Source organism: Sceloporus occidentalis, unplaced genomic scaffold (genome assembly GCF_023333645.1).
Source record: "Sceloporus occidentalis isolate IW3139 unplaced genomic scaffold, rSceOcc1.0.p SCAF_55, whole genome shotgun sequence".
NCBI lineage: Eukaryota > Metazoa > Chordata > Lepidosauria > Squamata > Phrynosomatidae > Sceloporus > Sceloporus occidentalis.
In genome coordinates, this window is record NW_028317035.1 from 4,000,771 (window position 1) to 4,124,720 (window position 123,950).

Below are 123,950 nucleotides of genomic sequence, written 5' to 3' on the forward strand. Positions count from 1 at the left end.
CATTGTTCACACTATAAAAATGAAACATTATGATTTATATATATATATATATATATATATATATATATATATATATATATATATATACACACACACACACACATACAATAGTATTTCACTATACTAGCTAATCCCTTAATAAATAATTCCATAACCATGTCTTAAAATTTCTGTTTTATATTTAGCGCTATGGGAACCACCCTTTCTGGCTGCAGAAAGAAAGACACTGGCTCCCAAATCTGTTGAAATTCGGGGTATGAAATTACATATTTTATGATCAAATCTGTATGTAAATCCAAAATCACCTGATGATAAACATTATATCCTCACCTCTTGTTGGTATAGGTTATGTTATGTGCTACTTGTTCTTTCCGGTTAACCCGTTGTAAAGCGCTGCGGAATATGACGGCGCTATAACAAACAATAATTTGCCGCAATATATTATTACACGTTAAAGTGGGCTAATGGGGGCACATAAGGCTGTGCATCGTGTATATCAGCATGGTACGGAGTGAGATCGGATAGGCAAAGGAGGATCCCCTAACGTGAATAATCATCCATACTGCTGCACGTACACACATACATACATACATACATCCATCCATCCATACATACTTACATCCATACATACATACACAAGGCCACCAAGCCACAGCGAGCTCCACACAATGTACCATACCTGCTGTTATGGGGCCCTCAGGCTTCCTGGTCAGGAGCATCATAACTGCTCGCGGGAGAAAGCGGTTGACAAGGGTCCGGCATAATCCATACCTGGGCGACGCTCGGATTCATGTAAACGGGGCTCAACAGGACCCCACCCGGCCTCGTCTGTATCCGGACACACTAGAGACACAGGGAATTGCCAGGGACTGAGGCCAGTGCGGAGGTGGAGCTACGGAAGTGGCCTGGCAACTGTATAGGTGGGGCCAGTGTGTATACGATAGCGAAGGGAACAAGTCAGCAAGCTAGGAAAGAGGTAATTGGCTAAACTATCAATTTGAAGGCGGGGTTAGGCTGGTTTCCGTGCCGGGGAACCATGACAACAGAGGGCGGGGCTAAATCGATTGGGTGGATTAGAGTATCGTAGGCGTGGTTTTAGGGGAGGCGGAACCATACGAGTTGTTTTGTCGCAGGGAGGAGGTTATTTACGGTAGAAGAGGCGGAGTCTGTGATTTGAGAGACACACGGGAATAAAATGGCAAACACGCGGAAGTGGGCGGCAGAGGAGTGGCTATATGGGAACGGATGTGTGGGGGCTGCGAAATGGGGGTGTAATGTAATGGAAATCCCAGCACAGCGCCCCCTAAGTGGCGAAAGGTAGTTTTAGTCACATGTAAGAGCAGGTGTCTCGCGTGGCATAAATAACGAGACTCTTCGCGAGTTCAGGCCTTCTTTACGTATGTTGTGGTTGCTAGGTGACGTGATGCTTGTCGGTTTATGCATAAGCTACGGAGGGAGGGGGAAAGCCTGTAATTAGGTGGGGTAGTCCTCATACATGGTGCGTGGTGAGGCTACTTCTTCTGCTCATGGGAAGGCCTGACATAATTATATAGCATCCTGTTATGTGTCTTGTAACCTATGCCATTTATATATACGCCGACGCGCCTTAAATATAATTATACACTGATTAAAAATGCACACTTAATATATTTATGTACACGTGTAATTACGCGTAAACTGTTTGCAGATTAAATACATATGTTTGCTATAGATCTGTGCTAATCGTTTTTTTTTTCTTTCTTGCGTACTGTATTTATATACACATGCACACGCACACACATATATATATATATATATATATATATATATATACTGCTCAAAATAACAAAGGAAACACTTAAACAACACAATGTTACTGGAAGTCAATCACACATCTGTGAGATCACACTGTCCACTCAGGAAGCAACACTGATGGACAATCAATTTCACATGCTGTTGTGCAAATGGAACAGACAACAGGTGGAAATTATAGGCAATTAGCAAGACACCCCCAATAAAGGAGTGGTTCTGCAGGTGGTGACCACAGACCACTTCTCAGTTCCTATGCTTCCGGGCTGATGTTTTGGTCACTTTTGAATGCTGGCGGTGCTTTCACTCTAGTGGTAGCATGAGACGGAGTCTACAACCCACACAAGTGGCTCGGGTAGTGCAGCTCATCCAGGATGGCGCATCAATGCGAGCTGTGGCAAGAAGGTTTGTTGTGTCTGTCAGCGTAGTGTCCAGAGCATGGAGGCGCTATCAGGAGATGTGGAGGAGGCCGCAGGAGGGCAACAACCCAGCAGCAGGACCGCTACCTCCGCTTTTGTGCAAGGAGGAGCACTGCCAGAGCCCTGCAAAATTACCTCCAGCAGGCCACAAATGTGCATGTGTCCACTCAAACGGTCAGAAACAGACTCCGTGAGGGTGGTATGAGGGCCCGACGTCCACAGGTGGGGGTTGTGCTTACAGCCCAACACCGTGCAGGACGTTTGGCATTTGCCAGAGAACACCAGGATTGGCATATTCGCCACTGGCGCCCTGTGCTCTTCACAGATGAAAGCAGGTTCACACTGAGCACATATGACAGACGTGACAGAGTCTGGAGACGCCGTGGAGAACGTTCTGCTACCTGCAACATCCTCCAGCATGGCCGGTTTGGCGGTGGGTCAGTAATAGTGTGGGGTGGAATTTCTTTAGGGGGCCGCGCAGCCCTCCATGTGCTTGCCAGAGGTAGCCTGACTGCCATTAGGTACAGATATGAGATCCTCAGACCCCTTGTGAGACCATATGCTGGTGCGGTTGGCCCTGGGTTCCTCCTAATGCAAGACAATGCTAGACCTCATACGGCTAGAGTGTGTCAGCAGTTCCTGCAAGAGGAAGGCATTGATGCTATGGACTGGCCCGTCCGTTCCCCAGACCTGAATCCGATTGAGCACATCTGGGACATCATGTCTTGCTCCATCCACCAACGCCACGTTGCACCACAGACTTTTTTAGGAGTTGGCGGATGCTTAAGTCCAGGTCTGGGAGGACATCCCTCAGGAGACCATCCGCAACCTCATCAGGAGCATGCCCAGGCGTTGTAGGGAGGTCATACGGGCACGTGGAGGCCACACACACTACTGAGCCTCATTGTGACTTGTTTTAAGGACATTACATCAAAGTTGGATCAGCCTGTAGTGTGGTTTTCCATTTTAATTTTGAGAGTGACTCCATATCCAGACCTCCATGGGTTGATAAATTTGATTTCCATTGAGAATTTTTGTGTGATTTTGTTGTCAGCACATTCAACTATGTAAAGACGGAAGTATGTCATATGATTAGTTCATTCATTCAGATCTAGGATGTGTAATCTTAGTGTTCCCTTTATTATTTTGTGCAGTGTGTATGTATATATATGTGTATACATATATAATATATATACACACACACCGACCTCCTGACTGGAGGGTCAGTGTCCAATCGACCTATGGGTAAGTGCTCAGGCAACTGATGCGTACATGCGGCTCCTAGGGTGATCACATTCAGTCATTTTTCCAGGATACTATACATTTCACATTACCGACTAGGGCATATAGAGGGCTTCCTTGCAGAATGTTGAACGTATTATAGTAATTGATGCTGATCCTGACTTTATACATACATACCACACACTGCCAGGTAGCACTTTATATGTGCAATGTATGGGTCTAAGAAAAATGGCTACATGTATCCGGATTATTAGTCAAAAGCCAACTTTTACCCCTGGCTAATTTGAGCCCAATGTTTAGGCCAGCCAAGTGATTATATGTGCAGCCGCAACCGTAAAAAAAAATGCACTGCGCCTCTGCCAGTCAGCGCCACACCTCATATGAAATCATGTCCGCTGCAGCGCTGACGGGCAGACACTCAGAGCAAGATCACACTGCCTGAGGTCCATGGGGTTCTCATTTGATCTATACCTACAATGCAGGGTGTGCATGTGATATTCAGTTGATCTACATGTTTCCATGTGGTCGGCTGGGGACTGGGAGGTGAGGTGATTAACGCACATACGCAAAAATATGAATCAGGTCATGCTGGGGAAGGGTATGAAGGGGAAATAATGGGTATAGAGATGGAGGGGGATGACTTTGGTGCAATAAGAAGTGATGATATGAGACAACAATGATGGTGAGGAGGAAAGTGGTGATTGTCAGAGGTGTGAATATGCTGGTTGGGGGGATATGACTAATATGAATCGTGATGTGGGTGGGTGTGATGGTCAGGGGCAGCTCTAAACTTACACATACATACACACATACAGGGCCGGCCTTTGGGGTGTGCGACCGCACAGGGCGCCACACTCCAGGGGGCGCCGCCGCGGGGTCCGACGCCACTGTAGCGTACCGCTGCTGCCAGCAGCGTACCTAGCGGGGGGGGGGGGTGGTGCCGCTCATCAGGGGGGCACCCGGCACCCCTCCAGAGACGGACAGTAATGTCCGCCGCTGGAGGAGCAGGCTTGCAAGGGAGCGGTATCGGAGGTCTTTAACAGACCTCCGGCTCCCTTGAGTGATTTTAAGCCGGTTCAAGGATCACTCAAGGGAGCCGGAGGTCTTTAACAGATACCGCTCCCTTGTGATCCGCGCGGCAACAGCTGCTGTGCGCCGGGGTTTGTTGTCAGATCCTGGCGCACAACACTGAAGCCGCGCCCACTGCTGTCCGTGCCCTCTGACCCGGAAGAAGACAGAAGTGTATTAATGTGGATTGGTATACGTGTGGATTGGTATACGTGTGGATTGGTAGGCGTGTGGATTGGTAAATGTGTGAGAGTGATGGGTGTTATGCTGTACCATTTCCAATGTCTTTTTCATGATCTAATTATGCTCTAAAAGTACATCATAACTCCCATCATTCTATACTGTTCCATACAGTGGCAGAGCTGGGAGGCAGATATAGATAATATTGTTATTTAATTGTTTTGTCCTATTTTGGTGTGTCACTTACTTTAAATAAAAGTGTTAGATTTTTTTATGGTGTGGGGGGGTCATATTCAGTTTTGGCCAGGTAAATGCTGCACTTTCGGTTTCAGTCCAGAATTCGTTTCGGTGCATCCCTACTACTAAGCCAGACAATGAAGTGGTAGGCCTACACCACATCAATGTTTGGCGTAGTATATAGTGATTGGGGTTTTGTTACAAGTTTTTATTCCTTTCTTTTTTTGGGATGGGGGGGCGCCAGAGGAGTAGTCCGCACAGGACGCCAGAACACCTAAGGCCGGCACACACACACACACACATATATATATATATATACACATACACACACACACACAGCCACTCCAACAACATACACTTTTACACAAGTTTGGTGTCGTAAACTTGGATTAGCTAACATAATGTGTCATTGGAAGACAGGAGTGATGGTTGCTGATAAAGGGCCTCTGTACGCCTATAAAGATATTCCATTAAAAAGGTCAGCCGTTTCCAGCTATAATAGTCATTTACAACAATGCCTATACTTTACTCCTGATCAATTTGATGTTATTTTAATGGACAAAATTTCCTTTTCTTTCAAACACAAAGACATTTCTCTCCAAACACTATAAAATTACACAAACTGTACATACAATTTGTTTATTATTAAAATTGTAGATCAAGTTAGGATATTTATTAATAATATAGGCATAGCATTTCTCAGTTGATCTGCAATACGGGGTTTGATATTCAGTTAACCTATGTTTCCATGTGGTTCTCATTTTATCTATACACACAATGCAGGGTTTGCATATGCAACTCAGTTGATCTCTGTTTCCATGTGGTTCTTATTTGATCTATACCCACGATGCAGGGTTTGCATGTGATATTCAGTTGATCTCTATGTCTCTTTGTGGTTCTCGTTTGATCTATACCTACAATACAGGGGTTGCATGTGATATTCAGTTGATCTCTGTCTTTCCATGTGGTTCTCATTTGATCTATACATACAATGCAGGGTTTGCATGTGATATTCAGTTAATCTCTATGTTTCCATGTGGTTCTCGTTGCTGCTGGCCTGCTACTCTGGGATGCACCTACCTTGGAGCTCCACTGCCAATGTTGCCCTCATTAAGTGGGACAGAGGTAGAGCACGGTGAGACAGTGAGATAAAATCGGTACTTGTCCCACGCAAAAGCGGGACAGTTGAGAGGCATGCCAGTACCATCTCCTTGGCAGGGTTTAGGATTGAAATTAAAGTTTAACAGGACACATCAGTACTGTCTTGGAACAACATTGAGTAGTAAGATAATGCATAGTGATGCTGGTGAGGTAAAATGCACACCTCACTTAACATACTTAACATGCTTAGCAACTGGAAAAGCTAAACTAGGGGTATGAGTTATCTACATAAAGCTATTCTGGTGCATTTTGTATACATTTCCATTGGTTGCTATGGTGACAATACCACATTTCCAATTTCACACCACAAGATTGTATTGTAAATAACCCCCATTGTGTATAAATTATTGTCATAGAACACAGTTATTTTGTATTAAGCATTCATCTCTTCTTCTACACTTTTATTTCTCTGAAAAGCTGGCGGTTGCTAAAATACCAAACTAGAAATAACACTAAAATTGATTGTAGCCCAGCATTCCCAAACATCGTGTTCAAGGTCACTGAAGACCCAGTCACATGACTTTCCAGTTTTGTAACTAGGAAGTTAATGCTTGCTCTTTGCCAATTATGTTTCAACTTGTCTTTTATTTTCAGCAACTATGAAGGTGACAGATACATCAGACACATACTCTTAAAGGGAAACTTAAGCCATTATATGCACTTTAATGCACATAAAACACTCTTATTGATTTAAGTGGGAGTGCTTTCCTGCCACTGATTGGTTGTGTGAAGCAGGCAATCAGTAGAGCAAAATGTGAAACCATGGACAAGTTCAGCTGCAGGTTTTTTGGCAGGTTTAATGAAAGTACTTTACTATGCGTTCATTGTCCAGGAGGCTGTCAGGGATGCTGAAATGATTTTTGGAGCAACACCAAGATGTGTTACTCCAGATATATTGTAAAATAATAATTTTAGATACAGGTGATATAGTAAGGTCTAAACTTCGTTATTATGAGGTTATGGGGAACATCTGAGTCATGGTTTCCTGCATTGAATACAATAAAAATGACATTACTGCCTGCAGTATTTAAATAGCTTTCCAACCTCAAAAGAGCTATATAAAAATACTCTTCTTCTAAGAGTACACTTTTCATTATATGCTCCCTCTCTTCTTTTTTTTCTTATAAGACTTGTTCAAAGTATCTAATCACTTCCTGTGATAGGAGTTTACTTCTTAATAACTTAGACACCCAAAACTTAAGGTGACTAACAGGGTGGCTGTTTACTGAAAATAAAGTAGGCGTAGCTAGACTTGATTATAGTATATTAAATGAGACGTGTGCCTTTATTATCATGGGATCAGGGAGCAAATACATATACACACACACAGTTGTATTAAAACAGAAAGAACACTCTTTGAATTCTTTGGTTTTATATATCAGGACATAATAACAATAAGCTGTTCCTTAGCAGGTCTAAGAAGGAAATACAACCTCAGATGAACAACACGACATATTATACTGTGTCATTATTTATTCAACAAAAATGAAGCCAAAATGGGGAAGCCATGTGTGAAAAACTAAGTACACCCTTACTGCTTCCATATGAGTTAAGATGCTAAGTAGCAGACAGGTGCTGATAATCAAATGTCTTTTGTGACCACCTCTATAAAAGCAAAAGTTTCAGCAGTTTGCTGGCCCAGAGCATTCAGTTGTTTGTTAACACAATGCCAAGGAGGAAAGACATCAGCAATGATCATAGAGATGCAATTGTTGCTGTAAATCTGGGAATGGTTAGAAGGCCATTTCCAAACATTTTAAAGTTCTACAGCGAGAACATTATTCAAAAGTCGAAAACATCGAGACAGTTGCAGATTATTGTTATTATGTCCGGATATGTAAAACCATAGAATTCAAAGAGGATGTACTTTTTTCACACAACTGTGTGAGATCTGTGGCAGAGTCAGTTTTATCTTAATTTCTTTACTGGAATTCCCTAATTTTTCCTTTCACCCCCTTACAAAGACTGGATGGATAGCCATAAAAAAAATTAAGCTGTTCCTTTATTAATACGTAAACACCATTATGTTTTCTTTTTAGATTTGAGAAAAATGACAAATCCACAGTAAAAGAACAGTGTTTTGATATAAAGTCGATTTGTTAACAGTGGTATAACTGGGCTTATCTAAGTGCCCCTGAAAGCTCTTGACAAGTAGAATGCATAATTAAAAAAGCTATGTGATACACATTTCCTGCACAAAAAAAATGGAGGGGGAGGCTGCAGAATCCCCCCATGCACTTGCAAAAGGGACACCACAGAAATTTTAAGGCACTTCATGTAATACTTAGTCTTGGGGCCATATAAACAAATTATAATAATGTGATGGTTGGATTGTCCTTATAAAGACAGTTTGAGATTTGCAATATCTATAGGGATGAAAGATCTGGAAATACATATATTAGACTTTTCTGGTAGACAACTAGGCCTGTGGTAACAAAATTCTGGAGGAATCTAATGTTATTATAACAGTGTAACATTTTGAAATAACAGTAACAAAATAGGCTACTTATTAATGTTACTACTCATATACCACATTACTCCTTGATTGTAACAGAGCGTTGAGCAGGGTCCAAATTGTTATGTAATACAATACTTGTTCTATCATGTTTGCCCACTATACAGTATATAAACCAATAAATAATATAATCATTGAGGTACTATTGGAACACAAATGTTCAGCTACCCTAAACTCTGTGACAGTTGGCGTCCACACAGGCTAATATCAACGACAAAGGCAACAAATATTTTTAATGTTATATTAAAGCTGCCTAATTGGACACTAGAGATAAAGTGTTTTGAAACCTAAGTGAAAAATAGAATATGAAGTCACCTTAAGGATGGAACAAAATTGTGTGAACAAACATAAGTATTTTCCTAAACCAATATGAATTCTATTATAATAAAATATAATGTACAGCATATCCTCCTCTTCTACCATAAAAAGGTATAAATTCACCTGAATGATTGATTATTGTTTAGGCTTATATGCTTGCTGTTACCCCTTGAGCCCTAAGGTTTGCTGCTATGGAACACATCTCTTTAGCTAGTGGAGAAAGTAGCTGATGTCATTTAACTGCAACGTTTGCCAGGCTGTCCCAAAAGGGAACTGTGTTATTTAAATGGCATGAACCATACATAAGGTCAGATTAACAAGCTTTGGACCCAGGAAATCTCTGGATTTCCTGCGTTTAGCAAGCTCTTTTTTCCCCTTATTCTCTCTTCTTTCTGCCTCTTGCAGTCTTTTTCCTTCTCTTCTATTCTTTCCTCCTTTTCTATGCCTTATTTTGACATGTCTCTTTTTTTGCACCTCATTTCATGCTAACATATTTTCCACGCCTTTTCTATATTCTTTCTCTTTTTTTGTTCTTTTATCTTGCTTTTCTGCCCACAAATACATACATACATAAACATGCACACACATACATATACAGGTACACAGACAGGTTTATATACACATAGATCTATACATACATATACGTGAAAAAGTATTTGCCCTCTTCCCAACTTCTTTTTGTGCATATTTGTCACACTTAAATGTTTCAGATCATCAAACTCCTTTTATTATTAGAGAAAGATAACCAGAGCAAATGCTAAATGCAGTTTTTAAGTGATTTTATGCATGGAAGGAAAAAACTATCCACTCCTACCTGGCCCTATGTAATTGCCCCCTTACTTACTAAATAAACCAATTAACCATACGTAATTGACAATTGGGTTCAATTTCACTACACACACCCAGGCATGATTACTGCTAGCACTGTTGAATCTAAACATCAATTAAATAGAACCTGTCTTTCAAGGTAAGGTAGGCTAAAAAGCAGCACATGATGCCACAAGAGCAGATGACAAAAAAAAAGTCATTAACCTCTATCAGTCTGGAAAGGGTTACAAAGCCATTTGTAAGGTTCTGGGACTCCATCGAACTACGGTGAGAGCAATTATCTACAAATAGAGAGAACATGGAACAGTGGTGAACCTTCCCAGGAGTGGCCGGCCTACCGAAATTGGGTGGCACAACCAGTTGTTAGGGGGTAATAACACGTAGATTTTTATTAACTCTTTACCTTCAATAAATGAAATGATCAATTAAAAGCTGCATTTTATGTTTACTCAAGTTATCTTTGTCTAATTTTTAAAAGGGGCAAATACATTAGCATACATAGCGGGGGGGCGCTCATCAGGGTGGTGCCACCACACCAGCACCCCTCCAGAGACGGACAGTAATGTCCGCCGCTAGAGGTGCAGGCTCGGTTGGGGAGATCAAGGATCTCCCTCCAACAGACTTAAAATTAATCAAGGGAGCAGGAGGTCTGTTAATGCAGACCTTCAATCCTGCTGCCTTGCGATGTGTGGCTTTTTTGTTTTAAAGGTGGGGGGTCATGCTGCATTATTGTCAATGTCTGACTCAATGTATAGTGATAGGGATTAAGCTGTACCACCATCAATGTGTGCCTCAGTATACAGTGATAGGTGTAATGCTTGACCATCGTCAATGTTTGCCTCAGTATATAATAACAGTTATGCTGTACCACCGTCAATGTATGCACCAGTATATAATGATAGAAGCTATGCAGTTTTAAAGTGGGGGGGGGCATATACAGGATCTGCCCCAGGTGCCAAATACTTTAGGTACGCCCCTGGGCAAATACTTTTTCACAGCACTGTTTAGGTGTACTTATATACATACATACATATACATACGTACACAGATGCATACTTATCGCATCCCCCACTTCCCTCCTGTAAGCACCTTGTGGCATGTAGCTCCCTCACTGTGCCGCATGCCTGGAAATTACATCACTTCTCAGCGCATTGTGTCAGTGAGGGAAGATGTGGTGGGACTCAATCACCACCTTGTGGGACAGATAGCAGTATGGACCCATCAGAACACCGGGCCCTGGGACAATTGCTTTGTGTACTCTGCCATTAATCCAACCCTGACAATACCTGGGAGCATCCCATTACAAGGGTTGGGGATAGCCAAACACAAGGGTAGGGCTTGCTGCAGATAGCAATAAAATGGTTGGAGGGGAATAAGGCATTCAGAGGGCATTGCTAAACAATACTCCCCTGCCCCAGAAAAAGACTAGAGTGACCTGGAGAGGCAGTCAAACTGTGAGCGTCCCCAGATATGAGCATGATCCTGATGAAATAATCACTTTTCCTATTCTATTTTTGTAAGCAGTGTCATATATGTGGTTATATCATGGGATAAATAAAGCCAATGTACATAAGATGGTAGCATGTCATTTGTGATACAAAAGAACTTGCCTCCCTTGCACCATAGAGGTATAGGTTTTGGGAATTTCATGATTCTGTAATATATCTCTTTTAGTAGAATTGTATGCAGGAAATCTTATAGAAAAATCATCCAAGTTCTTTAAATTTGGTATATTGCATGATGTAAAAAAAAGGTGTGGGGACACAATATTGTAATAGCACTAGGTGGGGCATGATGGCACAATAGCACCTACGTGCTCTGACATCACACACCACAAGTGTCCAACTATGAGACCCTGTAAAGTGCGTACACATTATGCTCTCCAAGCCAGTAACCCATATACTGTATATTGAGTCAGATATAATATTATCTAAATTTTTCTTCCAATCCAGAAGGAAAATGAGAAAAAAACATTTCATCAATACACTATATGCTATTTGGCTTTACTGTATACAGCTGGAATTTTCCACTGTAACCATTTAATGGTTCAGGATTTATGATTCAATGAAAGTTTGACTCATTTAATCAGTAATAAACTAAACTGAGCTATTTTACTCTCACCGGAGTCCATGATGAGCTACCAATTTGCGATTTCTCCTCCTAATCCAGCTGTAGGCCAACATTAAATAGGTCTCAGGGTCTTGCGTGATCTTGTGCAGAAGATAGGTTGGTTCTTGTCTGATGACACCCTGAACAGTGAAAGATTTCATGTTGGTTGAAATAATGTACAAGATCTCCCTCATCTTTTGTAATAAGTCTCCAGATTCTAAGCAATAGTAAGAATTACTTTTAAAGTTTCAATAATACTTATATAAAAAATACTATATCTACTGTCACCACAATGATCCCCACCAGATAATTTGTTTTATAATAGACATCCATTTTCTATGAGACATGCCAAAACTGTTTAGATATTATATTACTTAAGGTATGTTTTTTATATTAAAAAATATGATCAGGTTATATTAAAACTCATATTGACTTTGTGTTTAAACTGGGCCTGCTATCAGAAAACATGTAGACATATACCAGTATATGAATTACAAGAGCACAAAACTAAATCCCATAGTTTCTGAGCTATTTTAAAGCAGATTTTTCCCAAATCTTACATTGTTTCGGAGATATTACTGTATATGTATTAGAAAGCATATGCAGGAGCAGTTCATTTAACATCCTGTTCTCTTGGATTGCATAATTATTATACCCCATTAAATTATTCCTCCACCTTTGGTAAATTACTGTCCCCTTTTTGGCAGAGGGTGATTTGTTCGGGCTGACTGTAAAAGTTGAAGGAAAACCAGCACAATGGAACATTAACATGCAACTTTGGTGCCACAGATCACAGCTTATGGAAAGTAATATGGTCAAACAAGTCAGCATTCTTCAAACTTTTTTCCTGTGGCCCAGTGCAGCAACATCATATATGCTCATGACCCCATCTGTGTCCTTACAGAAGACAGCTGTTCATTTTTGGCCCACAGCAATTAGTGTTAAATCCTATTGTACAGTTATTGGTAATGCTCACTACAGTGAGTGAGAGGCCTGGCATGACCCAATACCGGCTCCTGACCTCAGGTTAGAAGAACAAAGTACCTCAATTATACTGACTTAAGTACAAAAAAGGTATGGTCTCTAGTTAGCTTGAGTGATCCATTTTACAGTGCGGAGGAATACGATGGAGCTATATAATTCAAGTTGACGAGAGGTGGTGAAGACGTCTGAGGTGACTGCATTACCAGTCACCTCAGACCTCTTCACAACCTCTCGCCAACAGTCTCTATATTTTTTTATTAATATTTGTAACTTTTGTTTTTACCTGATACAGAAATCATGAGGTGCAGGTGAAATACCTGTTGGGCAGTCCCACCGTCTCCATGTCTTGCTGCTTGGACATCCCTTTCGGTTGCCAAGATGTTCCACCTTGCTGCTAAAAACAAGTTCTCATCAGGGTAACTGATAGGTACTATTACAGCAAATATTATCTATGTATATGGAAACATACTTTATTGTTGATATAACCCTTGTCGCTCTAGCTACCATTCTATATATAATTTTATTTATCATCACAGTATTCCCGTCTGACTTAATTTCGCTTGTCTCTAATGAACCTATTCCATCTGGTTTCTACTGATAACATTCCACCAAGGGAACTCCCACATACCTAATTACTTGTTTGTAGCAATCGACTGCATTTTTATGCAGGATTTTACTGCGTTTAATACAAATGAATACTTACATTTCTTAAAGAACATCTTTTTTAGGAAAACACAGTACAGCATTTTCAGGGGTTAATTTATAAACATATAAAATTAAAAGAGATAATGTAACATCTGAGGATCAAAGGAGGTATGTGTTGTAACAGCACAGACCTTCGCCACTATGTAGCCTCCTTGTGGCATTCATGATGGCTCTTTGGGCATGGTGGACAGATGGCCATACATCTGGCCCTACCTACTACTCCCTCTGGCCACATTTTCAAAACCTGAAGTGTTGGGGGTGCGTTAAAGGGTTAGGAATGCGGTGGAGTGGGCAGAAGGTGATGGTACTAAAATCATAGTACTCTGGGCATCCACCTAACCTGCCAAACCTTGTCTATAATACACATTTCTTCCTAATTTTAGCATCTTTTTTTTCTCCAATCTAGGCACAAACGAGTCTGACGCATGATGACATAAGTGCGGCTGAAGGCTAGATGTGCACGCTCCATGTTGTTTGCTTAGTCCAGGCCTGCTTGTTGTTGCATCCGTAGACATAAAACATTAAAAAAACCTGTGTATTTCATTTTTTTTAAAATGGCCAGTTTAGCAATGATATTTTGATTGACGTGACACACAGCACTGTCCCTTTCAGCAAATTCTGTTGATTTACTCTGCAGGTCAAACAGCAAAGTTCAATTTTTTTCACTTCCTGTTCAGTGAATGAAGATAAGATTTACCCAGGAAGGAAAGTGAAACTTCTACACTGATTTAACCTTATAAAATATACTATATAAGTAGCTTTTATTTATGTGAACGTACACGAGTCCTCATCCACAGCATCACAGCCTTTAATAGTTCCCCCCTTTAAAAGTTCTAAGAGGAACTGTCTGTATGTGAAATCCATTCAGTGTGAGATAAGCTCTAGTATATTAATCATTTTCAGATACTATTCTTTTTATTATTGTTATTATTTTATATTACAGCAGTTGAAAATACACAGGAGAGCGTATGCAGCTCAACACGCCGGCATCAGCCGAATGTGCTTTTGCTTCCAGGGGGACGCTATTGGAGAACGGACAAAAAACATGGCGGCCTCCAGGGAGTGATTCGTGCTGTGTGCCGATACCGGTCTCCTTTCTCTTTTGTAGATCGCTGCCGCATCCTTAGCGCTGGTTTCAGCCATGTTTGCCAAGGTCTTCAGAGTCAAATCCAACACTGTCATCAAAGGCTCGGACAGGTGATGAAAACGATACTCGGCATCAGTATATAAACAGATTTCCTGATGATCATGGGTCATCTATTTGATTTACTGTGCCTGCTTATATTTGTTATTATAGGATCCTAGTTACAGTACAAGAGAATTTCAAAGGAACCGTAGAGGAGATATTTAACATTACACACACAGATATATATAATGTATGTATATTTACACACACACACACCTATATCTTTTTTTCTGCTATTGTGTAAACGATTTGTATTTTCTTGTGGTGGGATCTCATATTCTATCCATATTTTTGTGACTTTAAAGAAACGCTACTGAGTATACATGGGGGTTGTTTTATTTTCTGTTACTAACAATGTTATGAGTCTATAATTATTGGAATTGGCATTTCTTTATAAAACTGCAGAGGACTGATAAAGCAAAGGAGTCCCAGCGCTTGCCAGCAGCTTATGGTTGTCATCAAGTGCATTGGCATGTAAAAATAAAAGTTGAATTAAAGGTAATGCTCAACTGCAATATGCATATGACCGGGTATTGAACTGCCTATCTCTCGCTTTAAAAATTCGGTATTTTTTTTTTTAATCAAATGATGTGCATGTTGCGTACTGCTTCTGTTTACTCACTATGCAGATGTTTTTATTTTGTATAAAGATTAAGAGGATAAAAAATGACGTTCCAAACTTCATTGGCGTGACACTCCCGCCATCATATGCACTTTAATGTGAGTGTCCCCTTTAAGCTATCGTTTTTGGTTTTTTTTTTTTCCCTTTTTGCAAATGCATGGTGGGGTTCCACATAATTCCGTGCTCTCCCATTCCCTTGGCTTTCAGGAGATATGTTCGGCTGAACACATGTCCTGCTTGCCACTGCGCACGCACAACACATTCGCCTCCAGAAAGCTCCAGCACTGGCTCACATGATAGTTCCAGGGGGATCGAACGAGACCCTACATCAGGGGCATTAAACCTGCGTCCCTCCAGCTGCTGCAGGACTACATCTCCCATCCTCCTCAGCCAGCCCCTTAGCTGAAAGAGCATTATGGGAGATGTAGTCCTGCAGCAGCTGGAGAGCCGCAGGTTGAACGCCCCTGCCCTACATCCACATTGGCAGAAAGCATGCTTCAAGCAGCCGAAAGTGGAGCCAAAAGCCAGACCAGTTAGGGGGTGGTGCAATCCAAACGTAAATCCCCCCCCCCCATACAGGTTAAACAATGCATATAGCAGTGCTTACCAAGTTCTTTGATATACATTCTTCATTGGCAAGGCTACATGGGAGATACCGTCCCTTTGGTCATTTACAAACAGGAGTTGCCTCAACCTCTGCCTGCAGAGTGTTAATTCACGGCTGCTAAGCCCCTTACCGGTGATCACACCGGAACTCAACCAGATTTCCATCCTGTTCACATAGATGAGGCTTGGCTTATTGAAAAATGACTAGATGTGGCTTTGTCAGGGCTATTTTTTCACCCATACATTGTGCTAGCTGATTGGCTAGGAAATGCAGCACAACACTACTTCAGCTGTCTGCGCTCCATGCTATTTTTGGAAGCTTTAAGCTGACAATCACGAGCATGAAGGGGCTTTCGTGGAGGTCAGCATCCCACCCCAATGCTCAGCAGAGAGAATGGTGGCTGCCTAGATAAGGGCAACGTTTAGCCAAAGTACACCACTGAGCGCTCCGGTAACTTTTGTAATGTGACCTACCCTATTCTGTGACCATGACTGTTCCTTCTGCCTGACCGGCACTCTGTTAATTCATATGGATATCTATGACAATTACTGAAGTCACTAGAGTATTGCAACACTGCATTAGAAAACATGATTCCAACAGGAAAGTGACACAGGTACAAAAAAGTAAAAATGATAATTGCACCTGCTGTTGCTGCCTAAAGCAAATCGCTCAGTGTGCCTCAGTGTCAGGTCACTCCTAAATCAAACAATGGATGAAGTGTGAAACGCACACATTAGCTAATACTGATGTATCCATGACATGTAGTGACATATCAAACATTGACGTTTCATCTACTTGACTTGTATAAACTCTGTGAACAGATCTCAGGTTGGCTAACAATTGTACTGAATCACACGCTGGCTTTAAAACTTGTTTTTTTGTTTTTTTTTCCTTCCCAAAAACAAGGTTTCAAAGCTCGAGGAGTGACTAATGCAAAGCTTTACTCATTTCTTGTAGGAGCCAGCCACAACAGACAGGAACTAGCAGCTGCTGTGCTACTACAGCATGGTCACGTGATGTCGATTTACTTGACCCTGTTGAGCTCCAGATGGCACATCAGATGTGAAAACTGGCTTTTTGTAGACCACTGGACACACAAACCTAATTATGGTTGCTATATACAGCTAGTTCGTGTGTCCAGCAGGTGGCGATAGCTTCATGGCACATGGGGTTTTTTTCTAGACTAATATCTTGCACAGGAAGCAATTAGTCCTCCACCCTGCCCCCCGGTGTTAGGGCGTCAAAGATGCCGGAATTGGCCATTATTCCCAAGCACCTATGGCAGCAATCTTGCCTTCTCTGGCAAACTATGTAAGATCACAGTATGGTCTTATTCATGAATGTTATAAATCAAGCAAAGCATTTTTGTGTTTAATAACATTTTAAGAGGTTTTCAGCTAGAACCAATAGAATATATTACACTACATTATGGAAGCACCGTGCTGTAACTAATAAAAGACAAAAAATGCTGAAATATTGTATATTTTATACAGGCGGAAGCTACGCAGCGATGCCAGCTCAGCCTTTCCTACGCTTACTCCTCAAAACCTTGCTGAGCTGATGCCTCCCAAAGAAGAGCTAAATATTGTCAAAGTCTATGCTCACAAAGGTGATGCTATAACCGTATATGTCCACAACCGCAACCCCATCATGTTTGAGCTGGAGAAGAACCTGTATCCATCAGGTCAGATAAGTGCATTCCTAATAACACCAACTAAATCTATACCTATTAGTAAATAAGCTAGAGATGACAGTAACTTTGGCAGTTTTACTGTACTTTTGTTTGCAATTCTCACAGTGAAAAAATGCGTATCTGGTTGTTTGTGTGGGCCTGCAGTGTGTTGCAAATCTACACAGTTTAGCATATTACAGAACATATTACATATAGCAGACCTTCCTGCTTAATTACTGGATGATTTGTGAAGCTATATGTGTAAATAAAAAATGTGGTTCCTGGTATACGTTCCTATGTACAGTCAAGAGGAAAAGAATGTACACCCTCTTTTAATTCTATGGTTTTGCATATCAGGACTTAACATTCATCTGTTGCTGCAGGTCTAAAAATCTGATAAATACAACCTCAGAAGGGCATTTGTTTATGCACAGCACTCTTAAGATCGCCCGCCACAGCATTTCAATCGGATTGAGGTCTGGACATTGACTGTGTCATTGCAACACCTTGATTATTTTCTTTTTCAGCCATTCTGTTGTAGAATCATACTTGTCCAGTCTTTTTCTAATTGTACTAACTTTAACATTTAACATGCTAACTGAGGCCTGTAGAGTCTGAGGTATAACTTTTGGATTTTTGGCAATTTCTTAAGGCATTGTGTGGTGTGATCTTGGGGTGAATTTGCTGCGACGTCCACTCCTGGGAAGATTGGCAACTGTCTTGAACGTTTGCACTTTCGAATAATCTTTCTCACCGTAGAATGGTGGACTTTAAATTGTTTGACAATTATAACCCTTTCCCAGATTGATGGGCAGCAACAATTACTATCAATGCTGATATATTTCCTCCTTGGCATTGTGTTAACACACACCTAAATGCTCCAGACCAGCTAACTGCTAAAACTTTGATCGTTAGGAAGTGTTACCACCTCTATAAAAGCCAATTAATCAAGAGCATTTGATTAGCAGCGCCTGTCTGCTAATTAATCATCTTAGCGTTTTAATTTCTATGGAAGAAGTAAGGTTGTACTTTGTTTTTTCACACATGGAGAAGCTTTTTTTGGCTTTATTTTTGTTAAATAAATCATGACACGGTGTAATATGTCATGTGTTGTTTATTTGAGGTTGTATTTACCTAATTTTTAGACCTGCTGAGTAACAAATACTGTATTTTCTTGAATATAGGCCGCACTTTTTTCCCCCACTTTAAGTCTGACCGTCCGCACGATGTGTTTTACCTCTGCCCCCAAGACTTACCAGAGCAGACTCCCGGGTGTCTTGCGGGGCCGGCGGGGTACATCTACGCAATATGCGTATACAACTTCCGGTGCCGTTGTTGTTGTATACGCGTATTGCGTAGATGTCCCCCGCCGGCCCCGCAAGACACCCGGGAGTCTGCTCTGGTAAGTCCGGGGGGGAGAGGACAGTGGCAGCATATCTCGGGGGAGAGGACAGTGGCAGCATATCTCGGGGGGGGGGACAGTGGCAGCATATCTCGGGGGGGGCGGTGGCAGCATATCTCGGGGGGGGGACGGTGGCAGCATATCTCAGGGGGGGTGGCAGCATATCTCGGGGGGAGGAGGACAGTGGCAGCATATCTCGGGGGGGGCAGACAGAGTGGGAGCATGTTTTTTTGGTGCTTTTAGGGGGTGGCATAGATACGGGGGCGGCCTATATCCGAGCCAATACGGTAATTGTTATGTCCTGATATGTAAAACCACATTTAAAGAGGTTCTTTCTTTTTCACGCAACTGTATGTATCTTAAACATCCTGAATGTTTATTTAAATATGTCTGCTAATTTAATTATACCATAAACTCTGTCATTATAAACAGGAAGGAATCAGACAAAAAAGCAAGCTCGTAACTACATTGTACTTCTCAATGCTACAGAGCATTTGCATGTTTCCGTGATGTTCTGTGCAGACTTTCCAGTACATAGTTATTATATTTCTTGACGCACTGTGCATCTGTATAGATATCTACATGCTGTAAATGGGAAAGGCAGTTGTGAAGCAAAAGCATGGTAGTTGGTGAAAATGCAGAAGTCTTGTTGGAAGCTTTAATGTGATTGTCCAACTGCTGTCTTGGTTAATGGTATTTAAGGTTTATGTTATATAGAAATGTGTCTGTAACAACCTCTTACGGTCCACACAGTATACACTTTATGGCGGTATCCAGATCTTCTCCCAGCATTCACCACCTGGCTGCCTGTTCTGGAAAAGTTGATTGGAGGAGCAGGTAAGAACACACCTTGCAGCCCTTAGGCTCAGTAGGCGAAAAAGAAACCACCATGAATCCGATTATAAACTAACCATTAAAAAAACAAGACTTCCAGACGACTCAAATCAAGTCTCAAGGTTATTTCATTTATATTCTTGTACTGCAAATAGAATATCGAAGAGGAGATTTCTTGAAAGTCAGCTATTTGAAGGGCTTGGCCTTTCGTAACATATGTATGTTTTTATTTAATAAGCACAAACATGTGTACTTAACATTTTACTTTTTACAGTATAACAAGAGGAGGAGGTGCACTAAAGACTCTATCTACTCTTTAAGCTCTATGGGACAGGGACCTCCTTCTTTAATGTATTCATACCTATTATACCCAGATCAAAATATATGTAGACTTACATCATAATGCAATAATTAAACATTTAAGAGAGGTCACCTTTGAACTCTAGATACTGTATGATGGTCTTTGGTAAGTACTGACTAATAAAATGTTTCTCTATGGAAACAATAACTAATACAAACCGTAAGCAGCCATTGCATCTTAAGTCAACTGGTGTTTGAAGATACTAACACCGTAGGTTCACTTACAAACCAGAGTGTAATACTTCTGTGTAGGGAGACTTAAGTGTAGAGGTAAAGCTTATCATATTTTCTTAGATGCTTTCTTACTAGCAGTGCCGGCAATATGTTTTTTTTTAATTATTGGTTATTGAGTATATCAACAGCTATCGCTAGCGCTGATTTATTTTGGAAGCTAGGGCTTCCTTCTTTGAACCATTTTTATTTTTAATTGGTTTATTAGTTTCTCAAAATATAGCAATAAACAGTGCTCAATCTCTTTAACGTTTCCGTACCCCTGTAAATGTGCTTGACGATGCAGTTGATTGTTTTGGTGATTCAGATGGATAATACCAGTCAGTGAAAAATGGTATTGGCTCAACAACTGGCTGGCATTATGTGACGTATCTACTTGTCCATTTAATATGACATAAGGTGGGGCTTGCATCTCTTTCTCAAATATACTGATTTGTTTACAAAAGAGCGCCTGGCACAAAAGTTGCATGTTGGCATTTAAAAGGGAGTACTCCTATAATGGAGTATTAAACAAGTGATGAACAATCATGTTATCACACTTTCTTACACTTCTATGGGAGGAGAATATTCCTTAAGAATAGAAACCCAGTCATTTCCTGCCGTGCGACATTTTGTCTTTTTCAGATCTGATGCTCCCCGGAGTTGTTGTGCCCTCTTCTGGTCTGCCTGAGGTACAACAGGGCACTCTGTGTTCAATTACAGTAGTGGGAAACAGGTAGTTCATTTTACAATTTATTAATAGTGAATCACACGTCAGTTACCAAAACCTTATTTCTCCCTCACTTCACTTTTTAATAGAAAAAAAAAAGTGGTTCAAATTTCAGAGGGATAGGAGGCCTGTAGTTTCAAAATCAAGGGACGAAGAATACCTGCTAAAGTAAACGTGCAAAGTAAAAATAAAGCAACTGCCCTCCACCTGGATGATACATTTCTTGCTACTGAAAAAAAAACAAAAAAAAAACAATGCAGTGATGTAAAAAAGGTAACCGGGTCACCTGGTATACCACTCTGCACCGTTGGGGACATCTGCTGCGTCCTTGACATATATGTAATTTTGCTGATGACATTGTTCATTATGAAGATTAGGTAGTGCCAATCATGTTTATCTATCTATCTATCTATCTATCTATCTATAAATATATCTCTATATATATATATAGATATATATATATGTGTGTGTGTTATCTACCAAAAACCCTTGTTAGGGATGGTATAGCTGATTTTAGAAGAAAAACATAGGTTATAAGATTACACTGGCATGAGTGCCAGGAACAGATTAATTTTGTATGCATTTTTCATGCCAGATATTTTTACTAATGCCTATACTAAATATAGCTGGCAGAAATAGTGTATTAATGTTTTTTTATGTTAAGGGCACCAGTTGCAGTGGGTATTGCTACAATGTCTACAAAGGAAATGCTAGCATCAGGAATGAAAGGCAAAGGAATCAACGTACTGCACACTTACAGAGATCAGCTATGGTGAGCGGCACCAATTGTTGTCGTCAGACTTTTGTGGCTCCTTTGAGGTTCCGACTGTGTGTGTGTATATTAAATCCTTTAACGCACAAATGTCATCGTAACAGGGCGTTTGGTGACAAGTCTAATATTCCGACAATTGGTCCATTGGAGACACCTCTTGCTCTAACGAAAGATGAGCAGAACCATGACACTCCCCAGGGGTCCTTGTCTGAAACCCAGGTTCCAGAAACAGTTTTAGAGAATCTTAACTTGAGGGAGGAAGAGACTGATGTTCCTCAGATGACCCCTGAGGAGATAGAAGATGAACAAGACTTGCAGGAATCGGCACCAATTCAGCTATCACCACAAGGTTTGTTCTTCAGAGAATTTAGAAAGACCGTTTCAAATGCATCTGAGCCAAAAGTAAAAAGTGTCAAAAAAGGCTTAAACAAACTTAATTTTGCTAAAATTCAGCCTTATTTGGGAACTTCAGTGACCTACAGGTTTCCCTGATTTCCTCTCAGGGAAGAATGCAATGAACAGCACAAGGGTTGGAAGATTGTAGGGGAATACCAAATATTTGGCATTCATTCACTAAGGTGGGACTTATTAAAGCAAGCTCGGCCCTTATAGGACAAACCTACACGGGCTGGAAAATGTATTGTGCGTTTTCAAGTCAGTTATTTCAAATATATCATCCTACCTGCTAATCTAAGCCTTTGTGATTGCTTTTATTAACAGCAACTAGGATTCCCCACATGGCTGGAGATTATGTGTCTGTCAGGTCTATCTACCTACAATAAAACCATTGCTTATGTATACTTAGCTACATATAATGTGTCTATGTAAATATAGTTCAAGAAATTTTTTTGCCACCTTGCTAGACTCCTTCAGACCTAGGCTTTTAACTCATTAAGAGCTCCCTCTGTTTATACTACAGAGGCCATGGACAATTTGCTGAACCAGTGCTTCTTTCACGCTTTAAAATACAAGGTGAAGAAATCAGATCTTCCTCTTCTCACAAGCACCTTTCTCCGGAATTATCTGTTCTCCTGCTGGTGAGTCCTAACATTTTGCGAGGTTTCTGGGTAACCTAAATGGAAAAGCAAGGCTAAAAATGCCTCTGTGCTTAACAAAAATATATAACACAGACTGCTTGCTTGAAGTATCCATGTGCATATATTTTGGTAATTTGGATATTCCTATACGACAGCACAAAAATCTATTACAATGAATTGTGAATGAATAATTTATTATGTTCAATTACTTTAGCCCCGAAGGACAGCAAGTCGACATTAAGAAATCCAGTTATAAAAAGGTAAGCTATCCTCAATTTTCTTGAGCTGTAAGAAAGCAAGAGTGTTCTTTTAATAGATGTGTGTAGAGACAGTAGATGTTTTTCTTTTTTAAATTGTGTGAAGTTAAACATCACTTCCATAGAAGAATGCACATGAAAGTATTTTTTAATATGTAACCTTCTAAAACTGAACTATACTTTCAATTAAAACGGTGTGAGTATTTATAATGTAATAATAAATAATGTAACCGCAAAACACACTCTTTAAAGAACAGGAAAGGTTTATTGCATCAAAGCCAAAAGAGCTGTGAATTAATAGCTGCACAACAGGTCTTTTTATTACTCCCCGGACAGGGCAGTGACTTCCCGTGCTTATTTGAATGGACAGTGGTCCAGGATCCAGCAAGCGCTGCTTGTAGACACTATACAAATACTATGCCCGTCACACTATGACCATGCGCCAAGAAACCAGTAAAGCAAGCAGAAAGAACGGCTGCATGAGCCATAGAAAAACAGCTCCCCTCACAGTGTATATAAACTCACAAAAGTATCTGGACACCTGACCATCATATGTATATGAGCCTGTTGGACATCCCGTTCCAAAAGTATGGGCATTAATATGGAGTTGCCCCCACTTTGCTCTATAACAACCTCCACTCTCCTGGAAGAAGACTTTCCACAAGATTTTGGACTGTGTACATGTTTAACTAATGTGAGGTTGGGCACTGATGTTGAATGAGAAGGCCCGGTTTACATTCCAAAAGGGGATCAGGTCAGGGCTATGTGCAGGCCACTTGAGTGCCTCCACAACTAACCCATCAAACAAGGACTTTATGGATCTTTCTTTCTGCACAGGGACACAGTCCTGTTAGATCAGGAAAGGGCCTTACCTACAATGTTGCCAGTTCCAGAATGTTTAATGCTACAACATACTGTATATAGACATTTTAGATGTATTTTGTATGCTTCCAACTTTGGCAAATGCCCTTTCCAGTTCAAACATAACTGCGCAGACCTCTCTAGTATTTTCTCCATGCTAGGGTGGAACAGCATTAATAAGCAGTGCAGGTAAAGGGGAAAGACCTCATTAGCTTTTCAGGACTGGGACGGTGCGCCCATTAGAACACACCAAAGATGTGTATATATAAATAAATCCACAACTTGTATGTGTAAACCTCACTAAAATGAACTGTCCTCTTCTAGCTTTCAAAATTCTTGCTGACAATGCAGCAGCGCAAGATCCTACAAGTGAAGGAACTCAGTAAAGGTGTGGAGAGCATTGTGGAAGTAGACTGGAAACATCCAGAGTAAGCGCTAAAAGGAATTTAATGGGACGTAATTGTGGTGTTCAGTCATTGAATTCTATGAATGTGGAAATGGTAGACAAAAGGCATGGTGATGATAAACATTCAGCTACATTTCAACAGTATAGTACTGTAAAGAATGAAAGTTGTTCTGTCCCTTTTCAAGATACAGGAACTGAAAACACAAGGGTTCACTTCCTGTGTCACCGTTGGATTACCTATTAAACACTTCAGGATTTGGTTGCCACTTTTGATTTAGCTATTTGATTATATATTTTATTGATCTTAGGGATTGTATGAGTGACATCTCACCTGAGAGGATGCAGTCATGTTAAAACAGTTAGAGAATCTTGTGAATCAATACAATATAAAATGAGCAGGTGGACATCTTTTCTTCCTGTTACATCAAACATGGTAATTTATGAAGATACCATGAGCGTATCATACACGGAATAAGAGAAACATAGGAAAATTTTACTAACCTTTCATACTTTTCTGGTGTGCATTACCGTCATTATCTGTCACAGTCCTACTTTCACCCCCCCCCCCCCCATAGTGCCCAACGCAGTGCAAATTTTTGTCAGGTTGTTTTTTGCTTTACCTACACTAGCACCTAATGCCAGTGAAAATCCATTGATTTGTATAATTAAATAGCATAAAGGGTTATTAAAATCATTTTGTACTCCTAAATTGTTGTTTTTGGCAGCATCCGAGCATTTGTTCCACCAGCTTCTGCTCCAGAAGCTCAGATCGCAACGGAAGGTATGGTTGAGGCTGGGGAGAAACAATATCAGCCTCCTGAAATTACTTCCTTGTATGGAATCTCTGCAAAGATGATGCCTCTGTTTCAGGATACAGGGCACAGGTGAGAAGCATATTTTGTAATCTGGACCCTTGTTCTAACTCGAAGTAGAATACCTTTCAGTATAATCTATTGTGAGAAATAAATTATAACATGAATGCTGGTTATTTGAGCGCTAACTAGCTGATCTCAGTAGTCCTCTTCTAATTGTAAGTCCTCTTCGTCATCAGCAAGTGCAAACTCAGGAAAAATTGGATAGGTTGCAGCAGCCAACTCACTTGGAAGTTTAAAGCCTATGTTAATGAATATATTTTCTTATAATATACTTCACAGAAAGGGAGACCTCCTCACGCAGAGTGATGTCAGAAGCATAATCATTACATATGTCAAAACCAATGAGCTGGTGGACCCTGATAATAAGAAGTAAGTGATGTTTTCCGTGTCGCCTCTAGACCTAAGACTTGAAGCTACAAAATAAAGAAAAAAAGGACAGGAAACGTTTTCTTTCGGGGTCTCCCTTGACCGTCTCACACAGTTATGTGAGGGACAGTGAGGTCTGCAATATAGCTTCATCACAGGCCTGATGTCATACCTTGGTTCTCCGAGTCGCAAATTACCGTATTTTGGCTCTCACTCTTGTTCATATCCACCTGTTGGCTCATCCAAAGGCAAGGAAACCGTGTGGGAGTAAGCATAAAGTAAAAGGGGGGAATTGTAAGGACAAGAGAAACAGAGATGAAGTTCTACAGGGGACTGTGTATGATTGATTATTTGTATGTGTACGAGAGTCTGTGCCCCTGAATGTATGAAGTAATCATACAGTGTGTTGGATGAATGATGTTTAATCATGTCTTTAAAGAGGTGTAGATGTATTTGAAAAATTGAAAAGTAATATAACCTTGTAGTATAACCTTGTTACAATATAACCTTGTATACTTGCACACAGAAATAGAGATGCTATTAAGAGAGAGCACTGAAGGATGGCTTGAATGTACTTTTTCAAAGAAAGGTAGTCGACTGTCGGCAGAATTTCAGTACATTGACTCAGAATCAAAACGGCATCTGAAAAAAATGTTAGCGTCAATTACTATGTTGTGTAATTGCTGTACCCGATACCCATAGTAAATTTGTTTTTTATTTTCCTTCAGTTTTGTTAAGATTAACCCTGTGCTGTGTGACTGCCTTCTGGACAAATCTGAGTATAATGACATTTCATTTCTCAAATGGGATGACCTTCTCACAAGGTAGAGTGCATAGCGAGCTAGCTGAATTCTGCTTCCTTTAATATATTTTGCTTCAGATGCCTTTGAAGGGTGCTACTCATTGTAATTAAACACAATTTGTTTTCTATTCCTTGATTATGTATTAATTAGAGAAATCCTAGAGGGTTGCAACCTTTTGAATTACATTTGTTATAATTATAAAACGACTTGGCCTTTTTCATTGTGCTAAGCAGTTGCCATGCAGACCTGATTATATCTACATTTCTATGATCCTTTTTTTAACCCCTTCTGACTAAAGGTGCTTAGAGAGGATGCAACATTCACAACAGATCACCTTCCCTGGGCGCTCTCCTATTGTTCGGAAGGGAAACATTGAACCCATTGACATCAGTGTGGCACAGAGGGGGTCAAACAAAAAGGTTAGTTTCACCAGATATATCTCATACCACAACATAAGGAGCAATAATAATAGCCTTTGCCAATGCCATCTTTTTTCTACCTGCTACGTACACTCTTCTTATGATTAACCTATAAGAACAAATTACAATGATGTGAAATATTGTTGTGAAATATACTCCTTTTGGAGCACAGATGCCCTCTGTAGTCAATGCTGGTTGTGCACTTGAGGCAAGCATGGCTATTTATACTCTTACCACTTATTGTGTGTTTGTTAGCAAAATGATTTCACATTTGCAATGTCTCCCACCCCATACAGGTCACAATATTAAAGAATCTGGAGCTGTATGAAATTGACCCTTCTTCAGTTGCCAACATTCTGCAGCAGCGAGTCCAGGCCAGTGCCACTTGCTCCCTTCTTCCAGGGTCAAAGGACAGGCTGCAAGTGCAAATCCAGGGTAGCCAAGTGTCTCATGTCGGCAAGCTTCTCATAGGTGAGTGCAGGCGTTGTGTGACATCAGCAATGAAAGAGGCAGTTGGTGTGACAAAAAGTCAGTGTTTTTTTCACATAATAGGCATCCAGTATGATATATCTTATTCCAGTTACCCCCTGTTCCAACAGTACGTGTACCCATATAATATATTGGCAGCAAACAAACTTTAGGCACCCCCTAGGGTTGTGGGTTCCTAGAGCAGAGACACCCAGGGCCTGGCCTATGTCTGACTATAATGCAGGATGGAGAAGCAATGGATTTCAACCTAGCATCTTGTAATAAGAAAGGCCCGTAAAGGAAATAATTTTACAACCGGAAGTGGAATAGAAAATGCGGCCCCTTGACTTTCCTGAAGTCAATGTTCAAACTATAAGTTTGTTTTATGTCCAATTTAGACATACGATTATTTATAATGTGTGTGTGTGTGTGTGTGTGTGTGTAATATATATATATATGTATGTCATCATCCGTTTGCTATGTGTTTGCAGAAGAATTTAAGATCCCACGGAAGTACGTGACCGGCCTCGACTTGGCAACCAAACCTGGCAAGAAGAAGTGACATAAAACCAAAAATTCTTTTACCAGTTATCCAGTGCTTGAAGTGGGTTAATTCAGCCCAGCACAGCCTTTTGTGAATCAAACATCACTTACCCTTAGGTTTTAGTAGTTTCTGTGACCCAAGAAGGTTCTTATTGATACAATTCATTAAGCATTTAAAACAGTAGATTGATGACTGCGTTCTTGTTGTTATGTTTACTGGCAAAACATATTGAAATTGACTATTATGACCACTTTTCGTGCTACATGTAATTAAACTTGAATCAGGAGAAACAAGGGTTTACTAGACCGACATTTTCCCAAGATAAATCCATTTAAAGGTGCTGTTCCACCTCCTCTGCCGAATTTATAATTACATTTTTTAAATGCAGCAATGTAAACATCATTCCTAGTACTGTTAAAAGTCCAAATCCCTTCCAGAAAGAAATATTTAATTATGTAAAAATGTGCCTAATTCATTATTTTCACGAGGGAATGCTTGTCATGACACACAAAAGCCGGAAGCATAACGGTTTCTGCAGGTTTTTTATGTGACAAACCTTGAGAGAAAATAATAAAATGCCTGATCTAAGGTTTGTTTGCTTAACATGCTAGAGTGATGTTTTATCTAAGTGGAACACCACCTTTAACAGGAACCGTACTTGGGTTCAAGAAATAATTATTGAGATGCACTCCTAGCTATGGCGTTTGTGTCTAGACAACTAGGTCTGTGGCTTATGTTGAGCTCTACGGTTTTTAATGATTGCAACCTTATTTTATAAGGCTAAGCAGAAAATGTAAATAGACATATATTAAAATATCATTAGTTTTTTCTAGCTTCAGAAGGTAGAGCCATCCACAGATCAGAACCTGAACCATGCTGTGGAAATTGTAATAAGATGGTACTTTCCTTGATGGAACACACCATTTTAATTTATTTTTTGATACATAGATTTTAATGGCAGATAAGAATCATTTGGCTTATCTAGTCTGCCCGTTTTTTTTCTGATGTAAGGACTGAGACCTTAATCAGTACTCGGTCTCGTCTTAGATTCAGGATTGCTTTATGTTTATTCCATGTAGGTTTAAATCCCATCACTGTATTAGCCTCTACCTCTTCTGCTGTGATGGTTGTTCCTAGTATCAGTAAAGTTAATTTTTTTCTTTCTTTCATGAGTCAGTTTTGAAAAAATTTTTAAAGCTCCATAAGAAGAAAGAAATCACCCAAAGTTAGTTTCATTTTTAACATTTTTGGTGTACATTTTTATATAATTGATTAAAAAAAACCCGCTCAAAGGCACATTTGCAGCACCCTCTTCCTCAGGTATGTCCCCAGAAGGTACCCCAATAAACCCAAAAACATAAATAATCATGAAAGGGATGTACCACATTAGTCAAGATTTATTTTTAATATTTGAAGTCATTTTAAAACTCTTACTATCCTTAACGGTATAGGGAGAGGTGTTAAACAAATAGGCTATCATTTATAGTTTATATGAATTTTATTATATACATTTGTTTTTTTCCCAATACATTTTAATTTTCTACAGTCATTTTACATGCTCACTTTCAAACACTCTGTTTAAGACAAGTTGAAAATAAATTAAAATAAAAGCAGCAGCACATGCTCTGTTCTCCTGCCAGCAGATGGCATATTTCTTTCTTATAGCAATAGAGCCAAAGCGGCTTTTTTTTTTTTTTTATTATTATTTTTTTTGAGGACATACAACTGCAATAAGCAAGGCACTGCCAGCAGTGGCACACGTTACATAAAGGGTTTTGGTCACGCTAAGCCATGATCACTGTCACAACTGGTTCACAAAGTCTTATGCTGGTACCATATCTTTTTTTCAAAAGCATTTCAGTACTCCCTACCTTGCCTTCAATATACATGCTATAGTAGGTGCTACTTTAGCATGTGTTCTACCTGAGCTTTTCTACTTTAGCGTACAGGCTTCCCAAACTGTAGCATACAAAAAACAGTGAACAGTATTGATTTATATTTGTTTATCGATTATATTAAATTTTATGACATATGAATACAATGTATTTACTTTTCAATCCTTTAAACAATATGTATGTCCTTTGGAAATGCCCAAAACAAATCTGCGTCCTTTCTTAGCACTTTCCCAACAGCTCATTGGGAATGCCTCTCATTTTCTTCAAAATGCGTATTTTGGCATCCAACTACGACCATTCAATTGCTTGTGTTTTTACTCCTGTCACAAGATCCACATGTTTTTCTTGATGGTTCGCTGTAAACGATGGCATTTAGATTTCCAAATGCAGGCCAGGCGTCAGAATGAATTACTGAACCTGTTTCTCATTCACATTATAGCAGGTTTATACTGAACAGTTTAACAGTAGACTACAGATTACCGGTAGACTGCATGCTAAAGTAGCACCCTATAATGTTCTATAACTATTTATTTCCTCAGGCCCAGCCTATAAGTAAATGAATTTTAAAAATCATTCACACACCTAATCCAAAGGTAGGTGATCGGAAAGAATGACCTGGAATAAAGGTGTCACAAGTGTGAAAAGAAACGGTGAAAAAACATGCAAATTGTATAAAAGTTTTTGCAAGTTTTTCGTTATGTCAAAATTCACACCAAAGTATATTTGTGTTTTTGTGGCAATTATCCAGAGTTACTATATTACACCTGATGTATTTGAAAAGTCTGGTTATAACATTTATGCATATCTTTATGCCTATTGTGCTTCTGTGGTAATCTTTATAAAGCAAATACTGTAGAGCAGCACTTTACCATGACTTCTCAGCAACATGTGAAATGTGACCTGGAAAAAAAAGTCGGACCTTACAAACTGAGCCTTTCTCTGCCTTTCTGGTATGTGCCTAGCTAGAAGTTCCATGGGCAACATCCTCAACAGCTTCTTGGTGCTACCTGTTTACTGGATTAATATTGGTGCTCTCTGATTTGCCCCTTATGGCTGGATACAGTGAATGCAGGAGGACCCCATATGTGATGTTAGCATGGAAGCCATTCAGATGTCCCATAACTGTGGTGTCAGCATTGGGAATTAGTGGCCAGAAACCCTGGGGGGGGGTCAAATTAAGTAAAACAATAATCGCATTGACTATGATTTTTTGGGCAGTTATTTATGTGTAGATGCAGTAACACCTTTGTTAAAATCAGTTATTTCCTATATGCAAGAAGATGGCCTGCAAAGCCAAAGGCTTTGTTGTAACACCTATTCCTGAATGATGCTTTGTTCACAGCACTTAAAGGGTAAAATAGATGTCCATCATTACACAAGAGCCATATGATGCACAGCTCATTGCGTATCGAAGTGCGAGTGCTAAAGTGATGATAGAAGAATAATATATAAGACATTAGAGATTGCTTGGCCTGCAGTTGTTTTACGTGTGCTACAGCTCTGGAACACGCACAAGCAATTTTTGTGTTGTACAGACAGCAAAAATATCTGTTTCAATTCCTGCTTTGATCAACAAATAAAATGGAATGTACCTAAATTTCCTGTTTTATTAGTGAATAGGGCATCGGTTCACTTCTGTAAGTTTTAGCATTGATAAAGGAAATATGTCAATGCCAGTGACCTCAAAAACATAAGCGTTTCATGGAGCATCATACTATGTTCCTTACTCAACTCACCCCAGCTTACCTTGTTAAGTCTTTGATGGGCAGGTTTGTGGTGGGTATTTATAATGCAAGCTCCCTTCTGTTCCTCTTGCTTGGCTACAGTATGCCATACTGAAGTGGTTTTAAGGCTTCCAGGCAACACTAGGAGTGATCTATTTAGTTATAGGGACTCTGACCTGTACACAACATTTTGCCTGTCTATGGCCAGCTGTGTGTGGAGAATCTGGTCTACTTGCCTACTGAATAACTGGAGCTGCTGGCAATAAATCTCTGAGCAGATATATTAAAAATATTGGGATCAGAGGTCGTCAACCCTGCATGCAGGTCCCTCTTACATGACGTAGGTCAAAGGAAGGATAGTTCTCGGATTGCCAGCTATGAGCAATGTAATTCCTATTGTCAGTCCTCTGGCTAGTGCCCACACCAGGTCCTAAGTGGAATTGGCATTAGGAAAAGAGACAGTAACATATTCTTCCATGTGGTGACAGCAGCCACCTTGCTAAATTACTGGGGGCAGATCCCTGACCCCCTAGTGTGCCACTACTCCAAGGGCCAGTTGGGATCATCAAAGTTTTTACTTGAAACCAGACCATTTACATTATGAAGGTCTGTACCTATCTAACAAGAGAAGAGTCTCGGGCAGTGACCACCTATGCAAAAAGCATAATCTAGAATGTTTTATTACATGTACTACATTTAAAATGAGCTTTGTATTTTTTCTGTTTTAAAATGTTTCCAGTTTTTAGATAATACAGTATTTTCAGACGACTGCATATTTGTCATGTGTATGTGTGTTGACTTGTGTTAGCTCAATCTACTAAAAATCCTGACTCGTTGTCATACTGCCTAGTGATAAATGATAGAATTGCTCAGTCTCAATCATCCAATTGTACATTCTGACTAATGAAAGTCCATAGAGGAAATAAGTAGGATGTCATTAACAATGCTGTAAAGAATGAGTTTTGTGTGGTATTTGTGCAGGTAAAGTCACTCAAAATATCACATGGCTGATGATAATGGCAGCCTGCAGAGAAAGGAAGTTTATTGGAACTAAATGGGGAAAAAAACAAATGTTCTTCAATTCTAAACTGTTACTGTATACAGCAATGTATTTAAGGCATAAAGACAAGTATTTATTCTTCCCTTTTAAGTACTCAGATGGCCTACACCATGACCACTATAACGTAATCATGTTGGGACTTAATTGTTTTTGATGTAACTAAAGTTTTTAGTTCAAACTGTATTGCATCCAAACTTGTTGTACCTGGTCCTTGTAAATGTTACAATTTAGAGACTTAACAAGCAATATGGTCTTGTTTTTAAATTAGTCATCCACTTGAAATCAATAGTTTCATTTAACTGCACTTAGGCAATATACTGCAGGCAACACAAAGTGCCCAAGAATGTATTATCAGTAAGCTGCCAATGTGTGCATATACAATTTATGCTTTTACTATAATTTTTTTGAAAATTGCCATTTTACTAAATAGTCATTATGTAGTCCATAAACTGCAGTAATGTAGATGGTACCAAGTTTGGTGGTCCATTCAAGTTGAGAAAACGCCCAACTACCACTGTATCAGTAGCAGGCCCTCACTGTGCAATATATACAGTAACGTGACCAAATAAAAGATGACCTAAGTATAAAAGCCTTGGTGGACCAAATTCACAGATGCATATGGCTTTTTGTACTTGTTACCTGTAAGAACTTGAGTACCTCGTTCCAAGGTGAACCTCATTGAAAAATTAATGATTTTGGGGAACCATCTAAATATCGTTAAGTCCCTGAGAGTATTGTATGATCCAAAAATCAGGTGTCTTGTGGGCAAAAAAAAGTGCAAATAACTCCTGGTTCCATCTTAAACAAAAAAGGCACCAATTCTAGAAGCAGCTAGGGGAGATTTCAGCCCAGCATTACTTCATATGATGCTTTAGAGGTATAATCCCAGCCTCCTCCTCGTTCTTCCAGTGTGCAAGATAGACCCTAGTATCCTCTTCTTCTTTCCAAGGGCTTTCTTTGAAAGTTATTCTGGTTTCCTTGTAGCCTCCATAAGAACTCGCTGCAGATGCTGACGGAAAGTGGCATACTTTTTTTGTACCTGCTCTACTTTATCCCTCTCCTCTTTCTCCAATATTAGAAGGAAATTCTGAAGCTCTGGAACAGTGAAGGCTTCCCACTGTCAAGGCAGAGATTAACAGATAAATTAGACTATCGGTAGTATTTTACAGACTTTTCACTATAGGTGTAACTCTTTATGGGTTACAGGGTGTGAAACTACAAACTACCCAGGTACTCACACTAACACGCAAAGACGCATCCACACACTCTCCCTACCTCATGCAACACAATTACCCTTCTTAAAGCCTCAGCCTGTCTCTTGGGCAGTTTGCAGACAGGGTGAACTGCTGCACTACTACAATGTTATGCAACATTATGTGACCCTGCTGACCTGCCTGTGTTTGGAATCTGCCTCTAGCCCAGTGGTTTTGGGGACTTATCTCTCTATTCTGGGTATGTAGCGGCCAAACTGGGATGGGTGGCAAACTCTGTTTTCACACCCATTGCTAACAGGTGTATAAAATCAGACATATAGGCAGCCATCTCCATAGACAAACATTGGCAGAAGAATGCAAGGGCTACTGTTGCAAGGTGGGAGGGTCTAGGAGTAACGACAGCTCAGCCACGAACTGGTAGACCGAGTCACAGGCACAACCTAATCCAAGCGTGTGCGTGATTTGGTTCTGGTGCTTAAAGGGTTAAAATTCATCTGTTTTTCCTAGACTGGAAATAATGTTAAATTTTCCTGTAATACCACCCACACCTAATTATAATGATATAACTAATATCATAATGCTGCTGCCACCAAGACAATTTACAAATGGGGTGCCTTGGTCCCCCAAGCAAATTAGACTAACAACCCACAAAATATGCTTTCATACACTATCAACGGGATTTAAAATTATCGATAAATGGGTCTAATCAGGTAACGTGAGTCTTTCCAGACAAAGGCTGAACTTAATAAAGGGATATTATGAACAAAACAGTCACAGTGCATACAAAAACAGATGATGAACAGATTATTTACAAACAGATAAAAATTAAAAAAGAAATTAACAGAAAACCCAAAGTGTAAAGTAACAGCTTTTTCTCAAAATTAGATCGGGACCCCTAGTAAGCACACTAGATATTTTCCCCATCATTAGATTTATAGTTTTTTAGTTTTTAGTTCATCTCAAGGTTCCAAGCCTATAGAACGTGACCTCCCCCCTTGTGTTGTAACAATACCAGTCCAAGTAGATAATTTTTATTTTCTCGCCTTTGCTCACCACAGAGATAATTCTCACACCTATTATTTTTTTTGCAAATTATGAAGATGTGTCACACTTGCTACTTATGACTCAATACCACAATTCCTTCCAAACGGTTAAGTTGTGCTAGCCATGTTGGTATGTTTTTAGTAGGTTGTGCTTTCCCAGTTCTAAATATGCACAAAAGGAGGCATGATTATTAATCGGTGGGTTATTATTAATATATGGTTTGGATATGACCCCCAGAAGAAATGGTCCCCTGACTGCTAATGGTCACTTAGCATATCAAAAGAATCCACAATCTATGAGGGGATACAGGCATATGGTAGATTAGTCAGCCAGTTTACATTGAAGATTTCTCAAAAGAGGAATTCATGTTGTAAAACCTGATATCACATTCATATACAATCAAATTAAACCCTCTCATTCTAAAATTGGCCATACCATCTCTACCAGGTAGCAAATTTATATATGCACTACACAAATTGGCATGACAGACCATGCATACTAACAGAGCTCTTTTGGGTGAATGGGCACAAATTCCAAAATCCTGTTGAAAGCCTTCACAGAAGGAGGCTGTTATAAGGAGCCAACTCCATATTAATGCCCATGGTTTTGGAATATGATGACCAACAAGCTCATATAGTATATATATGGACAGACTACTACCCATTCACAGTCTAACCAATGTGTTGAAGCAGAACACACATCATATCCTAATGCTTCAAAACATAGCAAGGGGGCTATATGTGTGCCGTGATTCAGGTCTGTGCTGCGAAAACTTTCACAGCTCGCTGGGGCAGTCAAGATCCCGACTTGGTGGAACAGCATACTACTTGAAAGGTAAGCTGAATATTTTACATGATACAGTGATTGTACATTTCTAAATATCAACCCTTCAAATAATATATCTATAGGCCCATAAATATATTAATCTCTCCCCAAATCTCAAAAAAAACCAACAAACCTGTACATCTCCTGTTTCATTCTCCTTCATTACAAAGTTCAGGAGGTCCGTATCTGGTCCGGCCAAAAGGCGTAAGTATAGGGGATGCTCTGCCAGTGCAAGTTTCTGAAAAATAACTGGGAAGTTTACAAGGTTAATAACTAAAGCAGTTCTGGTGATGTGGATTCTGGTTTGCTAAACCATATCGTGTATATATAATCAAAAAGCTTCAGGCTCTGAGAGTGTGCCTTCCTATCTGCATTAATGCATATTTATACGGATTTATAATTTACAGGGGGAAAAAAACATATGAAAAGAATGTCATGGGTGTTGTTTTACAGCAATCCATCTCACTATGTGTGTAACAGTACCTGTTTATCAGTCAGTTTTAGTTGCATGGTGCCACTGATAACATGGCCACCAAGGTCATAAACTGACACTGTGGCAACTACCTAGGCCAAAGCCCCCAAAAAACAGGACCGTTGGAAGATTATATAGAAGATGTCCAGCAGTGCCATCAACTCTGCATTGGCAGAAAACTGTGGGACCCTGGTACACTCATCAACTCTCTGGAGAAGGCTGGTCACAAATGGTCTTCATGGAAGATTTTCAGCAAAAACGCCATTCCTCTGATGACTCAACTATTCACATAAGAACTGGGCAACATAAAAATATTTGGCTGTAGCAGAAGGTAGTTTGTTCACCATAAAGCTGGTGAGCGCTACAAGAATGAGTGTTTGCCGGCAACAGTGAATCATGGTGCAGGTTTGTTCAAGTTGCTGCATTTCTTTAAATTGCTTTAGGGATTAAGTCTTCTCAATGCTGAGATGCAATACCATCAGGGAGGCATCTGATTGGCCCCAAATTTATTATGCAACATTACAACAGCCCCAAACATACACCCAATGTTAAAAAAAAACCTATCCTCAGTGTAAAGAAGACCAAGGAGTTCTAGAAGTGATGGTATGGCCCCTTGATAAAGGGTGGTCATGCCAAATATCGATTTGATTTTTTCTTATGTTCGCTCGGTTTACATTTAATCTATTTTTTAAAGCATTCTTACCCGCGTAAAACCTTTACACAGTGCTATAAACAAAATCTATATAGATAAATATATGTACAATATGATCTAAAAGATCTGAGTATCCCTGAATAATAAGTAACAATGGCACATATCATTTAGAAGCTCTTTATTAAATATTGATGTGAAATAGTCATTAGTATCAATATCCTCTTCACATCTAATTAAAGAATTGTGTTTGGCCTGGTTGGCTTCTGGGTTTCCTTCTTTTCTATTTCAACAGAACTACAAGGTGAATCTTGAGTGTAAACCTCCAAGTGATAAACTGGTAAGGCGTTAATTGCCTAGCAGGGGTTTTATTCAATTTCATTGCTGTACCTCTCTAATAAGCTGCGTTTGCTTTTGCGGTGGTGACGGTAAAGTTGTGGGAATATAAAAAAGAAAAGGGGATGATTCTCAGATTGTTTGTCCATTTAATTAATTGTGTTTGGTCTGGTTGAATTGTGGGAGTTTTCCTTCTTTTCTATTTCAACAGAACTGAAGGTGAATATTGAACCTTGACAAAAACTAGTAACATTACATTCCATTTATTTATATAGCACAGGCAAATTCTGTGGTGCTGTTACAATTAGTGGAATAATTTAAAGTCACACACAATAACAAACTGGTACAAAAAGAGAAGAGGGATTTGCTTTAGCGAGTTTTCAATCAATGGTTGATGGAGAAGTAAAAACAATAGAAGAGGACTGCTTGGATGGGGATGAGTTTATCTGTAGATGTTGTTGGTCGTTCAGATGGCTTGGTTAGTATGAGGCTGAGAGTGTTAGATGGAAAGGTTGTACGCTTCTCGAAAAAGGTGGGTTTTTAGACAGTCTTTGAAAGTCGTGTACAAAGGAGAAAGTCTGACGGACGGGGAAAGGAATTACACAGAAGGGGTACAGCATGGGTGAAATCCTGAATAGGGGAGTGAGAACAGATAACTGTAGAAGAGAGACACAAGTAATGAGAGAAACGAAGAGAGCGGTTAGGGGCGCATTTGGTTAAGAGGGTGGAGATATAGAGTGGTTCAGAATTGTTAAGGCCTCTGTAGGTCAGAAGTTTGAATTTTATTCTGAAGGGTATGTAGAGCCAATGGTGTGATTGGCATAGTGAAGCAGCAGATGAAGAACAGTGACAGAGAAAGATTAATCTAGTTGCAGTGTTAAGGAGGATGGATTGGAGTGGTGAAAGGCAGTAGAGGGGGAGACCAGTTACTAGGGAGTCCAGATGGGATATCACAAGGGAGTAGATTCATATATTTTTTGTTTGTTGTCTGAGGAATGGGTGAACTCGGGGGAAGTTTATCAGGTGAAGGAGGCAGGATTTAGTGAGGGACTGGATATGAGGGATGAAGGAGAGTGCAGAATCAAGTGTGTCACCAATGGAGTGAACTTGGTCTGCCGGTTGGATAGTGGAGTTGTCCACAGCAAGCTATATGTCAGGAATTGTGGACAGAGCGGATGGCAGGATTACCATAAACTCAGTCTTGGAGATGTTGGGCTTTAGGTAATGGGACGCCATCCATGATGCAAATCCTGAAGACCTCTTGCAAGTCAGAAGAGAGGGTGAAAAATCAGGAGAGGAAATATAGATTAGAGTGTTACCTGCATATAGATTGTACTGGAAGCCGGAGGAAGATACTAGATGCATCATGGAAAAGGTGTAGATGGAGAATGGTAGATGCCCAAAAACTAAGCCCTGAGAAACACCAACAGATAGCGGTAGGGGAGAGGAGAAAGTGAATGAGACAGTAAAAGTACGGTCATAGAGGTAAGATTTGAGCCAGAAAAGAGCTGTGTCGCGGATGCCATGAGCAATGGAGGATTTGTAGGAGGAAGGGTTGTTCAACTGTGTCAAAGGCTGTGGAGAGGTCTTAGAGTACAAGTAGTGAAAAGTGTAATTTTGTTTACGCTGCAAGGAGATCATTGGTTTCTGTCCGCTGCATTCAACAGAGACCGCACTCACTAAAACTACTAGAGTTAGAAGAGTGGAAATTAGTTAATTGATAATAAATTAGTGTTCCACCAATTTGGATGCTAAGAGGAGAAGCTGAACTGGATGGTAGTTTTATGGGGATGTAGGCTCAAGTGAACTTTTGACTAAATTTGTCTCATAACTTGTGTAGTACCATCTTAGGAAATGCCACTCTTCCTACTTGGAATCTAAAATGAAGGATCTAACAGGGCAACTGGCAATATTGAGGGACACTGATAACATGAAGAGGAGTCTCCTTAATGAGCGGGTAATGCTAGGGTTAGTGTTGCTTAGGGTGGAGAGTAGGGAGTAGGATAGATGTAGGGCAAAAAGCTTGCTCAGCCGCAAGAGGATACGTTGGGGTAAAAGGTTTAGGGAGGCTAGTCCTAGGCTTGCTCAACCCAACATGTTTGCCAGTTTGTGTGAAGATGAAATGTTGTCCCGGTTGCTTGGATTTGGTAAGTTAGGGACCTACCGGACAGATTGTTGAGCAGGGCTTTAAATGATTCAGTGGTCATAGTATACATTGGTACCAAAAAGACTTGTGCATTCGTATTCGGGCGAACGTAAAAACGAACACGAAGGGTGCGTTTTCGTTGTTGAGCCCGAATACCGAACGTAAGAACATGGCGGCGGCAAAACGTAGACAAAGACACACAATACGTCTTTGTTTACTAATCTCCCTGGTCCCTTCCCCATCTAGCCTACCTTATCTATGTCCGTGCGAACGACTGTATTGGTCGTCAGCATCAACCAATTGGGTAACAGTGACCATGGTTGACGGTAGAGGAGGCCCCTGCTGGCGACCAATAGAGCTGCTCGTACGGACATTAAAAATCCTGGTGCCAAAGCTGCTGCGTAGTGCGAACTGCGTATTAACCCCTTCTACAAAAAACGAAGAAGAAAACCGAACACAAAGAATTCACAAACTGAATGTAGGAACGGGCAAATATTCGTGGAATATGAAGATTTCTTCCCCCACAAAGACGAACAAGAAGAAGTCTAGTACTAATGATAAAGTCAGTGGCAGGTGGGGATCCATAAAAAAAAGATTTCAGGGAGCTAGATTACAAAGCCATGACCTCCAATGTAATATTTTCTAAAATATTACCTGTACCCCATGATACACAAGAGCATGTAGGTAGTGTAGGTCCATAGAAGGACGTTGCTTTGGGAGGGAAATAGTAAAGAAAATGGTAAGATAAGCACAGATAATGAAGGTTAAACCACAACATGTTAAAAGTTGCTTAATCCTGTCAAAATGGGGAAACTAGAGTTGCTGGCAAGTGAAGAACATCATAAACTAACTGGTATCTCAGAAATGTGGTTCTTGTGACTGGGCAGTACATTAAAATAGTTATACACTGTTAAGGCAGGACAGAGTAATTAGGAAAAGGGGAGGGCTATGTATTTGTTAGACCTGCCTTAAAGCATAGTATCAACAAAATAATATATGCGGATACAGGTGATAATGTTGAAGCTTTATGGGTCAAAATTGTGCTGATAGGATGAGGTGCTGTTCATTAATTGTAAGTATATGCTACAAATCGTAAAAGGTGCACATCTGGGTCATGTTTCTACTAATAGTTCAGGAGAAGATAAATGGGATATCTAACATTAGTGAAATATACTTTTAAGCATGTCCCCGTGAAAGATGGAGGGGCAATGACGTGTTAGGGAAATCATTGACTGAAAGGGATTTGGGAATAATTGTAGACAATAAAACCTTGCAACAGTGTTTAATGTGAGTCATCTTTTATAAGGGCCAGTAAGACATGTCGTATAAAAAAGAGGTATTGGCTAACTGTATGTCAATGGTAAGGTCCCACCTTGAATATGCAGCGCAGATCTAGGCACCAGTTTTTTAAAATTAACAGGTGTCCAGATTCTAGCAGATATGCTAGACTACATGTATATGGTTTGTCAGATGTAATGGACAAAACATATATTTGTTGTCAGGCCCGGACTGGCCATTGACTTAGGGGCTGATGGAGCTGCAGCTCCAGGCCCCTACCCTACCTACGGCCGCATTAACGCAGGGCATAAGGGGCACCTGCCCCTTAAGCCCGCCGCAACTGCGACCGGGTCCGCCACTCTAAGGGGCCGGGAAGTCCCCACCAAGGCCGGCCTTACGGGTCTGCGGCCGCACAGGGTTTAAATTAAAACATCGGGGGTTTTTTTAACTTTATTTAACATCCTCCATGTTAAATAAAGTTTTTTTTAACTTTATTTAACATGGAGGATGTTAAATAAAGTTGAAAAAAACCCCCGATGTTTTAATTTAATATATGTGTGGATTGGTATATATGTGTGGATTGGTATATATGTGTGGATTGGTGTATGTGTGGATTGGTATATATGTGTGGATTGGTATATATGTGTGGATTGGTATATATGTGTGGATTGGTATATACGTGTGGATTGGTATATACGTGTGGATTGGTATATACGTGTGGATTGGTATATACGTGTGGATTGGTATATACGTGTGGATTGGTATTTACGTGTGGATTGGTATAAACGTGTGGATTGGTATATGTGTGTGGATTGGTATATAGGTGTGGATTGGTATATAGGTGTGGATTGGTATATAGGTGTGGATTGGTATATATGTGTGGATTGGTAAGTGTGTGAGAGTGATGGGTGTTATGCTGTACCATTTCCAATGTCTTTTTCATGATCTAATTATGCTCTAAAAGTACATCATAACTCCCATCACTCTATACTGTTCCATACAGTGGCAGAGCTGGGAGGCAGAGGCCTTGCACCCTCACCGCAGGACTCCTGAAAGGAGATAGTTAGGAGGGGGTAGATAGGGAGAAGGGCGTGAGACGGGGGAAAGGGGGTAGATAGGGGGAAAGGGGGTAGATAGGGGAGAAGGGAGTGAGAAGGGGTAGATGGGGCAGAAGGGAGTGAGAAGGGGTAGATAGGGCAATCATACTCCTATCATGCCAAGTCTGCGAGTACATCCTGGAATCTGGGTATGCCTGGGCATGATAGGAATGTGATTGCTGTTAACAATCATATATATATATATATATACATATAATATTGTTTTTTAATTGTTTTGTCCTATTTTGGTGTGTTACTTACTTTAAATAAAAGGGTTTTTTTTATGGTGTGGGGAGGTCATATTCGGTTTCGGACAGGTAAATGCTGCATTTTCGGTTTCAGTCCAGAATTCGTTTCGGTGCATCCCTACTACTAAGCCAGACAATGAAGTGGTAGGCCTACACCACAACAATGTTTGGCGTAGTATATAGTGATTGGGGTTATGCTGCACTATTGTCAATGTCTGGCTCAATGTATAGTGATAGGGATTACGCTGTACCACTGTCAATGTGTGCCTCAGTATATAGTGATAGGTGTTATGCTGTACCACCGTCATTGTCTGCCTCAGTATATAGTGGTAGGTGTTATGCTGTACCACCGTCAATTTCTGCCTCAGTATATAGTGATAAGTATTATGCTGTACCACCGTCAATGTCTGCATCAGTATATAATGATAACAGTGAGAAGAGGCAGAGGTGGTAGATAGTGATACAGGGGGATAGATAGTGAGAAAGGGGAGTTTTGTTACAAGTTTTTATTCCTTTCTTTTTTGGGGATGGGGGGGCACCAGAGGAGTAGTCCGCACAGGGCGCCAGAACACCTAAGGCCGGCTCTGCCTTAGAGTGGCGGACCCGGTTGCAGTTGCGGCGGGCTTAAGGGGCTCTGCCTTAATGCGGCCATATAGGCCCAGTCAGTCCGGTCCTGACTGGGCCTATTTTAAGGTAGGAGCCTGGAGCTGCAGCTCCATCAGCCCCTAAGTCAATCCTGCCCTGCCACAGGCGCGGTCGCAGTTGCTGCTTGCTCTGGCAACAAGGTAAATAGGGTGAGGGAAGGGGCTGCAGTGAGAAGGGGCAGAGGGGGGTTAGGTAGTGAGAAAGGGGGAGAGGGGATAGATAGAGGCGGTACGTATTGAGAAGTGGGGAAGGGGGTTACATAGTGAAAAGGGGGAACATAGTGAGAAGGGGCAGATAAGATGATGAGAGGGGGTAGTGTGAATGCGTATGAGAATGAATGAATAAATGTGTGGATGAATTGTGTGAATGCGTATGACAATTAATGAATTCATGTGTGGATGAATTGCTTGAATGATTTGTGAGACTACATTAATGAATGTGTTAATGATTTGTGTGAATGATTAAATGCAAAGATGGTACATGAAGGGTGGGCTTTAACAATAAATAAATAAATAAATAAATATGGGCTGCTCAGGCTTAAATGCCCGGGCCTATTTTTTGTCCCAGTCCGGGCCTGTTTGTTGTGCATAATAAGTTCCAGGCACTGGTTTATTTGGGAATTGTGCAAGCTTATCATAGGACCTTTCAAAATAGAGATTCTTAAATAAAGTATTCTTAAGACTCTGAAGTGACATGTCAATTTTGTTTCTAATACTGGTACTCAGTTTTCACTTATCGGTATCCTGAAATGAGTCACCTGTGTTCAAGAAGTAATTTAAAATATTACATGCTAATGAGAAAAGTGGGCCACACAATGCATGACTCTGAGCATCAGGGCACCACCCCTAAGCAAAATTTTCCAACCCTTCTCCTGATAACTGGGATACAGTGGCTAGATCAGATCAAAATTCTAAAGCAAACATCTCCCCATAAATGCAATAAAAACCTATTAAAGTCTTACCTTGTCCATCTCTCTGCATTTGCTTGTATAGGGCAAATTTCTGTGGGTCATCCAACACCTGGAATTTCTGTAGTAATCCCCTAATGACTTCACTTGCTGTTGTCAAGTTGCTGATGTGTAACTGCTTCACTGCATCCACAGGCAGGTAGAAAGATGTCGGTTTATTTACTGATGTACTAGGGGGCATCTCTTTCACCGTGTCAAAGATTGACAGTGGCTGTGAACCAGCAACCACCGTCACTGGACGTCTGAGTTTTAGGTGCACTTTAACGAATCCTGTGTAAGTGCCGTCATCTGCCTTAAAATAGAAAGATTTATTGTAATATTTAAAATATTGACCCCCTCCACTTCCAGATCACCTGGATGCTTTCAAAATAGGCATGTTAGTAGTTTATTTTTTAACCTTTTAACATATTTAAAAGTGAGTGAAGAAAAATACAAATCAAATTCATATTTGGTGTGACCACTTTTTGCTTCAAAACAGCATTCATTGTTCTAGATACACTTGCTCAGCAGGTAGGTTGTTTCAAACATCTTGGAGAACTAACTACAGTTGCTCTCTGGATTTAAGAAGCCTTAGTTGTTCCTCTCTCCATGTAATCTCAGACAGACCCGATTATGTGGAGATCAGGGCTCTGTGAGGGCCATACCATCACGCACAGTACTCCTTCTTTATGCTGAGTATAATTCTTTGATGACTGTATATTTGAGATTGTTGTCATGCTGCAGAATAAATGTGTGGCCAATCAGATGCCTCCCTGATGGCATCGCATGATGGATAAGTATCTGGCTGTACTTCCCAGCATTGAGGAGACCATTCATTCTAACCAAATCCCAAACTCTATCTGCAGAAATGGGGCCCCAAACTTGAAAGGAACCTCCACTAAGCTTCACTGTTGTCTGCAAACACTCATTCTTGTACCACTCTCCAGCCCTTCCTTGAACAAACTGCCTTCTTGTTACATAGTTACATACATAGTTACATACATAGTTACATCCTTCAAGTTTAACCCTTCTACCTAACCTTCCTATTCTTGATCCAAAAGAAGGCTAATTAACCCCTTAATGACAAAGCCCGTACATGTACGGGCTCAAAATGCATTGTTTTCAATGGGTTTAGGGACCGCCCATTGTCATTAATGGGCACAACATCTGCCTTGCGCCAATCTAAGGGAACTATGCCCGAGCTGAAAGAATCCCTAAAGATTAGTAATAATGGTTGGGCCAGAGTTAGGCTTAACTCCTTCAGTACCCTTGGGTGTATACCATCCGGTCCAGGGGCCTTGTCTACTTTATATTAAATTTAAATTCTGCCATCAGGGGGGAAAAAATCCTTCTTGACTCCAAGAGGCAATCGGATTTCTCCTTGGATCAAGAAGTTCTAAAATATTAATGTTATTTATATTCCTGTATGTCATGTCTTTCTAAGAAAATATCGAGGCCCCTTTTGAAGGTATGTAATGTATTGGATAACACCACCTCCCTTGGAAGTGAATTCCATACCTTTATTGTCCTCACTGTAAAGAATCCCTTCCTTTGTCGTCTATGAAACCTGCGCTCTTCCAGTCTCAGAGGGTGACCTCTTGTTCTTTGTATATTTCTGTTAATGAACAGGTCACTGAAGAGCTCTGCATATATTTATATAATGTTATATGCCCTCTGAGACGCCGTTTTTCTAGCGTATATAATTTTCACTTTTTTAGTCTCTCTTCATAACTAGTATCACCCAATCCCCTTATTCATTTTGTAGCCCTCCTTTGCACTTTTTCTAGTTCCATAATGTCCTTTTTAAGGACCGGTGCCCAGAATTGTACTGCGTATTCAAGGTGAGGTCTTACCAATGACCTGTAAAGAGGCAAGATAATATCCTCCTCCCTTGAATCAGTACCTCTTTTAAAGCATGCTAAAACCTTATTGGCCCTTGCAGCTGCTTGCTGGCATTGCACACTGTTGTCATCCGTTATTCCTTAGTCCTTCTCATTGGTAGTTTCCCCCAAGGATATTCCATTTAAAGAATAGGTCCCATTTTTATTATTTTTATCATAATGCATAACTTTGCATTCTCTATATTAAACCTCATCTGCCACTTGCATGCCCAGTCCCCAACTCTGTCTAAATCTTCCTGCAACATGGCTCTCAATGCAGCTTGGGAGATCATTTATAAATAAATTAAAAAGAAGAGGACCGAGGACAGACCCCTGAGGCACTCCACTTAATACCTGCGTACAGGCTGAGAAACATCTATTATCAACAACCCTCTGCATTCTATCTTTTAGCCAATTTCGGATCCACATACAGACATTTGCCCCTAAGCCTATTTCTGTTCAAATGCCTTAGCAAAGTCCAGATAAATCACATGTACAGCCACCCCCAGGTCTATATTTTTTCTAACTTTTTCATAGAATGTTAATAGGTTGGTTTGACAAAACCGGTCTTTCACAAATCCATGTTGACTTCTACTAATTGGATTATGGATCAAGATATGATCTTGAATGTATACCTTTAGCAACCCTTCAAATTTCCCCACTACCTGTAATTGCCCGGTTGAGATTTTGATGCCTTTTTAAATATGGGCACAACATCTGCCTTGCGCCAATCTAATGGAACTATGCCCGAGCTGAAATAATCCCTAAAGATTAGTAATAATGGTTGGGCCAGAGTTAGGCTTAACTCCTTCAGTACCCTTGGGTGTATACCATCCGGTCCAGGGGCCTTGTCTACTTTAACAGTATTTAATTGCTTGAGCAGTTTTTCTTGTGTCAGCCAATCCCATGTTTGCTGCAACCAATTTCCTTAAAATTAGCCAGCAGGGGCTCCGTCATTGGTATATGACGGAGCCCCTGCTACAGCCAAATACTTCAAATTTTGACTCATCAGTCCAGAGCATCTGATGCCATCTTTCTGCATCCCAGTTCCTGTGTTTTCATGAACAGTTTAATCACGTGGCCTTGTTTCCATGTCGGAGGTATGGCTTTTTGTCTACAAGTCTTCCATGAAGACCACTTCTTAGTAGACTTCACCGGACATTAGATGGATGCACCAGGGGCCCACTGTTTTTTGCCAATGTACTGTTTCCTTTTGACAACCGCTGCATCTATGGTCTTCAATATTGCATGTTTCTTTGTGCTTATTCAGAAGAGCTTGGACAGAACAGCTAACAAATTCTTGCCTGGAAGAAACATTGCTGATGCAGTATAACAACCTTGTGACTTGTTGCTGTGCTCAGTCTTATCATGGTGTATGGCTTGACATTGACACTTGTCTTCAGCAACCTCACATTGTTAGTGAGTTTGACTGTTCCTCCTACACAGCTGTTTCTGTCTAGCTAATGATGATCATAGGAACCTGTTTGGTATACTTGTTTAATCATAAACTTAACTATATGCCTACAAAATCCATGACTTTGTACAGTATTGATTTGATTTATGTTTTCTTCTGCTTGCTCACTTTGCATTTTGTTAAATGATAAAAATACACTATTAACATGTCTACTTTTTAAATCATTCTTATTTTATAGCATTTCTTCGCACCTGCCTAAACATTATATATACAGTATATACATACATACATACACACACAGATACAATTTATTTTAAAGAATCAGGCTAATTTATACTTTATCACCTTTGTGCATGCTAAAGACATTTAGAAATTTAGGATGTATATATTACACCAGGCTATAGCAAGTGCAAAACATGCACAGAAGTAATAGTTCCATTTTTTTCTACATACATTTACTAAGATTACATTACTCATACACCCCCAACATTTCAGGACACTTGTGTTGGAGAGGCGTGGCAAGAGTTATAGAAGGGTAAAGCTGGCCCCAGAAGTAGGCATTACCAACCTCGGAAATGTGTGCAGCCGCCTGCCTTGCCTGAATAGGTGGTTACATGAGAACTACAACAGTTTAGACATCCATTGATTTCACAGCTCCCAGGGCCGATCAGGGGAGATCAGTGGATCACCTCAACTGGCCCTTGATTCACACTGCCTATAAAAGTGGGATAGTGGGCCTGTCCTATGAAATCCAGGACTGACGGAGGGAGTGCTAATGCATGGTTAATTACCAAAGATCACAATAAGTAGTTAATCCTTTTGCATCATAGTCTTCTTTTTGCCTTTGTAATACATGCCCCCAGCATCTTTAACACACACAAACAAGCTGTGAATTTATTGTCACTACTTATGTTTTTGTCAACATAAATAAAAAATGAAAAATCTACAACCTACCATTTTCATGATAAGGCCATTTTGGACCTTCTTGTTAAAACATTCTATTTTCTTTTTCAGTTCCTGAGTAGTGGGTTTTCTTTCTTCCTTTGGTACCTCCTGCAAAAAAATTAAATAAAAAATAGCGGTCTAATCATTAATTAGAGCTGTCGGTTGACTTTAAGGAATACAGCATTCCACAGCATCCTTCCGCTCAACCAACAGCTCGTATGTCAGTTTACATTCTGCTAATTTTGAAGAGTGCTATTTAACATCCAACTTGCACAAACTGAACTGCCAAACACAAAAGTTAAACTGGACAGGAATAAATAAATACAAATGAACAGGGTCTCCAGAAACACCCCAAAACAAAGGAGGAGGGGTGCAAGATAGGGGCAGGGTAAGAGGGGTATTAATATTCAGTCAGAGCTAACCCTTGCATCTATCCCAAGTTTTTTTCAAAATCATATTTGGGAGGGGAGGGAGTTAATATAGAGTACGCATTAAGAAAACATTACAATCCACATTGTATTGTAAACATTCATGAGGCAATCACTTCTAGGTAATGCATAAAAGATCTAAAAGGAGCCTATTGAAATGGTTAATAACAACCCCACCACCAATCAGGTTCCTGTCACGGGCAGGACGGGCAGGCTACTGGGAGGTAATTAAAACATGGTCCCTTACAATTGCACGTTATGGGGCATGTTTGAACAGGATGCCTAGCCAATAGAACCAGGTGGTTATATATCTCTCTCTGGTCTTGTAGAGTCGTATTTCCTCCAATCTGGAAACCCAGTGCCTTACTGTCGAGACCAAAGTTCGCAGGCCAGTGAACTAAAATAAGGCTGCGGGCCGCGTTAAGGCAAGCGTCTGCGTTAGCAGGGGATAGAGTATGTAGTTTGATGCAGAAGCGTATAAACCGTCTAGAAGGGCAGTGGCTTGTCAATAAGTTGGGATATGGCCCAATAAACGCCTTTTCTATAGCCTTGTATCTGTGGGCAATCCCACGATATGTGGATATTGGACCCGCTTGAAACAAAGCATCTCTAGCACCTCCTGGCTGCCCCTGGATAGATGCTATGAAGCAGCTGTCTGGTACCAGTGCATCAGCAGTTTGTAGTGTGCCTCCTAGGTTTTAGTGGCTATTGTCATCTTTTCTGTTAGTATAACAATTATGTCAATTATCATTAGTAAATTACATATCTAGGGATGATTTTCATTTTGCTAAGTAGCCCGGATGGGGTGTGTATTTGATAGTGATGATCAGAGATGACCCTTGAGATTCCCCTTTTGGGTGAGCTGTGTTCTGAACAAACAATTTCAAACTCCATCAGATCTCACCAAACATTATTTTGTTGCGGGATTGAGGAGATTTTGTTAAGCAAACCTTTCCAACTCTGTGGGTGTTCTGGGAGAGGTGAACGTTTCCAACATTCTGACTTGACCATTATGTAGAATTTTGTCAATGTGTATGGGATAGAGGGGCCAGAGGAATGCAAACACCTCATGGGACAGACCCAGTGGGAAGTCAAGGTTGTTTAAGAGTGGTAGATTGGGGGAAGCACTGACCTCATTCTCCCGCCAGCCAGTGTCTAGGAGACTAAAGGGGTGCATGCGGTCCCCAGCCATGTGTGGGTTGTCAACAGATTAAGGAGTATATTGCCATGCAATCCCTCCATCCTCAATGCTACCCACAGTTTACTTCCATTGTTTACTGATCATTCCACAATTGGCAGGAGGTGTGTTGTCTGATAATGTTTTAGAACGTCAGGGAGTGTTAGGCCCTCCTTCGTTTTTTGTAACGTAAGCTGGGCGTATCTCTGACGTGGGCTCTTATTGTTCCCAACATATCTAATAATTGCAGTTCTCAGGGTGTCAAAGAACCTTTGTCTATATGGATCAGAAAAGTCTGGAATAAGTAAAGAACCTTCGGGACTATTTCATTTTAATCATGTTTATCCACCCAAAACATATGATGTATGTGCAAGTCAGGTGTGCTATCCCCACCTTTATGATTTGGGGGTAGTTAATAATGTTAAATGGAACAAGGGTAGCAGATTTTCTAGCTACAGACTAAGTAGGTAGAGCCAGTTGATAGTAGGAAAACCTACCTACAAAAGTGTGTGTGTGAGGACTGAAGCAAGTAATTGTGCTGTTCCACTAACGCATAACATTAATTGAACTCTCTAGCATGTTAACCAAATAAATTTTAAAAGGCCTGTCATTTTAATATTTGCTCTGAAAGGGAAATCAGGTGAACACAACACAAACATTTCAGAAGCCCTTTTCTTGCAAAAATATTGGAAAGGGCAAATTTTTACTTGATTAAATGAATGTGTCTTGGAAGGGTTTGGGCATTCAACAGTATTAGGAATGGTTTTAATGATGCAAATTGTTATAAAAGTGTTACATTTAGCAGGGTATGGGAAACAGCTTTAGCCCAGCTGTACAAAGTTGTCTGTCTATGTTTCTTTTCAAAGTTAAGTATTTCTTGCTTAAGTGCTGTAGCATTTAAAACTACTATGCCTTATCCTTGGCTTCTTAAGTTCATGCCTCGTACAGCTGGCTCCCACTTACTCTACCTGTGACATCCGATATGGTCTCGTCATGATGGTGTCTCCCTCCCTACCCCCTCTCCTGTTCTCTCCTCTCTTCCTGCTCTTTCTCTCACTCTCTTTTTACTTTCCTTTCCTTCTTCATACAACAAAAATGGAAAACTTCATTTGTGTCACTTGGCATATCACTTTTAATATTTGGCTACTTTTTTCGCTGTATGATACAAGTCACGTTTACCAACGTTTGTACATTCTTTCCATTGTATTGCTCTACATTATTTGCTGTTACATTATGACTCTGGATATGTTGTACCCATATTTTCTTGCCACTTTACTTCGTGACTTACTGTCAATTTGTATTCTGATTTTTCTACATCAGTGACAATAAAAACATTTAAAAAAACAAACAAACTACTATGCCTTTAAAAGTAAACAGAACGCCAAGCATATGTTGGAACATATAAATAAATTATGAGAACTTAGTGAAATATAGAATCCTGGTCTCAAACAATATATTGCAACAGAAAGGGCCATAGGTTGTGGAAAAAAGGACAGGTTGGGTAAATCCCTCATCTGAACCGTTAAATGGGAAAATTAGGACACGTTTTTTTAAGAGGTGGTTGTTTGGGGTATGGCTAGGGAGATTTTCCTTATTTTTTACCCAAGTTTGTGATCTATTGTGATTTTTCTCTGATTAAGTCATGCTGTTAGAAGGATACCTTTTATTTATGTAATTTAAGTTTAACCCCTTAAGGATCAGGCTTTTGTACCCTTTGGGACCAATACTTTTGCGGTGCTCGTGTTTAGATGTAGTTTTCCCCTCACTCATTTAGTGTACCCACACAAGTTGTGTATTGTTTTTAAGTTTATAAGTACACGTAGTTTTTTGCTATTTTAAAACCATTTTTTTTTTCCAAAGCTGGTCATTCTGCCCCATGTGCTTTTTTGGGTATCTTTGAAGCTGGTCAATGCATTTTACACCATCAAACCATTTATTTTTTTAAAATAGACACCTCAAGGTATTTCAAATGCTGGTATTTTAATCCTTTCCATGCACTAATTCTACTACCGTCCTTTGTCATGCTTTGTGGTAGTAATTTATTTTTTGTTTTTTTTTCTTTTATATCACTAAATTGCGCTTCAGGTATGGATTTACAAACAAGACCCCAATATGTGTTCAGCAAAATCTCCCGAGTACAGTGATGCTCCCCATGCATGGGATTGTTGTGTTGTTTTGGAAGTAAATGCCACTTATAGGAAGTGCACATTTTTTAACTTGGAACTTTTACATCTGCTCCTACTGCCAATGTCTATCTTTGAAGCCGGATAATTCAATTTACCTCATCAAACCATATATTTTTGAAAACTAGACACCCCAAGGTATTTCCAATGCTAGTATTTTACCATGCATGAGACTCTACCACCAGCCTTTGCCAAAGTTTGTGGTAGTCATTTTGTTGTATTTTTTTCACACAAATTGTACTTCGGGTATAAATTTATAGCTCCAGGTATACGTCACTATCAAACAACACCCCAATGTGTGTTCAGCAACATCTCCTGAGTACAGTGATACCCCACATGTATGGGTTTGTCTGGTGCTGCAGGCGATCTGTAGGGCTAAATGAAAAAGAATGTACCGGTGTTGAGTTATGATCTAGTAATGGTCATTAAAAGTCATATGTTTTAACCACCATAACCATCAAAGACACTTAAAGCATACCTGGGAACTTTCAGACTAGGTTACCCTTACTTTCCCTCCCCTAGGAATGACTTTAGTTCAGCCATGTGTAGGGTGGGGCAAGCCCCCTAGAGCCTTTTGGGGAAGGAACTTGGGGTGGAGAAGGGAAAACATGGGTGGTGAGTAGGCTTAATGTGGGTAGGCAGAAAATATAGCTATATAGTGCTTCCCTAAACATAAAAAGGAAAAACTGGCTCATAGTCCTGGAGTGGACTCAGGGAGTTCACTGATAAGGTTTAGGGCTCTTTTCAGCTTTTATTATTATTATAAAAGAACACATTTTATTTCTTGCAAGCTGGTCAGGGACCAAGTGAAAATGCCCACAATCCCCACTCAAAAAGGTAAAACGCTAAGAACTACGCATTCCCTATAGGCACAAATACTTATGTGCAATATGACACCAGATAGATAAACTTGAATTCTGTATGGAGCTAGATCAAAAATAAGTGTTCACAAGCAGAATTATAGATTTTTGTTCTAGTTACATAAATAAGATACAAGACTCTGCCTTGACAATAGGCTGCTTAGATTTTTTTTTAAAGTATGTCCCAATGCAGGGCCTGCGAGGAGCTAATCTTGCTGTATTAGATTTCATACCATGCACCACAGCCCGTTCAAAATAAAATGTTACTTTACTGTATTGTGTTGTGGAACCGCTACTCTAGGAAAGCATCACACAAACTCTGTTTTGCCCAAGATTCTTTTATTGACAAATTACAAAAAAACCCATAATTTGTCAATGTGGCCCTTGCCTCCCTATAAGAATGCTCACCAGCTTCACTATTGGCTGAGTAATCCTCCTAAATTGTGATTTTGTTCATTAGCTGAAACACAAGAAAACACTTTAAATCATCCCTTTATCAGTAAGTGACAAGAATTGCATGCTTATTCAATGACCTCCAGTTGTTTCTCCTATAAAAGCAACATGGCTTGATCCTGCCAACAGGGCTATACATCAGCCTAGGCTGAGTCAGCCTAAGTTTATGGTGGCCAGCAGCCTACCAAGCAGCCAGCAAACCAGCGCCCTCTGCTTAATGGGCTGGTTTGAGAGATAAGAGATCTCCCTTGTCACTAATCCACTAACACAAGTTAGTTTATTAGTTAGCCTAATTCTTTTGAGGTAGAATGCCAGGAGATGGTATAATGTACTGTGCTAACCACATAAAGTTTAAGACCTGGGTCAGGATTAAGGCAGCTCCCCAGTCTAGGGTGACCACATGTCCCGGATTGCCCCAGATAGTCATGCAATGGGACTTTAAGTCCCAGGTCCCTGGCAGCCTCAATCCGAGACAATGCATTGTCCCGGAATTGAAACGCCATCCTTTTTTTTTTTTTTTTGACGCGGAGGAGAGAGAGGGGCGCCATGCGGTCGCTCAGGAATACGTTTTCTGCAACTGCTTGGCACCCTTGAGGCTTCTCAGCGAGGCCTCTAGCTCCCACCACAGGACTTCTGCAAGGTAAATGAACTTCACGGCGGGAGTAGATAGTGAGACGGGAGGGTAGATAGTGAGAGTGGAAGGAGAGGGGGTAGATAATGAGAAGGGGGGAGAGAATAAATGATTGCGTGAATTAATTATGTGAATGAAAGTGTAAATTGGTGAGTGACTGTAAAAGTGTTTGTGTGAAAGAACTACATTGTTGGGCCAGACACATCCCCTTCCTGAGAGTTGCAGTCTCGTGGACACTTGCCCACATTCAGACTGGGCATTTGGGCCATAGTTTCTCTTGTGGGGGGTAAAAATGTAGGTTGAAATATACAGACTATCTGCTCACACCATAGGAGGCCCCTTCCATAGTCATTGTTTCCATGCACCTTAAGTTAGTTAATTATATAATTGTTCTGTTAAGTCTTAATCTTGTGTGATGTAATTCAATTATGTACTGATGTGATTGAGCCCTTTTGTTCTGTTTAAAACCTGGCTGTTGTCTTGATGGTTCTGTGGATAAAAATGCTATATTCTGTTCAATAAAATGTTCATTCTTGCTGTATGTATGCATACTGACTGGTGCTGGAAGTGATTTCAGGGACAAAAGGAGGATACATTTGGGTGATCTCTGGGAGCGACTACAGCGCTCTTGGCAAACCCGTTACATATATCATACATGTATAATTAATTTGTGGAAAGGCAAAGATGGCACAAGCAGGGTGTTTGAGCCTTGGGGACCAAGATGGCACAGGCAGGGTGTTTCATGCTGGGCTGTGTGGGGACAAAGATGGCAAGCCCTATGTGTGCTGGTCAGGTTCTATGTGGGGAATGTGGATGCCAAGGCTGGCTTTGGGGTGTGCAACCTCTGATCTATGCCTGTAATTTAGGGGGTTTTATCTATACCTTTAATGCTGAGTTTTTATGTGATTTCCAATTGATCTATACCTGCAAAGCTGGGTTTGTGTGTTATTCTGTTGATCCATATCTGTTATGCTATGTTTCCATACATTATTTATGTATACCTGCAAATACAGGGTTTGTATGTCTTATTCAGTTGATCAATAGCTGCAGTGCTCTTTCCATGTGTTACTCTATACCCCCAGTGTTGAGTTTAAATGTGATTTCCAGTTGATCTATACCTGCTTTGCTGGGTTTTTATTATTATTATTATTATCCTTTATTTATATAGCGCCAACAGTTTACGCAGCGCTTAATACAATACATAAATTAAAGGGATATGACAAGACAAGAATTGACAGACTAAGACAAACCGATACATTTGGTGGAGAGAGCCCTGCTCGCAAGCTTACAATCTAGGGTTTGTGTGTTCTGTTGATCTATACCTGCAATAGTATGTTTCCATACATTATGTATATACCGTATTGGCTCGGATATAGGCCGCCCCCGTATATAGGCCGCACCCTAAAAGTTTGGTGCTTTTTTAAAGAAAACGTTTTTTTCTTTAAAAAAGCACCAAAAAAACATGTTGCCACTCTCCCTCCCCCCCGAGATATGCTGCCACTGTCCTCCCTCCCCGAGATATGCTACCACTGTCCTCCCCCCCCGAGATATGCTGCCACTGTCCTCCCCCCCCGAGATATGCTACCACTGTCCTCCTCCCCCCGAGATATGCTACCACTGTCCTCCCCCCCCGAGATATGCTGCCACTGTCCTCCTCCCTCCCCGAGATATGCTACCACTGTCCTCCCCCCCCGAGATATGCTGCCACTGTCCTCCTCCCTCCCCGAGATATGCTACCACTGTCCTCCCTCCCCGAGATATGCTGCCACTGTCCTCCCCCCCCCCGGAATATGCTGCCACTGTCCTCCTCTGCCCCCCCCCCGACTTACCGGAGCAGACTCCCGGGTGTCTTGCGGGGCCGGCGGGGGACATCTACGCAATAAGTGTATACAACTTCCGGTGCCGCTGCGGGGGATCTGTATCCTAACCCCGCTGCCCTGACTTAAAGTGGGGGGGAAAAGTGCGGCCTATATTCGAGCCAATACGGTATAAACCTGCAAATACAGGATTTGTATCTGATTCAGGTTCAGTGTGGCAAATATTTTTTTTGGTGCTGGAGCGAAGGGAGTGATTGCATGCTAGGGAGGGCATGCAGCGGGGCCCAAGGAAATGCTTGCCTAGGGTCAAATGTTTTCAATATAAAATGTATTGGCAGCAGGGCCTAATATTTATATATATTTATCTCATGCGCTTTACAGTGTGTCCCTGAATGGCAGAAATAAAATGTGCTCACCATACTCCCCACCCAAATACACAAATCCCTGTCAGCAAACTGAAGGGGGCATATCCAAGCAGCTTTACAGTGTTTTACGGTTGAACATGGGGAGGCGATGGGGGCTCTTGGAGTATTCACAAAGCAACAACCCTGTCAAATAGACAGCTCCAAATGTATTGGTCAGAGACAGTGAATTTCTTTTGAGCAGCCTCCGAACAAGATTCTTAATTAATTGTGAATTCACCTTTTTGTCTTATGTGTTCTAGCACCATAGTGTGCATACTATAAATTTGCTTGGTTGTTTTGGGGCTAATTATGGAGTATTTTCCTTGTGTGTATCAATTTTTCATAATTCAAATTACTTTACTACAGCAGAGAACAGATAGTTTGCTTTCAGAATACATGATATATTATTTTAAATGCTTTTTAAGTGCTCCTTCCACATCCATCGCTTAACCCTATGACCCTACTCTGGAGTCATGGAGTCTTTAAATGTAATTTCTCTGCACCCACCATTCCATTACTGGGCACTGTCTGGGGACAGAGCTGCTTAGAAGAATGAATGTGTAAAATCACAGAGCTGCATCCAGGATACAATAGATATGTAACAGAGTTTCCATTTATAATGGCAATCAGTGTATGTAGTGCCCTGTGGTGGTGTGTTTAGGCAGAGACCAGCAACACCGGAGGGGCACCTACCTACACAAGGTCATATAAGCATGCCTCGGAACATCCAGGCTCCAGCTACACAGACCCCTTCCTCTTCTGGTATGTGGATAGACGTGTCCATTTACATCAACGGGTGGGCTCATTGACAGAATTTGGAGAGGTTCACTAATTTAAATGGGCAGACCAGCTGCCATCAGTGGGCAGGGTCGATTATGTTACAAGCGGGCTAGGCCCAAAGGCACTCAAATTGAAATAGGAAGGAGGGGAAATGGGTAGGAAGTGAGGCGTGCCTAAACGCCACACCCAGGACCCGTAGTTTTGTGCTGTGACCTGGAAAAAGTGCCGCTGAGACAGCAGGGAGGCCGGACCCCCCTGCTTGGCCACAGGGAAGTGAGGCCCCTGGGGACTCTAAGCACTAGTTCCCCGGTGCCAGACATACCGGTAGGCCCCTACAGGCCCCCAGCACCTGCTCCCCTGAGCTGCTCTTCCTCAGGCCCAGCATGCTGAGTCTGAGTGCTGGAATATGACACATAGCATATGAGGACCTGAGGAAGCAGAAGTGCAAATTTTATTGTGTGTAAGTATGTTACTGTATGTGTGTATGTTAGTATGTACATGTGTAAGTAACACACTGTGTGTCGGTTCATTTGTGTGTTAGTATGTGTAAATATGTTTGTATGTTACTTACTGTATGTGTCTAGGTAGGTTACTGTATTTTTTCGGTACTATTCTGTTATGTTAGTATGTATTTAAAGTGTTACAGACGGTTTATGTATTTTATATATAATATACACACCCACTCTAAAAGTATACTTACTCTGTATACACACAAACTTACTGGTCACTTTATTAGGTACACCTGTTCAATAGCTTGCTAACACAAATAGCTAATCAGCAACTCAATGCATTTAGGTATGTGGACATGGTCAAGAGAACTTGCTGAAGTTCAAACTGAGCATCAGAATGGGGAAGAAAGGGGATTTAAGTGACTTTGAACGTGGCATGGTTGTTGGTGCGGGTCTGAGTATTTCAGAAATTGCTGATCTACCGGGATTTTCACGCACAACCATCTCTAGGGTTTACAGGGAAAATATCCAGTGAGTGGCAGTTAAGTAGATGAAAATGCCTTGTTGATGTCAGAGGAGAATGGACAGAAAGGCAACAGAAACTCAAATAAACACTCATTACAACCAAGGTATGCAGAATACATCTCTGAACGCACAACACATCGAACCTTGAAGCATATGGTCTACGGCAGCAGAATACCACACTGGTTGCCACTCCTGTCAGCTAAGAACGGGAAACTGAGGCTACAATTCCTACAGGCTCACCATTATGTCTATATGGACCAAAATATCTAAAGAATGTTTCCAGCACCTTGTAGAAAGTATGCCAGGAAGAATGAAGGCAGTTCTGAAGGCAAAAGGGAGTCCAACCCTGTACTTGCAAGGTGTACCTAATAAGTAGCCAGTGCATGTATGTTATCATGGTGTTAAAGTGTATGCTTCAGCCATGTTTTTATGCTTTGTACACTGGGGCACAGTCATACTGGAATAGAAAAGGGTCTTCCCACAAAATTGGAAGTATAGAATTGTTCAAAATGTCTGACGCATTAAGATTTTCCTTCTCTGGGCCTAGCCCAAACCATGATTTCAATAAATAAGTAGTGTGTGCCACTACTTTTGTTCATATAGTGGTGCACAAAGCAAGGTCCATAAAAACATGGTTGGATGAGTTTGGTGTGGAAAAACTTGACTGGCCCGCACAGAGCCCTGACCTCAACCCCATCAAACACCTTTGGGATAAAGTGAAATGGAGATTGCCTGACCACACAAATGCTATACTGGATGAATGGGCTAAGATTCCAACAGAAACACTCCAAAAATCTTGTGGAAAGCTTTCCCAAAAGAGTGGAAGCCGTTATAGCTGCAAAGGGGAACCAAATACATATTATTGTCTATGTATTTAGAATGTAATGTCATCAAAGTCCCTGTTGGTGTAATGGCCAGGTGTCCCAATAATTTTGTCAATATAGTATGTATTGTGACTTTTAGGGCTGTAGCACACCGATACAGCCATATCTTGCAAACATTCTGAGGTAAGGTATTTGGATTGAAAATACAGACTGTCCCTTCTAAACAAAGTTTAGGATAGCGAGATGGAATAGAGTTGTGTTATGTTCACTTATGGAGAGAGATGACCAGACAGGCTATTAAGAAACTGATTTTTTTTTCTCCTGCATCAAAACTTGTTACAGATGAAATGTTACCGTTGTAGCATTTGTTGCTGAACTTGCAATAATACAATAAACAATATTATTTTTGCATTTTATAGTTATTTTCCTTTTTTAAATGTATTTATTTTTAGCACTGTTTCCAGTGCAGTATTGATCGAGATTCCTTGGGGATGTCTTGGCACAGCTTTTAAGGAAATACCAGTAAGGAGCTCAAACAGGTTAATGTATATGATAGCTGAGAGGCCCCTGTTACATTTATGTGGTTGTGCATGTAAAATATTTTATGTGCTGGATATTTTTGAAATATTTAAACAGCAATATTTGATGAAATCCCTACAGAAAACTGCATCTTCTGTTTACACGTGTAATACATGATAAAGTATAGGAGAACACAACATAAAATTATTTAGAATATACAAGAAATGATTTAATTTTATTTAACAGATGAATATAATGACAAAATCCCATTAAAAAGGAGGATACATTCAACATACAAGGGTATACACAGTACACATTTCACCGCTTATTTGCATGGTTTTATTTCTTGATCGTGTTCATGGTGTTTCAAGTTGCAGTTTCCACTGAAAAGCGGAAGCTATGTTACTGCATTTCCTCTGCTAATTAAAACACCATAACCCCTTCCATAGCTCAAACAAGCAAAATCAGGCCATGGGAAAACCAAACACATTATAGCAAACCACACAGTAAAATTCTGCATAAAAGGCTGCTTGTGATGTAACCTGAAATTGAATTTAAGGGGCTACAGGAAGCATCTGTTTTATGTTTTTATTATTTGTATAGGCTTTCAACAGGGTATCTTTAGTGACAATAATACTCCTCTGAATGCTTTTTGGAAGTACATATGCCAACATGTTTCTAAGGTAATACAACTATTATAGTTCTATTTCAACCTGGGCAATGTAGAAGCACATTGCTACAAGCATTGAAATAGTGGAATGGTAACATAATTATTTATGTATTTAAAACACTAAGGATGGATAACAACCAAGATTGTCACCTTTTCCTCAAAAAAAATAAAGAAAATAACGGCCATAGTTGTTAGTCGCTGAGGGCAGCGCTACAAAAGGGCAGGGTCACAAAGAGTGGGGCCATAAAAGGCCACAGATGTGGGTCGGTGAGGGCAGAGCTAACTGTGGAGAAATAATATCAGTAACAGGCCCTGCCTCGGTCACATATCACAGCACAGGCTGTCTGCAGTCAACATTTTGGATTGTTAGGATTGGATTCTGCCCACATAACAGCCTGCCTGTGTCATCTCTGCCCTCCTAAATAGCCTGCCTGATGAGGGGCACCTGGGCCGGACCCCCCCCCCGTAGGCTACTGGCTACAATGAAACAATATCAGCTAATTAAAATAATGTTTAGATAACTCTTTAGTTGTAATATGATTTCAAATTAAAAGTAACTCTAGTGATATTTGGTTTAATTACCCCATGGAAGGTGAAATCTGTCAAAAGGTGGCTACCATGTGAGGATACATTTCTCTTCCTCACCCTTACAACTTCTACCAAAGGGGTGCAGCTTAGGGTGATTATATGTCCCGGATTGACCGGGACAGTCCCGCAATGAGACTTTAAGTCCCAGATCCTGGGCAGCCTCAATTTGGGAGAGTGCATGTCCCAGAATGATAATTCTGTGACTATGTGTATATGTGACTGTGTTTGCTTGTTTGTGTCACTGTGTGTAATGTCTGGTAATAGAGGGGTTTATTCTCTGAAACTTCTCATGTATGCTGATAGGTTAATTATCTGAAACTGATCATGTCTGGTAATAAATGTGGCTCCCTAATAAGTAATATAAAATGCATTATATATGTATGGAATGGTGTGTGCACATGTGAATCAGTGTGTATGTGAGAGATATGTGTTTGTGATCTAATCCGCTTTATAGTATGTCCCTGAATGGTAGGCATAACACTGATAACCTAATGGTGAATACTACTCATGCAGACATGATGGAAGTCAAGATGGATGCTACTATGGTTACACGTAAGGTTGGTTTCTAATGCCTACAAACTGCTATTTTTGTGTGGATTAAAGTGTATAGTTGAAAAGTGAATACAGATCAGTTTTAAGTTAGAGAAAAATCTGTTCTTTAAATGACTAAATATATGAAAAGTAAATAACAAAAACAATGAATATATAAAGTTCCATGTACCAGTTCAGCCAGTTGAATATCAAAACATCAAAGAATTTAAAACAGAATAGGTGCATCCAAAAAAGTATCTAAGGCTCAGTACACATGAGTGGAAGAAAGAACAGAAGTTGATTTAAGTAGAGGCACATGTAAAAAAAGATGCAAAGGCCTGCGTGTGGAGAGATGACACATGTATGTGACTCAAAAGATACCAAAGAGAGGTCAAAGCATTCTTTTAGAGAAATCAAACTAGGGGGAAACAGGACAAGATCAAATACCAAAGAATTAAACACAGAATAGGTGCACTTAAAAAACCACCAACAAGGAGGGATGACGCGTTTTTGACCCACAAACTACCAAAAAAGGGGTCAGGGTCATTGGGGAGCATTGTGAGCGTGCCCTAAAAGCTCTGTTGGGTTTCACATTTAATTAGTCGGCAGGGCTTGGGGAGATTGGGAGATTAATATTGTTATATGAAAGAAACAAGAATGTCACAAAACATGAAATGACTGTTTTGTTAGCCACTGTTTTGTTAGCTGTTTTATCCCTTGATGAAAATGTATCCTTTCTGGCAGCCTAGGGGGGGCATTTTGGGCAATTCAGTACAGGCAGTTATTGGTTATGCAGGTGTTACCACTGAAGTCAGGGTTTTTGAAGTACAGTATTTATGATTGATACTTTGTTCGAAAAACAAGACACAGAAGCTATTACTAGCTTGTAGACGACAGGTCTACATTTAAAGGGGAACTCCAATAACTTCTTTTTAAACGATGCATACTTAATATTGTAATTGAAACCCTTCATAATTATTACATTTTCACGTACCTAAATGTTTCACGTGAGTACTCACCTAGCCATGATCCTCTTGTGATCGTTAAGCTTGTCCTTACTACATGGGAGATTCCTTGAGAATTGAACACTGCACTGATTATGTCACATGCAGGGTAACATGCAACATATTTGTGTAAATCCGGAAAATGAAATTGGTGTCCAGCATCCTGTGTACAAGAAGCGTATTGCCAAAAAAAGCCACAAAATGTGGCTTTACCTTCGGCAATACATAGCTTTGCATATGGTACGTCTAACGTCAACGCAGGATAGTACCGTCCTGTTAGGTCTGGCTGGGAAAGGAAACACTGAAGAGCTGTGAAGACTTGATTTACTGCTGGCTATGCATTGGCTCTGCACATGAAGAGAATTAGGAACTAAGGACACCCATGCAAAACTTTGTTAGTTTTCCAGAGCACTGCTTCACCTCATCGTACTTATAAGGCACACATTCTTAGGTACCCTGCTGACTAACCCCCCCAAAAATATGCATGGCAGAGGTTCCCCATGAATGGTCAGTGACATCAACTTATGGTTGCTGAATTCACTGTTCTCTAAACAAATGGCGGTATCTCAGGCAAAGCATAATAAAAATGTGTACTATGAATGGGTTTCTTAAGGTTGAGCTTTGATGGTCTCTGCATTGACAACATACAGTCTATGCAAACATGTGAATAGTATTGTAGATTAACACAACAATAATCCTTTGTTCTGGCTCATATGACACATCACATTGCAATAATTCAATGATTTATATGATTTCTTTAAATTAGTAAAAAATTAATCTGAGCATACACAATAGGCACAGATCGATTATTTTTTTTTTAGAAGGTAGGCAGGTATCAGTGTATGACCTTTACTAAGGCCCAGCGTGAAAACCTGTGCTTTTGTCCCCACATATAATTAGAACACATTAAAACATCTCCCACATACAAAGTGAATCATGCACGAAGCCTCTGTAGAAAGTTTTTCACACAGTTAAACCCGTCCCCCGTCCTTAGGTTGATATCTATCTGCACTACATATTGAACCAGAAAGACTTTCAGGTCCATTTAATTTAACTCTTAAGGTTAAGCATTATCAATTTTTGTTCTCAAGGGTTTATTGGCCAAACAGTGAGTTGTTGGTAAGTTAAAGCAACATAAAAATGACTATATATCGAAGACTAACCATGGATGCCCCCCTCATAATGCATAATAAATAAGGCAAGGTGAGATATTTTGTGTAACTGCAACGCCTTTGTTTAAATCAACTCAGTTTCGAACATCTTTGTTGCTGACCAGCAACTTGTTCTCTTTAACCTTATTACAATACTCTTAAATTTTACATTCTAGTATATGTCTCATACACACCAATGACTTTTCCAAGCCTTGTTACAGACACTGGTGTACATTTTGCCTACACCTGTCCAACCGTTACCCATTATCAACTTTCTACACCCACAGCTATCACAGTATACTATACCTTAGTGCTCTTCCTGGAGAGATTTTCTCTAGCAGTGAAGAAGTAATCTTCAATGTCTTCCTCCAGGCTGCAGTACCCACTGCTCATACTTCCGCTCACTGTCATTGGCACCCGTAATGTTGGAACCTGCACAGTTTCAATGGGTTGACCAATCTGTAGATATTCAGCAAGGCATTCCCAGCTAGAAGACCTGTCTGGGGGTCCTTTGTGTTTCTTTAGGGTTTAATATCCAAGGGATCAAGCACCAAGGTCTCTATTCACTTTGGTTTAAATGAGCACAGTCCTCCTTTTACTAGTGTGGCTGCCTACCTAGTCTCTTCCACACCTCCTCTCGCACAGCATCTGTGGTCTGTCTATAGCAGTGAGATGCAGTATTGCTCTCACCCTTCTTCTGTTTTAGCTCCCCCTCCTTCCTCCTTTCCTGCCTGATGCATTTTGTATTTCAGTTAAACCACTTCCCCTGGCTTGATTTTTTTTATGCAGCGATTTGCTGGGTGCTGCAATAGGAAACTAGCTGGAAGATCCTAAGGTGGAAGTCTTGAGAAAGGTCACTGTCCCCCAGCAAAAATAAAATAAAAAATATGTATGCAAATATGGTTACTATAGCACTGAAAAAAGGGTGTTGTGTGTTTGATTATGCAGTGTTTATGTTCACTTGGTTTACAAAGATAAGGGTAAAAATTCCCTTTTGCATATTTAAAAACAGGGATTTTTATATGTATGAAAACAATGTTTCCAACCTTGTGTCAGGGTCTCACATGGTCACCATGGTATCTTTCATTCTTCGTCAGCATCTGGTTTAGTAGCAGAAAAGTATTTGCATGGGGGAAGAAGAGTTTTACCTGTATTATTAATATTACCTGTATGTTGACTGCCCAGGGCCCATACACTGCGCTTACACACAACTGCCCATAAAACACACAGATACACATACACTGCCCTTACACACGACTGCCTTTACACACACATATACACACACACCAGCTTACAAACATACAAATACCTGCACTGCCCTTACACACACACTGTCCATACACACACCAGCTTAAACACTCACACATACACTGCCCTCACACACACCTGCCCATTAACACGTATATACACATACACTGCCCTTACATAAGCCTGTCCATACAAATGTGTATACACTTACACTGCCCTCACACTCCCCTGCCTTTACACACACACATATATACACACACACCAGCTTACGAACACACAAATACCTACACTGCCCATACATACACACACTGCCCATTTTTTTAGAAAATGATTAGGTTTCTTGTTACCGTACTTTTTAATATTGTGTGGTACAGTTATGGGAGATACTGGGGTTAGGTTTTTTAATATCATATGATTAGATACATGATTATATGGATATAATACATACACACACATTTCTCCTAGTTAAAGTGTAAGATTGTTATACTGTAAAATTATCAGCTAACTATAACAAAACTACAAACACTGGCCTGGCCTCAAAGGAATAAAGTTTCTAATCATCAGTTTTTAGTGATATCCAACGGCAGGAGCAAGGTTGGGTACTTGACCACTGGCCTTCATCCCACACCAGAAATGCCCTTGGCATTTGAAGTGAGATGATTTGGTGGCTAAAAAAGGAGATACTTTTAAGAAATTAAGGTTGCTGAATTGAAAGAACTTAACATAGGGAGAAATAAGAGCAGCAAATGGACATGAAGACTGACTTTACCAAAAGTGTAATAATTAACATTGGTTTTTAATACCCATGACAGCATCCTCAGATTTTAAAGTGTTTCTATACTATAATAACTGAACCAATACATTTTAAAACAATTCATCTCTATACACATAAACACATCAAAGACCTCCTTCTTATTTCAGAACTCGACTTTCTGTACCTTACTTAACTTCCTCTTGCAAAAAAACAAAAAAAAAAAACAGCAGAAGTACTGTTTTACAACACCCGGACACAGCTAGTGATAAAAAAAAAAATGTTTTGTTAAGACGTCAGCAGCAAAGCTTGTTTTGTATCAGGCTAATTTTACATGGCCCTATTTTGGTGGCTTTACAAATGCAGTTTTATATTTAAGAACGATAGCATAATGCCTAGCAGTTCCAATTTTTGGACACTGCCCCGACAACACTGGGGGTCTTTTGAAACGGTAACTAGGGGGTCAGGTGAGCCGGCCTGGGGTAGGATAACGTAGATCAGATGTGGAGTTGTGCGCTAGTGGATATTATGGGAGGGATCCGTATTTACCTATAAAACTTAAGGACCACTGTGTTGGTGTCTGATTGTGGCCGGTCATATTTGGTGTAACATTACTAAAGCTATTGGGGAAGACAGATGTTCTTTCAGTTTTAGTTTAACTACACTTATGAAGTACGATTTAAATGTCAACTTAAATAGTCTCAAATGTTTATGTACTTATAGAGTTGTAAAGTATAATGCTATTCTTTCAAAACAGTGAACATGTAGTAGTCTTTTGTAAAACACTCTAGTGTTTAAAATCCTCTTTTGGCGTTGTGTGCTTTTGGTTCATTCTCTTTTTTCACTAAGCCAAGCTCTCTATATTGTGTTCTTCTAAAAAACACTATATTGAACATGTGTATTGTAGTTTACAATAATTTTATCTGTAGGTTGAAGTGCCAGGTCTTATTTTTTTTTTGGTACTCAATTGAATATTAATACAAAAGGCTTGGTGCATCCTCCCAGACTTTATTAAATGTGTCGTCTTTCAGATAAGGGACCACAAAGCTTACTCTTCCTTAGAGCCTCTCATTTGCATTTTGGGTGTGATGTCCTAGAAGGGCTTCTGTAGCCCTGATTGCACAACGAAAGTGCCCGTGATGGATGACAGCAAAGCAGGGACTGAGTGTTTTGGTATTAGTGTCATTAATTATGCACTGAAATTGTGTCACTTTCAAGATAAAAGCAGCTGCTTTCATTTACTGTTTAACAGACCCTGAAAGTATGTATATTACCCCCAGTTTTTTCCCCCTTCTATTCATTAGCATTTTGCTTGAGGATTCTTTGAACATGTCATATGTGTCCATTGTCGTGTTTTTATATGTGTTATATATTTTGAACAGTACTTGTTTGATAACATTTTTAATATATTTAATTATATTTAATCTATTCACTGTATAAATATTGATAAAACAGTACCTCGCATCTGATGATTAGCTGTTTATGTTGGTGGGATCTTAGTACGGGCTTTTATCAATGTTACCATTATTGTCCAACAACTATATTGGCAGTTCTAATACGTTTTTTTTGTGGTGAAATTACAATAGTGCACATTAAAATAATCAGTTACATTTACAATAGGATAAACATATGACAATATGTAATGTTACAGGAGGAGAAGAGGTCCCTGCTCTTGTGATCTTACAATCTATTACACATGTAGAACCTATAACCACCTGAGGCATCATATATAATCTGTGCCAGGATGGAGAAGACAGTGGAAGGATTTAGTAATCTCTGAGTTGTCATTTTATGGACAAATTAGTCACACACAAAAATCAGCAAAGTATTTGTGTATACCTTGATCTGGAGACTGCCTGATTTCAGCCAACTGGTTTCCAATGGAAGCATGGAAACCATGATGTACTACGTAGTAGATTATTGGGTTCACTTATTTTCAAACCAAAACCATAAAGCTAAGGAAAGCTTGGGGGGGCAGAAACCCCCTGAGGAGCAAAATGGCAAACTGGCATTAAAGTGCAAGGTCTGGGGAGGGAGATCAAATCCAGAGAAATATGCAATGCAAACAAAACAGGATCCACAGTGTTGCTCCAGGAATTATAGCTCCAGCAAGCTGGGGCAACGCTGGTCATAAAGGTGGATGAGCAGCAGGTGTTTCAGGAACCCAAGATAAGCATCATAGGAGACCTTGGGGGAGACATGAATACTAGTAAAGCACAGAGATCACACAAGCAAGTGACTGGTATACCCTGCCCCAGGGTTACTGGTTTGTATCCAGAGGTTACTGATGTTTCTGTCAGCAGACATAAATAATACTTAATGAAATATACAACCCAATACATATGTCAAGTTCCGCCATTGCAAGTTAAATGGTAGAGTTTTAAAGAGCGACTAAGCTTCTTTTATAGAGGCCTGTGTTAATTTTAAATAGATCTGTTAGAATTTAAGCACTACTACTACTACTACTACTACTACTACTGTGTTTTCTACCCCTGCATCATGGGTGTACGTCTTAGTTGAGGTCATCTGACGGATCCAGCGTTTAAGCAGTCTGATATGCTGCTGTGGAAATTAGGAAATGAGTTTGCTCTAAAATTGATAAAGAAAATATTGTGTAATTTTATAGACATGTAAGTTAAAAGAAGAACTGTTTCTTATAAGAGGTTTGGGTTTATATTATTTAGTACAGTGTGCAAACATCTACAATATATATATATACACACTGACTGACCACTTTACTAGGTACACCTGTTCAATTGCTTGTTAAGACAAATAGCTAATCAGCCAATCACATGGCAGCAACTCAATGCATTTAGGTGTGTAGACAACTTTCTGAAGTTCAAACCGAGCATCAGAATGGGTCAGAAAGGGGATTTAAGTGACTTTAAACATGGCATGGTTGCTGGTGCCAGACGGGCTGGTCTGAGTATTTCAGAAACTCCAGTGAGTGGCAGTTCTGTGGACGGAAATGCCTTGTCTACATCAGAGGTCAGAGGAGAATGGGCAGACTGGTTTGAGATGACAAAAAGACAACAGTAACTCAAATAACCATAAGACTCGAAGAACGTTGCCTGGTCTGAAGAGCCTCGATTCCAGCTGCGACATTCAGATGGCAGGGTCAGACTTGGGCGTAAACAACATGAAAGCGTGGATCCATCCTGGTGGTGGTGTAATGGTGTGGGGGACATTTTCTTGGCACACTTTGGGCCCCTTACAACCAATTGAGCATTGTTTAAACGTGACAGCCTACATGAGTATGGTTGCTGACCATGTCCATCCCTTTATGACCACAGTGTACCCATCTTCTGATGGCTACTTCCATGTCACAAAGCTCATACGATCTCAAGCTGGTTTCTTGAACATGACAATGAGTTCACTGTACTCCAATGGCCTTCACAGTCACCAAAAGAGCACCTTTGGAAGGTAGTGGAAGATTTGCATCGTGGATGTGCAGCCGACAAATATATATAGTGTTGTTTAAGAAAATGTTCAGCGGAGAGGGATGCCTTAGTTTTTGGAGCTTTGGCTAGGAGTGTACCCATGGGACAGGACTTTGCCACTCTTTTTCTGATAGTTTGTGACCTCTAGTTACTTCTGTACCGAGTAAGGCATTTACTAGTAGAATATGTTTTATTTACAGAATAGAATATCTAGGAATATCCACTGCTGATCCTGTACAGGTTATTGTAATATTTAGGGCTGTAGAACACTGTGATGCACACCTACCCAGCATAAATTTAGAGATAATAGAAAAGAAGGACATCAGGAGAGGAAAGATGCATGGGGAATTTGGGGCCAAAAGTCGGACTGTATGTAGTAAAGAATAACACTTGGGAAGTATGAAACATATCGTTTCTTATGAGCTTAGAACATAATATATCCCTGCATATTCCAGTTTTTATATAATTTTCATATTTTAAAAAGTCTTTTCAAAAATCTCTGTTTTCTGTGAATTAAGTCTTATGAGGCCCACAGGGATTCTCAAACCAAAGAGTCAAAAAATGATTACACAACACATATAACTTTATAATATATAATATGTTAAATGGTGTGTCATTTTAAAAAAAATATATATATAGTCACAGTGCACAGTGCTTTAACACATTGTTTTCCTTTATCCCCAACTAAAACACTTTTGATTAGAGACCTCCGCAAGTTGCAGTGCCTTTGTTTCTGATTATGACAGATGAGGGGTGACACTAAAACGGTCGGAAATTAGCCAAGTAACACCACATTAATCATAATTTTGTCCTCACTAATAATCCTCGCCCATTATCTCCTCATCCTGTAGCCATTAAAATTATAAAGTAAATAAATATTGCAGAACAAACACTGACATTCAATTACCTAATCTGTAAAAAGGTGACAAAAGTGAGCACACATGCGCCGACTCGTGTAAGTTTATGAGAGCTGCCAATGGTCCCAAATTTGTAAGGCTAGACCTGACAAACAGGCACTGTGTATCTTAAAAATGGGTGCAAAATGTATGTTTAGATCATATTCTTTACTGACGTTACTTATATTACTGCATAAAAATGTTTGGATGGCTCAATGTATCGGTATACACACATGATTTTCAATATGTGTAATTAAATTAGGAATACTGCATGTGTTTTCAAAATTAAACTGAATTTCAGAATTTAACTGAATTCTCCTGTCCTGAATTCTCCTTCCTTATGCTTACTCTACACGTCAATAACAGTCAGCTAATACAATAATAATGTGTGTTCCTAATACATATTTTTTTCCTCTCCACTGTTGGTGATATGTAAGAAGCTGCTCTGAAAGACACCTGATTAGTTCAAACTCCAGATAAGTGCATTACTGTGTCTTTGTGGCATACCATATTTTTGTAAATTATTCATTTGGACATTTTATATCAGCATGTAGTATTTGTTGTTCTTTTTATGTATTTTTGGTTACATCTGTTGAGACTGAGTGTTCAAGCAATATTTATTTACAGTTTATTGTGATTATAATTTCAGTTATTTTAAAGAAAACACAAAAGTAACTTATTTTCTTAATCACAATAATCATTTCATTAACACTTTATACAATTAGTTTGTCAAATACTTTGTGTTCCTCTTCTTATTTGCATGCTTTTCTCAGTTGTGAATAGGAATATTTTCACGTCTTGCGTGAACAGCAGTAATTATTTATAAGACTTAGTATAGCACCTACCACCTTTTCTTCTATTAATTTGTATTTAAGGTTCTTCCCATTGGGTCTCAAACCTACCCCAACTAAAAGCAAGTCTTTTAGAGTGAAAAGAGTGATAGCAGACAACAGTGATGTTCTGAAGCGATAAGATTTATATAATTTTTTTTTACAGAAATAAAATCTGTTCCGGTTAGTAAGAGCATCTTGAGCCCATGCCTTTTTGACGCTCTTTCACGCATCCCTGTCTTTAGGTACTGGCAAGGTAATACCTGGTTTAGTGCTGAAGCCAGCTGCCAATGGAAACACTTGAATGGTATGAGCAGGGGAGGGCTGGCAGCCTAAGGCCTGGGGGGCAAGTCTAGTCAACTGGCCCGTTGCACCATCAAAGCGGCTGCGAGCGACATTGAAAGCGGCCGTCGTGCGGCAGTCACTCCACCAGCGCCTAATGAAATTAAAGTGGCCGGCGTGCACGCACCGCATGCCTCAGCTCTTCATCCCACCACTTTTAAGACGTGGGAAGAGGAGCTGAGGCATGGCCATTGGGTCTGACAGCCGCATGATGCAGGGGGGTACCGAGAGTATCTGGCACCTGTGGCAGACCCTGTATGTGGCACCCCCCCACACACACACACACTTTAAAACTGCATAGTTTCTATGGTTAGGCAAACATTGACAGGGGTACAGCATATTTGTTATCATTATATGCTTAGGGATTATGCGGTACCACCGTCAATGTGTGCCTATACATTGAGCCAGACACTGACAACCCCTATCACTATATACTAAGCCAAACATTGATGTGGTGTAGGCTTACCACTTTAGTGACTGGCATAGTATATAGTAGGGATGCACCGAAATGAAAATTCTGGACTGAAACTAAAAATTCAGCATTCACTTGGCCAAAACCGAAAAAAAAAACAAAAAAAAAACTTTAAAATACTTTATTAAAAGTAACACAAAAATTAGACAAAAAAATCAACAACAATATTAACATATATATACACACAAACACACATATATATAACAACAATCACAATCCTATCATGCCCAGGTTCTAGCATGTGCTGGCTGACTTAGCATGATAGGAGTGTGATTGCTGTTTGCAATTATATATATATATATTAATACTGTCATTGAATTATTCTGTCCAATAAAAGTGTTAACACACCGAAGTTGGACCAAAAAATAATTTATAACAGCAATCACACTCCTATCATGCCTAGGCAGCCACTACATGCTGGAATCTGGGCATGAAAGGAATGTGATTACGGACTCCCTATGCCAAGCTATCCCCCAACACTTACACATCCATGCTATCTGAAACCCTCATTCACAAACATTCAGCATAACACCCATCACTCTCACACGCTTACATTCAGCATAACACCCATCACTCTCACACACTTACATTCAGCATAACACCCATCACTCTCACACACTTACATTCAGCATAACACCCATAACTCTCACACACTTACATTCAGCATAACACCCATCACTCTCACACACTTACATTCAGCATAACACCCATCACTCTCACACACTTACTAATCCACTCTTTCCTACCTTTTCTTCTTTCACTCTCACTTTTCCTCCTACTCCTCTTCTTCTTCTTCCTGTCCTTCCGGTGCACTGAGCGCGGAAGACGGTGGGCGTGGCTTCAATGTTGTGCCGCGCGCACCGTTTCTGAAGGCGTGCCGGCATGGTGGCACCCCTCAGATGAGCGGCAGCCGGGGCGGACCGCCCCCCTCCCCCCCCACGCCAGGTACGCATGACGGCCGCATTCAATCCTGCTCGCGGCCGCTTAGTTTTTAACTTTGCGGCCGCAGCCGCATTGAATGCTCGTCCGTCCGGCCCACCGGCCCGGATTTAGGGCGGCCTGGGGGGCAATTGCCCCCCGGCCCAGTCCGCCCCTGGGTCTGAGTGATGTTTGAGTGTGTCAGTGGGTAAAAAAAAAAGTAAAAAAAAAAAAAAATAAAGTAGTGTTTCACATTGAAGCATTGCCCAGATCTTAGATTCCAAAAGAAAACCCAATACAATCCATGTAACATGGTTTGAAAAAGTCATCCTAAAATTACAACTTAGCTTATTTATCTCACACTGTTAATTATCTTAAATTAGGTTAATGAATATATCCCCACTCCATTATCACTTTTGCTTGTTAATTCCCAACACCAATTAACAGCACAACTGTAATTGTAAATATTAGTCTGCAATGTTTAACCCCTTAAGGACCGGGCTCATTTTTCGTTTTGTACCCTGTGGGACCGAGGCTGTTTTGACACTTTTGTGGTGCTTGTGTTCAGCTGTAATTTTCTCCTCACCCATTTAGTGTACCCACATAAGTTATATATTGTTTTTTTCAGGACAAGATGGGCTTTCTTCAGATACCATTATTTTGATCGTATCATCTTATTTACTATAAAAAAATAAAAAAAACATGGTGAAAAATTTAAAAAAAAACACATTTTATGACTTTTATTTGAAAAATCTTTTACTCACCTAAAAAAGCAAGTAAAAAAACTAGCTAAATAGATTCTACTACTTGTCCTGAGTTTAGAAATACCCAATGTTTTTATGTTTTTTTGCTGTTTTTTGTAAGTTATAGGGCAATAAGTAAGCAGCGTTTTATGATTTCCAAATCTTTTTTAACAAATCTGGTCAGTCTGCCTCCATCTCCTCTTTGGAACATCTTTGAAGCCGGTTAACTCAATTTAACCCATTCAAACCATATATTTTTGAAAACTAGACACCCCAGGGTATTCCAAATGCTGTTATTTTAACCCTTTCCATGCACCAATTATACAACTACACTTTGTCAAACTTTGTAATAGTAATTTTTTTTATTTTTTTTTCCACACAAATTGTACTTTAGTTATAGATATACAGGTGCTGGTATATGTCACTGTCAAACAACACCCCAATATGTGTTCAGCAACATCTCCTGAGTACAGCGATACCCCACATGCATGGGTTTGTCAGATTGTTTGGCTGGTAAAAGGCTACTTTTGGGGCATGCGTAATTCAGGTGGTCATTTGGTCATTGTGCCTCCCTCTCCTCTTTGGAATATCTTTGAAGCCGGTTAACTCAATTTAACCCATTCAAACCATATATTTTTGAAAACTAGACACCCCAGGGTATTCCAAATGCTGTTATTTTAACCCTTTCCATGCACCAATTATAGAACTACACTTTGTCAAACTTTGTAATAGTATTTTATTTTTATTTTTTTTCACACAAATTGTACTTTAGTTATAGATATACAGGTCCTGGTATATGCCACTGTCAAACAACATGCCAATGTGTGTTCAGGAACATCTCCTGAGTGCAGTGATACCCGACATGCATGGGTTTGTCGGGTTGTTTCAGATTTAAAATGCCACATTTGGGAAGTGCGCTTATTTTCTCCATTTTGGTCAGTCTGTACCTATGCCCTATATTTGAGCTAGGCCACTCCAATTTACCCCATCAGCCATTTTTTTTATATATTAGACACCCCTTGGGTATTTGAAGTGCTTTTATTTTAACTCTTTGTTGAGATTTTTGAGAATTTTTAGCACTTGCTCAAAATAATAAACTTTATTTTTTAATTTTATTTTATTTTTTTTATACTTTTTTTATATTTTTTTTTACACATTTTGCTGGTACTGGATGGTTCATCTAGTGACATCACTGCATAATTATTTATGCTGGGCTCCATTGACTTGCATGGTTGAATGCAGTACCTGTATTCAACCAGCAAGTGGAGCCAGTTCTCTAGAGGGTCTGGAGACCCTCTAGCGAACTTTTTCGTCTTTATTGTTTTATTTCCCGGGCCGCCGCCATCTTGCTTGATGGCGAAGATCACCGGCAGCGGCGGCTGTGACCGCTCTCCGGAGCGGTCACAGCCCACCCAGAGGTAAGTGTTTGGTGTCGCTGGATGCCTCCTGATCGAGGCATTCCAGCGACACCATTTAAGTTTAGGAGGCGATCGTTGATCGCCTCCTAAACGCTTTTAAAACGGGCGTCATACAATGTATGGCGGCTGTTGACGCCCCGGGGAGGGGCCAGACATGGCCCCCGATGCCGATCTCGGCCTTGCTGAATGCCTCGACATCGAGGCATTGCAGCAAGGCCGTTTAAGCGAAGAAAGTGATCCTTGATCACTTTCTAAGCTTATGTAATTTTTTGACGGTTCAGGACCGTCAAAGGTCATTTAGTGACCTTCTTGTTATGACGGTCCTGAACCGGCAAAGGTCGCGAAGGGGTTAAGTATGTTTGTAGTGCATTTGGAAAGACTCATAGTGCTCAGTTCTAACACATACAACTAGACCTAGAATAATTCTAGTAGATTTATAATATTACCATAATGGTATTCAATTAGGGTTTAGAAACATGCACAGAAAAAAATTACCTGTTAATAAGTTAAATGCAGTGGCATAACTACAACACTGAGAGCAGGGTACAACTGAACTGCAAGGACTAGGCTGTCTGACTCTGCACTACACTTCTTGGTGTTATAGCAGAAATGTGTCTGGTACCCAATTTTGCAGCTCCCACTTTTCAGGACAGAGGTGGCGCTTAAAGGGACAGCGGTATTAGGGACTGCAGTCCTGACTTCATTTTCCACTGTCTGGGACAGTGACATAGGGAACAATGGTATTTTTTCATATCCTGGCAAATTCAGTGTGGCAGAGATAACTTTTAACGTGTTCCTAAGACAACTGGTGGTTCATATCGGTGAAGCACCCAGAGCCACCCGTCTCTAAAAATATAGAGTTTGGGCTATACTGCCGTATAAGACTACCCCTCTACCCAGTATACAACAACCAGCCAATCATGGCAAGCGATGTACCTTACCAGTGATTGGCTGGTTGTTGTATACAAAGCCTGCTTGGATTAGGTGGGTCAGCTCTCCCTAACATATGTCTGTCCACACACACACATGTATAGACATACACTGCCCTCACACACCCCTTCCTTTACACACATATACACGTACACACCAGCTTACAAACACACATATACACATACACTGCCCTTACACACACCTGTCCATACACATACACTGCCCATACACAGACATATACATACATACACTGCCCTTACACACACACACACATATATATATATATCTACGCATACTAACATACGCTTGTCCATACATACACATTTATACACTGCCCTCACCACACACCCCTGCCTTTACACACACACACACACATATATATTACAAACACACAAATACCTACACTGCTCTTACACACACCTGACCATACACATACACTGACCTTTCACACACATATATACACATACACTGCACTTACACCCCTTTTCTCCCCATCTCTTTTCTTTCTCATCTTCTATCTTCCATCCAGTTGTGGGAGCGTGAGGTCTGTGATTTCAGACCTCTGCTTTACTGCTCCCTCATCACTACGCGCCGGCAATTGATGCCGAGCGCCGGGATACGACGTCATCCCCGCGCTCGGCATCAATAGCCGGCGCGTAGTGATTAGGGAGCATGGAAGCCGAGGTCTGAAGTGCCAGACCTCGAGCTCCCTAATGTTCGGCTAGTTAGAGGGAGGTCGTGATCTCCCCAACCAGCCCTGCTCATCGGGCACCTGCTGATCAGGGCTCGTTGGGGAGATCATGATCTTGCACCTACCTTGGCGCGGCCCTGAAGACCGGGCCAGGGGAGGCGGCTTCTCCGCTCGCCCCTCCCCTAGAGAAACGCTACAGTTTTAGGGGCTTCATGGGGAATCGTGATTCTCCAGTGCGGCTCGGTAAGTTTCAGCACCTGGCATATAAGACGACCCCTGACTTTTGAAAAGATTTTCATGGGTTAAAAAGTCTTATACGCTGGAAAATATGGTAAATTGGGGGCATTCTGCAGATTAAAATGCATATGACGGTTAATTGGAGTAGATATGGGTGCCCCCTGTCCCCTCATACTATATATACTGGCAATAGAACCCCTTGCATGTTCGATTAAGATAAACCCCTAAGTTACAGGGCAACTACGCTAGGACTATACCCAGATGACATTATAGTGATTCTGACCAATTCCCTGGACTCACTGCCTGCTCTACTAGAGTCTTTTCATGAATACAACAAGGTCCCTTACTCAAATCTCACCAAAACGCAACTGCTACATGTTGTATACCCCAACCAAATCCCCATAGCCATTACCACAAATTACAGCATACAGATTCGTAAAGATTATATCCAGTATTTAGTAATTAAGCTAGCTTCCGCAATCCACAGGCCTCAGTTCCTAAATTTCACCAAACAATGGCCACTTGGTAGAAACTAGAACTAACATGGCTAGGCAGGATACCAGCACTTAAAATAATAACCCTATGTTTTTATACATTATGCGAACAGTCCCACTCAAAATTCCATCACACCTACTGAAAGAGATACAAGCCACATTCCTCTGATTCATTAAGAGGGTTGTCAACAGTATCCAAAAGAACCATGTGTGCCCCTAGATACAAAGGTGGGTTGGGAGTGCTTCAAATAGAATTTTACCACCAAGCCACTGTGCTAAAAGCCATGCTGCTAAGGGTCAATTAGCTTGGCTCGATATTGAAAACAAATGTATCCATCCACACACAGTTGACCAACTACTATGGCTTGAGTAATCGACTCGACCTTCTGTGCCAGCAATTCTCCCAGACACCAACCTTACAATTTAAATTTGAGATAAGATAACTAAAAACCGACCCCACTTGTCAATCATCTTGCAAGCACCCCCCCATCTCAGTTCTTGAAACACTAATCCCCAATCTTAATTTGACATACTGGAAAAAAAAGGGGGTTAGGACGAATGGTGACCTCTTTTATGCAAACAATTTAGCCAGTTACTGACAATATTTACAAATCAGAGACTTACCCAACGCTGATACAACCATACTTACCACTGTACGATCTTCATTGCATCCCATTGTTTAGTGTTCTAAAGCGTCGCTAGGAGCTAAAGGAGTGATCACCCTATGGTATAACACACTAGGTACCCTTCTTTGTGGATAGAAACTCTCTTACAGGGTGGTGTCGGAAAGAGTTACAGACTGAGTTCTCCAACAAACAGTGGCTTTAGTAGAAAAGAAACATGAGGGGTTAATTGGCAAAAATCTGTGATGTGAGTCTCAGGGTACTATGTCACATATCTGGTTAACCTGCCTAGGGGTTATGGGTGCTTGGCTTAAGTTATTCAAGATAGAGGAGGTTTATGGAGACCTCCTAGAAATTTCAATAGATGTAGTCTGCTCCTGGATATAGTATCTGATGCCGTTACAATGTATTTACACAAGACATGAATGAGATCTGTCCTCCTGTGCTAAGCGGCTTTGTTGGAACACACTATGAGGCGCTAAGGCTTGCACCCCAGTCGACCCCCCCCCCCCCACACACACACACGAATGCTGTCTAGAATATTGTTATACATAAAATTATTTATTGTGTGTATTATGCTGCTTGCTAGGCCTATCCCTGGGCTAATTTTTTTTGTTCTGTTAAGTTTAAGTTCAGACACGTGGCACAACATCCGACACCAGTGACAGCAAAAATATTAACAAGAGACATTGATCACATGTTCATAATTTCTTTAGTGTTGCATCAGGTTAATTAAGCAATATATACAAGCAAGATCCATTCATGGCTCTCATCCAAGTGAATGAGAATGTGTGAGAGTGTGTGGGAGTGCGAGTGAATATAAGTGAATGTGGGCCCATATGTTTTGGACGGAAATTTCATTTTTGTCTGATTCATGAGGGGTCTGGCCTTGTTTTCATGGCTTTGTACGAATTGCCTGATTTACAAAAATTCGGTAAATTTGAAATTTGTACATATCCAGATGCACAAGTCCACCAAATATACTTTTTTGTTTGCATATAAGAAGATTCAGCTGAATTTTCTCAATGTTTCTGGGACATTTCCTTCTCCCCTCCTCAGCTGGCAGAAGATGCTTTCAGTTGAATGCATCACCTTCTTACCAGTACACATTTGTAGTATCGTCATTCAAGCTGTTTTGGGGCATCGGACTGCCTCTTTAAAAGAAAAATAAATATTCAACATCATAAGGTATAGTCCATTACAAAATAATTGCCCAACATGCCTAACATGAACCAAGTTAACACTATACCATATAATTTATTCAGTAGGCAGTGGGGTCGCTAGGTTAATCCTTGCCCCCCCTGTTGCCCCCCTGCCGAATTTGGAAAAAAGTCGCAATGCGACTTTAAATCCCGTCTTTTTTTTTATTTTTTTAATGCGGAGGAGAGAGAGGGGTGGCTAGCAACCGCTCGGTGCCCCCCATTCTCCTTCACGAGGCCTCTACCTCCGTCGCGGTGCCGGCATTTCATCCTGAGCGCCGAAAAATTACGTCATATTTCGGCGCTCAGCAGTGAAGCAGCGGCCACCGCAGCAGAGAACGAAGACAGAAGCCTCGTGCTCCCGTCGCTGGACCTAAAGGTGAGAGAACTACAAAGGGGGAGGGTAGATAGTGAGTAGGGAGAGGGGTTAGAAAGTGATAAGGGAGGGAGAGGGGGTTAGAAAGTGATAAGGGAGGGAGAGGGGGTTAGAAAGTGATAAGGGAGGGAGAGGGGGTTAGAAAGTGATAAGGCAGGGGTGTCCAACATGCGACCTCGAGGTGCGGCCTGCGTAAGATCGCCAGCCAGTGCAACCGATCTTCCGCGGGCCGCACCTCGAGCATGTACTGGCTGACTTGGCATGATAGGAGTGTGATTGCTAACACCAATCAAAGTCCCATCATGCCTAGGTTCCAGCACTTACACATCCAACCAGTAAATGCTGGAACCTAGGCATGATGGGACTGTGATTGCTGTTGGCAATCACACTCCTATCATGCCAAGTCAGCCAGTACATACTGAAACCTAGCTAGCTGCCCCCCTTGTGTATTGATGCTGCCAGCAGTATGGGGTCTGCACATCACTTACAGCCACCCTGTACCAGCATGTACTGGCTGACTTGGCATGACAGGAGTGTGATTGCTAACACCAATCACAGTCCCATCATGCCTAGGTTCCAGCATTTACTGGTTGGATGTGTAAGTGCTGGAACCTAGGCATGATGGGACTTTGATTGCTGCTAGCAATCACACTCCTATCATGCCAAGTCAGCCAGTACATGCTGAAACCTAGCTAGCTGCCCCCCTTGTGTATTGATGCTGCCAGCAGTATGGGGTCTACACATCACTTACAGCCACCCTGTACCAGCATGTACTGGCTGACTTGGCATGATAGGAGTGTGATTGCTAACAGCAACCACAGCAAGCACAGTCCCATCATGCCTAGGTACCAGCATTTACTGGTTGCCTGGGTATGATAGGAGTGTGATTGCAGTGTGGACGCCAGGGCTGGCTTTGGGGTATGCAACTTGTGATCTATGCCTGTAATTTAGGGGGTTTTAAATATACCTTTTAATGACGTGTTTTTTTGTGAATTCCAGTTGATCTATACCTGCAAATCTGGGGTTGTGTGTTATTCTGTAGATCCATATCAGCTATGCTATGTTTCCATACATTATTTATGTATACCTGCAAATACAGGGTTAATATGTCTTATTCAGTTGATTAATACCTGCAATGCTGTTTCCATGTATTTATTTGATCTATACCTGCAATGCTACGTTTCATATACTATTGTATACCTGCAAATACAGGTCTGATTCTGTTTATTTGAGATCACAAGTGAATTTCAGTTGATCTATACATGCAAAGCTTGGTTTGTGTGTTAATGTGTTGATCTATACCTGCTATCGGCAACTGGGGCTAATGTTACTATATATGGGCAGCAGGGGCATCAATACACAAGGGGCAAAAACACTAAGGGGGGTATAAACGACAATGCAGTGTGAAAAATCCATCCTGATGTAGACGTCTGTGACGTAGATTGTGTCCTGCTGTTTGTGTGTTTTTGGTTATCAGTGTAGCAGAGCCTGTCCTCGGTGTGTGTGTATAGGTCAGGGGCGTCCAACATGCGGCCCGCGGGCCAAATGCGGCCCGCGAAACCTCGAGGTGGGGCCCGCGTGAGATCGGCAGCCAGGATCACAAGAGCCCTGCTGCTTACTTGTGGGAGGGTCTATTCTCTGCTCCAGTCCTGCCTCCTCTGTGGGGAGAACGAGGGAGGCCGCGCCCCCTGCTGAAGTCTGTGAGCGGCATCGAGAGCTGTAGAGCAGGTAAGGGGGTGGGGGAGGGTGTTTGAATGAGTATGTCTGATTGAGGGAATTAATCTGTGAATGAATTAATTTGTGTGTGTGTGTGTGTGTGTGATAGCATGGATGTGTAAGTGCTGGAACCTAGGCATGATGGGACTGTGATTGCTATTAGTTAGCAATCACACTCCTATCATGCCAAGTCAGCCAGTACATGCGGAAACCTGGCTAGCTGCCCCCCTTGTGTATTGATGCTGCCAGCAGTATGGGGTCTGCACCAGCACGTATTGGCTGACTTGGGATGATAGGAGTGTGATTGCTAACATCTAACAGCAATCTGCTAACAGCAATCACAGTCCCATCATGCCTAGGTTCCAGTATTTACCAGTTGCCTGGGTATAAAAAGAGTGTGTTTGCTGTTAGCAATCACACTCCTATCATGCCAAGTCAGCCAGTACATGCTGAAACCTGGCTGAAAGAAGGGGGGCACCCCATGCTGAAAGAAGGGGGGCACCCTTGTGTACTGATGCTGCCAGCAGTATGGGGTCTGCACTTACAGCCACCCTGTACCAGCATGTATTGGCTGACTTGGGATGATAGGAGTGTGATTGCTAACAGCTAACAGCAATCTGCTAACAGCAATCACAGTCCCATCATGCCTAGGTTCCAGCATTCACTGGTTGCCTAGGTATAAAAAGAGTGTGTTTGCTGTTAGCAATCACACTCCTATCATGCCAAGTCATATTGTTGATTTTTTTTTGTCCAATTGTGGTGTGTTACTTTTAATAAAAGTGTGGTTACACACTAAAATTGGACAAAAATTACTGGTACAATGCCCAGCCAACCAGTACATACTGGAATCTGGGTATGCCTGAGATTGCGGTTAACAATCATAATATATAATTTTTTTGTACAATTTTGGTGTGTAACTTACTTTTATTAAAATGTATGTGGGGGGGTCACTTTCAGTTTTGGGTAAGTGAACCCTGAATTTTTGTTTTTGGTCCAGAATATTCATTTTAGTGCATCCCTAAAATAAATAGAACTATTTTATTTTTACTTTAACAGAATCCTGAATTTGTAGGCCCAGAAATCCCAGAATTCAGTGAGAGGAAAAGTAAAGGTTTTGTGTCATTTACTTTATTTTAATCTGCATATTTTATTAAAGGCCATATTTTCTCTCAGTGAAAAATGAGTGCGGCCCTCGCACGTATACAATTCTGATGAAGTGGCCCACTGCAGAAAAAACTTGGACACCCCTGGTATAGGTTTTGGTGTGGCAGAGCCTGTCCTGGTGTGTGTTCGGTTGAGTGTGTGAGAGCCTGTCCTGGTGTGTGTGTGTGTTTGGATGTGGGTGTGGCAGAGCCTGTCCTGGTGTGTGTGTGTTTGGTTGTTGGTGTGGCAGAGCCTGTCCTGGTCTGGTTGTCGGTGTGACAGAGCCTGTCCTGGTGTGTGTGTCTGGGTGTCGGTGTGACAGAGCCTGTCCTGGTGTGTGTGTCTGGGTGTCGGTGTGACAGAGCCTGTCCTGTTGTGTGTGTGTCTGTGTGGCAGAGCCTGTCCTGGTGTGTGTGTGTGTTTGGTTGTCGGTGTGGCAGAGCCTGTCCCGGTGTGTGTGTCTGGGTGTCTGTGTGGCAGAACCTGTCCTGGTGTGTGTGTGTTCAGTTGTCAGTGTGGCAGAGCCTGTCCTGGTGTGTGTGTTTGGTTGTCGGTGTGGCAGAGCCTGTCCTGGTGTGTGTGTCTGGGTGTCGGTGTGACAGAGCCTGTGTTGGTGTGTGTATTTGGTCATCTGTTTCCTGGCACTTAACTTACAGTAGGAATTATTTAATTTATATTCATCCAGAGATAAAATTCCCTCCTGAAGTTGTAGTGACTTCAGGGGACAAAACGTTCAAGGCCCTGAAATCATTTAGTGGAAAAGTTATTTATTGTGTTATAATATTTATTTCAAGGATTAGTCGCACTCAATTGTGGCTTCAGGCTTCCGATGTTGAATGATCAAGTATTATTTTAGCCCAATAACAAAAGTATAATTCCATAGCACATTACTTTTGGAAATTATTAATGCCCCCCCAGTTTGACTGTGGTATCTTGTGTGCCCCCCCTATATATTGTTTCTAGAGTCGCCACTGTCAGTAGGGTCTGTTCACACAATAGAAGTTGCAGTTAATACTCTGATTCATGTATACACTGAATGCTCCAAACCCCTTGTAATAATCTAGACTGAGCTCTTTACACAGTGCTGCTGCCCACGTACAACCTCCTACACATGAGAAATCTCATTTGTGTGTATTAACACAGCAACAACCATGGTAACTGTTAGAATACATTAAAATGTACCTTTCCTGAACAGAACCTCAATCCAGAATCAAATCCATCTGCAGTGTGTGTTTTATGATTGGTGTGTATGTTTTATCATTCAGTGTTCCAAATGGAATTATGTTAAGAAGTATAATGCAGGTAGGCAGGATAGGATTGGGTAGACTTGAGCCTCCTCCCTTGCAGTGCATGGTACTTGTGGCATTCTTATTGTTGCCCAGACTCGGGAACTGAGTCTTAAGGGCTAGGGTCAGAATGTTTTTCCCTTAAACTCCTAATATTTAAATCTATTATCTACTTTTACCAAGAATCAAAGTGCAACAGTGGATATAAAAAGTCTACACACCCCTGTTAAAATGCCAGGTTTTTGTGATGTTAAAGAATGAGACAAAGATAAATCATGTCAGATTTCCACCTGTAATGTGACCTATAAGGTGAACAATTCAATTGCAAATTGTTAGGCCCTCTGAAGAAGATAGTGGCACATGTACATACAGTGGATATAAGAAGTCTACACACCCCTGTAAAAAATTGCCAGGCTCTTATGATGTTAAAGAACAAGACAAAGATAAATCTTTGAGGGGGGAAACAAAAAACCTGGTTGCATAAGTGTGCACAACCTTAAACTAATACTTTGTTGAAGCACCTATTGATTTTATTACAGCAATCAGTCTTTTGGGTAGGAATCTATTAGCATGGCACATCTTGATGTGGCAATATTTGCCCACTTTTTGCAAAAGCGCTCTGTCAGATTGCAAGGACATCTCCTGTGCACAGCCCTCTTCAGATCACCCCACAGATGTTCAGTTGGATTCAGGTCTGGGCTCTGGCTGAGCCATTCCAAAACGTTAATCTTCTTCTGGTGAAGCCATGCTTTTGTGGATTTGGATGTGTGCTTTGGGTCGTTGTCATCCTGAAAGGTGAACTTTCTCTTCATGTTCAGCTTTCTAACGGACACCTGAAGGTTTTGTGTCAAAATTGCCTGGTATTTGGAACTGTTCATAATTCCCTCCACCCAGAAGAAGGCCCCTGTTCCAGCTGAATAAAAACAGCCCCAAAGCATGATGATGCCACCGCCATGCTTCACTGTGGGTGTGGTGTTCTTTGGGTGATGTGCAGTGTTGTTTTTGCGCCAAACATACCTTTTGGAATTATGGCCAAAAACTTCAACCTTGGTTTCATCAGACCATAACGCATTTTCCCACGTGCTTTTGGGGGACTTGATGTTTGTTTTTCCAAACTTCAGCCTGGCTTGGATTTTCCATCTTGCCACCCTACCCCATAGCCCATTCATATGATGAATACGTGAGATTGTTGTCACATGTAGCACACAGCTACTACTTGACAGAAATTCCTGCAGTTCTTTTAATGTTGCAGTAGGCCTCTTGTAAGCCTCCCTGACCAGTTTTCTTCTTGTCTTTTCATCAATTTTGGAGGGATGTCCAGTTTTTTTTAAGGTCTCTGTTGTGCCATATTTTCTCCACTTGATGATGACTGTCTTCACTGTGTTCCATGCTGTATCTAATGCTTTGGAAATTCTTTTGTACCCTTCTCCTGACTGATATCTCTCAACAATGAGATCCCGCTGATGCTTTGGAAGCTCTCTGCGGACCATGGCTTTTGCTCTGAGATGCAACTACGCAAATGTCAGGTAAATCCTACTAGACCAGCTGAACTTTATTTGTGATTCACTTTAAATGATGGCAGGTGTGTGATGCACCCTGTCATCATTTATTAAAAAAATAAATAAAGCCAAAATGGAGAAGCCATGTGTGAAAAACTATGTGCATTCTTACTGCTTCCATATAAATTAGATGCTATGTAGCAGACAGTTGCTTTTGATTAACGCCTTAATGACAAGACTGTTTTTTACATATAGTACACTTTGGAACAAAGCCTGTTTTTACATTTTTGCGGTGTTGCTGTTTAGCTTTAATTTTCTTCTTTTGCATTTAGCTAACACACATTATATATTGGGGTTTTTGTTCAGGAAATGTCAGGCTTTCTTTAGATACTATTATTTAGATACTACATATTTTTTATCATATCTAATTTACTATAAAAAATCTACTAAATAGATTCTAATAGATTCTAATATGTTCCCTGAATTTGGAAACTAGACAACCCAGGGTATTTATTAAATGGTGGTATTTTAACTATTTTCATACACTAATTCTACCACAGGCTTTGTCAAAGTTTGTGGTAGTATTTTTTGTGGTATTTACAGCTCCTGGTTTCTGTCACTTCCAAACAACACCCAATTTTTTCAGCAACATCTCCCGAGTGCAGTAATACCACCCATGCATACATTTGTCTGGTTGTTTAGGGTCTAAAAGGCCACATTTGGAACATGTGTATTTAAGTTTTTCAACTTGGAATTTTGATATCTGGTCATTCTGCATCCATGTTTGGGTCAATTTACCCCTATCAAACGATATATTTTTGGCAACTAGACACCCCAAGGTATTTCAAATGCTGATATTTTAACTACACTACATACACTAACTCTACCCCCAGGGAAAAAATGTTGGTGCGCTAAGCTAGTCTTAGGCTCAAATAATACAAATGTATAATACGAGGCCTACCAAACAGTGTGAGCATGCTGCAAATACAGCCTAGGGGGACTAAAAGGCCACATTTGGGAGGTATGCATTTTTCATTTTTTTTATTTTTACATGCTACCTAATTTTTTTTTTTTTTTTTTATTTTACTAATCACTTTGATTAGTAAGCTGGACTCCATTGACTTGTATAGTGGAATGCAGTACCTGAGCTCAAGAGTTCTCAGAAGGGTCTGGACAGACCCTCTGTGAACTTGTTAGCTTTTCAGTTGGTGCCACCTTGTGAGTGGCTGCAGGGGCGTATCTAGAGTATTTGGCACCTGGGCGGATCCTGTATGTGGCACCACACGCACACAAAAAAATTGTTGGCAGGAATATTTATTTCACAAATTTTTAACTATATATCAATAGAAAATATAGAAATCTGGACAAAATAATTATTAATTAAATTATTAATTTAAATAAATAACATTTACTGAACAGCTATGGTACAGCGTAATTCCCACCACTATACACTGAGCCGGACATTGACGGTAGTGCAGCATAACCCTTATTCCTATATACTAAGCCAGACATTGACGTGGTAGGCCTCTGCCCCTAAAACAACCTGCCTGTGCCACCGCTGCCCCTTAAGCAGCCTGCCTGTGCCAAGTCTGCCCCTCTAGCAGCCTGCCTGTGCCACTTCTGCCCCTAAAAAAGAAAAATGGTTCAGCACTCAACTCCCTGGAAGCTGGGTGCTAGCAGGAAAAAAGGGGCAGTGCAAACCCTCTTGAAGTATACAAACACAGAAAAGAATCCCAGCACTCCAAACAGCTTCCAATCCTTAGGTTACTTTATTGAGAGAAAGCAACGTTTCGGCCAAACAGGGCCTTTGTCAAGCTAGTGCAAAAAAACTCAACCCCTTACATCTCAGACTCTACAGGCCTTAGTAAGCATGTTAAATGTTCGTTACAGTACAGCACAGCTTAGATTTGCAAAGTTGCATCTATACAAACCAGAAGACTTCTGAAACAACGTCTTATGGACAGGCAAGACCAAAGTGGAGATGTTTGGCCATAATGCACAGCACCATGTTTGGCGAAAACCGACTGCTAAAGCTTGGCCGAAAAATCTACAACATTAAATCTACAACAGAATCGTTGAAAAAGAAAAGAATCAAGGTGTTGCAATGGCTCAGTGAAAGTCGAGACCTCAACCCAACTGAAAGACTAATTATGTCATCAAGGAGATTTTCCATAAGCCTTATGATGGAAGCTATGAAAGTTGACTGTTCAATGGGCAATATTCATAGAGAGCAAGTTGGCACAATCATATCATATTATGATGACATATTAGTACTTTAAATTCATTAGAAACATAGCCAATTTTTTTCTATTTCTGAAGATTTATTAGACTAATTTATCTTATTTTTCTATTTAAATCCCTTGGTCTTGTGTGCACCTCGTATTTTCTCTATCATTCTTGTTTTTGAGGTAACTGATCTTTATGGTTTTGGTTGTATATTGAGATTGAGAAAACATCAGTAATGATAAAGACTTTCACAAGGATCAACATGACCAATAAGCACATAGAGAATTTAGGAAGACGGCATTTTCTAAAGGAACATATCCGAGATACCTGCTGATTGTGAAGATTTATAGTTTTCACATAAGATGGAGTCTCTTTTATAGATCCAGTCCCATCGCTTTGCTCCAACTGGATGAGGCTTTGACATTCCAAGAGATGCGAGAATGTGTAATCTGTGCACAAGAGAATGACAGTTCATTAGATACATATCCTTTGCAGATTAGCTTCTTATTTCCCTAGGGACACTATGGCTGAATCTGTGTTACTCTAACAATGATTTTCATCTTGAACTAACACACAGTGCATGCAGGAGATGCAGATACTTCCGTTAGGGTGCAGAAGGCCCTAGGGCCAGCAGTGGAATGATGTGATGTGCTAAGCTAATACCTGCCATACTCATGATAGGAAGGGAAACACTCAGGGATGTGACTTCAGTAGGGAGTATGTCATTTAGCTTCACGTATAAAGATCTGGTATACAAAATGCACTCCAGTTTTGAGATTTTATCCAAACACATGCACAACTCATTGGTTAATACAGTTGTCCATTAGCGTACAAGTGTGTTTTCTGCTGTATTTTCTAGTGTTTCCAATAGGACAACAAATCAGACCATTCTTGCTAAACACTTGAGAAACATAATATATTCATATATTTGATACTAAGTCTGTTTCTGCCTGCTCTAGGTAATTGACAAACCACGATATGATTAGCTGAAAACACAATTAGATTTATATCTTGGGGCCTTAAAAAATGGGTGAGTTTTGGCTTGTCATGGCCTCTCAAGAAAAATGCCTCTACATTATTCCTAAAATCCATAATGCATATTTTTGTGTACCACAGGCTCCTTTCACACTGGCAACCCATTCACAACCCTTTGTCCCTCATGTTTTTCCTATTACATTGTTTATTATTATTAATCATTACTTTTATTAAGCTAAACATTACTAAAGCACCCAGTGGTCTCCAGAGCATCCAACTACAACAGGGCAAGAATCACTGATAGCATACCTACTATCCTTTTTTTCTTCACGTTCCTGGTGAAAAGCTGGTTCTCCAGGTCTCTTTTCTATTTCTCTAGGGCAGAGGGGTGGCATGAAGCAATCCCCTCTCCCAACCCATTGAATGCTATTTGTTGTTAACTCTGTCCATCAAACAGCTAGCCCTGCCTCTTCATAAAGTCACCCCTAAAAAGGTGAGCTGGAGAGTTTCAGTTACCCTGCCCTGGGAGTGATGATGTTTTTCCATTACTGGTTGAGGATTGTTATGTTTTATCATGTTCACCTCATATAAACATGGCAGTTGCATAATAATATATAAATAATAAATATCATGTACATTGTGTATGGTGTTATGACTACATCCACATAATGATCATTTTCAGTGACTTCTTGAGGCAGTGATGTAGAATGTCAGCCAGCAGAATGCCAGCTTGCTCTTGGGATTATTCTGACCAAACTGGGATAGTTGTCAGCAATGGAGTATGTTGCGTGGGGTTGCTTCATGACAACATATAGTTACAATATTCATGGAGATAGGGGTTAGCTGACACTGATCTTGTCTGTACATCTGTTGGGTGTTTTATAAAGCGTGATAATGAGCTTGAGCGGGTGAGGCTGGTTCCCCTGCTTTCCTGATAAAGATAACTTGTTTGTGACAGTTAATTGCTGGTGTGCGGAGAACACATTGCCTTGTCCAATCAACCCTCATAAATGTTTTCCATCTATATAACTGGCATGTTTCCATGGTGACAGTGGGCATGAAAGCTTTTTGCACAAGTGCCCAAATTTCTTCTCTGCAGTGATTGCAGGGTGTTACGAAGTTACTATGACAACCATATGCATGGCAAAAATCAGATTTCAGAAGAATGAAATATCCCAATAAAACTTGACACACCACTGAAAGCAGAAAGTGTTTATCTATTAACATTGCAACATGCAAGATAAAATAGGTATTTACATAGAGCATAGTGTTGTGTAGAGTTGGGGATCCCGAAGTTATATATCATTATGATGTAGGGGTTAGAAGAAGGTAAAGCATTATAATGGATTGAGGGCCATATCAGAGGGGAAGGGGTTACAGGGCCATAGTGTTAATCAATAGAATACTATATGTCCCATGGTTTTCTGTCTATGCAAGTAAGCCTTGCAAAGCCTGTGACCTTTCTTCTGGTGTTACACAAGCCATTGATTATCCCAACTACTTGAAGGACCTTTAGAAAATACACTACAATGTCAATGGGTATTAACCCTTTGAACATTTTCATGCCATGACTCCTGGAATAAATCTTACAGGTTAGGGATGTGAAAAAGTCACTACTCCCATAGATTTATTTTAAATACTATTATAACTTAAAACCAAAACAGTTTTAAAATATAGTGCTGTTTTCTGTATGGAGAATGATCTTCATTAGCATTGCCATAAAGAATGAGCTCAGGTTGGTGCTTGACTTTGAAATTTAAACCAGAATATCAGATGACTACTAACAAAGTCGGTTTTTAGATCTGCAGATAAACAAGCTTTATTAAGACAAAACTCAACTGTCTCCAGTGCTACACTACATAACTGTCTATATAACACTGTCTTTAAAATGTAAAGAAAAATATTTATTATTTCATGAGAATAAAAAAACTTGTCTCAATTAAAACACTAGAACAATGTCTTATGCTAGGTTTGGAAGACGAAACCATTAACTAGTAACCTTTGTTATTTGAAAGAAGTTTGGGGTTACATGTCATCTCAGTGACATTCACATGGGGCAACCACAAGTCTATTCTGATGAGAAACAATCTAATTAGGTCACCATTTACACAAAGTAGGCTATGCTCCTTATATTCTAAACCATTGATTGCTGGAGGATGATGGGAAATGTAGTTCAACGTTGCCTGCACTGAGTAAGAATGAAAAAACTAAGACAGTTTAGACTTTAGTGCAAAGACTGAGGAAGACTGACATTTCCCAAATCTTTTCTGGTACGCACTCTGCCTTGGGTTATTCTGCCAATACAGGTGTCCCAATTTGGACACCTGAAATGTTGGGGCGTATGCGTTAAGAACTATAGACAGTAATTGTAAAGGGAAACAGTTTTTCAGGTTGTTGGGATATTGAGAAGCTTTGACTGTAAGCTCTTTGGTATATATAACATACACAAAGTTTGATCATACAACATACATTACATCAAAAGTTTATTACCACATACCTTTCCTCATCATCAGCGCCCGTTTGGGAGTTTGGAGAAGCTGTAGACCTTCAGACCATGATTTAGATTTTGGAAAGTGCCTAAAAATATTCCGGATTTTTTTCGTCACCACCCCAAAGCACGCAGTTGTTGCCTCTGTCCTCTTGTGCGACATTGTTAACTTTAATCCTACACATTGAATTTAAATTCTGTTGAAATTCACCATAGAGAACGTAATATGTGGGAATTTTAGTCTTCTTAATCCCTAGGAGGGGAATTGTGGGGAAAATTCACAGTCCATGTACAGAGCAAGAAAAAACTGCAGCACAGAATTGCGAAGGAAGATGCAAGGTGATAATTACTGTGGAGCTCATCAAATGATTTAGCCTTCCAAAAATGAAAATGATACTTACAAACATAAAATTCAAATAATGGGACTGTGCTTTAGAAATCAAGACTAAGGTGTTTTGCTTCCTCTCTGTCGCCACTGTTAATGGATAAATAGAATGGAATTCAGCTTAAAGCAGCTTCTGGGCTTCACTGGCTTACAGACAGATTTCTCAGCCAAGATTCATAACCGGCTGTCTTCTCTGTACCAGCTCTCTGGAAAAAAAAAACCCTTTCTATTTCTGGGCTCTTTGTAAGATAAGATAAAAAAGCTGAAGTGGTTCAGACTGTAACCTAAAACCTTGCAGCATTATACAGGGACCAGTGTACACACACACAGACACACACACACTGTCTTCCTTTTCCGCACTGTCAAAATCTCTCCTGCTCTTTAGACATTGAAATCCTTGCCTCCTTGGCAGCAAGGAGCCAGTCATGCATTGATCTATAGTGTAGAGTTATTCAGCAGTTTATAAACCAAAGATCACACAGGCAGTCATATTTGTCAGACCCCCACCCCCTAGAGAACACCATTAGAAATCAATATTTCTTCAAAAGTAGAAGGCATTGATTTTATGTGAGATCTCAAAGCTATGGAAATGTGGTCTCTACCCACAGTTTAAGGTAGCTAATGTCCTTCCTTACATAGTGTCTGCACATGTATACTACTATAACATTACACGGAATAATTTACCTTCTTTACTGTATAATGGATTTATAATATTAATAATGATGAATTACCGGTATATTTATCATCTGCACTTGTTTTCCCAGCTGTACACATTTTTTTTATATTGTTTACTGATACTAACCACTGTCAAATGAACTGGAATTGGGTATTAAGAGCCATTAAGAACCACTAACAATGTATTTGTTTCAGTTCAAAGTCCATGTAACTGTCTAACTAAATATAGTTACAGAAAAATATAATTTTGACATCATGTAGCATATCAGAAAGAATTAAGACGGTGGCTAGAAAACAAAAACACCTCTGGCATTCTAGAATAGGAGCCCCAAGAGGATTCCTGTTAGGCCCTCTGAAGAAGATAGTGGCACATGTACATACAGTGGATATAAGAAGTCTACACACCCCTGTAAAAAATTGCCAGGTTCTTGTGATGTTAAAGAACAAGACAAAGATAAATCTTTGAGGGGGGAAACAAAAAACCTGGTTGCATAAGTGTGCACACCCTTAAACTAATACTTTGTTGAAGTACCTTTTGATTTTATTACAGCAATCAGTCTTTTTGGGTGGGAGTCTATTAGCATGGCACATCTTGACATGGCAATATTTTCCCACTCTTATTTGCAAAAGCGCTCCAAATCTGTCAGATTGCAAGGACATCTCCTGTGCACAGCTCTCTTCAGATCACCCCACGTATGTTCAATTGGATTCAGGTCTGGGTTCTGGCTGGGCCATTCCAAAACGTTAATCTCCTTCTGGTGAAGCCATGCTTTTGTCGATTTGGATGTGTGCTTTGGATCATTGTCGTGATGAAAGGTGAACTTCAGCTTCAGCTTCCTAATGGATGCCTGAAGGTTTTGTGCCAAAATTGCCTGGTATTTGGAACATAATTCCCTCCACCCAGACTAAGGCCCCAGTTCCAGCTGAAGAAAACCAGCCCCAAAGCATGATGCTGCCACCACCATGCTTCACTGTGGGTATGGTGTTCTTTGAGTGATGTGCAGTGTTGTTTTTGCACCAAACATACCTTTTGGAATTATGGTTTCATCAGACCAGAACACATTTTCCCACATGCTTTGGGGGGGCTTGATGTTTGTTTTGGCAAACTTCAGCCAGGCTTGGATGTTTTTCTTTGTAAGAAAAGGCTTCCGTCTTGCTACCCTACCCCATAGCCCATTCGCATGAAGAATACGGTAGATTGTTGTCACATGTAGCACCCAGCCAATACTTGCCAGAAATTCCTGCAGTTCCTTTAATGTTGCAGTAGGCCTCCCTGACAATTTTTCTTCTCGTCTTTTCATTAATTTTGGAGAGACGTCCAGTTCTTGGTAATGTCTCTCTTGTGCCATATTTTCTCCACTTGATGACACGGTGTTCCATGGGATATCTAATAATGCTTCTACTACCCCTTAATTTTAAGTGGAAGGGTTTTCCATCACCTTTACCCACCACAACTTTTGTGATTGGTATTTCTCGTGCTTCCCCAAGCCTCAAATATTAAGCCAGTATCACAACCTCATGTTGACGAGTTCCATTAAGGACGAAACATCTGTCCATGAGTGGTGATCTGGCTACTGCACCCCAAGTTTTGTCAAAGGCTGTCTTGTACAGCGGGCAATTACTTTCAAGGGTTTCATGTATAAAGTGGATATAGAGGCAAAATGTGATCATTGTTGACCTTATTTGCATGCGCCTACCCAGAATGAGTGTTTCATAATGATTCTACTATCCCCTTAAATTTTAAGTGGAAGGGTTTTCCCATCACCTTTACCCACCATAACTTTTGTGAATGGTATATCTAATGCTTTGGAAATTCTTTTGTTCCCTTCTCCTGACTGATATCTTTCAACAATGAGATCCCTCTGATGCTTTGGAAGCTCTCTGCGGACCATGGCTTTTGCTCTGTGATGCAACTAAGCAAATGTCAGGTAAATTGTACTAGAACAGCTGAACTTTATTTGTTTTTAATCAGTCACTTTAAATGATGGCAGGTGTGTAATGACTTCTATTTAACATGAGTTTGAATGTGATTGGTTAATTCTGAACACAGCCCCAGCCCCAGTTATAAGAGGGTGTGCACACTTATGCAACCAGGTTATTGTGAGTTTCCCCCCCCCTCAAAGATTTCAGTTTGTTTTGCAATTGAATTGTTCACATTATAGGTCACATTAAAGGTCAGAGGACCTAGAAGTCAGAGGAAACAACTTGAATTTATATATAAGCACCTTCCAACTTGGGTTTGTGCTGATGTCAGTGGACAGCCCCTTTATCAATTGCACAGAGCTCAGTAGCCTTTCAAAACTAATTCCAGTTTTGTTCACATAAGCCATTAGGGAATGAAAACAATAACTATAAAATATCTGACACCACCTGTAAGCAAAACCAAGAGCTGAACTGCCATTGATGTTCTCTCTTTTTTATATTAAATACCTTAAGTGATTCGATGTGAATAATAAAAACAGGTGAAAAACATTACCAAAATATCAATTTAAACCCACAATGCAAACCAGATCCCCCAGCTATCATCTTTGAGGGATGCACTCACCAAAAGCATATGTGACCCTTCCCTCCATGGCCCGAAGAAAGGCTGGATCTACTTGGTCCCTCTCTGAATGGAGGGACCACTGGAGTTGTTTAAGGGAAGGAGCTCCCATTGAAAGGGTACCATGCCTCCCCTCTTGCACACGCAAGTAATTTGGGATTTTAATTTGAGAGATGCACATTTTAACTCCCTGAAATAACTGCTTTCCAAACAGCAGGCAATCTGTGAATTAGTGTGAATGAATGAGTATGTGTGAATTTATGTATGTATGCAAGTGTGTTATAGCATATATGTGGATGTGTAACTGGGGAGGGAGGAAAGATATCACAGACAAGATGTTTGGGGACAAAGGTTGCACAAATATGCTGTTTGGGTACAAAGATGGCAGATGCATGTTCTTTGGGGACAAAGATGGCAAGTCCTATGCATCCAATCTGGGTGTTGGGCAGGTCCTGTGGATGCAATCTGGGGGCCAGGCAAGTCCTATGTGTGCAGTCTGGGTGCAAGGACAGGCCTTCGGGGTGTGTGACCTGTGATGTATGTCTGCAATTTAGGGTTAACATTAATTACTTATTTGAGCTATACCTAGGCGGACCTAAGCATTTGTGATAATATAATGAATTATTCAATTCTGCTGCTGTTATACCAATGATATTCTGTGCTTTAGTTACTTTTTCATTTAATTTTGCCCATCACAAGGTTATATTCTTTTACATATCTGCACCTACACCTGCCATACATGGTTAGTAATACTGTTGTAGTGGTATAAAAAAAAGTTTATTTGAAAAAAGTATACATTGGGAGATCGCTACTGCTTCTTGGATTCCCCATTTTGCATATTTTGACAAGCAGAACTATGACAGATAAATTTCTTATTTGAGCCACGATATTAAGAAATATGGCTACACCCAGTACATTTGTAGGTTTAACAGAAAACTCAACCTTTCATATAAATGGTTTATGGTCTTAATTTTTTTGGTGTGTATGGGTTTAAGTATTTCCTTTAGCCAACTTCTGTTGGTACATACAACCTTTACGATTACCATGAAAGTTGATGGCAGCAACCCCACTACTGTTAACAATGTTCACAAAAATGGCACCTATCCTCTCTGACAGAAAGAATCCAAGCATTTATGCTGGCAATTAAATGGTTAAGATAGCTAGGGCCTAACATAGCTTTCTATATCGGTTTACACTGAGAATAAATCAACTAAAGACTTAAAACCTTGTCTTTCAGACTGATTTAGATGCGTTTTTCCCCCATTAAATATATTTTCCTCCATTAATGGAAGCATGTTTCTTATTTGCAATGAGATGTATAAAAATGGCTGGGCAGTGTCATAAAAAAATAAAATATCAGTTCTTAAAATTGATTGATGAACAATTTCCTGGCTTAAAAATAAACATTTAAAACGTGATCCAATATTCATAGACCAGGAGATGATGATGATACACTTAATCTGTAAAAGAAAAAGGAAAAAACACTTTAAAATCCATGATTATCTTTTTAAAATGAAATCAGGCATGCCAATATTTATAAAGAAAAACTACGGTGCTAAGTTCTAGATATGGAACAATCACCATGGAAACTGACTATTCTAGGTTAGTGAGACACATTTAGAACTATACAAGCAAGCCAGGATGAACTTCAACCAGGGTGATCTATAAGCTTATCAGAGCCAAATACACACTTGAGCAGATTCCAGGGCTTCCTGATGCCACAGCAGAGATTGTTTGGACTAATTGAGATTGAGCAGACTGACCAATAGACAGAAAGACATGGCATGGATGGCCCATTAGAAAAGCCTCCCTCTAAGGGCATTTATGCATGCTAAGGGACGGTGCAGGTTCACACACTGCCCATTATTTATGCATCACGGCAGAAGAAACCTCACTATATGTTCTCTGTAATGTCTTTTTGCAGAGGCTTTATTGAGAACCCTGGAAAACTACACTCAAGTCCAGTAACTGGCACAGAAGGTGCCATAGAAGAAACTTTGCAACTAAGATGTTGTGTTAAGGACACTTTGTGCTATACCACCTAATCCTAAGTAGGGAACAGATCACTGTCAGAGACTGTTGCAGGCTGATCTTCAGCTTGCTTAGAGACTACTCATCATTGACAGCTTTGAGGAGAAGGGTTAATTCCCAGCCGTTACTCTCCTGATCCCCCAACCCTTGGACTTTTCTCATACCCCACCCTGAATCCTCAGGCTTTATTCCCGCAAAGCCCCTATTTCTGCACCCTTGGAACTGTTATTTATTTTATTGTATGATGCGATTACTGTTGCTTCTCTGTTTTTGTTTGCATGACTTTTGGTTTCAGGTGTACTGTTAGTTATTAACCAATGCTATCACTGTATTGTACTGTTCTCTGCTGTGTTGCAGTTTACCTTGTATGTAATATATGATCAGTTCTTGAATAAACTAACTTGTATACATATAGGTCAAAGTGTAACTGGAAAAGCAATAGCATCTATCTCTAAATAGAAGGTAAATTAAAAACGGCTGATAGATAGACCCACTTACCTATCTATAATACTGTTGTTTTGCTCCAACTCATACGTCACAGCTTTCATTTCGTCCCTGAGTTGTAAAATTCTGTAATAAATGTATTGAACAAGAATTATTTCTAATAAATAAAACTGCTCTTAGCCAATGTAAAGAGCAGAATATTTTGTAATATGACGCAAGACTAGTATAAGTGTGATGTCTTTTGCCACTCTATCCTGCTGAGCTCTACCTTTGTCTCAGGGACAATGGAGAATGTATACTACTCATGTGCAGAATTGTGCGCATGCACGGACATTCTTCCTCCCAAACACCACCCCCTGGCATCCTGATGACGAGGAGTAAAAGTTGGGAGGTATGCCAGTGTTTTAACAAGCTCTCTATTTAATATAATTCTTTTTCTCATCTTGAATTTTAGAAATTCCTTATTTGTTAGGCTCTTCTCCTTATAACTGCTCCTAATTAGGAGGTTGGATTAGTTTCAAAGTTTTTATATGGCTCAACCAGTAGCAAAAATGGATGCCCCCATTACAGTTAACCCATTAGGGTATAATATGAAGACATAACGGCTGCGTTTACCATAAAACTGGTTCCTACCTACCATGAATACTCTTAGTTTTTCAGTTTAGTGTTCCTTGAAAGCACCCTCTATGCTAGGCTCTTGTAGCGTTTTATGGGTTAGCTTATATAGGAATTAAATTGCTGATCGATCTTCCTGAGGTCATCTGTCAATATGTGCTTTCCTATATTAACTAGGTCTCCTCTAATTATGGACTCACATGCTCTGCTATGACATGTTCAGAAAAATCTCAAGAATAGTTAGTTTGAGCAGAAAATACATACAAAATGATTGTAGGCACATAAAATCTTTGAGTCAGGCCAGATTGGGCAAGAATACATTTGAAATGCTCTAAAAACTGTTGAAGCAGAGGGACTTAAAAGTCGCCCTGCCTTTTCCTATCTACCCAAATTACTGCAGTCATAGTTTTTCTAAGACCTTCAGCATAAGGGTTTTTTGCCCCGCATTTTTTTCTCTAAGCCCTTATGCAACAGGGTTTACCATAAGGTAACATAGTCTTGTCTTTAACTAGGATCTTACCTGGGGAAAGTATCAGTAAAACTGGATACAAAAAATAGATGTGTCCAACTTAACTCATGCTGCACTTGGACAAATGCTGCCTAGCTAATAATTCCATAATTCTCTAAATTTTTCCCTTCTTGTTGTAGAGCCAATGGTTAAATAAGGATCATGGTGGCATGAAGTTTTGAAACAAGTTCAGAGAAGGGCTACTAAAATGGTGAACGGTTTGTAGGATAAAAGTACATATGTGAGCCTGTGTAAAGACATCTATAAACTGAACCAACCTAGTTGTCTTTGTAATGTTTTTTCCTAATGCTTCCATGGCCATCATACGTGAAAAATAAACTCTGATTATATATATTTATCATGGCATTGTACAACAATGGCTGCATAGTAAACCTATTAGTTGAAAAGATGCATTTCACATTTTCCTCCATGTCAGCCCTAGTTTCTAGTAACTGAAATAAAGGATATCGGAGATGCACGGAATCCCACAGCTATAATCATTGGGTTACTGAAACATGCCGCTATATTTAACATCACTGTATATAAAAAAAGAAGAGACATGCACATGGAAGCGATATAAATAAAAGCTTTGTTGCCACTCTGTGTCTAATGCTGAGGAACCACTGAGCGGCAATTTGGTGCAGCAATGAAATATGAGCATCCATACAACCCTTGTTCTATATTACAATCTTGCAAGAACATTTTCTCCTTCTATTCCAGTATGCCTTAATATAAGTTAATTTGTATATTGCGAATCTGTTAATTTTCAGAGTCTGCCTCTTTTAATAGTGTCATGTAATGTGCTGGTGCTTTATAGACAAACGTGACATAAAGTCTTTGCAAACAATGGAGTAGTCCATACGTCTGAGAGCCGGTAGTTGGGCCCACCAGCTTGGCCTGGTAGCAGACTCTATTGCTGTATTGCATTTAGTTTTGACGAGTTATTTTATATAGGCTGTGTAAAAAACTGAGACAAGTGACCAGTACATGTAATGTTTTAGGAAAAGCAGAACGCAGACATGACTACGCAGATACACATGACACTCAACCAGGACCAGAAAGGCTACAAGCCTTTGCTTATACTTATCACAAGGAGATGAGATGATATGAAGTAGGGGTAGTCTGTGGGACATAGTCATGGTTTACCAATGCATTTAACAATCTTGTAAGAACTTTTATCTTAGATGGCTCAATACAGGATCATACTATATACCACACTTCTGTGATAGCATGACATTGCTAACATGGGAGTGCCCTTGAACAGTATTCCTTTTACTATTCGATGGCTGTTCCCATTAATAAGTTGCCCTTCATTAGTGATAACATTTAACTGTACATCAGGACCTGGAAAATAACAGTCATTACAATCTTGTAACCTTTCTTGCAGCAGAGAAGGTAAACTAGCCCCAGGGCATTCGATTTGACCCTTCTATGTGTCTCTGTTGAAGCCCTGGGTCTGCAACTGCTTCACTGCTCTGGCTCTTGCTCCCGTTCAGGTGGAGGACGATGAGTAATACGTAGTTCAGTCTATCCTCTAAGCCTCCAGTACCTGATACACTGGAGGGGGTTTGGTCCTGAGGAGCGTTCCTGTGTCTTGTTACAGCAGACATTTGCTTTAAAGGGATCCATGTATAAAGTGGATATGGATGCAAAAGGTGATCATTGTTAACCTTGTTTGCACAAGCTTACCCAGAATCCCTTGTATTTGTGGCAGTACTACCAGGTTTCTGAGGGAAAAACAAGTCTTCTAACTTGTCTGGTGGGTATAGACTAGTGTTTAATAATGCCTCAGCTACCCCTGTAACTTGATTTTTATGACATTAAACAGAGGAAAGAACAAAATTAGACATATGCTAAGGTTTATTTGCTTAACATAGTAGAGTGTGTCAATGATTTTTCTGGAAAGTGGAACAGCACCTTTAATATTAACTCACCTAAGTGTAAGATCATCTTGGGTGTCATTAGGGTAAGAGGCTTGTGGACTATGGCTTGAGTGCACTGGATATACTTGCAGCATTCTTTCAGACAAGCTATCCATAGCCTGTGAGAGGAAGAGGACGAACCACAGTCAATATGTTGCTTGCAACCCTTAAGTAGCAGCACAAATAAAATAAATAACCACATTTCATAATGTGAGCTAAGCAGGTATTCCACGAAATTCTGGGTGGTTAGAAGGCTGGAAAATACCTTATTTACAGATTCCTCGTAACTTCGAAATTCCCGAAAGCACTCTATCAGGTATCCATTTATAAGGCCTAAGTGGTTCTGAATCTCGTTAATTGCCCTAAAAAAAAAAAAAATAAAAAAAAAGTATAAAAATGTACAAAATACGCACATTTCTAGTATTTTGAACAGTACCAGAAAGCAAATATATTTGCTTTTTTAATATAATACTACAGTTAACCAAGGTTAATGATGTAAGTTGTTGCCAAATAGACAAACCAAATAATTGTTAAACATGACATATCTATGGTACAGTTCCGCATTTTCTACATCTGAATGTAAAAAAAATAATAAAAATGTTCAAATTATGAGTATGTTAACAAATGCCACTGATTGGCTGATGAGGTGATTATTTGTGGGTGTGTCCTATGAATAAGGATGCATTTTCATGAGCTTTCTCACCTCATTTTGGCTGCATGTTCTGACAATGCTGTCTGATACATCAGAGCAACCTCATCTTGAAAAATAGATAGAACTTTTTTGGCTAGATTTCCTAGGTTAACCCTGTGGGCGTAGAGAATAAAAGCAATTACAAAACAAAACAGTTGCATCAGACAAGAGTGACAGAAAATTAGAACTCACACTTACTTGTCCAGTTTGTGAATTTGCTCTTCATTGTATCCAAGCCCTAAAAAGAATTTAAAAATATTCTAAAACAGTCATACGTAGAGACAGGTATCCCTACCTGGGAACTTGGTAAGCTAAAGGGACCTCTCCATTTGTTGGGGGTGGCTTCATAAGGGGATAGGCTTGCTGGGCATTAAGGCAGGGATAGCCTTATGAGAGAAGGCAGTATGAGGGAGAGTGGGTGCACAATAGCTTGAGCAATGTGACTGCCTTTGTGCCACATGACAAATGTTCCTGGTTTGGGCATTTAACATTAATGCAACTTATGTTTCTAATTATACAGTCAGTGATATAAAAACTGTTAAATCCAACAGATTATGTGGAATAGCACCTTTAAGAGGTAAATTTACCTTTTTTTCCAAATTCCAACTTTTGTAACACAGGGAGAGCGACTGTGAATGCACATTAAAAGCCAGTCCTCCAGCCATTATATGCACTTTAATGCATTTGATAGATGTGTGGTCCCTTTAAATTTGTGTGGTATTGGTTTTGCAAATGCATTCCACAGGCATTCTACAGAATCATATGCATGTGCCACTTCCCCCACCGCTGACGTCAGCGGGACCGCCCACCGACAACAGCGGGACCGCCCACCGACGTTTCCAGGTATGCCGATTAAGGTCTGAGTCTTTACATCTGGAAAATGGCGGATTAGATGGGCTGAATGGTTCTTATCTGCCATCAAATTCCAAAGGGAACCTGCTTTCAAAATCTGCTTATACAGAAACTTGTGCTTACGTGGCTGCTGCCTCCTTTTCTTGAACTGTCTGAATATCAGTTGCATTTTCTGCAGACAATTTTCCATCCTATTGATACTGGATATAAAAAGACAGAAATGTAACACTAAGCAATAAGCATCACATGACAGCTTTAATGTATACTGACCATAACAGGTACAACTTTGGTGTTAACAAGTTAATGCCGCTACCCATCTTATGGTTTCTCAAATAAATAACCCCTTTCTCTAAAGTAATTTCCCTTTCCTTCAACCATACTTTGAATTCTGTCAGAACCTCAGCAAAAAGTAATTGGGTAGCCTAATCACAATTAAAACAGGAAGTTAAGATGGCTGCTTCCATTGTATACATGAGTTACAATGAAGCTTTGTGCGCCAACAGCATACGTCTCCATTAATTTTAGCAGCAGATCTCCCATACTGGCACATGGCCACCGCTGCCCATAAAAGTGGGAGAGTGGGGCAGATATACAGGACAACAGGACAGCGTCTGAAGATCAGCACCGCCACTCAAATATGGAAGATATGAGTACTGAACCGTGAAATGTAGGAAGTGACAGATCATCCTGAAAATCTAAAATTAAACCCAATTAAGGACCTTAAATCAATAGGTCCCCCATGCACTGAATGTTTTTTTTTTCTGGCCGTTTTACCTTGTGCCCATCCGAAACTGATCCTGCTCCTTCAGAACATCTAGCAATATCCGCCCAAGCATATTCTCTTTATCCAAACACTGGGAGAATCTGGACAGGATATTACCCATCTAAAGTGGAACAAGACAGCATGGTATTTTATGTAGTCACTTTTACAATCCTCTTTGTTAACCTCTCTAGGATTCGGCACACCATATTTTTTTGATAATGCTATATATTATACTGTAAGTAAAACTCATAATGATTCTGAAAGTGTATCGGATCAAGCACTGATAAGGTTATAATTATAAACCTGCGCTGGCCCTTGCATCAGGCTCAGGCAGATGGTTGGTTCTAATTTTCCTCACTTTTGTCATCTGTTTATCTATAGATTACTTCATTTGTCATACCTCTGAGGTCAGCTAGTCGCCTACCATTGTAGGTCTTACACTAGAAACTAAGAGGTATACAACCTGAACAATACTATATGTACATGATTACCCTCTGTTTTGAGGATTTGCGGCAAAGGTTTGTTTCACTCTGGCTTACAGTACATATCCTGTGCTTTGAAGGAGAGCTGTAATGGAGCTACGCAGCAAGCACTTGGGCACACAGAGTCACAGCAAGCAGAGATCAGTGGGCAGAAGAAGAAGGCTGCAGTAGCTAATAAATCCAAGCTGGGTACATAGACATATAAAGAAGTAGCTGTAAGAATAGATTCAGCTAATAACCACAATTATGTAGAAATTAGAGCTCTGAAGGGGGGTCAAATGTTCCAGTCCCAGCATTCTTAGCGTCTTAAAATAGGTATTTTAGCTACAAATAAAAATATCTATCTGGGGGCGTTTAAAACTATTATAGTATGTAATAAAAAAACGCCCTCCAAATAAACATACATTGTGTTATTCCATACATGATAGTCAAATTATTAACCTAAAAAAAACCATGTATAGAAAACCCCTTTTTACTTACAGAGTGCAACTTCCAATGACTCTCCCCTTGGTCATACATCTCTGTGGCTTCAGAATTTCCCTTCTTGCATCTGTAAAGTGGCAAAATGGTAATGTATATGCAAATATATACAGTAAATGGTAAATACATTTGACTATTGGTTTGATGATAAGATGGGGTTATTATGCTGTTTAGGACTTTTCTATATCCCTCAACCTACAATTCTGACATCATTTACATTTTGTTTTCTCTTTGTTGGATACCTTTTTCACAAGCCAATTACAGTGGTGTCTGATAACATTTTGTTTAGGTTTATGGAACTTTACATCATTCTCAATGTTGACCCAATAAAAGGCATGCACTTCAACTAAAGACTCATTTTTTCCAGGTTAAGACTCCATTTCAGCTGGGAGAACATCACACTGCCAAGGTAAGGGCTACCAACCTACTAGGCAAGCCAAGGCCAATGACAAAAGTCTTTATTCTCTAACCCTTACACATTCTAAATATGGGGTAACTCACAGTACATTTAAAGCAATTTGTGGGTGTTTGATTGGAATAGGAATGCAAGTCAGGACCACTCTCAGGGTTTTGCCCAGAGACTCCGAGTGAGACGCTGCTTTACATGGGTCTCTGAGCCACCACAGTGAAATTCTGGGTTGCAGGAGCAGCTATGTGGAGCCCGATTTGTCCCCAGCTAGATTCCCAGTAATTAAACACATATGCTTTGCCCATACTACATTCTATAAATAGACTGTGTAGAAATCACAATAAGGAACTAAAGAATTGATCCAACCACAGTGGAATTTAAAGTTGGAAAAAGGCCTTCTGGTAAAGTCCCCAAATTTCCATATTAGTGCTGACCAGAAGAAGATCTTTAGCAAACCCTGCTTACAGGCGTTGGGTCCTATTCTCTATGTTGGCCATGCAGTTTAGTATGGGTACCAGAGCTCCTTTCTTGTCTGCAATCCGTCTGCATTCTGTTTTCATGCTTTGACTGCAAAAGGAGATAAAGCAGAATGTTCGCTGATTACTGCTATTGCCACTTCCCATTACAGTGTATATTAAGCAGTCTATGAGGTACATCTACATTTTTTATTAAATCAGATCTGTCTATTTTCCTTACATTTTACAGCACCGTTAAATAAATAAACATGTGCCATTTGTTTTATAGGATAAAATAAACATTAATGTATTAGAAGCCCACCCATGCATACCAAGGTAGCAGCCATCTTATCTTCCTGTTCTGCATGACTATTCTTCACTTTCATTTGTCTTGCTAGGTCGGATATAAGCCTTTGGAAGTATTGGAGAATACATGTAGGGAAGAACACTACTGAACAGATAATGTATATGTATGAGGTCTGTAGATCTGTTTAAGGTGTTACCTAGGGTATGTTTGTGGTGAGGATTGTAGTTAAGGTTTTGCCGAAATATCAAAAGCCCTTTTTCCAATTATGTTTTTTCCCCTATTTGTTCATTTGCTCCTTGTTGTTGGTTTAGTCAGCCTTTGTAGGCAGGAAGATAACTTCAGAAAGGAATTAGATATGCCAGCTTTGTCACCTTTTCCAAACTTTTCAACTAACTATTTACAGAATAGCCTGGCGGTAAAACAAAAAGTCCAAGCTATAGGTTGTTTGAATAAGATAAGCTAAAAGCTGCAATTGTGAACATTACGCTTTAAAAGGTTTGTAGCAAGAATGTTATTACAAAGTCAAATCAGCTTCACCTAACAGAACAAGCTGTAACTGAAATGGGCCAATTATACTAGTAATAGAAGGAATGACGATGGCTCAAGTACCGGATTCAATGTTTTTTTTTTTTACCCTATATTCCATTAACTCACATTAGCCAATATGTCCCACGGGGTATAAACTCTTGGCATCTTAAAAGCGACTTTGACACTCGTATTGTCTGGTAAACAGCAGCCAGGACATTCTGAAATGGAACAAATAATTATCAAAAGGCTTGGTTTTTTTGTTGTGTTTCTCACATCTTTTGATTGGTATACTGAACTATCTCTGGACTTTAGTGTTTTCTTCTAAATATGTTTCGCTTCTCATTTGGACTGTGCTGAAAGATAACATTTCCAATTTTGCCCTTGCATATTGCTCTTTACTGGTCCGCAGTCACTACTCATACTGCTGGCTCACTGGGGTTTTCCTTGGACTTTCCATCATATCACCGCTCATGTCTCTCACCTTCCTAATTACTTTCTAATTCTTTCTTACTATTTCCAAATAAAATGTGTCTTTTGCACCAGCTCAACATGTTTATCAAGCATAATTGTTATTGTTACTTTTTATGTTTCGTCAGTTTAATAAAAAATATTTATTAAAAAGGACACAAGGGTTAAGATTAGGACCAGTTAGTTTCACTCTGGCCCTCTAAAACTCAGCATTTTAAATACAACGCCATTGAGGGTTGACCGTTGGTGTGTTAACCTGATACTTTTAATAGAATTAGAGTCGGTGTATGCGTACCACATACTGTGGCCCTTGGATCATACCCCTCGTCCTGCAACATGTTGACTTCAAAAGTATCAAAACGGCTCATATAGTGAAGCCAGAAGTTAAACATTTCCTAAGGAAACACAAACCTCTTGACTGAATAAAATGCGATCTGCGGATTAGTCAAAGTTCATTCTTTCAGTTCAGCTTTATTCTCACCTTTGCAATTGTGTAGTCCCCGACGACATTCACAGATGGCAGAAACCTGGGATAATCAGTGGCAGCTAAAAACAGAATAGAAAGAAAGAAAACAATCTGAAAAAAGGTAGTTTGTCACAGCTGGAAGAAAGTTATGTGGGCAGGAATCCTTCCATATTGCTGCCCACCACCAATCAATACACTGTCCTAATCACAATTTTCACAAATGCATAGATATATTTAATTCCTTAAAGAAAGTATGCGTGGTTATGCAAATATTCTAATGTTAAAAATAGCGTATTTTAAAAGGCCATAAATATGCAGCCTTAGCGATAATTTTGTGGAGTCTGCAATCTTGTTGCCTGATTTTGAGAAACAGCTTTAGCTATTAAGACTAATCTGGAGCTATTTTGGTGCAAAAGGCTATGTGGAGAACTAATTATAGAACCATTGGAAACCTAAAACACTGCCCTACTGCTGCAATCCCATCTTTACAAATATGGCCTAAAATGTTTACTGGAGAAAACACATGTAAATGTTTGGTGTGCTTTTAAGAAGCAGTGAATTATATTTATGGATTAAAACTTACGATCTTTGTAGATGACAGATTTGGGTTCCTGAATTTCACTGCCAATTAGGATAAAAGGATTTTGCTCTGTAGTTGTAGACAAACTGCAGACCTCCATGGCGGGGTTTATGGGGAAGTGGTGGCCCTCATATAAATACCTCTGCCTTTCTGGAGGCACGAGGGTGTATATGGACACAATTTCCATGAATTTAGCCACACTGCAAGAAGAAGAGGCATATGCGAGATGAACATGAATAATCACTCCAAGATATTTTACATAAAGTGGGTTGTATATACCGTAATTACTCTATGATATGTATATGCAACAACTCTGCGTTGCTAGGGTAATGCATTAATGTAATGTAATTACATTAATGTAATTACGGTAGCATGGAATAAGGTTGCAGGTCATATAATGCTCTCATCTTTTCCATGCTCCGTAGCTGGTATTTGGTAACAGTAACTATGCTACTGAACTGCACGTAATCGTGTTGTCTGTTGCACACAAGACCCTACTGCTCCAATTTAAATGACTCATAGAAGCAGTCTGTAATGATATATATATAGGCCATAAAGGGAAGTGCAGTATGTTGTAGAGGACTGCATGGGCATTGGGATGCGCGGGTGCTGCGCTGAGGGAAGGTTGATCTTAGACACCCAGCCCGTTTTAGAGCAGGCCCAACTATCTGTAAATAAATGTATTGGAATAGAAGGTTGCGGGATCGTGCGGGAACGGACACCCATGTTGCGGGAGAAGGTGGTAATGGCTATAAATAAATGCATATTAAGTAGTTAGTAACTATTTTTGCACATCAGTTTTGGCTGCTTAAATTGAATTGAATTCAATGAGACCACCAAGTGCCCATGCACGCGGGGGGAGAACCCCTAAAAGCTGACTACGTATGCATGCACACGGCTTAGCAAGGAGTGCATTCAATGAAAGGCAAAACATGTAGCTGGGGTGGGGAAATAGAACAAATGTGTAAAGAATGCATATAATGGCTGGGGTGGACCTTTACTTTGCTAGCATTGCTACTCTACTTATTCTGTAAAGTAGTTCCTTTTGCATATCCCCCCCTTGGCCATCCCTCCTCATCCTATTACCATGAACGACATACAGTATGATTGTTAAATAAATGCGGCACACATTTAGGGGAAGCATAGTTCATTTCAACTCTAAATTATGTGTAAAATGACAAATACTTTTTTAAAATGGTTATGCTACCCCCTTCTGTTCAGACATGACATACAGCTACCTAATTCTTTCTGGGGCACATTGTAGAGTTTTCTGGTTCCATGCTTGTTAAAAACTTACGTGTCACATGGGTGTACATAGATCTTATGCATGTTGGCTTGTGGCAGGGAAAAAACATGGATTGCCATCCTTTCGAGTATCTTGTTTGTCTCTGAAAAGAACTTATCAAAGCCCCAGCATTTCTCTTGGTCAGCTTCAAGGATATTGGGAAGAATAGATTCCACATGAGTCTTTAGTGCACTGAAAAGTATATATATGGGTGAGTATGGGAATAAAAAACACAGCCTACAGAGGAGCAGTGAATTGCTGGTATACAAAATAGGCATGTGCAAGCAGTGACATATATCTTCAACCTTAATAACACGATAACTAAGCATTGGCCAAAACACTAGAACTATATACAGAAACACACTGTTCAAAAGTTTGAGGTCAGCTTAAATTTGTAGCTGTGCAACCATAATTGCAAAGAGGTTTTCTAATGATCAATTAGACTTTTAAACATAAACTTGGATTAGCGAACACAATGTGTCATGTGCCTCTATACTTCTATGAAGATATTCCATTAAAAAAACAGCCTTTTCCAGCAACAAATAGTCATTTATTACATTAACAACGTCTATACTTCATCTTATTTTAATGGACAAAAATTTCTTTATTTGGTATACATAAAGAAGCTTTAAAGTGCAGTTCGTGAATGCTTACAAACAAATTACCGTATTTGCTCGATTATAAGACAACCCCCCAAAATGTAAATATTATTTAAGGAAAAAAAGAAAAAGCCTGAATATAAGACTACCCTACAAGAAATAAGTTTTACTAGTAAATATTAATTCCATGTAAACTATTTTTTTCATATTTATTAAAACTATCATTGAGAAAAATGTTGTTGTTTTTTTATTTCCTTTTATTTGCCCAGTTATGCACATCTGCCCCCCCAGATATGCCTTATACCCCCTGATATGCCACTCTGCCCCCCCAGAAATGCCTTATACCCCCCTATATGCCACTCTCCCTTCCTGATATGCCACTCTGCTGCCGGATATGCCTTATACCCCTATATGCCACTCTGCCTCCCAGATTTGCCTCTTGACCCCCTATTTGCCACTCTGCCCCCCAGATATGCCTTATATACCCCTATATGCCACTCTGGCCCCTGATATTCCTTTAACCCCCTATATGCCACTCTGCCTCCCTGATATTAATTTTAACCCCCTATTTGCCACTCTGCCTCTAGAAAGCCCCTATACCTCCAATATGCCACTCTTACCCTCCCCCAATTTACCAGTGCTTCCCTAGACTTCTCCCCTGTGCTTCGGATTACTTGGTGTCTAGTGGGGCAGCCGGTGGAGGTCTGTGTGCTGCGCGCAGACAACCTCCGCTGCTGCTGCCAGCACTTTGGCCTGGCTTCTATGCAGGGGCGTACCTAGAGTATTTGGCACCCGGGGCGGATCCTGTAAGTGGCACCCCCCCCACCAAATGTAAAGACATCTACAAAATTATGTTAAGAATATTTATTGCACCAATTTGTAAACTGTATGTCAACTGTAAACAACAAGAAATCTGAAAAAATAAATTAATAACTTATAAGTAAAATAAATACGTTTAAATAACATTTACTAAACATATAATAGTGCTTTCTTTAATAACCCTCCAAAAAAAACAGCGTCCACATTGCCCACATAGAACCTGACCAGCACCCAAATTACACACACATAGGACGTGCCATCTTTGCCCCCAAACAGCCGAGTGTACGCCATCTTTGTCCCATAAACACGCTACCTGTGCCATCTTTGTCCCATAAACACCCTGCCTGTGCCATTTTTGTCCCATAAACACCCTGCTTATACCATCTTTGCCTTTTTGACAAATCAACTATACACCTATGATTAACACAAACACTTTTACAGTCACTCCCTCCCTTGCGAGCCTTGTCCTCCAGCGGCGGACATTGCTGTCCGTCTCTGGAGGGGTGCCGGCAAGTTGGCACCCCCCTGATGAGCGGCACCCGGTGCGGACCGCCCCCCCCCCGCCCCCCGCTAGGTACGCTACTGCTTCTATGAATGAGCACCGGAAGGTCATGTGACGTCGTCGCTCCATTCTAGAAGTCCCGGCAGCAGCGGAGGTTGTCTGTGTACATTGCACAGACCTCCACCGGCTGCCGGAGAGTAGGATCCAGGTCCCCTGCAGCGCTGGGGGAATCTGGATCTTAGTCTTGTAGTTAGACCTCTATTTGAGGTCTGATTAGAAGACGGACGTTATTTTTCAGAGCATTTGCTCTGAAAAATACCTTGTCTTATAATCGAGCAAATACGGTACAATTTAAAAATGTAGGACTTCATTACATTAATTGGAACAAAATGCCTTCCCACCTATCTGTTCCATGTATATAAATCAAGCAAATTATTAATATTTATTGATTTATACATGACTATTCGGTTCTGCAGCTCTTTGCAATTGATAATACATTATAGATTTTAGATGTGGCTACTTATGCTACTCGCTGCTTTAATTTTGAAAGAATAAATCAACAATTCTGCTGTCGATTGTTTTGTCATTACAGAATAAAGGTAGAACGCGAAGGGCATTATGCAACGGCACTGAACTGATCAAATATTTTTCTAAAAAAAAAAATCACATTTGTTGACACACATTACAGGGCAGGTATTTTCTTACACAGACAGCTGACAGTTAACTGGTAGTTCATAAATCCACTCAATAGCTCCATTCTCCTTCCTCTGCACCCCTGCAATGGTACCTGGTGGCTTCTCTGTAGTTATTTTATGCCTGTTAAATATAAATATGCATCAAGTACTTATGACAAAGAATACCTTTCTGTTGTCTCAACTGCCTCTATCTTTCAGCACCTCCTGAAACCTTTATTATAGTATTTAAACAGCGCTACGGAATTTGATGGCGCTATATAAAACAATAAATAATAATAATAAGCAATGGTGTGGTGGATTTACATAGAATACCAGCTATATGTATATATTACCACTTTGCCTACTTGCATCAGGTCCACCATCGGTACCCAAATGGGGACACAGTGAAACTAAAAATATTCTGGGTTTAGCGCAATGACACATTAACAAAACATATTTAGGACTTCCCCAAAGAACTCACAACTATTTATGTGATGATTAATTAAAGGAAAGCACCAAATGACAGTACTTACAATAACAACCTATGTCGGTTAGTAGCTAATTGATTGGTACTAGGATGACAAGGTGGGTAAATATGGAGAAAACTGTAGTGTTTTTGGTAAAATTAATCAGAGCGTCTATATGAGAAGTAAAACTCTCCAGAACCTGAACAAATACAGTGAGTTACTTCTGTGTGGTTTGTTTAAGAATCCTTAAAATAAGCCAGACATAGAAACACAGAATTTGACAGCAGATAAGAATGATTCGGCCCATTTAGTCTGCCTATTTGTCCTTAATCAGTCCATGATAGCCATACGCCTATGCCACGCATATCTGGTTGCTTTTGCCTATGCAATAGAATATCCAAATATTTTGTATGTGCGATATGTATTCTCACATTGTCACCTTGTTCTTCCTAGGTCCACCAAATGGGATGAATGGGAGGTTGCCAGTAGCTGCATGGTAAAAGGTCACACCAATACTCCACAGGTCAACTGTCACACCATAACTCTTTTGCTGTGGTTTCCTTAACACTGCTCTCTCGTACATATCTGGGTGCTGGATAGAAGTGACAAATGAGGTTAACCCTAGCTTAGACAAGCAAAATATACTACATGGACAGAAGTACTGGGACACCTGACCAGTACACCAACAGGGACTTTGATGACACTGCATTCTAAATACATAGACATGAATAAGTATTTGGTCTCCCCTTTGCAGCTATAACAGCTTCCACACTTCTGGGAAGATGTTGAAGTGTTTCTGTGGGAATTCTTTCCCATTCATCTAGTAGAGCATTTGTGAGGTCAGCACTGATGTTGGACAAGAAGGCCTGTCTCTCAATCTCTGTTCCAGTTCTCCCAAAGGTATTCAATGGGGTTGAGGTTAGGGCTCTGTGCGGGCCAGTCAAGTTCTTCCAATCATGTCTTTATAGTCTAGTTGAGTCCACGCCTCAACGGGTCAGGGCTGTTTTGGCGGCAAAAGGGGAACCTACACAATATTAGGCAGGTGGTCATAATGTTATGGCTGATCGTTGTATGTATATGTGTGTGAACATGGGTGTATGTGTAAGTGTGTTTGAGCATGTATGTGTAAACGTTTGTGTGTGTGGGCGTGGATTTCCATGTGATTGTGGATGTGCATGTATGTAAGTGCATGTTAGCATGAAGCTGTATATGTGTGTTAGTGAATGTGTATGTGTATTGGCTTGAAGTCTATGCCAATGTGAGAGTGTGTGTAAAAATGTCTTCCAGTCCATATGGGAGTTACCTGTGCAAGGAACTAATCAGCCATTAGCCCAGACCTCTGATGGAGATCTGAGGAGCGAAACATGTCAGGGGGCTATTTGTTTGAGTTTTTAATAAGCCCGTGTCACTGGTCATAATTCTATTATTCTTGTTGTTAGGACTGCAGCCATCAACAGTATATATGATTTGATACTCTTAGTGTTATACGACTGTGGGCATATGCCCTCATGTCACAGTGACGTATACCTTTTACGGTAGGACTGGCGACACTGGTGTTTTTAAACATCTTTTTTGATTATACCTTTTAATAAACATCTTAATAAAAGTGATGTCTTAGGGTGGGGTAATAATAAGGGTATTTTTGATCCTGAGAACGGGATTGGTTGGTTTTAGAACTAATGGGGGAGTGCCAAATACCCTAGGTATACCCATGGCAACAGAAGAGAGAATAATAAAAGTGGAGATTCTAAGGAGCGGAAGTTAACACCTTTTGCTTAATGTATATACATTAGGTGAGCTTTTACTACACACAGTATATTTTGATATGTTAACATCATTACATGTTTATATATAGTTACACTGGTGTTTTTGTTGGGGGTGTGTGGGGGACTGACAGATTAACTTTAAATGGAGTGCAAGAAGCAAAGAGAGAGAGAGATGGATAACACCTACATACCAGGTACTCCTCTGTCCCATATATAGACTGGAACTTCTCATCATCATCCAGTTCTCGGGCAGCACCAAAATCTGTCAGCTTGTAAATGCTATGTCCATCTTCTCCTATTAAACGCATAATGTTCCCTGGTTTGATGTCCCGGTGCACTACCCCATTTTGCCGTAGGTGGTTCATTCCAGCAACTGGAAAAGCAACAGAATAAGCTGACGAAATGCTAAATATGTATTTTATATCACTTTTTACATTTGCCATTTATAATTTAAAATCTCCAAGACACCTGTTTGTTCTTCTCTTCTCAAATCTTCCCCAGTAGACCTTAACTTATTCATAATCACCATCTTGATGGTACCTGATATTTTGGTCTTTGTTACTTCATCCAAAATCCAGTCTACCTCTAATTCATACTGCACCTACACTGGTTCCACCAGTATAATTTACCTCTTGGGATTTAACTCCCAACCTTGTAAATAATTTAGCCCAAAGGAAGCCCAACGGAGGGTGAAATGCATAATGCAAGGAGTGGAGGAGCGCTTCTTTTGAGATTGATTTTGAGGACTCTTTTTATATGAACTCTGCATTCCAGATTTTAATGAATACAGCCACAAGCGCATTCTATGATCAGCTAGTGGCCATTATCTCAAATCATTGCAGCTCTTTATTTGATTTAAATATATTGTACTATATATTTGTTTCTGTTCTTTTTTTTTTTACATGTATATGGATCCTGCGTTATGAGAATGAAGGTGCCATTTTAATTTCTTTTGCACATTTTTGGTGTAATAAACTCACATGTTTATGCTCATTGTGAATTAAGGCCGCAGCCGAAATTGTTTGGAGAGAGCTATTGACCTCATTTACATATAAGCCAGTTCTTCTATGAATCCATAAAAGCATCAGAGAAAGATTGATAAAAACGGTATCACTGACCCAACAATACATATATAATTTAAAAAAAATCGAATCTGCACTGTCTAATAAATGTTGCTATTGTTGGTAACTACAAGATGTTGAAATAATGTACATCTAAAGCAATACTAATACTGTGTGTTTGCTAAAACAGCCACCATGTTTTTCCATACTTTCAAAAATTGTAACATCTTTTTTTGTGCCATAAAATCTCAGATATAATACACTCCCCCACTTCAGGACTCTTGAAAAGGGGTAAATTATTATACCCGAGATTATCTGGTAATGATCTTTTTTAACCCCTTCGTGACAAAGGCTGATTTTACTTTTTGTACCCTTCGTGACAATGGCCGTTTTAACATTTCTGCGCTGCTCGTGTTTAGCTGTAATTTTCTTCTTTCCCGTTTACTGAATTAGATGTTGTTTTTTTCAGGACAAGAAGGCCTTTCTTTAGATGACATTGTTTTGATTGTATCATATTATTTACTAATAAAAAAAAGTATAAAATATGGTGAAAAATTTAGAAAAAAATTACTGTTTCTAACTTTTAGTTGAAAAATCTTTTACTCATCTATAAAAGGTAATAAAAAAACCTGCTAAATAGATTCTACTATTTGTCCTGAGTTTAGAAATACCCAATGTTTTTATGTTTTTTTGCTTTTTTCTGCACGTTATGGAGCAATAAGTACAGGTAGCGTTTTGCTATTTCAAAGCCATTTTTTCCAAATCTGGTAATTCTTCCCCCCATGTGCCATTTCGGGTATCTAAGTTTGAACCCAGCCAATGCAATTTACCCCATCAAATCATATATTTTTGAAAACTAGACAGCCCAGGGTATTCCAAATGTTGGTATTTTAACCCTTTCCTAGCACTTATTCTACCATCAGCCTTTGTCAAACTTTATGGTAGTAATTTTTTTGCATTTGTTTTTTCACACACATTTTACTTCAGGTATGAATTAAAAATTTCTCGTATATGTCACTATCACAAAACACCCCAATATGTGTTCAGCAACATCTCCTGAGTGCAGTGATACCCCACATGAATGATTTTGCCTGGCTGTTTGGGGGCAAAAGGGCCACATTTGGGGCATGCACATTTTTCAATGTTGAACTTTGGCATTTGGGGATCCACTGCCCATGCCCTATTTGGTACATCTTTGAGCCAGGCCATTTCAGTATACCCAACAAAACCATATATTTTTGAAAACTAGACACCACAGGGTATTTTAAATGCTGGTATTTTAACTCTTTGCATGCACACATTTTACCACCAGCATTTTTTCAAAGTTTGCAGTAGTATTTTTGTGTGTGTATTTTTCCCACACACACCTTTATGTATGAATTTACAGCTCCTGGTATATGCCGCTGTCACACGACACCCCAATATGTGTTCAGCAACATCTGAGTACAGTGATACCCCACATGCATGGGTTTGTCATTTTTGGGGGGAACTAAAATGCCACATTTGGTACGTGTTAATTTTTCTAATTGGAAATTAGATGTGTGGCCATCCTTCCCCCCGTGCTAATTGGGACCTTGTTGAACCCGGCCAATTCAATTTACCCCATCAAATCATACATTTTTTAAAAGTAGACACCCCATGGGCATTTAATATGCCAGTATTTTAACTCTTTCCATGCGAGAATTGTTTTAAGCTAATATGCTAATTTTAGGACTTGCTCACAAAAATATATTTTTTATATATATATTTTTTTTTTTTGCCTTTTTTTTTTATTTTTTTAACATTTTTTTTCAACTTGAAGGTTCCCCTGATAGTGACATCAGTGGGAAATTATTTTTACATTTTACTGGTTTTTTACTATTTTTTTTCTACTTATTATTAATTTTATTTTATTTTTAATTTATTTTTTCTAATCACACTGATTAGAAAGCTGAGCTCCATTGACTTGCATGGTTGAATGCAGTACCTATATTCAACCTGCAAGTGGAGCCAGAGTTCTCTAGAGGGTCTGGAGACCGTCTAGCGAACTTTTTAGTCTTTATTGGGTTTTTTTCCCGGGCCGCCGCCATCTTGCTGATGGCGAAGATCACCGGCAGCTGCGGCTGTGACCGCTCTCCGGAGCGGTCACAGTCCATCCCCAGGTAAGTGTTTGGTGTCGCTGGATGCCTCCTGATCGAGGCATTCCAGCGACACCATTTAAGTTTAGGAGGCGATCGTTGATCGCCTCCTAAACCCTTTTAAAACGGGCGTCCACCGCCATACAAAATATGGCGGACGTTGACGCCCCGGGGAGGGGCCAGAAATGGCCCCTTTGTGCCGATAATGGCGTTGCTGAATGCTTCGAGGTCGAGGCATTACAGCAACGCCGTTTCGGTGCAGAAAGCGAAAATAGATCGCTTTCTGCACCCATTTAAAGACGTGCCGGTCCTGGCACGTCATTTGTCGTTATCGACTTGAATTTCTGTGACGTGCCCGGACCGGCAATTGTCATCAAGGGGTTAAACTAAATAATCCCAGCAATACTTTTTAGAATACTTGTATATAAAAATCCCAAACTTGCACCCCAAGAGGAACCTTGACACCCCTCAGTAACTAAGTTTGTTTCACTAATTAAATGTGAATGAGAACCAAGTTCCATTAAAACCACTGCTAAATAACACCCAGTAAATAAGTCAGTGAATAGTGCCAAGTACCTGGAGTCAGCAATGAACCCAAAGTCCCCAAAACTGAAAATGCGATTATTATTCAACATAATTTAAAAAATCAAGTGATAATTTAAGACTCTTGGGTTTTTGGTGTACTTAGGTATATATATGTATCATATAGGAAATGTTCTGCCTCATTTTCAAGAATAGTCATTTTTGTAATTAATTTATTTGTATCAAACTATGGAGTAAAATTTTCAACCAATAATATTGAACACTTGCACTTGTCGTGCCTCTTAATATCTCACCAACACATTGCATCACAATTAGGAACTCTGATTCTGACAATCCAAAGGCGTTTTCTGGCTCTTCCAAGACAGAGAGCAGACTCCCACTTGAACAGTATTCCATAACCAGCACTTTCTGCTTGGTGCTGCCCTGGGAGATCACAAGAAGAAAAACAACTTGAGAAGGTGCTCAACGGTCTGTATAATATTTTTATAATATATCTGTAAAACATTTTAAACCAAATGAACAGCTGAGACTTAGGGAAAAAAATAGTCTATTAACCTGACACTCCATAAGGCATGTAAACTATTTTTTCATATTTGATTTAAAAAAAAAATGAATTTTTTGTTATTTGCCAATTTGCCCCCCCGATATGCCTTATAACCCCTATATGCCCCCCCCGACTTACCGATGCATCCCTAGACTTGTCCCCCTTGCTCCAGACTGCCTGGTGCCAAGTGGGAGCAGCCGGTGGACGTCTGTGTGATGCGCGTAGACTTTCACCGGCTGCCAGAGAGGAGGATCATGCAGTGTCGCGGGGATCCTCCTCTCTGGCAGCCGGGGAACAACCTACGCTGCTGGCCAGTACTTCCACTGGGGCTTCTTTGGTGGAGCACCAAAAGGTCATGTAACCCCGGAGCTCTGTCATAGAACCCCCGGAAGCGGCGGAAGTTGTCTGCACGCATCCACCGGCTGCCAGACAGGAGGATCCAGGTCCCCTGCAGTAGAGCCCTGCGCGGGACTGCTTTTTGAATCCCGCTCCCGCCCGTTCCCGCAATGTGGGTGTTCCTCTCCCGCCCGCTCCATTTGTGGCCAATCCTGCCCGCTCCCGCCACATTTGTGGCCAATCACGCCCGCCTCCTTACCTGATTTCCCGCGACATCCCTCGAGTTGTTCCCTCACAGCGTCTCTTCTCTTGCTCCGCCCAGGAACAAGGCGGAGTCACAGGAAGTGACGCCACATCATGTGACTCCGCCTTGTTCATGGGCGGAGCAAGATAGGAGACACTGTAATGGAGCAGCGAGAAGGCATCCTTGCGGGACTGCGCGGGATTACCGGGACCCGCAGGTACAGTGGCTGACCACCCGCTGGACCCGCCTCCCAATGCAGTCCTCTACCCTGCAGCGCTGATTGAGATCTGATTATAAGATGACATTGAATACAAGACGAGGGGGTTTCAGAGCATTTGATCTGGGAAAAAACTCATCTTATAATAGAGCAAATACATTACTACAAATACGAAATGGGGAGGGGGTAAATTAGCAATAACAGACAAGGACGTATCTTATTTTAGATGGCCTGTATGCACGTGTGAGAGCATAAAGATCTTTAACTGAGACTCACAATTTCTTCAACAGCAAACAGCTTGACAATGTTGACATGGTTGAGTTTTCGCAACATTTCAAACTTTCTCATCTGCACCTCATGTGGTCTTTCGCAACTGAGGTTGTTAAACACCTTCACTGCTACCTCTTCCCCAGTTTTCTGAAAAGAGGCAAAACATGATTTAAATCAAAGTAAAAAAATTGAAGAAAAAAATGAATAATAAAGTCTTAAATAGTACCATCATATATGAAATGCTATTATACATTTGGCTTTATCATGTGTAATTAGGATGGATGTATTGATTTTATTTACTAAAATATGTATGCATTTGCCTGAGTCCTGCAATTTTGGAAGGAAGGAGAGTTGCCAGAAAAGTTGTGGTTTGGACTCCCTCACTTCACTATTCACTATGAAGGGCCAACATTGACAGGTCTCTAAAGTTGGGTTGGCTCTTCATAATGGATAGTTAAGTAAAACACAGTTCCTTTGTTTCTAGATAACAGAGAGCTCAATAGGGGTCAGACTGGCAATAATGAGGGGTCTCTGTGGTCGATAGCTGAATATGGGGGGTCACATGTTAAGTTTATATGGATTGTAAGCTTGCGAGCAGGGCTCTCTCCACCAAATGTATCGGTTTGTCTTAGTCTGTCAATTCTTGTCTTGTCATATCCCTTGAATTTATGTATTGTATTAAGCGCTGCGTAAACTGTTGGCGCTATATAAATAAAGGATAATAATAATAATATGGCCACATATCCAGCCAGCAGACACACACTGTTGTATGGGACACGGCTGGCAAGGGGCTTACCAGTAAGTACTGGTGGGGATAAATGCTCAATAAGAGCACCTAAAGCTAAATTTTTGCCTACTTATTAGGTAATTAAAGAAAGAACACATATCATTCATTTTCTCCCTGCAAACACGTTAATCGTGACATTTAAATCTTTAAACGTCACGTGTTGTGATGTCATGAACAATCACAAAATATCATGATGCAAATGAGCAGAAACATGCTTGTTTTCCCAGGATGAAAATGCAAACTATGCTAAAATGGTGTCAAAGATACACCAGGGATTTTAGACATTAGAAAGAAGCATTGGAGAACAAACAACCATCCATTCCACTGTGAAAATGAGCAGTTAACAGGGTGTGGGGTGTCATGATGTCCCTCAGCACTTATGCTCTGCCCAGTAAACAGCATACTGCAAGATTTTCTTTATGTAAAAAAACAAACATGGTGGCATATATAAACTTTAATCAGTTGTAGTTTTAAATTTAATAAAGTTAATATTGCTGATGGTATCTTCTATTCATTGTGCTTACGATGCATTTGCTGCTGAACTACAGCTTCCATGTGTCAGGAACCAATTTTTCGCTGCCTGAACCATGGCTTTTTTATACCTGTGGTGTTTACATCTGCGACCACTAGTGGCTACCCTCCGCCCTCTGGAGCACTCAGAACTCAGGTGTGCCTTGTTACCTGGGTTGAGCCCTAGTCTACATCCAGCTGGGCCTTGTTACCTGGATTACCCTGCCTTTATGAACCTGCCCTGCCATTCAGTCAGGGCCTTTGTATTGAAGTCTATGGACCTTACCTGCTGTGGCTCTGCACCTGTACTGTTCCTGGTTCCCTGCTTTGTGTCCCTCCAAGTGGACTCCCTGCTATTGTGTCCTTCCAAGTGGACTCCCTGCTATTGTGTCCTTCCAAGTGGACTCCCTGCTATTGTGTCCTTCCAAGTGGACTCCCTGCTATTGTGTCCTTCCAAGTGGACTCCCTGCTTTGTGTCCTTCCAAGCGGGCTGTGTGCCTTTCCGTGCCCTTCCAAGCGGGCTCCCTGTCAAAAGACTTATTACCGGTATTTATTTTGCCATACGTCCGGTTTCTTGCTTTGACTGTATTACCCTTATTTGCTGGTCCTGTTATTTACATAAAATACACTGCATTACCTGGAATTCTGCTTGTGGTGTCTTTGTTTGCATAATCATGCACCGTGGGTTACATACTGAACCCCAAGTATCCCCTGCGCATGGGCTCCTACCTGACCTGATCACCCATGTCCTGACACCATGATTCTTTGGTTGTTGGCTAGTGCTCATGTGATGTTTAGTATAACAGCTGTAGAGCAGTAACATCAAGTTTCTTAACCAATATGATCTGTGTTGTTGATAGCTTTGTGTATTGTTGTGCCTTGTGGCCACACCCACACTGCTATATATATATATAATTTTTTTTTATATATACAAACAATATATACACACACAGGTATATTCTTTAATTTACTGAGACTATAGAGAAAATCAAGTGGAATATATATTCATAGCTTTGTGTTTTTGTGGCTAAACCCACATACATAGACATATACATATACACACATACAGGGGCAGGCGAGCCTGGAGGGCAGGGGATCAGACTGGCACTCAGAACAATTTTGTACTGGCACTCAGAACAATTTTGTACTGGCACTCAGAACAATTTTGTACTGGCAGGAACGCAGGGACACAGAAGTTTCACATAACGCGAGATTACGTCAGCTTGCAGTGAAAGCAAGGCTGCTCACACAGTGTGCAGGTAGCCAGAGAGAAAGCTGTCAGTGAGGTTATAGGGAGGAAGTGAGTGAGTGAGTGTGAGAGAGAGAGGGAGTGTGTATGTTAGAATGAGGCTGTATGTTTAAGTGTGTTAAAAGGAATGTAAATGTATGTGAGCATGAATGTGTATCTCTAAGTGTTTGTATATGTGAGCATTAATGTGAAAGTGTGTTAGCATGGATGTGTATGTGCAAGTGTTTATGTGCCACCATACATGCAGGGGCGGGCTGGGCAATTGCCCCCCAGGCCACCCTCAACGTTAATAAAACTGCCGGCCGAGTGGCTGATGTGGCCGCACGACCGCCATGGCCGTCTTTAATGCGGGGGAAAAAGCCTGCATTAACCGTGATCGCAGAGGTCACAACCCCCGTGATCACTTCCACAGAGGCCCTGCCACTTACCTGTGCATTGCTTGCTGTGCGAGCAGCGTCTCTTGTTCCACCCAGGACAAGCAGGAAAACCAGCCACTTTACGCCACGTCACATGACTCCGCTCCTGCTTTCCCGGGCGGTACAAGAGAAGAACGCAGAGGGATGCAGCCGCTCCTGCAGAAGTCTGCAAGTGACACAGAGTGATCCGCAGTTCAGGTAAGGGGGTGGTGGAGGTGGTATGAATGAATATGCGTAATTCAGGAAATGAATGAGTGTCTGTCAATGAGTGAATGAATGAGTATCTGTAAATGATTAGTATCTGTAAATGAGGAAATTAATATATTAACGAGTGAATGAATGTTTGTGTTTGCTCTATTCCGGGTGTTGGGCAGATCCTGTGAGTGAAATCTGGGTGCTAAATCAATACTAAAGGGGGGGCATTAGGTGGGATAAATATACAATGTGGGGCTAGCTGGGGGCAATACACAAGGGTGTGGGCGCATTAGGGTGATTGCATTGGCCATGTTTTCCAGGACAAATATAGCTTTTACATCCTGTGTCCAGCCCAGATAAAATGCTGCCCTGCAGTATGGGTGATTTATAGACTCATGGAAGGAACAAACTAGTCGGGTATACATCCCCCATACTGCAGGGCAGCATTTTGTGGCAGAGCCTGTCCTGGTGTGTGTTTGGGTGTCGGTGTGGCAGAGCCTGTCCTGGTGTGTGTGTGTTTGATGTGTCGGTGTGGCAGAGCCTGTCCTGGTGTGTATTTGATCATCTGTTTCCTGGCACTTTACTTTCTGTAGGAATAAATTGAACTATAGTCACTTTAAAAGGACAAGATTTTCTAGGCCCAGAAACCAGTGAGCAAAAAAGTGAAGGCTTTGTGTTATTTAATCTATTTCAATCTGCATAGTTTATTAAAAAGGATTAGTTGTGTTAAATTGTGGCTTCAGGCGTCCCGTGTATGACTTTTTTTAGTGTACTGACGTACTCCCAATCACATTACATCAACATGCGTTAGAAAATCAGAAAAAGATGGGCATGGATGGTAGGCTGATTCGGTGGCGCAATTGGCCACTTGACTAGACTTGCCCCCCAGGCTGTAGGCAGCCAGCCCTCCCCTGCATACATGTGTATGTGTGTTACCCTGAGTGTAAGTGCCAGCCCTCCCCTGTGGCTAATCAATCATTAGAAAACCCTTTTGCAATTATGTTACATAAATGTTTTTGTTTTCCATAAAAAGCAGCTAAGTGAACACAAACCCTTGGATGTCATATCCTGTATGTGTGTGTGGTTGGAGAGATGTTCTTATCCCTTTGATCTTTGAAACAGTGTGTTGACTTTACTACCATGTAATCTCACTCAAGGCTGTGTAAATCTGTGTTCAATTTTTGTTTTATTTTTTTTTTTTTAGGAGCCATGAAACTGCAAGCTATTTATGACTTTAGAATTAATTAATTTATACCCAGTTTAATTTTGAACTCATGATAAATGCTTCTTTCAAGTCATCTGCCTTATTCATTATAAATTGTACTGAAGCCATAGGTTCCTAAACTTTTACGGCTGCACCTATTTCTCTTTACTATTTGATATTGATTTATGAATGTACAGTATACACTGAAATATATACTGTATACTATGTTTAGTAAAAAATACATACTGTATATGAACCAATTGATTTGAAGCGAGCCAGGTGCTCTAGAGTGGTCAGTTTATATTGAAATGTTTGAGTAGCGCCCAATCTTGTGGACCATACCTTGTTCCGTGCTTTGTACACACTGGCAGTGGCTCCTTGACCTAAAAGGTTTTCCAGCTCCCACAGGTAATTCGGAGTGCTCTGCATTTTTAACAGTATAACGTCTCTCTATGTTGTATGGCATCTGTGCAAGAAACGAAAAATCTTTATCAGGCACCTTAACTGACATCATTCAAGTTAGAACAAAAGCCAATAGAAGGTTTTTTACGGCATTTCAGAGCAAAGAAGAACATGTTATGTAATCTGTAAGGCACACTAGGTAGAAGCATAAGGTGTCATATTTGTTTTGCACTGGAGTTATTGAAACTACCTATAACTTTTGCTGTCTGTCAATCAGATATTTAATTTGTCTTTTTCAGAATCATTTAACAACTGTATCAGACTGTCCTGTATACCAGAGTTTCAATACCAGTATAACTGTATAACTAAAAGACATGCACTGTGTTTGAAAGACAATTTACACAGCCTGTCAAGAGCAACAATCTATTTTGGGTGGACTACAAGGAAGTAAGAAAACATTTAAAACTGTAGATCAGGGCCTTGGCCATCATTTGGAACACATGTCCACTACTAAAGCACTGGGTTACTTAAAACTATATCTTAATGCCAGAACACTGAAGGGTGGGTTACCCATATTCCTGCCTGGTCTGTAAGTTAGGGAGATGTTCCAAGGAGATGAACCAACATCAGTACACCTGGCTCAGTAAATAGTGGTGGTTGTTATGCTGTACCCTTGTCTGTGTCTGGCTAGCTATGAAATGATAGAAGCCTTGCTGTACCACAGTCTGTGTCTGAATCACTATGTAATGATAGGAATCATGCTGTGCCTCCATCTAAGCCTGGATCACTGAATAATGATATGAGTTATATACTAATAGGAGACTGTATCACTGTCTGGCTTACTATATAGTGATGGGAGTTTTGTCAGGGAGTACCTGTACCGAGGAGGCCGAAAATCAATGTCTTAAGGTCATGCAACCCACAACTATGACTGGGTGTTTATTATGAAGAAAAGGTGGAAACCCTAGAAACAGGCATTCAGATACAGGGTGACTGCTCCACTGATCAGCCTGAAACTAAGTAGATGTCCCAGACAAAAAACCCAATGATGGTTCTAGCAGGAAATACACAGAAGAAGGAAGTGTAGCCAAAATTGTAATCCATTAGTAACAATGCTGTCAATTTTCACTGCTGAGAAAATAAAAATCTAACTTTTGAACACACATAGGAAGATTGCAACAGCGTAAAATCACTAACAAAACAATGTAGATACATGTGACAAAAGAGAAAAGCTGGAACCTTTAGTGCTGCACTACGTCATGGGACTCGTCAGCATGAGGTTATGATACCAATAAATACCTACCCAGAATCCCTTGTGGTTGTGGCAACACCATGAGATTTCTGAGGGAAAAACATTCCTTCTGGCTTGTCTGGTGTCTGTAGATGAGTGTTTAATAATGCTTCTACTACCCCCTTAATTTTAGTGGAAGGATTTTGCATCACCTTTACCCACCATAACTTATGTAATGGTATATGTATGTATATATACATACATATCGTTTCATCTAACACATACCAAATATATACTTTTTGCTATTGTAGTGTTTATAACTGGGAGTATACAGTGTGCTTTTTACATTTTAGTTTTTTAACCCTTGAGTGTCCTATGGCAATTTAGCCCTGACTTTACATTTAGCATTAAGTCACATGCATATATTATTTGTGTCTAGTGTTTAGTGACTTTTTCATATATATATAGGGAGTGATTACTTCATTTCAGTTATAGCTTTATGAAGAAAAAAAACTCTCCTACCATGGAGCAGAGTGGGGCAATTGCCCAAGGCGGCACTGTTGAAGAGGGGGAAAGCGCCTTTTCAACAGCCCCAAGCGCTTTTTAAAAAAAAAAATATTATTTTTTAAGCACAGGAGAGAGAGGGGTGCCTCGCTCCTCTGTGAGCCCTCTAGCTTGGTCTCGGTGCCAGCTTATAATACTGAGCGCCGGAAAATGACGTCATTTCCGGCGCTCAAAGTAGTAAAGCAGCACGCACCGTGGCAGAGCAGGAAGACTCGCTGCAGGACTGCTGAAAGGTAAGTGCAAAGGGGGGGGGGGGTGAGAGGAAGGGTAGATAATGACCCCTGGCATCAGCGGGGAGACCGCGGCATTTTAAACTTCGCCCCAGGTGGCATTATGTCTTGGGCCAGCCCTGGGCCCAGAAGCCAGACAGGAGGTTAAGATCTGATCATGAGGGTCCACATGTCCCAATATTTCTTCTTTTCACAAAGCCCACAATTTCTTCTACTGGCATAAGGCCTGAACAGCAACATCAAAAAATTCAGCACCTAACTCTTTCACTAGAAAGAAAGTTCTAATGTCTTGACCCAATAAGCTTAAACAAAGACACATTATACACAAAATATACACACATAGGCCAAGAGCTCAGAGACGAACCTGGGTCACCAAG

The 123,950-nt window shown here is 40.4% G+C and overlaps 4 protein-coding genes across 4 annotated transcripts in view; 1 reads left to right on the plus strand and 3 right to left on the minus strand.

Annotated features, from left to right (window-relative positions):
* LOC149287943 (dual specificity tyrosine-phosphorylation-regulated kinase 2-like) overlaps positions 1–719 on the minus strand; it is a 15,071-nt gene extending 14,352 nt beyond the window's left edge. Inside the window, exon 1 of the mRNA XM_089492332.1 lies at positions 680–719. Within this exon, the coding sequence (XP_089348458.1) occupies positions 680–719 (40 nt within the window). The remainder of the gene's footprint in view (positions 1–679) is intronic.
* A 13,976-nt stretch (positions 720–14,695) lies between these two features.
* On the plus strand, positions 14,696–28,003 carry LOC149287944 (eukaryotic translation initiation factor 2D-like). The gene is made up of 13 exons (XM_089492342.1): positions 14,696–14,751; positions 17,463–17,653; positions 19,797–19,880; positions 21,093–21,183; positions 21,842–21,949; positions 23,201–23,246; positions 24,429–24,532; positions 25,236–25,394; positions 25,665–25,754; positions 26,480–26,575; positions 26,853–26,973; positions 27,270–27,444; positions 27,933–28,003. Exons 1-13 carry the CDS (start codon positions 14,696–14,698, stop codon positions 28,001–28,003), a joined length of 1,392 nt encoding a protein of 463 aa, XP_089348468.1.
* A 5,625-nt stretch (positions 28,004–33,628) lies between these two features.
* Positions 33,629–47,887, minus strand: LOC149287945 (ras association domain-containing protein 5-like). The gene is made up of 4 exons (XM_089492291.1): positions 47,813–47,887; positions 43,580–43,877; positions 35,881–35,996; positions 33,629–33,781 (listed from the first exon to the last, which is right to left on the minus strand). The coding sequence occupies exons 1-4, from the start codon at positions 47,819–47,821 to the stop codon at positions 33,629–33,631; spliced, it is 576 nt and encodes a 191-aa protein (XP_089348417.1). The 5' UTR covers positions 47,822–47,887.
* Positions 47,888–56,868: 8,981 nt separating this feature from the next.
* LOC149287946 (inhibitor of nuclear factor kappa-B kinase subunit epsilon-like) lies at positions 56,869–121,575 on the minus strand. Its single transcript, XM_089492292.1, has 18 exons — positions 121,489–121,575; positions 116,792–116,932; positions 115,468–115,597; positions 111,645–111,826; positions 110,119–110,279; positions 109,252–109,362; positions 106,639–106,818; positions 105,345–105,541; positions 104,777–104,841; positions 103,954–104,045; positions 103,325–103,403; positions 101,178–101,287; positions 100,527–100,603; positions 99,750–99,789; positions 99,564–99,665; positions 99,126–99,222; positions 63,104–63,316; positions 56,869–56,964 (listed from the first exon to the last, which is right to left on the minus strand). Exons 1-18 carry the CDS (start codon positions 121,573–121,575, stop codon positions 56,869–56,871), a joined length of 2,160 nt encoding a protein of 719 aa, XP_089348418.1.
* Between the last annotated feature and the right edge of the window lie 2,375 nt (positions 121,576–123,950).

Bases quoted from the DNA above. Each gene is read 5' to 3' on its own strand.
- LOC149287944 (XM_089492342.1), top strand. From the start codon at position 14,696: ATGTTTGCCAAGGTCTTCAGAGTCAAATCCAACACTGTCATCAAAGGC. The intron at 26,576-26,852 runs GTAGAGTGCATA...TTCTGACTAAAG, and splicing joins TGGGATGACCTTCTCACAAG to GTGCTTAGAGAGGATGCAAC. The intron at 27,445-27,932 runs GTGAGTGCAGGC...ATGTGTTTGCAG, and splicing joins TGTCGGCAAGCTTCTCATAG to AAGAATTTAAGATCCCACGG.
- LOC149287946 (XM_089492292.1), bottom strand. From the start codon at position 121,575: ATGCAGAGCACTCCGAATTACCTGTGGGAGCTGGAAAACCTTTTAGGT. The intron at 110,280-111,644 runs GTATGTAGGTGT...ACTTCTATCCAG, and splicing joins ATGGGACAGAGGAGTACCTG to CACCCAGATATGTACGAGAG. The intron at 100,604-101,177 runs GTAAAACGGCCA...TTTTATATCCAG, and splicing joins CAGTTTCGGATGGGCACAAG to TATCAATAGGATGGAAAATT.
- LOC149287945 (XM_089492291.1), bottom strand. The intron at 35,997-43,579 runs GTAAGACTTTAA...TAAACTTCCCAG, and splicing joins AATGCAGAGAGATGGACAAG to TTATTTTTCAGAAACTTGCA. The intron at 33,782-35,880 runs GTTTGTTGGTTT...CTGCCTTGACAG, and splicing joins ATGAAACAGGAGATGTACAG to TGGGAAGCCTTCACTGTTCC.